The 144,179-nt window shown below is 42.5% G+C and overlaps 1 protein-coding gene, 1 long non-coding RNA gene and 1 pseudogene across 15 annotated transcripts; 2 read left to right on the top strand and 1 right to left on the bottom strand.

Moving 5' to 3' along the window:
• The first annotated feature begins 36,006 nt into the window (after positions 1-36,006).
• LOC109436653 (large ribosomal subunit protein eL43) lies at positions 36,007-36,323 on the top strand (annotated as a pseudogene).
• A 58,476-nt stretch (positions 36,324-94,799) lies between these two features.
• On the bottom strand, positions 94,800-139,277 carry CTNND1 (catenin delta 1). 14 transcript variants are annotated; one of them, XM_019715390.2, is made up of 22 exons: positions 139,048-139,277; positions 137,179-137,239; positions 118,749-118,862; positions 117,259-117,548; positions 115,195-115,266; positions 114,333-114,485; positions 112,301-112,836; positions 108,266-108,729; positions 106,977-107,160; positions 106,031-106,148; positions 105,402-105,555; positions 104,983-105,000; positions 104,476-104,544; positions 103,554-103,681; positions 103,309-103,459; positions 101,992-102,184; positions 101,530-101,644; positions 101,060-101,147; positions 98,640-98,702; positions 97,720-97,823; positions 97,218-97,304; positions 94,800-96,943 (listed from the first exon to the last, which is right to left on the bottom strand). In XM_019715390.2, exons 4-22 carry the CDS (start codon positions 117,451-117,453, stop codon positions 96,932-96,934), a joined length of 2,904 nt encoding a protein of 967 aa, XP_019570949.1. In that variant the 5' UTR covers positions 117,454-117,548; positions 118,749-118,862; positions 137,179-137,239; positions 139,048-139,277; the 3' UTR covers positions 94,800-96,931. The 14 variants fall into 14 exon arrangements, with proteins under 14 accessions (XP_019570949.1, XP_074192519.1, XP_019570948.1 ...); XM_074336418.1 differs by lacking the exon at positions 118,749-118,862; XM_019715389.2 differs by lacking the exon at positions 137,179-137,239.
• On the top strand, positions 110,993-117,054 carry LOC141572270 (uncharacterized). The gene is made up of 3 exons (XR_012497594.1): positions 110,993-111,117; positions 115,350-115,498; positions 116,629-117,054. It is a non-coding gene; the product is annotated as an uncharacterized LOC141572270 (long non-coding RNA).
• Positions 139,278-144,179: the final 4,902 nt, after the last annotated feature.

Here is a 144,179-nt window from a genome sequence, read left to right as displayed (position 1 = left end):
ACAACTAGACTGAGAAACAACGGCTTGAACCAGAGTAGGGGTGGGGGGAGGCAGAAGAAGAGGGGGGGGATTTTAAAAAAAAAAAAAGCAACAAAGGAACAATACAAAGAAACAAAAACACATAGACACAGACAACAGTTCAGTGGTTACCAAAAGGTAAGGGGGCAGGGGGTTGGTAGAAGAGGGTAAAGGGGGTCAAATATATGGTGATGGAAAGAGAACTGACTCTGGGTGGTAAGCACAAAATGTGATATATAGATAATGTGTTATAGAATTTTACACTTGAAATCTATGTAATTTTACTAACCATTGTCCCCCAATAAGTTTAATTTTTTTTTTTTTTTTTAAAGATAGCAAAGTAGAGAGGCATAAGGATAAAGTCTCAGACACCAGCGAGAACACTGCATTTGAGAAACTTCAAGCAGATCTAGTTTACCATAGAGGTTAGAGCTTGGCTTCTGGAGCAAGCACACCTGGCTTCAAATACAAAAGAACTTAACTAATGAGTTGTGAAAATGTAAATGGGATAACTCCTCTAAAGCACTTAGCGTTCTGTTTAGGTCAATAAATACTGGGAAATTTTACCTGTTGAATGTTCTGTAAGAGTATGGAGGGAAGGGGACTACTGTGAAGCTTGTGAAGTCAGCGAGGACCACATCGTGAGAGCTAGTAACCAAGTTAAGAGACAGGACCGAGCTTCAGTGTGAGGCCAGTAGAGAGCCTTGCAGAGTTTTCAGCAGGGGAGCAAAGCTGTGCTTCCTGACCTTCAGATGAGGATAGTGTGCGGTGCTGAGGCAAGTTTGGAAGTATGAAGGCCAGCCTGAGGGGTTGTTGCAAGTACAGCATGGAGATGATGGCCGTCGTCACTAGGCATGGAGAATGAACAGTGGTTAAGAGAGAGAATCCACAGGACTGAGTTTCAATGCAAGCTCCAATGTGAAAGATGTGACCACGGGTGAATCACTAAATAGTTTCATTTTTTAAAACAGATAATATGAAAAGAGGTCTCAAAAGACAAACTCCTATCTCATTTTGGGATTAAACAAGAGAATATAATGTCTCCATTACTGTGGCAGTTTCAAAATAAAACCTAAAAATTTTGACACTCTACCCATTAAAAAGTGAGGTCTATGGCCACTCCCCTTGAATCTGGGCTTTGTGACTGCTTGCCAATAGAATAAGATGGAAGTGATGCTGTGCCAGTTTTCAGGCCCAGGCTATAAGAAACTGTTTCCTCTTCCTGCTTCTTGGAACCCAGCCACCATGATGTGAGGAAGCCCAAGCAGCCTGCAGAATGACCCCAGTGGAGGGACTAAGGGTCCCAAGCCCTCAGCCCTGGCTGAATTTCCTCTGATGGCCAGCGCCAACATGCCAGCCAGGTGAAAGTGCCTTCTGAGAAATAGGTTGCTGCCCCCAGTTGAGCTGGCCCAGCTGACACTGAGCCCTCCCCAGACTGCAGATTTGTGAGCTAAATAAATGATTATGGTTATTTTAGGCCACAAAGTTTTGGAGTGGTTTGTTAAGCAGTAATAGATACCTAAAACAGTTACATACTAGTTCTATAGCCTTGGGTAAATTATTTAATATCTCTGATCCTTTTGGAGGAAAACAGTGTTTTGCCTATGGTCCAAAATGCCTGGACTGAAATTTGAATCCAGGTTTTCCAGAATCTAAAACCCTTGCTCTTTCCCAATAAATTATTAAGCAGGTTCCCTCTGGCTTCAACATTACATGATTTCCTGGCAATGAAAGCATGTAGAGATGCAAAATCAGAAATAAACAAGGACAAAGGTGTTAGGTTCCTGCGTGTGTCTTCACCCTGCCTAAGGCCTTGCCCCAACATCCCCACAATGGGTGGTCTATAAACACTGGCTTCCCAGCCAAAAAAAACGGCATTGCAGCCCCAGATGCTTCATGGTTCTTGGTCCCAGGAAACTTCGGGCCACAATTCCTATCCATTTCCCCCCCTTCGCTATTTGGCTTATAACGCAGCTGCCTAGAAAGAGTGCTCACTCTGCTCAGGTGCACTTCCTCAGAGATACTCACTGCTTGACTTGACTCTGTTAAAGGCACAGGCAAGTTTGCACTGTAAAGCTTTCTGAAGTGTCCCTTCTTTTTCATAGTCATTCAGAGCATGAGATTCAGCATCAAACAGAACTGGGATCAAGCCCCCAACTTGGCAATTTACTAGCTTGGAGACCTCATCCATGAATTGTTGCTATTATTTCTAAATCTTACCTGTCCTTTCAGCTGTAGCTCAGGTGTTATGGTCCTGTCTTCACGAGGAAGACTTTTCCTTCCTTCGTTCCTCCAAACGTATACACGGTTCAGGCCAACATATACACAGGACACCTGCTCTGTACCAGGACCCATGGTGATGCTGAGGGGCATTCTGGTACAGAGCAGGTGGCCCCAGCATCCAGGATGGGGCCTGGTCCAGAGCAGGTATTTCAGCTCCCTGATCTGTAACTTAGAGAGAGGACGCCAGAACTTGAGGGGGTTTGTATCGGGTCCAAATAAGTCACATTGAAAGAACCTGCTTTTATTACTCAACAGCTGAAGGAAGGGTAGAGAAGTAGGGTATTTCACACACACGCCGCATAGATTCATGCTTCCCCTTCCTCAGAGTTGCTACTGGGAGACAGCGTCCCAGCCAGGGGATGCATGCCCACCCCCTTCGCATCCAGGCAGTGATGCATTTCACTTGTGGGCTAAGGTTTTTAGGAAACAGGTGTACCTTTCCCACTATCTCTTTCCCCATTCACAGACTAATTTCCAAAGATTCTGAAACCTCAGTGCATGGTTGGAACCACATAACCGAAGGAGCTGGATCCCCGAGGAAAACACTGCTGCCTTCCAAGCAGGGTCATCAAACTTATTCTGCCAGACAGTAAACAATCTAGGCTTGGCGTGCCGCACACAATCTCTGCCACATATTCTTCTTGGGTTTTGGGGTTTTTTGAAACCCTTTAAAACTGTGAAATTCATTCTTAGCTCATGGGCCATACACGCATAAGTTGGAGCTAGAATTGGCCCACAGGCTGTAATTTCCCCATCTGTATCCTCGACCCACCTTGGACTGTGAAATGAGCAAAAACAGCGTTTCACTGTGTCAAGTTATAGTTGCTCCATCTGATGGGCACACATACCATCTTGCCACCACTAAGCAGCCCCACTGTCCCCAGTTATCTGTTGTCTCTTGTTCTGCAGGGGGAGGAGGTGGACAACTGATACCCAGGAAGATATAGATTGAATACATGAGCGACTGCACCCTGCCCAGAAGCCAAGTGTGTCTTTATTGCACCCCCACCCTAATCTCTAGTTAATAAAGTACAAGGGGGCCCTTCCTTGAATTCCAAAAGACCAGTACTAGACTAAATGGCCCTAGAGATCACTGAGTCAGCTGCTTGATACCCAATTGCATTCTTTGAGAGACTCAAGAAATTAACTCAAGATTGACTTGTTATGTTCAGAAAAACATTCAAAAGGTTCAAATGAATAAAATCATTGAATGAATGTCCTACTACTTTGTTTACTAATATATATTAATTCACTCTCATTCGTTAAAAGAAAAATAGAATCCCACAGTTATCTAATCCTCAGCAAATTCTGAAGCCAACAGCATTTTGAACCTATTAATTTGTAATTTACTGATGTGGTTTACCCAGAATTCCATGCCTGCCACGTCCTCATAAAAGCATTCACCAAGGAGCCTCTGAGTGTCAAGCACTGTACTAGGCCCCAGGCCTATCGGTTATGAGCCTTGTTCTTGAAGAGCCCATAATCTTTCGGGGCAGACAGAGAAGTATTCAAGTAACAACTAAGGGCCGTGATGAGTTTGTTAGCTATGTATCTGGGAGAACAGAGCAAGGGGACAGTTAATTTGGCCTCAGAAGGAAGACAGGACAGGTGAGATCAAGAAACAGTTTCCTGGGGGTGGTGATTACCTCAGTTGGTTAGAGCGCAATGCTCTTAACAACAAGGTTGCTGGTTCAATTCCCACCTGGGCCACTGTGAGCTGCACCACCCCCCCCCCCCACAACTAGATTGAAACAACTACTTGACTTGGAGCTGATGGATCCTGGAAAAACACACTTAAATTTTTTTTTAAAAAAGTTAAAAAGTTGAAAAAAATATTTATTTTTTAAAAAAAAGAAAGAAACAGTTTTCCAATCAAATCACAGTGTGCAGGGTGAAAGAGAAGGTAATCCTTGACTGGCAAAGCCAAGTTCAGCAGGAGGAGAATGAAGCATTCCCAGAAAGCCAGGGTATGAGAGTTATGAAAGATAAATCCATGAGAAGAGACTGTGAGGTCCCCCAGAAACAGGAGGGCAGAGTGGTTAAGACCACGTTCACACATAGATGACCTGGTATCTCCAAATCCCAGTTCCACCACCTCTCGACTGAAATGCAAAGAATAAACTTAGATAGGGGGCAATGCCTAACCCAACAGAATGAATTTCTGGTGGAATTCTTTAAGTCAGCAGAGATGAGTTCAATGAGGATAATTTTAAGGGCAAGAGTTTCAAGAAGAACTGAGCCTTGCCTCAGTGCTCAAATCATGTGTGGATGAGCCTCCTTCCAGAAAAAAGAAAAAGAAGATGGGCCACACTCTGCTGGGTTAAGATTATCCCATTCAATCCTCACAACAATACTATGATCCTGTGACCTACCCGTCATTCCTCGGTTTCGCACAATTGAAAAAAATGACACTCAGAAACAGTATGTAACTTGCATCCAGTCAAAGAACAAGTACGTGGCAGAGATGGGATTCCAATACCAGCATATCTGACACAAAAGCCTGCACTTTCCTCCCACACCACACCGCCATCTCCCTCTGTCATTTCCTCTCGGCAAATGGCACACCTGCAACCCTGGCTACCTGTGAGGTTAATTTCTCTGTGCCTCAGTGCCCCCCTAGGGCACTGATTAACCACATCGGCTTTCTCTCCAAGGCTTAGAGAACTTATCAACCAAGTAACACATAGGGAACAAGCGGCCAATGGCAGCAGGTCATAGGGGACAATCACTGAATAAGGAGAGAGGCCACACAGGAACTTAGCCTACTTTGGTGTCCTCAAAAGATGGTGCTCCCTGGGCTAAGATTTCCCCTAAAAAACATGGTAAAACAGTTTAGCGCCCATGCAGGGAAATTAAAACTTGGTTCCTGCAACCATATATCAGATGTAAAGAGTAGTGATTGTTCTTCTCCTGCTGGTATACAAAAGAATATGGAAGAAAGGTCAATTGGTCAATTGGTTCAGCTGGAATGTTGAACCCAACTTCTTTCATAGGCAGAAAAAGCTGTCAGCTTTTGGTCAACTACTATCTTACTTCTTTACTGGAAAGCCTAATAGAGCTGCCAGGTTATAATGCATGTTATTCAACGTGACCAGTATCTTAAATATACTGTAAATACTGAATATGGAGGGATGCAATCGAAATTCCTGGGAGTCACAAACTTCTAAATGTATTGTAAGCACCTATGCAACATTTTTATAAACAGAATCTGAGAAGTGAAAAAAATAAAGAAAAATAAAAAAAACACTTGGTTCCTGCAGCTATGTGCTCGTGCAGCCACGTGACAAGCTAGAGAAAACTGGATTCCTCCCCATTTCAGTTCTCTCCACCTGGCCTCTGGGAGACTTGTCCCCAAAGGTGAAAGGAACTGGAAAATGAATTTGCTAAAATCCAGACAATGATTTCAGAAAATAACCACCAAATCAAGATGAGCAAGCGAAGTGGGTGGGTAGCACGAGACAGAGAGAAGGGGCTGTGAGATGCCCAGTTGCTGAAACCCAGGGGCCTGCTCTCTTTGCTCTTGCTCCCCACAGCCACTTCCCTGCTCAGCGCAATGAGACAGCAATACTGTATCTTACTTTCAGGTACACAGACAGCCCTGAGTTCACAGCACTGTTTCTAGAATTAGAGGAGCTAAGTGTGACCCGAGGTCCATCGGGGACTAGCTGTATATTGGGAAAGTCACTTAATCATGCGTGTCTCAGCATTGCCATATTCAAATGGAGGGCATATACGTACATCCGCAGGGCCGGTCTAAAGGTCGAAGGAGGTGGCATTAAGTGAAGGTTCAGAGCCTTTGCTCGCCTTTCTGTGTGGCGTCCTCCTACATGTCCTCCAATTCTCTGCATAAGGCCATCTCAACAGAGAGGCCCTTTCTGAGCACCCATCTGAAAATGCAACTCCCATCACTTCCCATCACTCTCTGACCCTTTCTCAGCTTGATGTTTTTGTCACAGTCTCACTGTCATTCGTCAGATATTCATTTGTTTATGCATAATATCACACACACACACACACACACACACACACACACACACACCTACCTAAGCTACCTGAAGACAGTGCCTCTGTCTGTTTACTCATCACTGTGTTGCCAGTGGCAAAAAGAGTCACTCAGATGTAGTTTGTATGCAATGAATATGTTGATGGCATAAAAAGATGAATACCTGCTCCAAGCATCACGCTGACCCAGAGTGTTGTTTCCTTTCCACTTCCAGCTACGTGTGACAAGGAAACGGGAAGAAAAGGAAAACCCACCAATACTTACTGAAGAGCCCTCTAATCTGGGTGTGGAAGTCTGTGGGACCCGCCTGCCAACATCTCCCAGATGGCAGTGCTGGGGAGGGCAGAGCCTGTGTTCCTGGAGCAGCCCATCTCACTGGTCTTGGGTGGGAAACAAATCAAACTGATTCTGACATACAATTTCTTTTTCTTAGCTACTGAATTTAATTTTAAGTTTCCTGAAAAACTGTACTATATCAGCTGTTTTCGAACTCTACTCCACCAAGCCCTACATTTCCCCCGTTGCCAGGGAGCCATGAAAGGGGAGAAAGGGACTTAGCATGTGGGGTTCCCATGCACCTTACTTCAACCAGCTGATAAGTAGCAGAACCCAGACCAGAATACAGCCCAGTCTGCCCCCAGTGCCCAGCATACCACCTCCTAGCAGTACTGTCATTGCTAAAACCAAATCTGATCAATTAACTGAGTGCTTCTCTCATTATTCCAGCAGCTTCCATACTGAGCAGGCATGACCTGCTTCTCAAAGCTACTCACATATGGTCTCCTCACGAAGGGAACAAATAGGAAATGGAAGCATAAGAAAAGAAATGGACGTCTCTCTAGTCATATGTGCAGCACAGGCCCCAGGCAAGCTGGAGAGCCCACCGCAGCAGGAAAGAACCAAGGTGGGAATCAAACGTCCTGAGCTTCTGGCTCCTAATCTCCAAATGGGAATAATGCCTGCTCTTCCCGTCCCTGGATATTATGTGAGTCAGTGAGATGGTGGATATGCGGGCTCTTTGAAACATCAAAGGTACACTCTGGGAAGGTCTTCTTATTATCCTGCCTCCATTGCTTATGGTTTGTGTGATGACTGCAGAACTTCAATTAAGGGAAAGCCTAGGGGAGGGCAATGTCAGCTGGCCCCTGGGGACGACCCTGCAGTTACACTTGCATAACAAGCATATTGATTTTGTTTAGATAATAGGTTTATCTGAGGTGGCTTGAGGGGGCAGACAGAGATGAAAAGGAACTAAAACCCCCAAACCTCCTTTGGCATCCCACTCTATGCGAGCTTAGGCAAATCAGATTCTTAGGCAAACCCGTTCCCTTACTTCAAAAATGGGTTGACATTTAAAACCACAATGACTCTGTAAAAGAGCTTTTGAAAGAAAAAAAAAGAGAGATAAATTGGAAAAACTGTGAAGAAAGGATTGAGTGATACTGAAATCCAGAATCTTTTCTCTAGATTTGGTGTCTCTTTAGTTGATGATGTTCTTTCCATGCATCATCTTCTGCATACTCTAGATACGTGCCTGTTAGAGCTAAGAGCTAAATAGTTCATATCTATGTGGTCAGGGGTCGCTAGAAGAGCCACTCACCTGCCCCTGCTACTGCTTTGTCTCTTCTCAAAAGGCCCAACATTCTCAGAACCTGGATCTCATTGTGGAGCAGGGACCCCAAATTCGAGGATACAGCATCTCTGAACCAAAAGGACAGGGCAAAGACCCACCATCTGCTGAACTAGAGAGGGAAGAAACAGGAGTTGTCACTGGCTATAAAATGATTCATACCCACATATGTGCCTCTAACACCCTACGTGTGACCCATGGGATCGGGTCCCCATGGAGGCTTGAAGCTCTCAGATGACAATAGAAATAAGACAGTAAATCACGGGAAACTCTCCCCCAGAGGATGTGCAGAAGCTACATGGGAGTCCCAGGGTTGTAGACCAGCTGGACAAATGCCAGGGGAGGATGAGGGGCCAACCAAAGGAGGCTCCCTGCCAGCTAGATGCTTTACCAAAGTCTCTTACTCTAAACTATTCTGGAATAGGGTGAAATGTACTCTCCAGAGTTCCAGATTTACCAAGGATGCAATGAGGCCTTCCTCTGTTAGGATGGGTCAGATATCCCCACCCACCCCTCTGCCCTTGATACCCAGGTGGGGAAAATCTACAATGGTAACAACCGACATTACTGAGTAGTCACTCTGGGCCAGGCGAGGTGCAATACAGGTGTGAAATGTGCAGCCTCCATCCTTAAAGAGCTCACAGAGGCTGCGACTAAATATCACTTTTATCCAGAATGTAACTATGCCCAGTTGCCTTCATTCCAAAGAACTTCCCCCAGAGCATTTGATGATTACCTACAGGCTGAGCAATCTTTTTCCCCAAAAAGGAAATAGGACATCATTTCACTTTAAAGCAAAAGGTATATTGACGTGGTGAGTACCTGCTCTCTTTCATTGTAGGAGGCAGCCAAGCCAAAGCTAACCAGGCCCTGTAGATGACTGGTCCTCTAACATGTTTTAAATACACAGGATATTTCCCTTGATTCCAAATGACTTGGGTCCAGCCTAAATGTTTCAGATGCAAATATCTTGTCCTCCTATCTAAACGATAAAGTTCCTTGATGGCCATGTGTTACATGAGGTCTGAAGTTTACAAACTCATTTCAATAATATTGCTAACCTTTTTTCATATCAGAGGGATTATTCATTATGAGTTTGTACCAACTGGACAAACAGTTAACCAAGTTTACTATTTGGAAGTGCTGAAAACGTTGCGTGAAAAAGTTAAGCGACCTGAACTTTTCTCCCACAATTCATGGTTCTTGCATCACAACAATGCACCAGCTCACACGGCACTGTCTGTGAGGGAGTTTTTAGCCAGTAAACAAATAACTGTATAAGAACACCCTCCCTACTCGCCTGATCTGGCCCCCAATGACTTCTTTCTTTACCCCAAAATAAAGGAAATATTGAAAGGAAGACATTTTGATGACATTCAGGACATCAAGGGTAATACGACAACAGCTCTGGTGGCCATTCCAGAAACAGTTCCAAAATTGCTTTGAAGGGTGGACTAGGCACTGGCATTGGTGTATAGCTTCCCCAGGGGAGTATTTCGAAGGTGACCATACTGATATTCAGCAATGAGGTATGTAGCACTATTTTCTAGGATGAGTTCGCTAACTTAATTGTCAGACTTTGTGTGTTACTGGATACCACAGAGCCTGGCGCAGTGTAGCTCAGTGTAAACCATCTTAGACATGGACTTGAACCCACATAAACCTCGTCATAGATGGGCTGCTTCCGGCAAGTCAATCCCTCTGAGCCAGTTTCCTCATCTTTAAAGTTGGGGAAATAATCTATCTGACAAGGATTTGGTTAGAGATAAATTAGGTAACAAAGATGAAGCGTTCACTCACTGACAGTGGACGTGAGATAATTTTACCAATTATCTTTGGGCAGGGAGGATATTTAACAGTATCATATCTATGATCCTCCTCAATGGAAAAACCTCTTTTCAGCTCTGACCCAATTTGACCCAATCTGACAGACTCTTACTCCCCAATAGTACAAAGCCGAGAAATCTCTTCTGTGCTAATTAAAAGCAACAAGTATAGATCGTCATGCCTGCAGGCCAAGAGCTTTCAGGAGGAAAGAGGCACCTGGGGGGCCAAGGAAACAGGCAAACAGGAAACCTCTGCTCTCAAAGCCAGGTCCTCTCCTCTCACTTCCCAGAACATGTGATTTCTCTTCGGCCTGTAATACTCTTCCTTTACAACGGAAACCAATTCATTCTTGATGGTTTCTTAAGTTTTGTCACTCTATCTGTTGTCCCAGTTTTACACCACAGAAAGTCCAAAATTAAGCAATTTGAAGGCGGATTTCTCCTCTATGAGGGAGGGTAATAAAAGAGGCTTTGAATGATCGTATTCCTTTTCTTTTCCTCTCGCCCAAGGAATCAAATATCCCAGCCCCAAAACCAGGACACACAGAGGAGGATCACAGAACCAACACTTTGACAAAGGAAGAGAAACAGAGACTAGAGTGAAACGCTGAGGGCCTTCTCCATTCCTCTGAGAAGGGATTGGAAATCACTTCTGTACTTAGAATCTTCGTCTATCACTTTGATGTAGTATATGGAATTGTGTATAGTTCTCATTCCAAATAGAGGCTCAGTCTTCTTCAAATGGTGTATTTCAGCATTAAATCATCCAGACACAACGTCTGGCCTGGTGTTTTTGCAGGTACTCTTTTTAATGCATTTTTATCGTGAAATAATGCAAATTGACGCCCAAGAGGAACCATAATACAATGATAGTTTTATACCCACTGCCGAGATTTCTCAAACATTAACCTTTGGCAGTTGTTGTGGACTGCATGTTCATGTCTTCCCAAAATTTCTGTGTTAAACCCTCATGGGCGGGCCAGCCTGGTGGCTCAAGCGGTTGGACCACCGTGCTCCAAATGCCAAGGTCACTGGTTCGATTCCCACATGGGCCAGTGAGCTGTGCCTTCTACAGCTTAGATTGTAAACAATGGCTCTCCCTGGAGCTGGGCTGCTATGAGCCACTGGAAGTTGGCATGAGCTGCCATGAGCTGCCGTGGGCTGCTGTGAGCAGCTGACCCAACCGACTGCCTCAGCCCGGGGGGGAGCACAAGGCTCATAATACCAGCATGGGCCAGGGAGCTGTGTCCTACACAACTAGACTGAGAAACAAGGGCTTGAACTGGAGTGGGGTGTGGGAGGTGGAAAAGGGGAAGAAAAAAAATCCTCATGGCCAAGCTGATGGTGTTAGGAGATGGGGGCCTTGGAGGTTATTAGTTCAGGAGGAGGGATGCCTTCTGAATGGGATTCGTGTTCTTAGAAAAGGGACTCCAGAGAGCTCTCTTGCCCTCTCTCCACCACATGAGGATACAACAGAAATCAGCAATCTACAACCCAGAAGAGAGTCCTCACCAGAACCCCACTAAACTGGCACCCTGATCTCAGACATCCAGCCTCCAGAACAGTGAGAAATAAACTTCTGTTGTTTATAAGCCACCCAGTCAATGGTATTCTGTTATAGCAACCTGAACTAAGACAGCAAAATTTACTTAACATCCTTTCTTGTAAAGATTAGATCGATAGATGATAGATGATAGATAGATAGATAGATAGATAGATAGATAGATAGATAGATAGATAGATAGATGATACATAGATGATAGAAACAATGCAGATCCAGGTGAGGCCGTCTGTTTATCCATTTTCCATCCCATTACCCTCACTCCCTCCTCAGAATTAACTAGTATCATAAATTCTTTATCATTCTGCTCATTCATGATTTATATCATTTGTTATCCATAACCATTATATTATTTTGTTTTGCATGTCTTGAAAATGTATATAGATGGTGTGGACAGAAAAGGGGTCACATGTTAAACCTGACAAGCTCAGGAGACTGAAAGTAACCACATAGGATGGTGTGAACATAAAAATTCTTAACTAAGGTGGGCCATGGCGGGAAGTCACATCTTTGGCCCATAGCTTCCTTGACAAAGGTCAATCTTTACCTTAAGTGAGCCTGTCTGTTGTCTTTTTCTATCTAAGATAACATACCATTTGGAATGTCAGAGTAATCCTTTTTTCCAAACCCCCCCAGGGGGCACAACCCACCATACCAGAGCAGGAAACTACAAAATCTCTCATTGTTATCTTGTTCCCCAAATACCATCTCTACGTGCTATAAAATGCTATTAACTATCCTGTACCCACCAATGTAAAAGAAGTGTGTGTCTCTCCATTTTCCATCTATCACTTTGTAATTTGCTTTTTCATAAAACATTGTTTTTAATATATTTTTATGTTATACTTGCATCTCTAGTTTACTGATTTTAATTTCTGTGTATATTCTGTTATATAAAAAAGCACAATGTTCTTATTCATTCTCTTGCTGGTGGGCATTTACATTGTTTCTCATTTGTTTGCTGTTTCTAACAATGAACATTCATTCTTGTGCACATCTCATTGTGCACACCTGTGAACAGTGGTCTAGGGGAGTGGTTCTCAAAGGGTGGTCCCCACCAGCGGTGGCAGCAACGCCTGGAACGTGTTAGAGTGCAGATCCTCAGCTCCGTCCACCAACCTACAGAATTAGAAATTCTGAATGTGGGGTCCATACCTGAGTGAGCATCTCCTGTATCACTAACTAACGCCAAATCGCTCTCTAAAGGGGTTGCCCCAACTGTTCTCCCACCAGCAGTGTCTGGGAGTTATCATAATTCTCATCCAAAGCCAACACGAGGTAATGCAGCCTCTTACGTTTTTGACCATCTGACGGTTGGGCATCAGGTCAAATGCACATTGGCCACGTGGATTTCCTCTCTTATGCATTCTTTCCACCCTTTTTCTATTGAATAGTTTATTTTTTAATAATCTGTAGAAATTCTGTGTATATTCTAACCACACATACTTTGCCCGTCGTAAAGTCAATATTTTCCCAGTGTTTTAACTTTGTTTATGCAGCATCTTTAGGTTTTCTGTAGTGAAATGCACTCATCTTTCCCTGTAAGGTTTGTGGTTTGTAACTTGACTGAAATGTATTCTAAAAATGTCTAGGTTTTGCTCTTACACTTAGGCCTTTAATATAACTTGATTTTCATGTATGCTATGCAGTAGAGATCTAAACTCTGGTTTTTTTCCATACTGCTAACCTCCTTCCCCATTAATTGATAATGCCATTTCTTCATGTATCCAGGAAGATATTCAAAATATTTAACAACCTCATGGGTGTCAACCAGCTTGTTTTCTTAATATTACTTATTTATATATCTTCCCTTTATTTCTTGGTAAGTCTTGCTAGAGATTTACCTATTTCATTATTTTTACTTTTTTGTTTTTTCAAATAACAAGCTTTTGGTTTTGTGTCCTCTCTAATTTACTATTTCATTAATTTCTGCTCTTCTACTTATTATTTCTCTCCTTCTACTTTCATAGGTTACTTTATTCTTTTTTACCTAATTTTTAATTGAATACAACTCATTTATTTTCATTTTTCTTGTTAATAAAAATGCAATTGAGCTCTATATTTTTTCTAGACACTAGCTAGATCAGACAATTTTGATTTTAGTACATTTATTATTTTTGTTATGAATATTTTGTTATTACAGTATTTATTTCATTTCAATTCAGAGTTGCATTCTTAAGTTTCCCAGTGAGTGGGAAGAGGGAGAGAGTATGGGGTGTTAAGCTATTTTTTATTATTTAAATTATTTTTAATTTAATTGTATGGTAAGGTATTGTGATCAGTATGATATCAATTCTTTGAAAGTTGAGATTTCCTTTTTCACCTCATGGTTAAATTTTACAAAGCTTCTATTTTTACCTGTTGGGTGCAAAGTTTTTAGATACATATTAAATGACACTAGATAATTTTATTATTCAAAGCTTCTATATCCTTCCTAAGTTTTGTCTGTTTGAGTTATGAGTTGTGCCAACCCTCTACTGTGGTTTTCTGACTAACTCCTTATTTTTGTCAATGTTTGCTTTATTTGTTATAATGTTATAATATATGAAATTGTATTTGAAGCATGCCATTTCATAATCATTATATCTTCTTGGCATGTGGTTACATGTATTATTTTGTGGTTTATCTCTTTACCCCTAATAATGTTTTTTGCCTTAAGATCTATTTTGTCTTGTGTTAATTTTGCTACACTTTTTTGATAGTATTTATGTTACATATCTTTTACATTTTATTTCAGCGTGTGTGTGTGTGTGTGTGTGTGTGTGTGTGTGTGTTTGTGTATTCATTCTATCTTGTAGGAAGCAAAGAGTTGCATTTTGCTTTTTATCTGTCTAATTATTTGTCTTTTAATAGATTAATCAAACCGATTTACTTTTTTATAATTTAGTAGTCTAGACTCAATTATTTTATTTTGTATTTTCTGTTACCATCCTTTGCTTCTTTTTCTTCTTTTCTGTCTTCTTTTCTTTGATAATATTTATTCTCTTCTGATTTGGAAGCTATAAGTCTTATTTTAACGGCTACTCTAAATTTTTTAACCTACATACTTCATTATAAATTTTCTGACAAAGTCTACAATTATTTAATTTCTTTCAACTTCAATAAATCCTTAATGTGCTCCCCCACCTAGTTATTATTTTATAAAACAAAAGTGTTATAATTTTTAAACTCTAACCATTAATTAAAATTTTCAACACATTTTATCAATCTCTGTACCCATTAGAACAACTTATTTAGTTTATGGGGAGGTAGGAAGAAGAGCTATTTAGACGAAGCCTGCTTCTTGTGTTCCATATCTTCCTTCTGTTTTCATTTCTCTATTTCAGAAGCAAATTTTAATAGCCTTTAGTAAGAATCTGTGTTAGTAATGTATTTAGTATTTGTATGTCTAAAAATGTTTTTATATAGCCCTCCCTCTTGAATAAATTTTAGCTAGTTGTAAAATTCTAGGTTGGCAGTTTTTTCCTTCAGCACTTTAATTATTTCATTATCTTCCAATGTCTATTATTACTGATAAGAAGTTTGCTATCAGTCTGTCATTCCTCGGTATATAACTCTTCTTACAGTTATCTCTCTGATTTCTGTACTGCATTCTGAGTAAGTTCCTATATTCTATTTTTCAATTTTGTAATTCTTTTTGTTCCACTCTCTAATCCAGAGTTCATTCCATTCATTGTGTTGTTTTAATATACTGTTAATAAGTAATACAATCATATGGTTCAATCTAAAGATTACACAAAAATAAACAATGAGAAGTTACCCTCCTTACTCATTCTACTGGGTGTTTTGTGAGCCCTTTTACTATCCAAGTGCATGTCCTTTGATCTGGGAGATTTTCTTGTATTATTTTATTAATTTTTTTCCATCCATTTGTTTTTCTGTTCTCTTCTTCTGGAACTCATGTTATTTATATGTTAAATTTCCTGGACTGGTCTACCAATTTTTTTTTCTCCATTTTTCTCTATATATATTTTTGTTCTAATTTCTAAGCAAATCCCATAACTTCATCTTCCAGCACTTTCATTGAGATTTCTATTTCTGCCATCATGTTTTTAATTTCCAAATATTCTTTTAAAAATTCTGAATTTTTAAAATTTTATTTCAGAGATATAGTATCTTCTTATCTCTCTAACAATATTAATATTTGCAAATTTTTTTTTTGCTTGTTTGTTTTCTTCCCCACCCTCCAACTAGTCTGTGCTTCCTTCAAGTTGCTTTTTTTGGTCTGTTCATTATGTTGTCTATGATGCTTTCCTCATATTTCTGATCATCTTAGATTTTTCTCCTCAAGATTAAGAGTAAAAGGGATTTTAAAGCACTTTGGATGTTCTGAGCAGATGGGTGTGACTTGTCACTTAGGAGCTTTCCTCTATGGTGATCTGAGTAGGTCATTTCTTGAAGAACCCCCAATGTCTATATCTTTAGGACTTTCCTTTTAGACTGATTCTATTCCTCATAGAAGAATCTTCCAAACTTCTTCTGGAGAGTAGAGTATTGGCCACCAGCATTCTGAGAGCCAGGTGGAAAGGGCCTCGGCGTCTCAGCACTCAGTATTCTTTATGCATATGGTCACTTAATACTCCCACTTTTAATATGGTAGCCCTATCCTTAACTGTGCCTGATGTGCTCCTGTTCGTACACTCTGTTTTATCATTTCCAGGGATAAACCTTCAAACTCCTGGGATGAAGGAGGGAAAGTTGTCTAGCAGTTGTCTAAGTGGGAGAGAAGGTCTAGAGATAAATAGTTGCTTCTCAAACCCAGTTCTTTTGTTTTAGCCCCTACTTTTGCTCCAGGTCCAGAGGTTTCTACAATTGCTAGTTCCTGAGACTTAGAGGGTTCTCAGCGTGAACTGGATTTATTTTTTTCTTCAGGTTTTTGAGACTATAGTGGCATCAATGTCTGGCTGTCTTAGGTTTGCTAATCAGTTATTACTCATTCATTTTTCCAGATTCCAAAATACAGTTACCATTGTCTCTTCACCTGTTTTCCACATCCTTGTTGGTTTTTTTCCCTCTTTATTTCTTTAATGTCTTTACTGTAATTTTACTGTGCTGTAAAAAGTGGTGAAATTAGGTGTATCTAGCAAAACAGTCACTGTAACTCAAAGCCCCACTTTTTTTATTTCAATGACTGTTTTTTATGTTCAAATACTCATATTTTAATTGGTCTTTTTCCATAGCTCTCTATTCTTGTCTTCAGGCTGTTTTTTTTTTTTTTTTTCCATAATTTTTATTATTTTAGTGGAAGTTTTGACTTCATTTACTTCTATGAAATAATCGGTATAGTTACTTTAAAGCTTTATTTGATCATTTTGTAAAATCAGTTTCATCTGAAGTGAATGCCTATTCTGATTATTGGTTTGTTGACTGTTTTTGTTAGTAGCAGTTTTTATTCATCAGCTTTTTAAATTTGATTTACAGTCTCATTTGGAATATGAGGTGGTTCGTCTATTTGTTTCAGTTCTCTCTCCTCCCCTCTACTTTACGTCCATATTCCACTATCCTGTTGAGCAACATTGGGGGTCCCCGATCCAGATCCAGGTCTAGTAAGGGCAGTTAGACTAACTGTCCTGTAGAACCACTGGGCTGTGGCACATCCAGGCTGGATTAAGGGGAACTCTTGGTCAACTCCTGGTCACAAGGTGATGTCTCATCCTTGTCTCCCAGCCTGGAGCTGGATATGAGCCATTGCTCCTTCGGTGTTTGGTAACAGCTTTATTTCTAGCCTCTTCTCATGAGGGTGAGAGATGAGAAATGAATACCACCCTCACCCTGGACTTCAGTCAGTGAACCTGCCTCTGCTTCCCCATCACAGAAGGAATTCTTTTGAATTCATTTCCCACCACTGACAGCCTCTGCATCCAAATCCCAGCAAGTCCATCCACCCCTCAGCCCTGATCACTGTTTGTGTTTCTGTGCCAGCTTGGATCTTCAAAAATGCTTGTTCTGTATTTAAGCCTGACTATGCTCTCTTCTGTTTTCTCTTTTTTGTTTTATGTACTACTGCTATGTTTGTGGAGCAGAGGGGAGTCTTGAAGCATGAACTCCATCTTGATCTGGCTGTCAGCAAGTATTCTTACAGTTAGATAGTTGGATTATGTAAATGTCAAATGTGGTCAAAATTCTGATGCCCGAAGTGGCCAGACCACATCAGCTGTGGTACTGAATGACACCTTTGCCAGATTTAATTTTGTCTCCATCTGTTGCACATTACTGAAACACCAGGCATACAAGTGGCAGTCAAGACTAAATATTAACTGAATATATTCTGAATATTCAGAATTCAATTAGATAGAATTGAATGGAATTAAAATAAAGATTTGAAGTCCACTCACTTTAGAAAAACTTATTCCTATAATACACAATTGTAGAATCCACAGAGCTGTGGGGAGGATTAAATGAGTGGTTTGTGTAGGGCACTTAGTACACTGTCTAGCATGTCTTAAGTCTATTCGGATGCACCTGGTATTAGAACACATTACAAAGGGACCAGAAGACCCAGTGGGTACAGAGGTCTTCAGAGAATCAACAGGAAGGGAGAAACAAAAGGAAACAGGAAGTGACTCTCCAGCCAGCAGGGGGAAAGGATTAAAAACAGAAAAATTATGACTATCACCAATGAAATGAAGTTTTCCTCTTTTCAGTAACCTTTGCCCTATGCACAATAAACAAGGAATTGTTAACCTAAATCCAGACTTTGTAAACCCAGAGAAGCTACCAGGAAGACAACACGTTCCTAGACCCTCTGGAATGTATTCGTACATTCTGTGAGGGCTGACATTTATGTTTTCATAGCTTTCTACCTAGGGCACAGAGAGCATTTAGTAATTGCAGAATGAATGAAAAGATTAAAGCTGCCCAGAAAGGGTGTGCTGTAGCAGATGCCAACAAAAGCGCTTGTGAGAATGAATTTATATCATGAGTACAGAGGAGTAGGAGGTCAGTAGGGGGGATAGTCTCTCAGCCTCCAAGAGTCAATGTATCTCCAGTGCACAAAGGAGAGAATCAGACCAAATACATGTGTGTCCGACGTTGGCCACGGGGAGGATTTGAGTAGGAGCATTCAGGGACGTCCCTTTACATCAAGGAAATGGTGAGGACTGGATCGTGGGGAACCCACCCCACAGCAGTTACCACTTGAGTAAAGCATCACTGATCAAATGGTGTGTGTGTATCTGTCTGTTTATGTGTGTGTTATAATATTCTCTGTCAAATAAACATATTAATTCAATTGTATGGTAAGAATGTTGACCTGAATATCAGTTATTCCTAGAAGTACTAGGAAAGGAAAATATGACAACCAGGAACAGCCCTTAAAACCAATTATGAAGGGATTCAAAAAACAAATTGCAGGGGCCGGCCAGGTGGCTCAGGCGGTTGGAGCTCTGTGCTCCTAACTCCGAAGGCTGCCAGTTCAATTCCCACATGGGCCAGTGGGCTCTCAACCAAAAGGTTGCCGATTCAGTATCCTCGACTCCCACAAGGGATGGTGGGCTGCGCCCCCTGCAACTAGAAAACGGCCACTGGACATGGAGCTGAACTGTGCCCTCCACAGCTACGATTGAAAGGACAACAACTTGACTTGGAAAAAATCCTGGAAGTACATACTGTTCCCCAATAAAGTCCTGTTCCCCTTCCCCAATAAAGTCCTTTAAAAAAAAAAAAAAACTACATAGATTACAGGGCTGTGTGCTTTCCCTGCGCTAAGCATGTAGCAGGTTTTCCATTCCAAGGTTCTTTCAGGGGAGTGGCTGAGAGGATAAATGCCGCTTACCATACCTGTGCCATCGGGACATCACTTTCCCCTCACTGGTCCTCAGATTCTTTACGTATAAAGTGAGAACTTGTCTATCAAGCTTGCACATAACAGAAAAATTGATTCAAGCTCACTTAATCAAGAATTCTAGTTTGTGGGCTTATATAACTGAGGAGTCTGTAAACAAGTCTCTCAGGTCAACTTTTTCCATCCCTCTCTTCCAGCCACCTCTATTCACGCTCAACAGGCCCTCTCCATTTGGTGGCAGGGCGACTGCCAGACTTATATCCTCACACGTGTAAGTCCAGTCAAAAAGAGAGCACACCTGTTCCCCAGACTATGTAAGACGGCATCTCACTGACTCCAAAGGGGTCAGGTCAACCACAGTGGCCAAAGGGATGTGATGCTCTAATTCCCCTCATCTGACATTCATGCTCACCCCAGGCTTTCCCCACCAAGATGCGACAAGCCTGTCCCATCCATAAGCACACATTGCATTACGTGTTAGAGCAGAGCCTTGGGGTTCTAAATATTCTTACAGGAACTCAAGATAGACTGGCAGGGAATCAGAGAGAAGGATTCCCAGGCTGAGTCTCGAAAAGGATGCTGCAATTGATTAGCAACGTCGCTATGGAGCTCAAGCGGAGACAGTGACTCACAAATAACACACATTTGCCATCCCTACAAGAGGCCATCCAGACCTGAGTACCCAGGACCAACTGTGCTTTTATAACCCTGGAGACTTCCAGAAACCACGACTTTAATTGTGCTTCTATGTCTGATATGGGAAGGAGAAAGGAAGACTCAGGAAAAACTTCATGAAGAAAGTAGCCATTAGAATCACTCTTGAAAGAACCTAGGCATTATGGTTTAGTTTTATTAAAAAGAAAAATAATTAAAATCAGAATAATCTGGGTTCAAATGCCAGATACATTTCTGACTAACTGGTTAAATGCAGAGACCTTAATTAATATTATTCCAACACCTAGCACAGTGTCTGGCAAATAATAAATGTTCTTTAACAGTGTGTAGAATAAATGCTGATAAATGGATAATACTGTGCAAATTACGGCACCCTCTCTGCTCTTCAGTTTTTATATTTGTAATAGAGACTTAATAGCCCTTGCTATGGAGTTGTTATGAGCAGTCCATGGGATTATGAATGTACAGTGATCAGCATATAGTGGAAATTCATTAGGTATCTCCATCAGTGTCACTGCTCTTATTAATCAATAAGAATATTTACCAGTCCCTACCACATATCCAGCACCTGGGAATCAGAGGGGACAGGGGTGTGAAATATCAAGAAAAGAGCACACAGGTTGTAACCTTAGAATCTGCCAGAACATAAAGAGTTCATTGCAGCGGCAACTTCTCACTCCATCATAACTGAGGCAGTCAGGAGGGGGCAGCAAAGAGCTATGGGGCTAGACAAGAAGATGAGCCTTCATCTCTAACCATCTGTCTATCCCCCAACGATGCAGGATAAGTTCTGAAACCAAGCCAGGAGTCAGGAACCTCACACTGGCATCCTGGTTCAGCCACTTACTTGCTGTGTGACCTTAGATAAGGCACATAACCTCTCTGGTCTACATTTCCCAATCTCTAAAATGAGGACAATTAGGTCTCAAGTCTAATGGTAAAGGTAAAAAGAATTGGAAAAGTTGCTGAGTTCTACAGTAGAGTTGCTTCAGGGCAAAGATGGAGACCTCCACACACCCTAACTCAGAAGCAGGAGACAAGAAGAGAGCTGACTTTAGGAATTACATAAGACTTTTTTTTTTTTAAATAACAAAGTATGTGTCATAACCAAAATACAGTTGCAATGCCATGATGGTACCTACACTCCCTTTGACCCTCAGACACATGTGTCCTAAAAAGTGACCCATGCTTTTTGTTCACCAAATCCCATTTATTTTTCTCCTTCCTAGACACATATAAGACTGGTTCTGGCCAATAAAACGTGAGGAAAAGGCTGGAGCAGTGAAAGCCCCGGTGTGACCCATCAGCTTCTCTCCTCCCCTGCCATAGAACCAGAAACATCAGCTAGCCTGAGTCCCTCTTGCCAACCAGCTCTGGACACCTAATACGAGTGAGAAATAAAACTACGTTGCGTATTTGGGATCTATATCTTATTGCAGCATAGCTGAAGCTGCCCTGACTAATATACGGTAACGAAAGGAAAAAAGCTGTTTAAAAGGGAAGCGTGTGTGGTAATATTAATTTAATTTAATAAGATAGAACTTGAAGCCAAAAAAGACATCCAATTTTACAATAGTATTTTATATTGAGTAAAGATACACTCCACCAAGAAGATAAGGCACCTTATGAATTTAAGCACCTAACTTCAAAATTTTATAAAGAAAATCTGTTAAAAATGTAAGGGGGAAAAACGGGCTTTTCTAAAAAGAGAGTCATCTGGGAAGTCAGCGAAGAGGCATGAGCAGAGAAGTGGCATGGTCTGAACTGAGTCTTAAAAGGATTGCTCTGGCCATTGAATTTCTAAAAATAGGCTGCAGAGGGGCAAAGGAGGAAGCAGAAAGACTAGTTAGGAGGTGATGGCAGTAATCCAGGCAGACAATCACTGTAGCTTGGACCACAGAAGTAGCACTAGAGAGAATAAGTGGTCAGGAGCTGCATACATTTTAAAAGTACAAACAACAGGAATTTGGGGCTGACAGAATGTGAGTGAGGTTCAAGGGAAAGAGAAAAGACGAGGACAATATCGGGGTTTGACCTGCTCCACTAGGAGGATGGAGAGGCCCCTAACTCATGTGTTAAAAGCCTTGGGAACAGCAGGCTTGCTGGGAACTGAACAAGGGGGGACCACAGTTTCGGTTTTGGACCTGATAAAAATGCCCTTTTAGACATATTCAAATAGAGAGATTGAGAAGGGAATGGCTCAGTAAGTCTGAAGTTCAGAGGAGAGCTCTGGGCTGGAGATACAAAATCTGGAAGTCTTCAGTTTACAGATCGCAGTTAGAGCAAGGAGACTGCCGGGGCACGCCTGGGGAGAGAGCATAGGTTAGGAAGAGAAGCCATCTGAAAACTATGTCCTAGGCACTTCCGCATTATGAGGCTGGGAGATGAGGAGGAACCCACAGAAGAGACAGAGAAGGAGCAGCCAACAGTGGGAAGAAAACCAGGAGAGCGTGATGTGTGGGTGCCAAGAATCCAATATCGTCAAACGCTGCCAACATGTTAGGATAAAAACTGAATTCACCACTGGATTTAGTAACATGGAGGCCACTAAATATCCTGAAAAGAGCAGTTTTTTGTAGTGGGAGTGAAAGCTCATTGGAATGGCTTCAAGGGAGAATGGGAGAAGATTTAAAGATAAGAGTGTGGACAACTATTTAGAGAAATGTGGCTGTAAACTGAGGCAGAAAAATAGGACAATAGCTCTCCAGCTATTGCGGGGTCAAAAGAAGGTTTCAGTTTGTTTGTTTGTTTGTTTGTTTGTTTTCAGCTATAAAAAAATAGCCAAATGTTTGTGTGCCATTTGCATGTTTGTGTGTGAATGAGAGACTCCATGACCGTTTCCATGCCTTGGTTCCCCCATGTTCTGTTCCCACGGAGAGGGAAAGAACATGATAAGCTCGTGATGGCTTCAAAGCAGATACCACCTTCCACGTGACTAAGCCCCAGTGAGGCAGCCCTCACTGTTAACACCACACCACAAGTCCAATCAATTGCAGATGAGGTGGTACAGAAGACCATCACGGCATTAGCATCCTGCTTTTTATTTCATGTATTTTTATTATCAAAGAACTGCATTATGCAGTTTCAAGTGTCAAACAGCACCACGAGGCTCGGAACAAGAAAGGGCTTCCCTGTCCTGCTCCTCCCTAGGCCCAGTCTCCACACCCCAAAGCAATCGCTTTCAAATCCCTCAGATGTTTCTTCTCGTGACTAGTGTTATATTGCTGGATCACATGCTTAGTTTTTTTCATCTGTTTTTCATTCCAAGATGTTCATTTTTGACTTCATAAGATGGAAAACAAGGATTTAGTTCTTTTAACCCAAACACCACCGCCATATCCCTTTATCCCTTCGATACCATTCTCTCAATAAAGTTATATCAAGATTTCTTGTTAAACTGATATTTAATGCTCACATGATTGACTACAAAAATGGAATTCATAGCTGAGTCATTTGGTATGTTATATCTCATACCCTTTCTTGTATGACTGTTTGTTGCTCCCAAATTAATAATTGCCTTAGCTATCCACTTGCTTAGTTTTTTTATGTACCTATAATTGGCGCATACTCAAACTATCCCTAAATTGTTTCCAAACAGAACTAAAAACCCATCTCCAAACAAATACATCAGGTAACCCATTTATTCAATGTATTTCTCACAGACACATCTCCTGGGGCCCTGCACGCTCCTGCTCCTGTCTGGACTGGTTGCCCTCTGAATCTGATACATAGCTGTCACCCCAGAACCAGCCCCAAGATGGGAATTCCTTTCCGCTGTCTCCTCTTTGGGTTCTCTGATGGCTGGATCCTAGATTCCTCTTTCTTGGTTTATTTCCTAATTTGGCCACTTTTTCTGTAGCTTCCTAAGACCGGATGAATGAGAGGTAGGTATATTTTTATGACCAGGCATATCTGAGCAATTCTTTATTTTACTACCATAGTTTAATAGTTTGTCTAAGTAGAGCGTTCAAGGTTGGTGGTCACCTTCTCTCAGTCTTTTGAATGTGGTTACCCCACTGTCTTCTGGTTTCCAGTGTTGAGAAGTCTGATACTCATCGTTTGTTTATGTTCTCTTTTTTCTTTCTAGAAGTCTTACAGGAGTTCCTTATTACCCCTGCAGTCTGAAACTTCATGATTATTTGCTCTGAGACAAGTCTGTTGTCATTTATTTTCCCAGACACTCGGTGTACTTCTGAATTCTGGAAACTCATATCTTTTAGTTCTGGGAATTTTTCTTTATCATTTCTGTGATAATTGCCTCCCCTCCAATATGCCTGTTCTTTCTGTCTGGAATTTGAATTAGATGTTAAAACTCTTTGCCTGATCTTCTGTTTTTCTCCTGTTTTCTTTATTATTTTTCATGATTTTGTTTTATATTTGGAGGATATTTTCTCAACTTTATTTTTCAAATCTCCCATTGAATTTTTAAATTTTCTTATCACACTATGGATATTCCAATGTCTTTTCTGATCTTTACTGCTTCTTTTTTATATTACCCTGTTCTTGTTTATGAGTACAGTTTTCATCCGTTCAGTCAATAATATTTGCTGAGCACCTACCTGGCACCAGTCATGAGTACTGGTGACAGATAAATGAGCAAGACAGAGCCCCTGCTCTCATAGACCTTACATTCAACTGGAAGTAACAAAGATCAAACAACTAACAGATATTCAATATAATATCAGGAACTGATGGTGCTGAAAAAAAAAAAAAGATTTAAACAAGGACCAGAAACAGAAAGTGGTGGGGAGTGGCTATTTCACACATCCTTTCTCATCTCTCATACAACATTAATTATCGTGTTTTGAAGTTGACATCTAATCTCTGTATTCTGTTTCCTCCAAATTCCTTTCCTATTTGTTGACTTTGATCTTGTCTTTCATTCTAGTGTCTTTTCCCAAAAAGCCTTGGCTGTCCACTCTTGTTTAAGAGTGAGGCCCAGCTTGGCAAGATTGGACAGGGCTTCTTGGCTCATAGGTATCAGCAAAGAGCAGTTTAGAGGGGCACTGGCTTTGGGGGGTGGGAGACAAGGGTAGCATTCTGGGAGCGAGGTGGCGGTAAGCAGGCTAGGGAACCCTTTTGCAGATTTTCATTAACCCCCATTTTCAATCTGTTACCTGACTACTGCATTCAACTGCACCTGGTGCTCCCCAATCCAAAAGCTCTGTGGATCAACTTCTCCAGAGAGAAAAGTTGCCCCCAATCTTTTCCTGGGGCAAGGTAAGGAATCCGGCATTCAACTGCTCTTCATTTGGACTTTCAATTACCTCCCTTTTTTCAGCCCCAGCCTACACCTGCGCCTAGAAATACCTTGTGTCCCCAGTTCCTGAGATTTTAGGGACTTCCACAGTGAGACGCAATGTCTCGTTAGCTTCTCCCTGTCCCTTTGTAGGGGCTTAAGAATTAGCTTTCTTCATATCTCAGTGGTCCTGCTCTCCTTTAATGCACTCTCCGTCCTTATCCGTTCATACCTTTCTTTCTTTTGCTGATATTTTAGTGGAGTCCCAGAAGGAAACACATGTAAAATCACATTTTCAATTCTCCATGTTTAACCCCAACAATACATTTGTGGCAGCCAGTCCTAATTGCTTCCAATAAAATAAAAATAACAATTTCTGATTCATCGTGAGTGTTAGTCTGAGTTCACTGCCAGGCAAAGTGGGAAAACCTGATTCAACACAAAGGGATCCAACCCTGTGGGATGGGATCTTCAGATTAACTGTCAAAAATAACTCAGAGGCAATTAGCCTAAACCTGGAGCGTGTCATCATATATAGGAATATACTAAGCTGGTTTCATGGGCGTGTGACCTGTGCAATCGCACAGAACCCCATGCTCAGAGGGCTCCGTGCTTGGCTTCAAGTTCCATAGTAACCATCCTGAAATTCTTCATCATTTTAAAACAAGGGCCCCACATTTTCACTTTTCCTGGGCCTCACAAATCAGGACGTAGCCAGTCCTGGATATATGTGAGGTACTCTGCGAAGACAGTCTCACCAACCCAAGGCAAGAGCAGGATGTATAAAGGCAAAAGCTACAAAGTTCACAAGGAAAGAAGATGATCTGACCTAAACAATTCATTATCTTGTCAGTTCAGTATTGACCGGTAGCAGAGCTCAGCTCAGGCCAACTGTGGAACCTCCAAGTCTATTTTTGTGTTTTAAGAACAGCATGGACCCATCAGGCTGCTTAGGTTGGGCGCAAATAAGACATCTGGGTCACGCACACAGAAAGCAGTCACGTATTCACTATTACGCTGTTTCTCTGCTGATTCTGATCAGTTCTCTGAGAAGCAGTTGCTCTGGTTTCTTTTCCTGTGGCCTGACCATCTGCTATCTATCTGCCTGTCCAGCAGTCTCTCACAACTTCCAGACGCAGGGTCTTCCATTGACAAGTCCAACGTCCAGCACAAACTTGTTTATTGTTACTGAGTACCCATACATAAACCTTTGTGTGTGTGAGGCAGAAATGTGCCAAGCTGAAAACGTTGTGCCTCAGCCTCTCTTATGAATTGTGGCCAGTGTGGCTCAGTGGATGGAGTTATGGGTTTCATAGCTAGTGGACTGGCTACAGATCTCCCAGGAATGTTTTCTTTTCTGGACATAGAGATTATCCCTTCTTTGGCATTTTGTCCTCTTTTCCACTGCCGGTAGCTCTTAAGTGATAGCTGGAACCACAACAAGCTGGAACCTCAATAAACGTTCCGTTAATGAGCATTTGCTACGTGCCAGGCACTCTTCCAAGCTTCAGAGATAAAGCAGTAATAAAACAAATATCCTTGGGGTGCATACATCGTTCAATGCGAAGAAAAGCAAAAAGAATTACATGGGCCTCAACTTTGACATTTCTGAGCAGCTGAACTAAAGACAGAAACTTAGTTGAGAAAAATTAATTTTATTCAGCCCCTTAGGGCTAGCTAGTTGGCATAAGGGATATTAGAAATAGTTTAATTCGAGAAATTAGAGTTGTGATTTATTTTGGCTATGTAATATGTAATTTATTTTGGAACCACAATTAAAAATAAAAATTTTAAATATATATATGCATGTGTTTATAATTTATATATGTATGTGTGCATGTATGTATTCTTTTTTTTAAACAGAAAGAAAAATAGGGAAAGCAAATGTAAGAAACCGTTATTGTGAATCTGAGTGAAAGATATATGTGTATTTGTTACAGTATTTTTTCAATTTGTCTAAATAAGAAATAGGGTATCTGTGATTCACTTAGAGTCGTGTAGCAAGGCTCATGGCCTCCCTATGAATAAAATATTTTTAAAAATCAAGGCAATTCCAACAGTTGAGATTGCGGGTGGGGGGGTGGGGGGGGGTTGGTGAGGCTTGAATTCTGAGGTCCCTTGGGCCCACTTCTCTCCACTGGGTGGAGGAAGGATTTTGCCGATCCTACCATAAGAAGTACTGGGTTTGGAGCAAGCCTTTCAAACCTGTGCTGGCCAGTATCCCTGTCGACTGAGACAGAGTCCCCTTCCAAACTCCAGACCAGCTGTTCCTGCCTGCTCGCCAAGAAAGGACTGTACAGCTGCTGGCATTTGGTCTGAGACTTGCTCTCATACCAACCCTCCAGCGGTGCGAGGTTGTGTGGGAGATGTACAATGCACCCCCTGCCCCTCCCCACCACCACCACCTGCTCCTGGCACCATTCACCAAAAATAACTCGACACTCACGTAGTGTCAGTTGGCAACAATAGGACGCCAATTGTGGAATGCGTGTCTCTCACGTCCAAAGAGGCATTCCATGACGTCACGGAGGGTGAAAGAAGCAAGGTGCGGAACAGCATTTCAGAATGATCCCACCCGTGTTAGAAAAACAGGGGAGAGGGGAAGGGAAAAAAAGGGAGGTAGGAAAGGAAAGAGAAGGGAAAGAAAGCAAAAAAAATGGAGAAAAAATACCTTTATTTGGATGTCTATGTATTTACTCATTATGTGTATACACACATATAGAAAAATTTGAAAAGATACACATTAACAATGGTTCTTCTCAGAGTGTGTTTAAAGGTAAAGGTAAGGCTCTCACTTTTTTCTACTTTTTCTTGTCTATTGTATAAATTTTCTGAATTAGTCTATCTTAATTTGTGTGGTATTTTTCGTGAAGAAAAATTAAGGTAAAGGACTATTTAACAGGGAGAGGGTTCTCCCCTTGAAAAAAAAGGCAGCTGCTGCCACTTTGAAGTAAATAAAGGCACAACACAGATGAGGTCAGAGGTCAGCAAACTGCAGTCTTCCGGCCAACGGAGGCCTGACACCTGTTTCTGTAAATAAGGTTGTATCAGAACACAGCCACTTCCATCCATTTACAGATTACTGGCGCTGCTTTTGTGCTACACTCAGCGCAGAGCTCTGTAGTTACAACAGAGACTGTATGGCCTACAAAGCAAAAAGTATTCATTCTCTGGCCCTTTACAGGAAAAGTTTGTGGATCCCTGGTCAGAAATGGGAGCTATACAGTCCACATTAGAACACCGACCCAAAAGTTTAGACTCTGAGAGGAAGGGGTGAAAGGTAAATTATAAATTTATTTCGTGAATTTAAATGGTTAAATCAACAAATATCACCTCATTATGAAGGCCATCCCTATTCACTCAATGCCAGGAGCCCCTATTGGTTATTCTTTGTTGATTTTCTTCAAAGAATTTATCACCGTGTGAGACTTTCTTGTTTGTCATTTATGTTTGTCTCCCCCATCATAATGTAAGAGCCATGAGAACAAGAATCTTCTGGATCTTGTTTATCACTCAATCGCCAGCGTCTAGAACACTGCCTGGCTCATAGTGAGTACTCAAGAAACTCTGAATGAATGAATGAATGAATGAATGAATAAACGAATGAATGAATTGAAAAAATTCAGTGGCAAAATTTTCATCAGAGTAAAGAGAGATAAAGACAGTCAATGGCAACAATAACCAGAGTCCAATGGTAAAGAAAAATAGCAGTCAATCTATGAACAGTCCATGAAGATATTTTAAAGATATGAACTATAATATTTAGTAATTGTATATGTGTAGCTCTTCTATAATATTTAGTAATTGTGTATGTGAGTCTGCCTGGGGGAAAAGACTGCCATGAAATGCAACAGTGTCGGGGGAGGATGGGGGTGCTTTGTTATGGTTTATTATGGTCAAAGACAAGGCCCAGGGTCTACACCTGAAAAGCAAAGTGAAAAGATACAGGGAATTTACCCAAGGATGCCCCTTTGGGGGCTTGGGGACCATTAGTGACTCAGAGGAAGAAGAAAGCAGCAAAGGGTTCAAACTGGAAATTCCACCCTTTCTCTTTTCCTTTCAAACTATAAAGCTATCAGGTGGGACCCAACAAATCCCCAAGCTGGCCTCCACACTCTATCTCCTTTCTAAGGCGAGAGGATTCTACAGGGGGTCCTTCCTTGCAGACAGAGAGGGGTAAATGGGAGAATGAGAGACTGGAGATTTTAAAAGTGGTTCGATTGTTTTGCTTAAGAATACAAAGAAAAGGGATGACAGGAATGTGAAACCTTTCTCCTTTATGACTAATGGGAATTTTTATTAGGTTTTGTCATAGATCAAAACTATCCCCCTGGGACTCGCAGAACTTTCAGTCTCCCCAAAATATTTTCAGTAAAATTGTCATTATTCATTAATCTTTTGTTGCATTAAACTTGCTTTCTGGAAAATGATAACAAACTTCCCGCTTCAAGGTGGATGTAGGGTCAAGAACAGAGGCTACTCTGGTGCCCAGTCACATCTGAGGTCCAAGAATAGCCTATTGTATTCTGCGGCCCTGGAGTTCTTATCTCTGCCTGGACCGAAATGCCGAAAAATGTGCAACCTTGAAAGACAGAGACCCATTCACTCTCCTAGGTGAAACCAAAAAACCTTGTACTGTTTTAGAAACAAATTAATCCCAGTTGGCTAACAGATACCAAAGGAAGACAGCAATCCATTCAAGCGTAAATGAATCCTTTGTGTAAACAACCAAACTTGAATACCAGGACTAGTGGGGACCTACATGCCCATTTAAAATTTCTCCAAACTTTGTACAATATGCCCCATTCTCCCAGTTGAACAATCTAATTGTTTGTCTAGAACAACCGGTGTCTGTAATCCCTGGATCTTGTATTTTTCCATTAACCATTTCACTACAGCTCCTTTCCCAGGCAGATACGCTTTATTGATTAATTTCCCCTTCAATCAGAAAACAGAAAAGTTCTACACACCCAAATTTACAGTTTAAAATCCTGAAGTCATCCAACTCAGAAATTCCTGTTTTTATTATCTCTAGGTCTTTGTCTTTTCTTGCAGAATTGACATCGCTCATCTATAGCTTTTCCTGTGCATAATGTGATATGTTATATCATCTCAACTACTGATTCAAACCTTCAGGAAATGTGCAAAATACATGTACAGGTTATTTTTTCCCTTGGATCCTGCATCCTAGAATCTTCGTTTCTATTTGGATTTACTAGCCTCCATTTCAGAAATCCATCTGGATTAAGACCAGACTTTGGCATACAGTGAAAGCCCACCACTATCTCCCTACCTTGAGATAACCATTGTTAACATCTCAGCATGTATCCTTACAGGCCTTTAGGTATATTGTTCATGCACACACATATATCATGTTTCCCCAAAAATAAGACCTAGCTGGACAATCAGATCTAATGCATCTTTTGGAGCAAAAATTAACATAAGACCCGGTATTATATTAATATTAACATTAACATTAACATTAATATTAATATTAATATTAATATTATATTATAAAGACCTGATCTTATATTATAGTAAAATAAGACCGGGTCTTATATCAATTTTTGCTCCAAAAGATGCATTAGATCTGATTGTCCAGCTAGGTCTTATTTTTAGGGAAACAGGGTATACACACACAGGATTATATTGGACATTTGGTTATGTGACTTGCTTTTTTTGTTTGTTTGATCTATATATTTATTCATGCCTCACATTTATTGAGCATCTATTCTGCTCCAGTGCCCTCTAGGCCCTGGGAACACATCAGTGAACAAAACAGACAATTCCTGTCCTCATGGATCTTCCATTCTTGTGGAGAAGGCAGACCAGAAAAAATAACTAAGCATATTCTATTGCAGATGGTAATGAGTGCTATAAAAAATAAGAGGGAGGGAGAATAAGGAGTTGGGTATTGCTATTCAAGTCAGATCAGAAAAGTTCTCGCTAATAAGATGACATTTGAGCAGGAACCTGGGATTCAAGTCTCTCAACCTCTTCACTTCCTCCTTACTCAGCTTAGATTCTGTGATCAATCATTACCATCACTTTTTTCATATACCCTCAAGTCCCTTGTCCCATTACCATTTCTTCTGTCCCTCCCTAGAAATTACCAAAACTGATTAATGAGCCAATCTCCTCAGATTACACACCGATTCCCAAAGAGTTGAATTCTTCATCCTTACCTCCATAGCTTTTTCAATCAGTTGTATGTAATCCAAGAATTATAAGATGATTTCCTTTGCCCTGTATTCAGAATGTTTAGACTCAGACCTTCAATCACAAATTTCCTCTATCCAATGCCATGCAGCCTTTCACCTATATCTCCAGTGGGGCTTTACTTGCTCACTCAACAAGTTACCTTAATAGAGACCTACACCTAAAGACATTCAAAAGAATATCTGTTTTTCTATATGGCCAAACTGATATGAGCTTATGTCACCATGGAAAAACAAGAAAATTTTTAAAACATTGTTAGAAATACCAGGTTGTTGGTGCCAATTTCCCAGTCCCACTGTGGCTCAAAAAATGCACAATAAGCTGAATGCTTAGTGTTATTATTTCTTAACCTTATCAGAGACACACAGCTACTGGAATAATTTTAAATGCATCTAGAGGTAAATCTTAATTTCATTTTAAATACACAGTCATATGCCCTTGCCCTCTCTCACACTCATTATAACTTCCTGCCACACACCATCAAAACACTGACCTGGGTCCATTAATCACACCTGGGATTCCTCACCTACTTTTAGATTTCCTTCCACCTGTACAGGTAGGAATGAAACCCATGTGGGCTTTACTTCAGTAGCTCCAATATCTACCAAATTTACCAAAACTGACACAAGAAAAGTACCTATATAGTCCTATAATTCATCAAGAAATTGACTCCATATAAAAAAAAAAACCTTCCCACAAAGCAAACTCCTGGTTCAGAAGTCTATACAAGTGCAATTTCCAAACATTGAGGCAAGACTAAAAGGAATCAGTTCCCCACCCTTTTTTAAGGCCAGCATAACCCAAATCCATAATGTCAGAAGAACATATAAGAAAAGTAAATTATAGGTCAATCTCTCTCATGATAATAGATGCAAAAATCCTTAAGAAAAATGTTGCCAAATTACACCCAATTATAAATAAAAAGTCCCATTGTGATTTCTGGTCAAGATGGCAGAGTAGGTAAACACTGTGCTCACCTCCTCTCAGGACCACATCAATTACAACTAAACCACAGCACAACCATTATTGAGAATCGCCTGAAGTCTAGCTGAACCGAAGCCCTACAACTATGGACATACAGAAGAAGCCACCTCGAGACTGACAGGAGGGGCAGAGACACTGAACAGGCTGGTCCCACACTCACGTGACCATTAAAAATCAGGAGGTCCCAGCCACTCCCCAATGCAGGGTTTCAGTGCCGAGGAGAGAAGTCCCCATAACTTCTGGCTGTGAAAACCAACAGAGATTGTGGCTGAGTAAGATGAGGGCAACTGCACTCCCAGGTGCTCCTCTTAAAGGGCCCGCACACAGACGTACTCACTGGTGGACTCGCTCACTCCAAGCTCCAATGCTGAGGCAGCAGCTCAAAAGGGACATCCAGGGAGTAACTGAATTATCTGGCTTCAGAGTGAGGGCTAGAAAGGCAGCTTTCTCCCAGATGGAGGAGCTGGTGGAAACCATTATTTCTTTGTTGAGCCCTCGCCCTCCCTGCATCTGCACACAGGTGGACCCAACGTCTGAGTACCCATCAAATTGGCTATCACCTTTCATCTTTGCCGCCCTACTGATTCCCTGAGACCACCCCCTACCCAACTTTCAGGCACACCCAAGCTGCTTCCAGTGGCTTTTCCATATAAATGGCCTGCCTTGGCTCATGCTGGAGACTTTCCTAAAATCTCTCAAAAGTGTATAAAACCCAAACCAGCAGCTCCTGGCTTCAGCATGTCCCTTACGTCTGGCTGAGCAGCCCTAAGCCCAGCACTAACAACAGCTGGCCTTGGGTCAGGGCTTGGCCTCTCAAGGCATCTCCAAGCACAGTGCAGGTGGCAGCTATCTCTGGATGGTTTTGTGACTCATGCCAGGTGGCCCCAGGCAGATCACAGACTGTGACTGAACTTGGCCTGCAGCAGGTCCCCTCCCAGGAGGCCCCAGGGCTGGCAGGCCTAGTTGTTACCGGAGAGAGGGCTCTTCTCAGCATGGTGTCCAGGTTCTTGGCGTCTTGAACAAATAATTGATCAAGACACAGAAATAAAGTGGTGAGAGCAGTTTATTCGAAGAAAAAGTGCACTCCAAAGGATTTGGAATGGGCCCCGAGCAAATGCAAGGCTCAGGAGGCTCAAAGCGCCAAGGGGCTCAAGGCTCAAGGTGGCGTTATTAGGAGAAAAAGTACACTCCAAAGGGTTTGGAGCAGGCTCCGAGCAAAAGAAGAGGCTCAAAAGGCTCAAAAAGGGGTCTGACTGGCAAGGTCTTGGAGTTTGTATCCTTTTTTCTCTAGAATGGACTGTTCCTTTCTGGGTGTGGGACCACTTGATTGACACCTGTGATTGACAAGAGGCTATTACCTCATCTTTTTAGACTGTGCATGTTCCTTCCCAGAATTCAGTCTGTTATAATAAACTTCCAGGCATATGTATGATTTTATAATGATGGTATAATGAAGCCCAGGTGAAATGAATGTCGTTGTGGCCTTTACTGCACAGGTGTGAATAGCTGGCTTAATCTAGTTAGGTATTTGGTACCCATTTGTTCCTCATAGGGGTAGATAATTACAATGAAATGGGGAAGTTTTGGACAGAGAGGGGAGGTCTTTTGGGCGGTAATGCAGAGACCTGATGCCTATATCTAACTGCCTGCCTTGTTTTTCCTTGAGAGACGTGATCCCCATAACATCTCTATGGGAAGTTGGGGGACAGGAAGTCTGTTTTTCTGTTTCTGCTTCCTGCTGGGCAGGGGTGTAGAGCTGTCACTACCTAGTGGGGGATTCACAGAACTCTCGCCCTCTCTGATCTTAGATGAGAGGAAGGGGTCCTGAGATCCGCCTGGAAGACCATGTTGGCTTCTTTGGTTGCGACTGGCAATCTTGCTGGGGTATCCTCTGTATCCCCAAGGCCCCTAAATGAGGAAAAATAGATGTTAATTAATAAATCCGTCAGCTCTGTAGAGCCTGTGGCCATTCAACCAGTCACTTAGGTGGCGTCAATTGTCCAGGAGCTGGGCCCAGAACGGGTTGGAAAGAACAAAGAACATTAGGCTTCAATGATTACAATCAACAAGTATACTGGCCTGGGGGAATGTTAAAACCTATTTGGTCTCTGGGTTGTAAATATCCAAGCGTTAGGTCCGGAATGGCTTGGGGGATGTTGGGAAGTCACAAGATTCTAAGTAGTTGTGCAGGGGTGACAGGCATTCTGTGACTCAGGCTAGAGCAATCTCTGGTCTAGGATTCAGAAACTGATTAGAAGAGTACTCAAAACCAGGGGAAGTTTTCTATAGTGAGGTGGCTCTCCCATACCACAGTGGCCAGCTTCGGACATGGGCCAGGGACCATCTGGGCACCTCCAAGGACGACACACCCAAAGGGCAGACTGGGCAGGTACCAGAGCCCCACTAAAGTGAACCCTGCTCTGTAGGGTCAGCCCCTGCACCACAAATATTTGTTTCCTCCATCATAATATGTCTTCCTCACTCCAAAACCAGCCAGGATTATCAAGCACTTCATTCTTTTCAAAGCGTCTCTGTTTTTACCATCTAAGTCCTCCCGCAAATCCCAAAAGCCCAGCCACGTGTTGTCCTCTGGACTTTGCAGATGAATACGTAGGACTCAGCTTTCTCCAGTGACTTGCCCAGTGTCACACTACAAAGCGTGGAAGAACTGGGACCATTCCCAGGTCTGGCAGCTCCCGGGAGAGTTCCCTGCACCACTCTGTGCTCCCGAACCCCACTCCTCAGAGAATTAAGGTCTCAATCCTGTGGCTCCTTCTTGTTTCTCCTCTCAGCACATTCAAATCCACAAGTGTTTGAGTTCCCACAAAGTGCTGTGTTACAAGTGACATTTTTTAATGTCCAGATCTTTTGTGCATGGAAAGGATTATCTAAATCCATTTGTTAATTGATTATAATATTTTACGTTGTGAATTTAGAACTTAATTTTTCTTAGGCCATTAAATGCAATTTCCAAATATAATAAATTTAATTGTACATCAGTAATGTTGTTAAAACTTAAAAAAAATCACATTTAATCTTTGCTTAATGATCCCTTAGCCCCAAAATTTAACAGATTAAATCCCCCCAAATAATTTAAGCATTGTTTACAATCAAATTCCCTTAAATAATTGAAAGTAAAGTCACCAAAAAAAAAATTTACAGAAGCACATTCTCTTAGACATTTAAACACTATTTATAAATTTGATAATTAACACTTTGTAAGCGGGCATTTTCCCGCCAAATCGCGTCGTAACGCGGGGCTTTTTTGACATTTTCTCGCCAAAATTAGACTTTCCGTAAAATATTCATATCTTTCGATCTATTTGATATTTTTCTATGAAACTTTCAGTGTTTTAGTTTAAAAAGAGGTCTCTATTTATTTACTTTGCAAAATTTTTGCCGGTTCCAACTAGAGGCGATATGACGAGTTTACTCGTTTCCCACAAACAATGTTTAAATGCTCTTAAACTTTTTAAACTACAATCACAAATTTAATGTACATGATTTCCCAACCCTTCAAATGCCTTCATAAGCATTTAAACAATTCCTAAAAAGTACTAAATCAAAATGTATATATTTAATAAATCAAATGTTCTTCTGCATTTTAGCAGAGTCAAATTATTTTAGTCAAATAAATTTAGTTCATTTGATTCAGTTACTCTTCCACCATATTTCAAGTCAAATTAAGCAGATACTTTTAATTGTTTCACACACCTTAAATAGTATACATATTCAATATGTATATATTCAAATATGTATTCAAGTTCATACTAAACAGTATTGTTATGAAAACTTACCATCTTGGTTCTGACTTGGCTAAATGCACCAAGGAGGTCGGAATTGTTGGGAAATACAGGACCGATTATGGCACCTCCCTCAGAAAAATGGTGAAGAAAATTGAAATCAGCCCTCACACCAAATACACTTGCTCCTTCTGTGTCAAAACCAAGATGAACAGTCAAATTGTGGTTCCCACATGAGAACAGTAACTGGTGGTGTCTGGCCCTGCAACGCTACTTCTGCCATCACAGTAAAGACTGCCATCAGAAGACTAAAGGAATTGAAAGACCCACAGAAGCTCCACAATTTGAAACATTGCTAACCTATAATAAATGGGTTCATTTATGTAACAAAATTACTTTGGTTCGTTCATTTTATTAATTAGACGATCTAGTTTGCATTGCCTTGATTTTATCTTTTCAAAAAAGACTTGGTAATTAAAATCCTTCCAATTTTTCTGTAGCCATAAAAAGTATCGTCTTATAAACACATCTTACACAAATTACCAGTATAAGGGGCAAAGTGTACATCCACATGAGAAGAATCACGCTAAAGCCTCCAGAGCAACTGGAGTTACAAATTTATGATTTTCAGAGATTCGAGAGGAGGGTGTGGATTCAGGGGTTTGGGCCAAAACTTCAGGACAGGAAGACGGGGACGTGGGTCCTCGTCCCTGGAGCGTTCAGCTCACCTAGCATGATAACCAGGGGAACCCTTCACAGTCAGGTTCCGCTGCTATGACAACAAGGCACTACAGGCCCTGGCTTGCAGCCCGTATTGGGTTTCACAGTCCAGTGCCTCATCTCTCAATTATACTCTTACCAAATTTTTATCCTAGTTATTCTCCAATTTTTATCACCTTTGGACATGTGAAATTGTGAGCTCACCACCATCTAACTATCCTCTTTGCAGCCTGATTTGCCTTGAAGACACTCTGTATCTTCTTTACAGCTTTTATTCACCCATTCAACATCTGTTTATTGAGAGCCCACCATGTGTCAGTCACTGGAGATAGAGCAATGGACAAAATTGACACAAATGCCTGGCTTCATGGTCCTTGCATCCTAACGTCCGCATAGAGATCATAAACGAAATGCATCAGTCTTGTGTATAGCATGTTAGAAAAGAGTAAGTCCTATGAGGAAGAAAATTAAACAGAGAAGAGGGGTAGTGAGCGCTGGGGCAGGGGAGGGGTTTCATCTTAAATAAGATCCTTTGGGAGGGCTTCCCAAACAGATGACATTTGAGCCAAAACTTAAAAGAGATGAGGGAAGGGGACATAGAGCTAACTGAAACAAGAGTATTCCAAGGGGAGGGGCCAGTTAGTGCAGAGAGCCTCAGCCATACCTGCTATGTCCTAAGAGGACCAAGGACGCACATGTAGGTAGAACAGAGTAAGCAAAGGTGAGAAAGGGAGAGAGAACAGAGAAGTAAAGAGAGTGACAGAGCAGCAGAGTGGGGCTTTCGGGGCCTTTGTGAGGGTTCTCGCTTGCTCTCATGTGTTAACAATCACTATGGTTATTCCTCGTACTAGGAATGTGGGATGCCAATCAGGAGCAATTGCAACAACCCAAGCAAGATGTTACCGTGTCTCACAAAGAAAGGGCGGGAAGTCAGTGTCTATTTTGAAGGTAGAGCCAATATGATTTGCTGAGGGGTTCGATGAGGAATGAGAGGAGAAAAAGGGTCAAAAAGGGCTAGAAGAGGATCATTTCAGAAGTTACATGACTGTCTAATCACTATGTTGTATACCTGAAACTAATACAATATTGTATGTCAACTGTAATTGGAAAATAAATTTTAAAAAAATAATAAATTAAAATATAGCTAGAAGGTTTGGGATAGAACAACTGAAAGGATCAAGTTGCAATATTATCTCAGTGAGGAAGACTTTCTCATCTAATTGAAAATTAATCTATATTCATTCATTGACATCAGGCACAGTGATAGATATTAGGGCACAAATTATTGAGATGTTAAGTAACTCTCCTCCTACTAGCAGTAAGAAAATCCAATAGGAAAGATGGACGGGCATTTTTTTAATGTGAAATTATAGTGCCATTACTTCAACTAAAGGAGTATCTGTGAAATTTAAGGAAGAGGAAAAGGGAACAGACCTCTAAGCTGGCTTTGGAGAGACCAAAGGACCATCCAAGAAGAATGTGTAAAACATGGAAAGGCATGGACATTTGCAATAACGTGATGTGTTTGTAGAAGTTGTTCAGAATTTCTAGAGGGTAGACTGAGAGCAGGGTAGCATGGAGGTGTTTCACAGAGGACATTTGGAAAGCTAAAGAATTTAGACATTATCCTAAGAGGGACAGGGAACCCTGAGCATGTAAGCATGAGTGTGACAGGATGGGATTGATGTGGGATTTAGGGCAGTCTGATGCATCCGTTTTTCAGTTGTAGAAAAGGTTAAAGGCTATCTCGGATGAGAATAAAAAAATGTTAACATTTTTGTTTCTCCGGAAGAAACATTTTGTTTCTCCCTCATTGCCGTGTGGAGAACACACCAGTGGCTTGGCATTGGGGCAGAATCACACCAGGGACGAGGTTCATCCCGCTGGGCCTCACAGACCGGGCAGACCAAACACAATTCCTCTTTGCCATCTTCCTGCTGCTCTCGTGACTGATGCGCCCCCTGGGTGTGACAGACCTGATCCCCGCCAGCTCCACCCTCCACACCCCCATGCACTTCCTCCTGAGCGTGCTCTCTGTCCTTGACGTCTGCACTTCCTCCCTGTTCACCCTCAGGTTGCTGATCAGCTTTCTCACCGCTGACCAGTCCATCGCCTTTGTGGGCTGTATGGTCCAGATGGCCCTCGTGACCCTCCATGGCACAGGGGCATATCTGCTCCCAGTGATCATAGCCTGTGACCGATTTATAGCCATCTGCCATCTTCTCCTCTCCCATCCCACTATGTCCAAGCACTTGTGTGTCCAGCTGGTGGTGATTACCTATGCTATGGGACGTTCATTTCCACTCTGCAGACAGGGAACGCCTTCGTCCTGCCCTACCGTGGTCCAGCATCACCGATCACTACTTCTGTGACATGCCCCCTGTGCTTGCTCAGACCACTGTGGCCAATATCATCCTGCTCTTCTTTTCTGTCTTGGTCACTGTCCCCACTGTCCCCACTGTCAGTCATCCTACGCCTGCATCCTGGTCACAATCAGTAGGCTGAGGTCCTTGGAGGCCCAGCACAAGGCCTTCTCCACTTGTGCCTCCCCCTCACTGCCCTGTCCCTCTTCTGTGGGTCTGTGTTCCATGTCCACGGCCAACCCAACCCTGAAAGTGCTTCCGCCTATAAGAAGGTCCTGTCTGTGTTCTACAGCATTGTCATCCCCGTGCTGAATCCCCTGGTCTACAGCCTACAGAATAAGGAATCGAGGCTGCAGTACAAGTTAGGGTCCTTAACCTAAGCAGAGAAGGAATTTGTTAGAAAGGTGTCTGGTAGCTCATCAAATAGAGGAGAAGCCTAGAGAACCCAGGTGGGACACAAACCAAGAGAGGCCAAGCACTGCTGAGAGCCTGCCACAAGAATGGTTCGTGCAGGCTGCCATCACAGGGCAGCATCGCCCTTGGGCATTCTGCACTGCTATGGCTAGCCCTGCTGCCCCTGGGCACGCACCATGGCTCAGCTGCTGGACAAAGCCCCCCACACTAGCCACCACACCACCCTCTGAAGCCTCCAATCACATATCATCTCTAACTGACCCTAAACCTTTTCATCATTCCCTGTCATTCAAGTCCGTCTTGGTAACACAGATATTCTACAGCCCTCAATATACTGCACGCACCATGGACGGCTTACATCCACGGATACCCTACATCCACAGGCCTATCTTTCAGGGTCCTGAGGGGTAGAAATGGGACCTTCTTTCACTTCAGAAGTGGGAGTCTGATCCTATCTGCCTCCTGTCTTGAGAATTTCCAAATATAGAAAGGAGTATTGAATGCCAAACAGTAAAAATGACATATTTCAACCAGAGCAACCTTCCTTACAAGGCCCTATAGGGAATATTGCCCTTCTGAATACATGATATTAGAGAAATGATCCATGTGGGGTTTGAGTACGGGAAGGAGACAGTAATCACTTGATTCTGTGGGCGAGAAAGGAGCCCCCAGTACAGAAACCTCCACGATAATTAGCCGGGGACCAGAACGTGCTCTACAGTAATAAAGAACTATCATTTCTACATAAATGGCCAATTTAAAATAAGAAGCTGAAAGACCATATAACTTTTTTCAATCAAAATCAAATTACCTTTATGTCTTTAGACAAAACCCTTTTTTATTGTAACAGAAATCAATCTTACTAATTCAAGAGGGGGAAAAAAGAGGTGGGATTTATTGTGAAACCCAGATGTCAGCTGAGGTTCAATATCTTTTGAGATTCAAATAAAATTGGCTTGAACCCCATTCCAGATGAGGTAGAATCTTCACATCGCTGCCGACCTATCTGGGAAATCTGAGGAAATAGGGGTGGGGTGTAAATGGCTTTTGTTTCACTTGGTCACCTCTAGCTCTGAGTTCCTAAATCCACAGAATTACTTCAGTTTATGAATCACCTGGGGAGAGGGATATATAAGCATGGCACTAAGAACGTGGATGGTGTAAATGGGGAAGAGGGAAATACAAAACCTGACCACTGTAGGGCCTGGTGGGGAGAGAAAGGGGGAGGTTTAGGTGAGTTGGGTTGAACCAGCACGGCTGTGCATGAGGCCCATGAACACAAAGAAGCAATTGCATCTCTACCTAAGGAAACTCTCGTGTTCACCTGTAGCTTCACGGATGTCAGAGTGCAGCAACACTTCCTTAGACCTGTTGATCAATGCTTCATGATGATACTAGAATCATCTCCTGGCTTTATGTACAGATTTGGGGTAGTTTTTCTTAACATACTGTATTAGTTAGTACTCTCCCAAGAAACAGAATCAGTAAGAGATGATAGATAGATGATAGATAGATATAGATGATATAGATATAATAGACGTATACATAAGGTATAGATATGTAGGTATAAGAGGAGATTTATTACAGGAATTGGCTCACACAATTATGGAGGCTGACAAGTCCCATAATATACCATCTGCAAACAAGAGAACCAGAAAAGCCAGTGGTGTAATTCAGCCTGAATCCAAAGGCCTGAAAACTGGCGGGGGGGGGGGGGGGGGGGCTAATGGTGAAAATCCAAAGGCCCAGGAACCAGGAGCACTGATGTCCGAGGGCAGGAAGAGATGGATGTCCCAGCTCAAGCAAAAGAAGCAAACTTGACCTTCCTCCGCCATTTTGTTCTGTTCAAGCCCTCAGCAGATTGGATGGTGCCCACCAGCATTGAGAGGATAATCTTCTTTTTCAGTCTACTGATTCAAAAGCTAATATCTTCAGGAAACCTCTCATAGACACACCCAGAAATAATTTTTTACTGGCTATTCAGGCACCCCATAGTCCAGTCGACTTAACACATAATATTAAACATCACACACACTATGACTATAGCAGGTCCATCCCAGACTCAGAATTTTAGGGACTGAAATCTTTTCATGAAAATAAGTTACATTCTTTCCTTTCCTTTGAATAATAATTTCCCTTGGGGCCAAGGAGACACAAAGGAGCAGGGAACAGAGAAGGAAGTGCCAGCCCCTCCTTCATCACCCTAGTAAACTCTGACTCTGCCTCCTAATCTCACCAATTCCTGAGCATCCATCACCCCACAGCCCTGGAAAACTGAATCACAAACTAAGAAGTCAGCAGGCTTCCCAGAAATTGATTGGTGAGTGACCTAAGAGGAATGGAGGGAAGACCAAGCAGAGGGGTGAGTATAGGAGCAGATGGCTGCAGATGGGACATGGCAAAGTTTGCCCAGGGAGACAAGGTACCCAGCTCCTTTGGCGTCCCACACACTGCCATCTCCTCCCTTCTCCCTTCCGTTGAAACCACCTGGCACTGAACAGAACAGGGGTCATTGAAATGTTAGTGGGAAATTAGGTCAGATGTCATCTCTCTCAAGAGCATTGGAATTAATTTTTTATTTACACTATGTCTTAAGACCACCAGAGACCACCCGGTACCTGAAGATCTGGAACTTTCTATTGGATGGAAGTGAAGCCAAAGGTAAAGTAACGGTTCAGATCCAGTCACAGGTGCCAAAAGAAGGACTAGTCTGTCCTGGCCAGGCAGCCACAGCACTGGGCTACAGCAGACCCCGTGCTGGCAAACAGTCAATGTTGAATGAATGATTCAACGACACTGTCTCTATCACCTGAGGGAAACTCAGTTAGCCTTGCTGGGCATCAGGTCTGTCCTATGTGGAACAGAGATGATCCCGAAATCTTCTGTTTACAAATGGAAAAGGGGGTAAAGTGCTTTGAATCTCCTGGACATTAATCTTGTTCTCAAGGGTCTCAAACTCATTCCAACTAACCCTAGAAGCCCTGGGAGGAGAGACACTGCAATGAAGTGGAGAATCAGGCCTGGCATTGGGATCTTTCGTGGAAAACTCAGGCTTTCCAGCAGTTGACAGCTACCACTCACCAAGTGTACTATCCTTCCAGGCATCACTTCCAGGGACTAGTGGGGGCAGGATGGAAGATATCAAATGTAGGTGAGACAGAGGCCTTCCTGTAGAGAAAGAATCCAAGACAATCTAAGGACATCCCCAGCTAGAGCTGGTCGGAGGCAAGTAGTATCACAAAGAAGGACAGATGGGCAGGTCCCCTCCAGAACATTCTTGGATCCTGCCAGAGAGTGGCCATCCTCCCTTCTCCACAGGTCAGGGTACTGGACACTGTTTCCCCACCTCTACACCAAGAGTGTCATAGACGCAGTTTCATCCGTTTCATCCCAACCCCCTCCAGGACCTCACAGACACTGGCCACCAGCCCTAAGAAGCCGAGTAAGATGGAAAGCGAGCCTGGCTCACCAGAATGTGTGGAGTGAGCTTTGTAAAGATGGATTTGCTCAATGGACGGGACACCGGTCAATCTCAGAGCCCATTCTTCCACTGGACAATGCTTATAAAGTATGATGTTTGTCATCATTCTGAAACACTGAGGTTTCAAGGCCAGCCCTCCAGAGTCATTATCACCCAGAAAACTCTATGCGCACAAACCTGTGAAGTGCTGCCCGAGGAACAATACATCTGAAGCATGGCCTCAGCGTCTGAACAGTGCAGTGTCCTTGTTCTACTCACCTGTGCTCAAAACTGCAATTCTTTATAAAAATGACTCCATAGCTCAATTTACAAAGTACCAGTAAACAAGTGATGTGAGAAGGCTGGTGAGCTCTCAGATTGTGCCCTAGGAGGACCAAAGCAAGAAGGAAGACCCGAGAAAGGCCTGAGGATCTACAGCAGGATGAGATTTCTTCAAGCTTTCTCACGGTTCTCATCTGACTCTCCTTCTCAACAGCTGTGCTCAAACGCTCCACCCAAATATGGGTCACTGTCCTGGCAGCCCCGGCAGCCCCAGCACCAACGTCCCACAGTGGACCACCTTGGGGAGCTGTCTCCCAGCTCCTGGCACCGCTTTCCATCAACCAGAGTTTTCCCTCAGTGTAACTGTCACACTCTGGGTAAATCCACATATAGCTAAAGGCTCCCAGTCTGCCAGAGACCAGTGGGTCCAGCTCACTGATCGCCCATCCACTGTGGGGCTCACAGCTGTTCACAGTGTGGAAAAGGCAAAATAATCCATTCCAGGGATGCAGTCGAGCTGCTTTCTCAGTCTCTCCCCCTGCTCAAGTCATCCCTGCACTTGAAGGAGCCGGAAGATACCTCCATTTTACAAGAAGCGCTGGTTAGAAGGATCTTGCTAGCATTATTCCTAAAAGCCCCACTATCTCAGCCTTAACTTCTTCAGCCCAATATTTGCTTCATGTAAACTCTGCAGCTTTCCTTTGTCTCTTCCTAGGGGCCCGTCCTCTGTGCTACATGACTCTCAGATGACAGGCTCCCAGCCTGACTAAAACCTTAGGAATGTGATACAGCTGTGCTAATATTGTTATTTGGGGGGATTTTCTACCGTGCGCATGTCACCTGTGTGGTGTGGTGTGGCTTGTCTCCAGGGCAAACCTGAGGAAAGTACCGAGGCACAACCAGCCCCTCTGCCAATGCAGGGCCGTTTCAGAAATGGTGCCACCTTCAGTGCAATCCTCTGAGGGACGCGAAGGGTGGGAGTTGGAGGCTCTTGCCCCTTCACTCTCTGACTAAGTAGGACTGGAATGTTACCCAGACCTTCACTTGAAATCCTGCCGTAAAGATAGCTGCCATTTATTCAAAACCTACTATAGGTCAAGCACGTGATTTTTATCTTCCCATAAAATCCTCCCAACCATTCCCATGAGGCACAAACTCCTAATGGCCCCATTTTTAAGATAAGGACACTGAGTAACCAAAGGGTGAAGTAACTTACCTGAAGTTACATAATTAGCAAGTGGCAGAAGCAGGATTAAAACCCAGACTCTGGAGTGCCCAGGCTTAACCAGCGTGCTTTATGGTCTCCACCATTTAGGAAGTATCTCATGGACCCCTAAGACAGAGTCTCCAAGGATAGCCACCATTAATTCCTTCCTTCTCTCAATACACATGCCATTCCTCCCATCAAGGAGGGCTGTGAATGGGGAGAGAGGGTCTGTTTCCCCTCCCCATGAATCTGGACTGGTCCTGTGACTAGGATTGACAGATATGGCAGGTTAGAATTGAATTTCAGATAAACAATGAGTAATCTTTGAGCATCAGTATGTCACAATATTGCATTATTTATCGAAAATTCAAATTTAACTGGGCACCATGTATTTTACCTGGCAACGCCACTTGGGATTTGCTTTGACCAACAGCCTACAGCAGATATGACGCTGTGCCAGGTCCAGGCCTAGCCATAACGAGGACTGCTGGCTTCCACTTCCCCCACCCTGGAAGCCCACCCTGAGACCACCATGTTGTGAGGAAGCCCAGCCAGCCATGTGGCGAGGATACATGGAAAACACTCAGCACCGGACAGCCCAGCTGCCAGCAGCAGGCAGCTGAGTGAGTGACTTCCGTCTACATCACGTGGAACAGAGAACAATTTATCCCCAGCCTGCCCAAACTCCTAACCCACAGATTTGTGAGAAATAACAAATTGTAGTTTTGAGATCCTACATTTCCAGTAGGTTTCTAATATACCAAGATAACCGAACTAACCCCTAATGGATCATCATTGCATTATTTTGAATTTAGTCCCCAAACCTTGTGGGGTCCTCTATGGTGGCTCCATCAAGCGTGGTTGCGATGCCCATGCAATCTTGTCCAGTCTCACTGCTATTTTTCCTGAGGGAGACACTGCATCCTTGAGGTTCAGAGCACGGAATTTGGAAATAGCCAGCCTTGGGACTGGATTCCGGCTGTGTCGCACAAAGCTGTATGACCTTGGCCTCTTTATCTGAAAAATGACTATGTTAATATTAATTACCTCATAAGGTGGTTGGTGAGGATGAAAGGAGATTCAATATCTATAAAGTGCTTAGAAGAACAACGCCAAATTTTTCATTAGAGTTCAGTACATACTAGCGGTTATTAGTCATCTTTCCACTGAATAAGTCCTTTAGCCTGTGTTATTCTATTTATCTCCTTTATTATTTCTACTCAGTGGGGAAAGTTTAATAAAGCCACAAACTGCACGACAACAGGGTGGTAGGATCCACCACCTACGAGTCACCATTCTCCATCTGGAAAGACTCCTGGGCCTGGGGAAATACAGGAGGTAGATGGCTTTTCTAAGGCCCTCCTTTTGCAAGCACCCCCTCATCACTTTCTCCCTGGGTCCAGCAGTCACTGAGCAATCACATGCCCCTAACTATTTATATGGTAAGAAGCCTTGCATGCAGCAGGGTTGATAGTAGATGCTCATTTGATACCAGTTTCCCCACTTTCCCCAGTATCACCCATGTCGGGCATGAAGAGGGCACTGGCTGCTGGGCAGGTCGAATGACATCATTTTACCCCTCAGCGGCCCCAGCATCATTAATCACTACTTCTGTGACCTCTGTCCTTCTGCCCAAGCTCCACCTTGCCTGTGCTGACATTGCCACGGCTGAGGGCATCCTCTTCCCTTGTGCTGCTTACCCTGTCTACCATCCCTGTCTTCCTGGTCACCTTCTGGAGGAGGCACTCCCTGAAAGCCCAAAGCAAAGCTTTCTGTATCCATGCCTTTCCTCTCTGCATCAGCTCCTCTTCAGTGGCACCATCGTGTCCACATATGCTCAGCCAAGCCCTCTCAGTTCCAAGGTGATGGGCCAAACCCTGGGTCCTGTAGCAGAACAAGATATGACATCCTGGAGAGCAGAGTGGTGACTCTAATCCAAGGCTGAGCCAAGGGCCAAATACCAGGAGAAGAAGGATAAGCTCCCAAAACCCAGTTCAAAATAAGGGAAGCAGGGCGGCCAGTCCGCTCAGTTGTTTAGAGCGTGGTGCTGATAACACCAAGGCTGCTGGTTCAATCCCTGCATGGGCCACTGTGAGCTGCGCCCTCCTTAAAAAATAAAACAAGAGAAGAAACAGCATGAATGAAATCAAGGTCAGACCTATAAATGTAGACTCACAGGTGGTACTCTTGGATTCCCTGTCCTTGAGGCCACTGGATATCAAAACTGGTTCACAAGGAGCCAGACTCAGAGTAAAGGGGTGTTTCCAGATCCCTCCACACACCTGATGCACAAAATTTGTTTGAAGCTTCCTTTGAAGACCCCTGGTTCCTGACATTGACCTTCCTTCCTCATCTCTATTGCACCACATAAGAGGCAATGGCCAAAGACAGCACTTCAGAGGCCGCGATGAAGTACATAAACGCTTTTCCAACACCTGTTTCCTCACCAGTCCCTGTTTCTTCATGAGCTCGCCACTCCCAGAAACAGCATACAGACACAGGCACGTTTGTCACTGGGACAGAGCTGCATTCCTACAGACTCTGTCGGCCATTGTTACTTGGCTGTGTGTCTCACCTCAACTGGGAGTTCCCAGTTTAGTTGGCAGTGGAGTTCCTCCATTCCCTGAGGGAGGAACCAAACCTCGTACTTCCTTCCATCCCCCACTGAGCTCAAAACAGTGCTGGATACTTAACTGGGGGTTAAAGCATATATATATATACACACACATATATATATGTGGAGATATATATATATATATATTCACCTCTTCCTCTTTGGATTTTAGGCTTTTAGGCAACAGATGATAAAAAGAATAGGCTCAGAATTTAACCAAACACTTCTGCTCCCTGAAGGAGTTTTCCCAATAGTGATAATTTACAACTAATATTTATTGAACATACACTATGTGATAGGCACGTTCCACTCCCTATTTCAATTAACCCTCATAACAATTCTGTGAGTAGGTTATGTGTATTTCAAAGTATGAGGAAACTGAGACTCCAAGACACTAACTTGTCTAAGATCAGATCCAGTTCATAACCCAGGTCCAGCGACTCCAAAGCCCATGCTCTGCTCTAGTGCATAAAACCCCTGACAGAAAAGTGTGCAACGAGTTTACATTTCTACTGCTTCTAAAACACCCAAAGAGCTACTTGCATATTTCCCACCAGGGCCTCGCTTTCTACTAATCCTGTGTAGATGATCTGGTTTCTATGCTCAGAAGGGAGGAGGCTATTGCACGTACATTGTGGAGAATTGACACAAGGAAGGGGGCATCTGCGAGGAAGACGCATCCAACTTGTGCTGGTTGGAACGCAGTGCGGAAGGTCAGAAGACTCAGCCCTCTTTCCTTTCCACAGGTGAGAGTCAGCGGGTCTCTCCCAGGTGAATAAACCCCCTTTTACCTGCAGGACCCATGAGCAACCCATTCTCTCAATCTGCTGAGACTCTCTCCCAGATCAATAGTCTAGGGAAAGAATTTCTTTTACCCAAACAAGTCATTTGCCTAACAAGGCCCTGTGCTTTGCTTTGCAGTGGTGACTTCCCCTGGGACTGTGGAACCCAAGGTGCCAGGCTCCCCAAAGGAATTTCTTCTTTTCTGGCCTAAGAAAAGCAGTTTCTCTACACCCCATTCTCATTGGAATTGGCCCTCCAGGCCTCATACGTGGGGGTGTTTATCAGACAGTTGTTTATAACAGTGAAAAGTTGGAAATACATGATTGTCAACCAAGGGGACCCAGTTAAGTAAATAATGGCACACATACGCAACAAAAAAATATGCAGCCATTAAATATGATTAGGTAGGCTATTTTATTGATTGATATGGGAAAACGTCTGTGGCATCTCACTGAGTGAGAAAGCAAATGACAGAATAGCTTGTATAATGTGATTCTGTTTATGAGGGCACTGAGAAATCTATAACACGAACACTCACCAATTCCCATTTCTGTGGTGGTGGGATTTCAGATGACATTTTACTTTCTTCTTGGTTCTTTTCTGTTGCTTAAATTTGTCACAACCAGCCTGTGTTATTTTTACAAAGACAATAATAAAGCTGTTTTGTAAGTGAGAAAAATTACGTTGTTTTAAGGTAGAGAGAGGTATTTTCAATATTGTTAAGTAAATAAAGCAATTATGGTATAATCCTATTATTCTCTCTCTCTCTCTCTCTCTCTCTCTCTCTCTCTCTATATATATATATATATATATATATATATATATATATATACCATCAAGCATGTTTCCCAGGGATATTTTGATCAAAGGAAATAACAATTGGGGAAGCCACATCTAGGCTTTCAATGTTGATACATTAGCACTTTCAGTCATTTCCTGTGACGCTTGCAGATTATATTGACACATGTCCCTATGTACATCTTGGCCTTGAGAGCCATTTGAGTCTCAATAATGTGAAAAAAAAAGAGGCCCACAGGGGCTGGGCACTGTAAATGGAGAGGGTCTGTCCTGATATTTTGTGGAGAATCTCTACTCCCCAGGGGCCCCCCAACAACCCTCACCAAGATCTCTCCAGCATTCCTTAGAGACAAACCTGCAGTTCCAGGTCTGTTCTTGGGAGAACCAGTCACAGATTCCCACTGGCACATTTCTGCACTGAGGGGTCAGGATGAAAAAAGCCAGGTGAATCTGAAGACAGGAGCCTTCCTAGTAATTAAGAATCTCTAAGCTTTGTTCACTACTGTCTGAGAAGTTCTCATTGAGAAAGCTGGTCAGAAGCAATCAATGAAAAGAGTAGAGAAACACCCCTGGGAAGTCTCCAAAAACAAGGCTCATAGAGGGAGGGTCTCTGCTCAACCACTGGTAAGTGGACGGAGGGGTGGACATATTACCAGTAAGGGCTGAGACTCCGTTATCCTCCCTTCCTCATAAGCCACCCTCAAACTCTTCAGATCTGATCATCAGCCCCAGCACCTAGATGAACAGGGAGAAAAATCGGAGCTCAGAAACTATGTGCAGTAAATTTGAAATTAATTTCCTTAGGCTTCCACCCTGGGGCACTGTTCCACTCTTCTCTCCTATGGAAAACGCTTCCTAGGGAAAATCCTCCTTGACCTCACGGAGTCAAAGTATTTGAGTGGGCCCTGCAGGCATTTGAGTTTGCAACCCTTGGTCCACAGCGAAAATTCTCAACTCCTTAGGAGTACCTTACCAGCCTGTCCCAAACTCACTATCCAGGGAACAACCCCCACCTGCAGTTCCCACTACGTACCTACCCTGTGGCCACAGCTAATGGCTGGGCCTGGCCTGAATAGGTCCTATATTTATTTGCTCATAGCTCTTCCTTTGCTCACATGTTCCCCAGAGCCTGGAATGTGCTTCCTTCATCCTTGTGTCAGCCCGAAAAATCTCTTCGCTATCATTTCTAGCCCTAGCCTAAATGTAACCTCTTCTGGGAAACTTTTCCAATTCCTGCAGATAGGATTCTTCATTCCTTCCTCTGTGCTCTGGTTTGCCTTTATTAAAGAAAAAAAAATGTTTAAACTATCAGAAACCAAACATTGAGTGAAAACAGTTTATGGTTGTTGTTTTTTTTTTACTTTCAAGCAGGAAGCCCAACCCAGCCCAGTCTAGGAAAACTTCCAATCTGAAGATGTGGGAGTAGAAATGAGGTCGTTTTCTAAAGCCAAGAGACCATGAACTGTCCATTCCCATGTTAGAAATGCAAAGTCCCTGCGTGTTACTGACTGGCTGCTAGCACCTGGGTTTTCCTTACAGAAGGTCTGGGTCGGTTAGAGGTGGTCTCCTGGGCGCACATACTGTTTGGCTCAGGTCAGGTTGTGGCATCAGCTGCCTCAGTGAGTCAGGAGAGTCACCCAGTGCAGTGGACCCTGTCAGCAGGCCAAGAGACCGAGCCAGGGCTGATCACATGTATTACCTCCATACCAGCACTCACACACAGCACTACAGGTCAGTTTTGTTTTTCTCCCGTTAGATGAGTGCCTGGAGCAGTCTGTCTTTTTTTAAATCTTAGTTCCCAGTCACTCTGCCTCTGGCCCTGTGCAGGATACAGAGAGAATGTTCAACCACTGTTGTTGCTTGACTTACATGAGATAATACAGTGAAGTGCTTCGTAGTGTCTGGCACATAATAGATGCTCAGCAAATCATAGCTCTTGTCAGACAGACACGTGGAGCTGAATAATGGGCAGGAATCTTTTTCCAAAGAATAGGGAGAGATGCCTCTAGCTAAAGCCCAATCCAGCCACCAAGTTCACGGCTCCTTTCCTCACCTCGAATCAGCAAGCTGCACTCGTGAGCCATTTCCCCACTGAGACAGCCATCTGGAAACACGCAGCAGTCCTCCGTGGGCAGGGCTCTATCCAACTGTGTGTGGGGAATGGGAGCAGGGAGCAGTTCAGTCTCATTTCACCCTAGATGTTATTGCTGCCATCATTTCTTAGAGAAGGTCACACAATTGGGAAATGGCAGCATCAGCCCACGGGGACCCAGAAAGCAGGCCCTTCCCACAGTTCTGGGCCCAGAAAGCAGGCCCTTCCCACAGCTGTGGGCAACCCCACCAGCCGTTCATAATGGTTTCAAAGTGTGTAAGATGGCGTTTCCAGCTAGACTGTAAACGCCCTGAAGGCAGGGAACGTGCCTTCCAGAGCTGGGGTTTTGAGTTAGGACTCAATGAAATCTGCTTGGAAAGTTACCAGGTGGACCTGTCCAAACAGCAATGGCACTGTGCCCCAGCTGCAGATCCTGAAGGCTTGAGCATCTGTAAGAAATCCGGAGGCAAGTTTACAGTTTTTCTTTCCTCTGGGAAAACCTTACCAGCTTCTAGACCTCTCTCCCAAAGGGCTCACCCCCATCAAGGAGAGGTCTCCACCTGGGGCCTGCAGCCTGTGAGTCACACCAAGGAAGGAGCATTTCTTCTCCTTTCATTGGGACGAGTTCAGGCAGGTGCTAGGGGAAGGACGCTGAGTCACTGATGATCAAGAAAGCCAGGAACAGAAGAGGGCAGTGCAGCCTCCCTCCTGAGCCCTGTTCAAGGATATCCAGGGCTTTTCCTAGGCCCAGGCCAGACTCTCTCCACCTCGACACTATTAACATTTGGGGCTGGGTAATACTTTGGTGGGGGGAGGGGGCTGTCCTGGGCATTGTAGAAAGTTCAGCAGCATCGCTGGCCTCCCCCGAAGATGCCAAGTAGCATGTGTTCACACCCAGTTGTGACAACAAAAGGTGTCTGCAGACTTGGCCAAGTGACCTGCGGGTAGGGAGGAATCAACCTGGTGGAGACCACAGGCATGGAGAGCTTGCTGGCTCTCCACCCCTTCCTTATACAGAGCAGGCGTGGGTCTCCGCCTTCCTCCTCTCCTCTCCCACAGTGCTTCTTCCTACCTAGCAATTCCTGAAGATTATCCCTCAGGCCCTAATCACATCAGGGCTTGACTGTTGTTGCTTTCAGGGCAGTGGGTGAGAAGGAGCAAGCAATGATCGTGAAGAAGAAATCCAGTTCCCAGAGTTTAGGGAGGGAAGGAAGAGCCAGGAAGGGACCCTGGAGTCCCCGTCCTGTGGTAACCAAAAGGACTGAAGGACTGAGACAGCACTGCCCAACAGAAACAATGCAAGCCACAAGTATAGGACACATATGTAGTTTCCATGTTCCAGCAATTTCATTTTTTTAATCAAAAGAAACAGGTGAAATTCATTTCAATATTATATTTTATTTAGCCTATATATCAAAAATATAGTCACTTCAACATGCAGTCAATATTTACAAACTAGTGTGGACGGAAAAGGAGCCACATGTTATATCTGACAAGCTCAGGGGAGGCCAACATGACAGGCCCTACAAACTCAAGAGACAGAAATCAACCACATGAGATGATTGAACATAAAAAATTCCTAACTAAACATGAGTCATGTGGGTAGTCACATCTGGGCCTGTAGCTTCCTTGACAAAGGTCAATCTTTAAGTGAGCCTGTCTGTCATCCTTTTGCATCTAAGACAACATGCCACTGGAATGTGAAAGTAATTCCCTTTTCCAGACCTCTCAGGGCACAACCCACCCACCAGAGACTACAGAATCCCTCACTGTTATCTTGTTCCTCCCCCACCCCACACTCATACCATCTCTCTGTGCTGTAAATGGTAATTATCATGTGCTTACCAGTGTAAAAGAAGTATGGTCTCTGTTTTATTTTTTATCCAATCCCAGAGATTTCCCGACTTTGCTTTCTCCTACCCCCTTAATCTACCACCAATGGATTTCATGCAATTGATTCTAAAGTATAAAATAAGCTGCAAAACTGCCATTCTCCACAGCATTTTCTTAATCTCGTGAGATTTTGCTTTCCAGCAATTGTCGTCAGTTTGGCTCAAATAAACTTGTTAAAATTCTCGACAGGTTTCAACGTTTCTTACGTCAACACTAGTCATGAAATATTTTACATTCCTTTTTTCATACTAAGTCTTTGATATCCGAAGTTTATCTTCCCCGCACAACATGTCTCAGTGTGCTCCAGCCACACTCAAGAGCTCAGTAGCCACACATGGCCGGTGGCTACCATATTGGACAGGGCAGGACTAAGGTTTTCTTATCGAGTGAAGTTCACCCTGCCCTTCTCCCAGAGCCAAGGAGCCTCCAGAGTCCAAGACCTCAGCTGCACAGTGAGGCAATCTGTCCTCCAAGAAGATATTTATAACTCAGAGAACAAGATACACATTTCAAGAAGCCTCGGCCCCATCCAAAACTATGCCCCCCTCTTGGGCAGATAAACGCAGCAGCAGCCTGCAGCTTGTCTTGCAGACACTAAGACCTCAACCATTCCACTCCACACCCCTCGCCAGGAAGAAAGCTATAAATTCTCAGGGTGTAAATTAGCCTAACCCCACCCTATACTTAGACCTCCTCCCAGGAATCAGGTACCTCCCCGCAGCCTTACTCACCCTGCTCCCTGCCCTAGAACTGTTTGCTCACTGCTTGCCTAACAGGAGACTGTAGATCAGGCAGCCCTGTGGATACTGCCTTGTGTGCCATTATCAGTTCACTAACCTTTCACCCAGTTCTGCTTTCCGGTGGACAGATGCCAAGCACAGCTGAGTTCAGTGACTCTCTTCAATTGATAAATTCCCACGCCTTGTGGACAAATTCCTAGTTAAGGCAGCAGACCTAGGATCTGGGCCCCTGGTGGCAATTTATAGCCTCTCGTTATGGGTGGGATCGTCCTCCCCTTTCCTTGTTCTGCCAGGATGTGCACCCTTAAATCAGCTCCTCCTGCCTCACACAAAGACCCTGCAAGGAGCTTGTGTGGGAAAAGAGAGAAAAATCCTGAGACTGGGACCAGTGAAACGGAAGAAATTCCAAGATTTTCCAAATTTTTTTCTCACTGGATATATCCCCAGATAATCATAGGGCAGCTTTGGGAAAAAAGAAAAAAGAAAAGAAAAAAAAAAAAAAACCTGGTCTCTAGTATATGAGACCTGGCAGATAGCAGGATCTCAATAAAACGCATATGAATTTGTTATCGGGGGCAAACACAGCCCATGCCCTGGAGGGAAGGGGGCCTCTGAGATGTCTCCATGTTTGAAGCTCAGGAAGGAATGAGGACTCCTTATCTGAACAGTATTCCAACGTCCTAACCTTTCATCCACAGAGGCCTGGGTGGATGGGCAGATGTGTGACTCCTACGTCACCACCAGCAGGTGTCGTTCCAGACTCCCCTCCCTGTGTGTCCATGAAAGGCCCAGGTCCCAGCTAGAAAGTCCTGATCCATCACTTTCCCCTTGGGGCTACTATTCAAGTTCCACTCTTCTGGCTTTTAGGAGCCTTTTCAGTTCTGGCTCTTAGGGATTTTTTTTCTTTAGATTTGAGCTCAATTATAGCTTTCAAATTATTTTTTTTATTTTTCAATTACAGTTGACATACAATCTGATATTAGTTTCAGGTGTCCAGCATGGTGATTACAACTTATTTTGCTATTAATTTTTGTTTCTGCATTTCTCCACTGGAGTTGGAAGGGAGTTCCAGTTTCTGCTGTTAAAGTAACCACGTTAGGCCCAAGAAAGAGTAGCTCATGCGAAGTCCCAAGTCAGCAAAGCAAAACTTAACCAAGTTTCTATGCTCAGCTCTCCCAGAGAAGGAAAGTCTGGGTCAACCAATCAGTGCTTGCCTGCTGAGCACAAGTTACCTGACCCAGGCCAAGGATTCGCTTTATTTCATATAAGGAAAGTAACCCTGCTTTTTCACCACTCAACAGAGGTCCAGTATAACGCTCTTGTACCTGCTTACTGTTGTCTATAAAAACCTCACTTGCACAGCTCTTTGGAGCTCCGTTCCATCTGCTAGAATGGACGCTGCCCCATTCATGAATCGCTGAATAAAAGCCTACTGGATCATGAAATTGTCTGTGGACAATTTTCTTTTAACACGGCTATGTCACCCATACTGACTGAAAGTACAGGCTGATGTACTAACGCAAATCTGATCATCTAAGTTCCCTTCTCCAAACCCTTCACTGAGTCCCCATTTCCTTCAGGGTAGAGTTAAAAGCCTATGATCACACCTGGGTCGGTTTCCTGGGCTGTTTCCAGGGAAGCCCCTCCTCACACCCTTCACTCCAAGGTCACTAAGATATTTGCTGTGCCCCCGAGTCCAAGTCCGCCATGGTCTCTCACACCTCCTCCGTTTACACATGCTACCTACCTGCCTGGAATATTCTTCCCCCCACATCACTCCCGCTCAGCCTATATAATTCACACAAGCTGTCATTTCCTACAGCAAGCGTTCCATAACTTCTGCCCTGGAAACTTGCGTCAATCCCGCTCTTCCATGTTTATGTTCAGTCCACTCAAATCTCTTCTCACAGGACATTGCAATTATCTATCACCATAGCATTTTTTTTTTCTTTTCGTCATGGAAAAACCACTTCTTCTTCCAGGTTCAGTCTCCAGCAACTATTTTGTTCTACAAGACCCTGACCACAGGCAAATTTTCCAGGAAGGTAACACATTAAGGCTTCAGGGTCCTTACTAGCCCTGACCATTTTAAGACCCTGGGAAGGCCTTAGCTGTGGCCCTGTAAAATTGTTTTTGTAAAATTTTAAAAAGAAGATATTTTAGCCACAATTGGTTAAACCACTACATCTTTCCACCTCGATTTTCCCTTCTTCACACTTCCTCCTGCAGCTTCAGAATGGCTGCAGGCAATGTGAGGTCCAGTGGAGGGGTAGCTGAGGTAGGAATGCACTGTGCTTGAGTCTACTGCATATATTTATATGATTTGGAAATAGTTGTGCATTTAGATAAGTTGTTGATAGTCATCCAAGTGGAGAATGGCTTATAGGAGCACTGCTCTCACCCGCTACACCGACTCACCCAGCCTCAGTCATGAAGGTGCAGAGACAGAATTCAGGTCACAGCACTCATGCAGCCAACAGCACTCAGATGCATGTGGGGTTGAAATGTGCAGAGCCAGAGACAGCCTATGGAAGCCTCTTCCAACCATGAGAGTTAACGAAGAGCATGCATTTTCTTTTTTTAATTTAGCAATGTTTGGTATTGGTCAGCTTTAAAACATTTCTAACTTGTTGTGATTTATTTTCTCATTCATTCCAAGTCATCATTTTTTGTAGGTAATCTTGTGTTCTTTTTCTTAATGAGCTTCCCCCAAACTGATATCATTGTCAAGCCCCACAACACTTGGGTTTGTCCCTACACCTATCCCCTGCCACGGCTGATCCAAGTTGGACCCCACATTCTCTCACTCAGAAATTTGGAACCAGGATTTCAGTGTCATTGAAACTGTAACATGTAAACTCAGAAGCCATGGGGTAGCCACAGTTCCCTATTTAGATGAAGTTTTGGAGAAAGCCATAGGCAGACTGGCCAAAGACAGAGAGTTCCATCTACTTTCCTACCTACTGGTTCCTGCCTTCTTCTCCCTTCCTGTGGGTCTGTTTTAGTTATCAATTGCTGCAAAAAAATTACCCCAAAGGTTAGCAACTTAAAACAACAAACATTCATTATCTCACAATTTCTGCAGGTCAGGAATTCCAGAGCAGCTGAGCCAAGTGGCTCTGCTCGGATCCTCCCATGAGGCCCAGTCAAGACGTCAGCCAGAACCCTGTACACTGTTGGTGGGAATGTAAACTGGTACAGTCATTATGGAAAGCAGCAAGGAGGTTCCTCAAAAAATTAAAAATAGAACTACCTTCTGATCCAGTAATCCCACTGCTTGGTATCTATCCAAAGGAAATGAAATCAGGATCTCAACAAGATAGCTGCACTACCATGTTCATTGCAGCCTTACTCACAATAGCCAAGATTTGGAAGCAACCTAAATGTTGTCAACAGATGAATGGATTTAAAAAATGGGAGATATATATATATAAAACAGAATATTATTCAGCTTTTAAAAAGAAAGGAATCCTGCCATTTGTAACAATATAGATAAATCTGGAGGACATTTTGCTAAGTGAAATAAGCCAAACACAGAAAGACAAATACTGCATGATCTCACTTATATGTGGAATCTGAAAGAGTTAGACTCATAGAAACAGGGAGTTGGATGGTGGTTGTTAGAGGCTGGGAGGGAGGGGAAAATGGGAGATGTCAGTCAAAGGGCACAAAGTCTCAGTTCTGCCAGACAAATAAGAACCACAGATCTGGGGCCAGCCCGGTGGCTCAGGTGTTTGGAGCTCTGTGCTCCTAACGCCAAAGGCTGCTGGTTTGATTCCCATATGGGCCAGTGGGCTATCAACCACAAGGTTGCCAGTTCAATTCCTCAACTCCCGCAAGGGATGGTGGGCTCCGCCCCCTGCAACTAACAACAGCAACTGGACCTGGAGCTGAGCTGTGCCCTCCACTACTAAGATTGAAAGGACAACAACTTGACTTGGAAAAAGTCCTGGAAGTACAATCTGTTCCCCAGTAAAAGTCCTGTTCCCCTTCTCCAATAAAATCTCTTAAAAAAAGAAAGAACCACAGATCTAACACACAACACTGACTAGTTAACAACACTGTATTTTATACTTGAAATTTGCTAAAAGGGTAAATCTTAAGTGTTCTCACCACACACACGAAGAAGACATATAGATAGTAACTATGCGAGGTGATGATTAGCTTGTGTGTTAATTAGCTTGATTGTGGTGATTATTTCACAGTGTATATCAAATCATCAAGTTGTACACCTTAAACATATACAATTTTTAACTGTCAATTATACCTCGATAAAGCTGGGGACAGGGAGATGTCAGCAAGAGCTGCCGTCATCTTAAGGCTCACCTGGGGCTGCAGGAGCTGCTTCCACTGTGGCTCATTCACCTGGTTGGTAGCAGGAGGCCCCAGTTCCCTGCCACGTGGACCATGCCACAGGGTCTGCTGAATGTTCTCACAACATTCCCTTAGAGAGGGGGATCCAAGAGAAAGAGCAGGGAGGAAGCCACAAGGCCCTTCATGATGGCTAAGGGTTGATTGTGTTCTCCCCAAAACTTACATGTTGAAATCCTAACCCTCAGTACCTCAGAGTGTGACCTTATTGGGGATAAGGTCTTTACAGAGGTAATCACGTCAAAATGAGGTCATTAGAGTGGGCCTTAATCCAATGGGACAGTGTCCTTAGACAAAGGGGAACTTTGGACGAAAAGACAGATATGCATACAGGGAAAACACTGAGTGACAATGAAGGCAGAGATGGGGTGAACGCCAAAAGACTGCCCCAAACCACCAGACGCTGGGCAAGGGGCGCGGAACAGATTCTTTCTCACAGCCTCCAAAAGAAACAACCCTGCCAACACCTTCATCTCTGACTTCTGCCTCCAGAACTGTGAGACAATGCATTTCTATTGTTTATCATCCAATAGAAATGTTTGTTGCAGCAGCTCTAGGAAACTAATGCAGTGACCAAGTCTCAGAAGTCACACATCGTGACTTCTTCCACATTCCATTTGTTAGAAGTGAGTCACTGAGGCCAGCCCACACTCCAGCGGAGGGAATTAAGCTCCGCTTCATGAAAGAACCATCAGAGAATTTGTGAGCATGTCTCAGAACCACCACCAAGGCCATGAGATACTCAGTAATTATATGCTAATCCCCCTTTTTAGTTGGAGCTGACTCAAATTGGATCCCTTAGTGCTGCAATCACATCTTTATTAAGAATTTATTTAGGTGTCACTCTTCTCTAATAAATTCTGGAGGATAAATTTTATAACTCTGCCTCCCAGGAACTTTATCTAGGGCTGGAAATATTTGTTCCAAAAACTGATAAATCCATTAATTATGCCCAAAATAACACATTACCCTTGTCTAGCACTTAGGACGTCACGTGGCACTTCCCCAGTGGACACCTACTTGAGAAACCTACGGTAGGGATCAAACGGGAGAATGGCTGCAAAGTTTCCCGAAGCAGGAAATGGTATCATTTTCTCTAGAGGTGATTCATTCAGTAGGTAACCAACTGATATTTGGCTTTTATACCCTTAAGGGTGTAACACTTTTCATATAACTTCATAGTTTCATGCGTTCAGCAAATATGTATGGTCTATTGTGTACCTCGTACTAGACTAAGGACTGGATATAGTGTGATGAATAAGACAGTCCTCGCTGTCCAGAAATATACAGTTTTGCTTTAAAATGCTTGTCAGACTATGTGTCCCAACTACCTCTGGGTGGCTCTGCCTATTACCATCAGCCTCTCCAGCCTGGGCCTTACCTACTCTGAGCACCCCCTTTACTGGGCACTGGATGGAAGATTGAGGTCAAGAGCTTCTGCCTTGAGAAGTGGCTGTCCTAGCAGGGACCAGATGGTCAGAGAAACACAGTTGTCTGAAGTTTAATTTTACTGTTCTGTGAATGCTTGTTCCCTTTGCATGCTGCAGGGGATCTGGGACAAAGTCTCTGAGTGGGTATGAGGAACAGAGAAATGCAAAGCTAAAAATGACAACAAGGGACACAGTGATACATTCTCACTTGAGAAACAACTGAGAAGAGACTGCAGAGAGCTGATGTGGGTGTATGGAAATATGTAAACGTGACAACCAGTTCAAATTATTGCAGTCTTTTTATTTTACATACTGGGGTGCTGGTCACTGGGAATATTCTTCTGGGACCTACCGTGTGAAGATATTGGCTGCTAAGCTCACTCATGCTCACTATTTGATCAGGTGATCAGGGGGGAAACATTTCTCCATTCTGACCCTTAGTATCTCCTTTTACACGACAGAGTTGGATACGTAATCTTGAAGGTTTCTTCCATCTTTTACATGTTCTTAGTACAGAGAGTAATACTCTCCTTTGCCCTCTGAATTTCCAAGGGAACTACCTCAGGATTTAAATGCTCCTAAAAAATCTAAATCATGGTAAATATATATATATATATATATAAAAAGGAGAGGATTTTAAAAAAAGCTGTGGGAAGAATTAACCATAAAGGGAGGATAGGAGAAGGTAGAAAACGAGAGATGAACCTGGCCAAAGGTTGCAGGAAACTCCCTCCAACTCCCGAGCATCCACAGAAATGCACAGCCACAGGTCATCTATTGGTCCCCAGCGGAAGCACATACCACAACAATAGGTGTATATTAGAGTCTCAAATTTTTTGAATTGTTGAACTGAGCCAAACTGATTCAATTTCATCGAAGTTATTGTCTCTATAGCTAGTAAAATCCCTAGTATAGAGGGTCTGAGTAGAGTTTTGATGACCACTTGGTTAGGATGTTGAGAAAGTGAATCATGCATCAGCCAATGCCTTTTGGAGTGACCCCTGCTGTCCCTTCCAACTCTGTGACTACATTTCTGACATACCTGAGTCTGTATTTGCAAGTCCTGTGGTAGCCTGCTCTGCCCCTGCTCAACCAATTCCTCCATGTCTGATCCCCAATCATCCTTTGGGGCCTAATGGCAGGGAGGGAGCACCATTCAGGTCCTCTGTTCCTGTGCACTTTCCGAGTTGCTATTAATCATTTTTCAGTTCACTGTTCTGTTTCTTTCATTTCCCCCAAAGTCATTTCCTTCTATTATTCAACCCATAAATATTTATTGAGCACCAATGTATATCTTGCTGTATGTCTGGAACTATACGGAACACAGAGTAGGCAAAAACCTTGGTCCCTGCCCTCCAAGATGCTGATAGTTTGGCTGGAGAGGTGAAACTACCACATGTTTAGTAATTTTTAAAATGAGCTTAAGATACAGTAGTTTATACCCAAGGACTAAGTGGCGATGAAAATGCTGTAAGATTTCAGAAGAGAGGAATGTTGCTTTCCTTATGGTGGTCTGGAGGAGGGGAAGTCTAAATTAGACATTTAAACACGGGAAAGACTAAATTTTGATTGGGGAAGAAAGAAGGCCATCATAAGCTTGACAATCAAAACAGGAATTAGAACAGGGCATCACATGCAAAGCTCTGACTGGATGGCACATAGAGGCAGTCTGTGACGAGACACATGGGAGGTAGAGCTGAATAGATTAGCACAGAATAAGAGGCGGCTTTAACTGTGTTTCTGAAAGCTGTCGTCCTCAGCATCTTCAGTCCTTGAGGCTGTAGACCAGCCACATTAACACTGGGGGCTACTTATGACTGAGGGAGAACACGTTTTGTAGTCATCAGCTCTCAGAGGCTCATTCCAGCTACTTCCCACACTCAGCACTATCCTAGGAATGAAGCATATGCTGGCAGCAGCGAGCGTTATTTGTAGGAAGGTGAGCAATCAGTCGGCTAAAAGGAAAAATGGGGTGGGATGAGTGAGAAAGGTAGATGTAGGTGGAAGGTGGAGGTGACAAATTGTGAGGAAGGTGGAGAGCAGGGGGCGTACGTGAAATACGACTCTTAGGAAGCAGAAACACGTTCCGACAAAATTACTTGCAACGTGCTATCTGAGGCCCTCAGCCATTTCAGCACCCTTGTGACTGGACAGCACTTCCTCCAGGCTTGCTCTTTCCATGGGCCACTCAGTCTGTGATATCTTGTTCCAATTCTACCTCAGATTCACCTTTTTCTCTCCATTCCAATCGCCCTTTACCAGTCACAGCGATTTATCAACCTTCAATGGATTGCTTAACGCATTGCTGTCACTTCCTGGCAATGCCTGAATTCAGCACCCCAAGGAAAATCTATTCTACTAAGATGGAATCAAATTACTCTTTTTGTCTTTGTTTCCAGGAAGACAAAGCTATATTCGGCAATTAGCAAATCTAGATTGCAATCCATAGTCGATAGAAGCTATCATGAACTGGAAGCTCACTATGCGCTGGGCTAATCTCCATCCTTTATGTGCTGCATTTCATTTGGCGCTCTCGACGTTGCTTGTGAGGTAGGGATTTTCAACCCCATTTTACAGACGAGGAACCTGGGAGTCATAAGCATTCTGTAATTTATCCTAGACTACACTATTAACAAATGTCAGAACCAGGATTTAACAAGGCCGTGTTAGTGGACCGCAGGATTTTAGGTGAGACGCAAGTTAACGAATTGATTTTTAATGTTATACTTTTCTTCTAATGTTCACTAAAAATACAACTGTTACATTAAATCCATGAATTTTACAGATGTTTCTTCTTAACATAGAGCTAGATTTAGTTCATTTTTAAGTGAGCTGGCTTTTTCAAATATTAAGTAAACACTACATGTAGCATGTAAATTTAGCAAACATCATGACTGACTTTTAGAGAACACAGCCCTGGGCTAGACTTTTTATATTACTGAAGGATATTTCTGCAAACTTATCCAATCCTCAGTCTTGGAAATGTCACTGTAGCATATAATTTCCTTATAAAATGCATATTCAAAAAAGGCATACTGAGATGCAAATGCTGGGGGCTCAGCTAAATTCACTCACTAGGAAAGTGACTCACTCCTAACACCATGGGATAGGGCAGGTGTTTTGAATTCATATCTCAGCAAAATTGCAAGTTTTGTCTCTGATGAATCTTTAAGGTCAGGAAACTGCACATGTTAATTTGGTGAGTTCCTAGAGTCCTCTGTATTTAGCTCCCTGCTTCTTTTAAATGTCTAAGACAAAGGACTTACTAAGACAAAGGAACCATGCCCAGTTCCTTGTACATGGCAGGTACTCAATTGATAGCTATTAAGTAAATTAATAAAAGAGTGAATGCCTACATGCATGCATGAACTAACAATAGGTATTTATATGTAAGTAGAATTTGAACATGTAATGAAGAGAGAAGATATTCAAGATGGGATAAGAGAAAGTTTCCATTTTTCCTCCATAGAGAAAGCAGTATAAATATTGACACCAAATGGCTTTTTTTGACTAACATCAGTGGATTAAGCAGTCATCCCTGTCTCCCCTTCCAAGCTAAGTCCAGTGTTGCAGACCCAACAACCATTTCCTACTCCTTGCCCTGTGCCTGCCTAAAACTACAGAGGCTCAACAAGCCGGATGCTGTCTTTCCCAATCACTTGTGGTCAGAGATGACCATGTGAGCTTTCAGGAGAAATCAGCTACCTGGCTTCTGGGCAAGATATTTGTTCACTGATTAAAAGAAGTCTATCAACAAATTCATTGTTAAATAAAGAACAAATATCCTTATCACTTAAGTCACCTTGACTGAGTTTTCTATTACTTGTAGCTGGAAAGTTGTAATATATTCATCTCATAATTCCATTTACTCAGCAGATTTTGGTTTTAAACTCTTACCAAGAACTAAGTTCTATATTGTTCTCACCTTCCAGTAAGTTTGCCATCCTTCTCATGTTCTCTTCCTGCTACCTTTACCCCGATGGGAAATACTGGTCATTCCTCCCCACTATTTTACGTTCTGTGGGTCTCTAAGAAAGCATCTGCTTGATTAATTCTATTCCAAAATAGAGAAAGAAGGAAATTAAAGTTTATCCATGCTTTGCAAACATTGTCTCATGTGAATCTTTATAATCATACTTTGGGGTAAGTACTTTACCTCCATTTTGCAAAAGGAAAAACTCAAGTTAGGTCAAACAATTTGTAAAAGTGATGAAACCAGATTGTCTTAATCATTTCATTGCAAAAGCCAGGCTCTGTCTTCTTTTTCCTCTCTCACCTACTCTCACTTCCATGTAAATGTGTTCCTTTGGGCTTAGGCTATTGGAACAATCGATACAATCCACGTATGCACCTTAATTTCTATATTTGTATTTGTGTCACTTACAGTCAGCACTGGTTTTCAGCATCCATGGGGAGAGAGCAGTTACACAGACGTTCCAAACATAATTCATGTCTGCCTCAAAAACACAAGGTAATTTGTTTTCATAGCAGATTTCCCTTCTAATCATGTTTTCCTCAGGCTCACACTAAGATAAATTTGAACTTTCTAAATACTCACCCAGTAATGGCAGGGTGAAAACGTCCCAGCTGAGAAAGGCAACCACTTGGTGGGATTAGAAATGACAGGAGGTTGCACAGTCGTGCCTATGTGGCTAGTGGAAAGGAGGCCATGCAACCATGGCTTCAGACTCTGTATTAGTCTACCAGCGCTGCCATTAACAAAATAGCACAGACCGAGGGGCTTAAAGAATGGAAATTTATTTTCTCAACAGTTCTGGAGGCTGGATGTCTCAGACCAAGGTGCCAGCAGGGTTGCTTTCTGGTGAGGGCTCTTTTCCTGACTTATAGACAGTCACCTTCTCACTGTGTTCTCACATGGGTGTGTGTGTGTGTGTGTGTGTGTGTGTGTGTGTGGTTGTAAGAGGAAAAAGAGAGAGAGAACACTGTGGTGTTTCTTCCTCTTCTTATAAGGACATCAGTCCTATTAGATTAGGGCCTCACTTTATGACTTCATTTAACTTTAATTACCACCCTAAAGTCACTATCTCCAAAAATATAGTCAAATTGGGGGTTAGGGCTTCGACATATGATTTGGGGAGGCACACAATTTAGTTCACACAGACCCTGAACTTGAAAATTAACACAAATCAGAGGAAGATGAAGAAGATGAAGGAAGTGAGGGAGAAGAAGGGGAAGAAGAAGCAGCAGTTACAACTTACTGAGTATCTGCTCTGTGCCCTAGGAGGTGCGTTCACATACAATATATTATTAACTCTCACAGCAAGCCTGGCAGTCAGATACCATTGCTCTTTTATGGTAAAATGTACATAACATAAAATTTACCATTTTAACCATTTTTAAGTGTGCAATTCAGTGGCATTAAGTACATTCAGAATGTGGTACAATTATCACCACTGTCCAGTTCCAGAACTTTTTCATCTTCCCAAAGAGAAACTGTACTCATTAAACAATAGGTCCCATTCTCTCCTCCCCCCAAGCCCATGGTAACCTCAGGGCTACTTCCCATGTCTATGAATTTCCTGTTCTAGGTACCTCATACAAGTGGGATCACACAATGGGTGTCCGTTTTAGTCTAGCTCATTTCACTTAGCATGAAGTTTTCAAGGTTTACTCATGTTGTGCCACGTATCAGAATTCCATTCCTTTTTCTGGCAGAGTAATATTCCACTGTATGTATATTCCACATTTTGTTTATCTGTTCATCTGTTGGTGAACATTTGAGTTGTTTCTGCCTTTTGGTTATTGTGAATAAGACTGCTAGAAACATTGGTGTCCATGTATCTGTTTGAGTTCCTGTGTTATGAGATCACTTATGTCCCCCTCAAAACACATATGTTGAAATTCTAGTCTCCAGGACCTCAGAATGTGACCATATTTGGAAAGAGGATCTTTAAAGAGGTAATTAAGTTAAATGAGGTCATTAGGGTGGGCCCTAATCCAATATGACTGGTGTCCTTATAAGAAGAGGAGATTAGGATACAGGCACATGAGGAAAGACCACGTGAAGACACAGGGAGAAGACAGCCATCTATAAACCAAGAAGAGAGACCTCAGAAGAAACCAACGCCACCAACAGCTTGATCTCCTAGTAACTTCCTTTCTTTGACTATCAACTTTGTTTCCTGTAAGATAAACACTGAAAAACTGTAGTGTGTATCACTGCACTGATGAATTTTAAATTTCAAACTAAGTGTCAGGAATTACAAAAAAGTTTTGATTTTTCTGTGATATTTCAATGGTTTTTAAAATTATCATTAAAAGGTTCAAAAATACACAAAGCAGACAGTCTGATAAATTAAATTCCATGTACCTATCATCCAGCTTCAACAATTATCAATTTATAGCCAATTGTTGCTTTATGTCTACCCTCACCACTCTTCCAACCCAGATTATTTTTTTTACCTTTTAATTTTGATACATTTTATACTTAGAATGTATTTTAATATAATTTCTAAAGTTGCAAGAATAATACAGAAAGTCTATATACCCTTTATCTAAAAATCACCAATTATTTATATTTCCATTTTCATATATATATGTAGTATACATATAGAATAGTCATATATATATATGAAATTTTTTCCCAAGCCATTTATCACCAAACACTTCAGTGAGTAGTTCCTAAGAGTAGGTGATTCTCTTATGTAGCCAATACAGGTATCAAAAGTAAGATAGTTTACAGTGACGCAGCACTATTATGTAATCCACAGTTCCTAGACTCACACTCTGTGGAGCTCATTGTCACCAATTTATTTGACCAGTATTAGGACCCAGGACAGTCCCTCAATGTCCAGCAGAGAAGCCCCCCAGGGTCATTTAGGAATCGCTGGCTAAACTGTGTCCCCCAAGGCAAGCTACCAAAGGGAAGACTTTTCTTCCTCCAAACTTCAGAATCCAGGAAGGAGATAAGAAGGAAGGCTCTACCTGTCCCTGTCGTGCCTTTCTGCTGGCAAGAATGGAACTATAAGCTCAGCATCTCGAGGAGACACTCATCTCCCTCAGCCTCAAGACCAGAGCAAGGGACCAACCTCTACAGGGGATGGTCTCTTCTTCCCTGAGGCTCAACCTTCCAGGACCCAGGAGAGGATATGGAGGTGGGGGTGTTTAAGGAACTCTGAGCCTCCAAAGCCACAGGGGATCAGGAAGGAGTGGAGCTTTATTAACTCTGACCGGACTGGGATGTGGCCAGAGCTTTGGTCCTAAGTGACACATTCTGTTTGCCTGAGCAGTGTGTCTTGTCACTGGGTCTGGATGTGTGGGCACCCCAGAAAGAGCTCTAGGGAAGAGAACCTGAAAGACACAGGCTGCAGTGAAAGTGAGTCACCCCACGTGGCTGGCTGAGAGGGTCTTGAGTCCCCACTGCAGGTGTATCAGGATGGGGAGCAGCGCCTGCTAAGGTTGGCAGTACTGCCCACTAGCAAGTCTGCTGAGTTCCATCAGAGCTGAGTCTGAGCTTGCCTGTTCTCTCCTCCTTTCTCTTCCCCAAAATCCACACCCACAGGCGGCGGGTTAGCTCAGTTGGTTAGAGCGCAGTGCTCTTTTTTTTTTTAAGTTGTTTTTTCTTTAATTTTGAGTTAGGGCTCTTCCATTCTTTTTTTTTTTTCCCCCCCTTTTTTAAAGGTTTTTTAGGGCATGGAGCTCTTAATAACATGGTTGCTGGTTCGATCCCCACATGGGCCACTGTGAGCTGTGCCCTCCACAACTAGATTGAAACAACTACTTGACTGGGATTTGATGGTTCCTGGAAAACCACACTTAAATAAATAAAATGTTAAAAAAATAAAAAAAAACCACCCACTCCCACCTCATCCCCTACTCTGTCAGCCTTCAAGCATTTCCTGAGATTCCACTGCCTTCAGGGATCCTGAGCGGTCTCTTCCAGCTCCCCAGCCACATGTTCATAACCTAGCTAGTGGTGGGATGAAAGATAATGGATGTAGTAGTCCCCCCTTATCCGTGGTTTCTCTTTTCTTGCTTTTAATTACCCACAGGTAGCCATGGCCCAAAAATATTAAATGGAAAATTTCAGAAATGAACAATTCATAAGTTTTAAATTGAGTTCTGTTCTGAATAGTGTGATGAAATCTCATGTCATCCCTCTCCATCCCAGATGATATGTGAATCATCTCTTTGTCCAACGTCTCTGCATTGTACACACCCCCACCCCAGCCTATGAGTCACTTAGTAGGTTATCAGATCAACTATCGTGGAATCACAGTGCTTCTGTTCAAGTAACCCTTATTTTATTTCACAAAGTCCCCAAAGCATAAGATTATGATGCTGGCACTTGGGATATGCCAAACAGAAGCCGTAAAGTTCTTCCTTTAAGTGAAAAGGTGACAGTTCTCAACTTACTAAGGAAAGAGTAAAAAATCATATGCTGAGGTTGCTAAGATCTATATTAAGAACAAATCTTCTATCCATGAAATTGCCTAATTTATCAGTTAAACTTGATCACAGGTATAAGGTCAGACAATTAAGTTCATGAACTCATCCTAGAAAAAGTGCTACATACTTTATTGCTGAATACCACTACGGTCACCTTCAAAGTACTCCCCTTGGGAAGCTATGCACTGACACCAGTGCCTAGTCCACCCTTCAAAGCAATTTTGGAACTTTTTTTCTGGAATGGCCATCAGAGCTGTCATCATATTAACCTCGATGTCTTGAATGTCATCGAAATATCTTCCTTTCAATATTTCCTTTATCTTCGGGTAAAGAAAGAAGTCATTGGGGGCCATATCAGGTGAGTTGGGAGGGTGTTCCAGTACAGTTATTTGTTTACTGGCTAAAAACTTCCTCACAGACAGTGCTGTGTGATGCAAGAGCCATGAATTGTTGGTGAAACATTCAGGTCATCTTTTTCAGCACTTCCAAATAGTAAACTTGGTTAGCTGTTTGTCCAGTTAATACAAATTCATGATGAATAATCCCTCTGATATCAAAAAAAGATCAGCAACATCGTCGCAACAAGTTCACGAACTTAATTGTTCCACCTTCTCTATGTATGTATAGGAAAAAACATATAGGTTCAGTACAATCCACCGGGAGTGTTGGAACATATCCCCTGCAATAAGGGGGAACTGTATCAAGTGCCTACCTTCTTTCCAGAAGTGTGCTAAATACCTTGACGCACATTGTCTTTCAGCCCTCATAGAAACTGAGAAAAATGAGGCTCAAAGAGGTTGAGTAACTACCAGGTTTCCTGACTTTTTTCCAATGTACCTTTTGCCAAGCAAATGTTGACAGATTAATTCCTACTTCAGGCCATTGCACTTCCCCATTTCCTCCACTGAGCCCCACCTTCCTCAGCTCTCAAGTCTCAGCCCTGTGCCTCCCGTCTCTGAAGCCTTCCCAGGTGACTCCAGGGGGTTCCTACTGCAGGGAGGGCACCACCCAACTTCACTCTTGTTTCTTCAGAGCAAGTTTGTCTCTCAACAAAATTTTAACACCCTAAATAGCCAAAGCCATGTCTTACGCTATTTTGAAAGTAGCTATGTAAATACTTTGAACAACTGTAATTGTTTAAATACTTTCGAACAACCACAATTGCTCAAATACTTTTGGATTAACACTAGTTGTTCAAATATTTGCTGTTCACTTGATACAAAACTTAGAACAGCCTCTGCTTTCAGAAGTTATAATGTGAAAGGGAAGCAAAACGATCTAGTGGGAAGACTTCTAAGAAAGACAGAAACATTGACAACGTCCTTTTAAACAACTAAATCCATCAGTGTGAGTAAAATACAACTGCCACAAAAGGAGAATTCAGTTGAGTAAGAAAAGGCTGACTAGAAAGGCTGAGAGATGGCTTCACAGATTTGTGGAGGAAATCTGGAGGTACGTGGCAAACTGAGAACCTTGGAGTTTATCTGTAAGGCTATTGGTCAAAGTCACCACAACTGAGAATTATTGAGAGGTGAGCTTCTGAAGGAATCAAATGATCAACTGGGAGATGGGAGTAGTCGAGAATGAGGCGGGAGTGCAGTCTGGGGAAGATGGTGAGAGAAGAAGAGCGGGGGAGGAGGACAAGAAGCCTCATTTACTGGAGAGCAGGAGCCAGGAGCTCCGCCTAAATACAATGTTGACAGTGGGGTGTGTGTGTGTGTCTAGGGAATTGAGCTGTCATCCTATCAGAGAAAAAAGAAAACATTAAGATTCATTGTAGATCAGAGACTCACGGACAAGAACTAAAACCCTAAGAACCTTAGAAAAGGAAGAGTAAACATAAAAGATACCTGGGCACCTGGATGGAGAAACTGGAGGAGAGGGCAGGAAGCTGGCTTCGCTAGTTTAGACTTCAAGACCGAAACATGTGGTAGGATTCTGTCACAATACAGGACCCTGACTTTCAGGGTTGCATATTCTGACCTTTACAATAAACAGAAGGTTGGCCATTGAAGGGCATGGGGTGTTCCAGTGAATTCTACCGTTACATAATCACAAGCTCAAGTCTGTAGGAAGGAAAGGCAGTGTCCTGATGTCCTGAAACTGACTAGTTCTTTTAAGGCCACAGTCTTCAAACGGGGGTTGTGTACCTCTGAGAGTAAGTAGACATTTCAAGGGGGTTGTAGGAAAAAGAATTTTAAAAGAAGCAATTTCTAGAACCTCAGTGTCTATACTAAGCAAAATCAATGTCCTTGAAAATGCATCTGTAATGGGGGTTCTGTACCCCTTTATCATCTTCCCTTTCACAATTGCCCTTCCCCCACTTTTGAAAAGAAACGTGTGATTTGTCTCTGTCACTGGCCAATTGGGCAGTTGGTGAGACCAACATCTGTAAGTGTTTCTAAAACATTACTACAATAAATCAGAAACAAGGTGCTGGCTAATTCATGCTTCTAATTGAGGTGGACCACTTCTTTGGGTGGACATTTTAAAACATTCCTTGCCTGTGCTGAACTGTCTCTGTCGAGCATTTTCCGAATCACACACTTAAGTTGCATGGTGCCACTACAAGCAATAAAACTGACTCTGAAACCAGCTAGCTGATGGTTGCCTGAGGTTGGAGGTCACAGTCACTTTGCATTTTAAAACTCAATAATGGGCAACATAGTATCTACTCAGAGTGATCTTGTCTAAGTTTACATCCTGCAGCGTAGCACTCTGAGTTGGTACACACACAAACACATAACACTACGGAAGAAAGAATTTAAAAATCACAAAAAGGAAAACATTTTAAAAACATGAAAGTCAGCAAAAAGTACAAACATTAAACGCGTGTGTGACTCAATAATTTTAATTAATAGAGTATTAGTTGCTATCCACTTCAACAATATAAATGTCGAATAAATATTTGCAGACTCAGTCTGAGGAGTGGCAAATGATTATTCTGTCCCATTCACTGGTGCATCCTCAATGTCTAGAACAGTGCCTAGCCCCTTGTAGGGACTCAATAAACATCTGTTCAATAAACGAATGAATGGGCACCTACATGCTGGTTTTCCTTGGACCAGCGGCATTGTCATCGCCTGAACTTTTTGAGAACTGTAGAACCTGGGGTCCCACCCCAGACCTACTGAATCAGTACCTTCATTTTCACAAGATCCCCAGGTGATTTGCATACACATTAAAGTTTGAAAAGCGCTGAACCACATGCCTCTATCCAGCTTGAAATTCAAGAGTGAATAAGGTATGCCATTCTCCCCCCAGAGCTCAGTTTAGTCTGAGCTGTTCCTAGCAGAGGGAAAAGCACGGCAAAAGCCAAGAAGTGAGAAAATTGCATATTTTCTTGCCTGACCCTTTTCGACTATTGTGAGGACAGGAGTGTTACAATGCGCAATAGGGGTTGTGTTGCCTGAGTGGGGAGGGGATGACAGGATGGCAATGCCATGTGCCTGTGTCTTAACAATGGTGAGAGGGCTGGTATCATGGGTTAACACTGTGTAAGACTGTCTTCCCCTCCACAATGTCCTACTGCTGCTGGCACATGGCAGCCAAAACCAGGACTACCTTTCTAAGGCCCCCTTGCATACAGCTGTGGCCATGTGACCAGGTCTCACCAAAGGAATGTAATCAGTGGAGAGATTTCATTTCAAGGCAGAGACTTTTAAGAAGCTTTTTAGGGCCACTTAACTCTCTATTTCCTCTGGTGGAAGCAGGGGACTCCACGGCCGTAGGACACAGTAGAACCATTTGAGAGGAGCCTGGTTTCCTAAATCAGTGAGAAAAAGCTGCCTCCTAACTGGGAAGAGAACAAGAAATCAACTCTATTTTGTTAAGCCACTGAAATTTGGGATTTGTTTATTAAAGCCATTAGAGTTATGTTAACTAGAACAATGAATTTTGGGGGGACTTGGGAGTACTTTTTACTATCTGATACAGCCCTCTCCTTTCTCCCAGGTTGTCTCTCTTAGTAATCCCATTGTCTGTCCATTGATCACTGAATCATTTGGAAACGCATCCCCCCAGGGACCTGCCTCCAAGAGCAATACTGGTCAACGTGAGATCTAGAAGTAAGCCAAGTAGATGTTGTGTTGACAGTGTCAGGTCCTTCCCTTTGAAGGAGAGTATCTTGTGAGGTGAATGTTGCTATCTTCCTTTTGCTGAAAAAGATCCAAGTTCAGCAACTCATCCAGTCCTCACAGCTACGTAATAAGGCATGAACGACTTGGTTTTTCAAATAAACATTTGAAAAACCTCATTGGCAATTAGGGAAGTGAAAATTAAAATCCCAAGATACATGTTTAGACCTTCCAAAATAGAAAAAAATCAAAAGTCAGACAATGCAAATGTTCGTAATGGCTGCGTGTACATTGCACTTACCACTTTTGAGAATTTGGCATCTAATTAAAAACCTGACCATGTACATCCAGTAGTTCTAAGGGTAGGCGGATAAGCTAGAGAAATCCTTGCACATTTGCATTATAAAACACGTACCAGAAATGCTTATAGCAGCATTGCTTGTCACAGCAAAAAAAAAAAAAAGGGGAAGCAACACAAACGTCTGTCAACAATAAAAGAGGGTGAATAAAACAGGGCACAGTCACATGAGAGAAACTAAACAGCAGCAAGAGTAAGTGAACTACATACAGGTCTACACATCCACATGAATGTGAGTAAAAAAGGAGGTAACAGAAGGATGCACACAGTATTATTATTATTATATTTGTACAAAATCTTAAAACTGGCAAAACTAAACAATTACAATGTTTAGCATTCACAGATGGTAAAACTATTTAAAATAAAGCAAAGAGTGACTGACTCAAAATTTGGGATATTGCTTACCTCTTGTGGGGGTAAAAGGGGTGAAATTTCAGGGAGAGCACCCAGGAGCCTTCTTGGATCTTGCGACTTGATGTGTGATCCATGGACCACCAACATCTGTGTCCTCTGGGAGCTGGTGAGAAATGCAGACCCTCAGGCTTTTCCCCAAACCTACTGAACCAGAGTCTGCATCTGAGCATGCTCCCCGGGTGATTCGTAAACATGTGAAAGATACTGGTAACATTCTATTTCTAAGATAGATGGTACGTACATGAGTGGGGTTATTGTTAACGATATTCTTCAAGTGGTATAGGTTTTATACAATTTTGCATGTATATTTTGCAATTAGAATTTTAAATATATAGTTTTAATAAAGTTTTAACAGATTTAAAAAAATATATATATATGTAAAGACGAAGATGAAGACCACAAAGAGACAAAGAACTGAAACCAAAACCAGATATTTAGACTCAAAATCCAGTGTTATTTCCACTATACCATGCCTTTAGCCCAAGGCAGTCAATGAACTGACTCCAATTTCTAATTCATACTCAATTGGATGGGCCAAGGACCATGATAAAAACACAGAAACTACTGGAAGCTTCAGTTGCTTGATCATTTGTATTTAGATATTCTGGAATGAGGGGTGGTTAGAAGAGCTATTTTCCCGCTAATGCATCCCTGCTTTTCCTGGAAGTGTTTTCCTGGATGATTTGGAAAGTGGAATGCCTGAAATTTGAACTTTACACTTACATGTTTTATTTGTTTGGAAGGAAAGGAGGGAGGGAAGGGATTCAATTAAGAGAACTAAAAAGAATTATAAAGTCTCAAATATAATGTAAATGCTTAATTTGATTTCTATCTGAATGTTATGTTCTATACACATCAATATTTAAATTATTAAAAATATATTGAACTTTAAATAATGACAATTAAATTTAATTTTCTGGTGTAACTCTGCAACTCAAAGACACTCATTCATTCAGTTTACTTGAAATGGTATTTGGTAAAGAGAAGATTTCATTTTAATGTTGGCAATAAAGATCTGCTAATAGTAATTATGTAAATGATAGAGCAGGAGATTGTGTAACTGTGAAAATGTCTTTTCAATGCTCTTAAAAAATGTGTAGAGAAAATTTAAACACCAGTCATCTTTCTGCCGTTGATAATGGAGCCTGTAAAAAGCTACGTCACTATCACCAGCTTGATGGACTGTGAACTTTCCTCTGTGAAGGGTCAGCTCATGTCGACTCCCAACCCATTTAGAATAGGTGCTTATCTAAGGCTTCAAACTCTTCTGCACAAGAAGCGTGACTTCTTTTTTCTTGGCAAATTCTCTTTTGAGCTCATCTGCCACATGGCAAAGACATTTCTGTCAATTCAGGACAATCTCAGTCAATTTAACTCCCTCCTCTCCCGAACACCTACCTTCCCTTGCTCAGGGCTTAGGAAATACCAAAAGGATGAGATAGATCTGAATATTGCCTGGTCCTCTGCCATGGTCTGTCCATGCAGGCATTTGCTGTGCCATCCTAGTCCCATCGGGCCTCCAACTGCCAGACCATGAAATCATAGTCGTGACTGCATGGCCAGCAGCCAGCATGAGTGGCCGGAGCCATCGTGAGCGGCCGGCAGCCAGCGAGAGCTGCCGTGAGCTGCTGTGAGCAGCTGACTGACAACCAGTGACTGACTGCCTCAGCCTGGGGGGAGCGCAAGGCTCATAACACCAGCATGGGCCAGGGAGCTGTGTCCTACACAACTAGACTGAGAAACAATGGTTTGAACCGGAGTGGGGGTGGGAGGCGGAAGAAGGGGGGGAAAAAAGAAAGACACTGGGAAAACTGGTTCTGACTGACCACATATTCTTATACGTATGCCTGTGGTTAAGGCATGAGTTTATGCCCTGGGTTATTGACGGTTCTAGTGTTTGAAGTTTAAAAGCTTTTAATCACAAAAATTTTATCTCTCCTTTGAGTTTCGAAAACATATTTTAAAGCTCAAAGGCCAAGGGTTGACTTTTTTTTTTTTTTTTTTTGGTATTTACACTACGCTGCAACAACCTTACCCAAGGCAGGGCTGCCAAGAAGGGAAGGGTCACTGGGTAAAAAACAAAAATTACCAGAAGAAAAAAGAAAAGAAATCAGCGTATCAAAATAAGATTCTGCTACATCTAATTGTAGAAACCCACACATTAGCTCCAACACGACACCTGACCTTTCAGCCACAAGCTTCGGCAGCATATTTACAGCATTTTGTACATGTGTTTTAAATTTTGTTGTTTTCCTTTATAATTGAACACAGTTGTCAGACTCACTTAAATTCAATAAGCATCAAATTTACTGTTTTTGGCATACCAAATGATATCTTCCTTTGTCTCTACTGTAAAATCATTAACATCAGCACTTTACTTTTCCTTTTTCTTCTATGCTTTACATATAAGGGCAAATATGCAGAAAAATGTTCAAGCAACTACACAAACACTATCATGTTTAGAGTGCAACACTACTCACTGCCAGACAGCCGTACCAGGAGGTAATTTAAAAGAGTTATTTGTCTACTGAAATAGAAAAGTCGAATTTGGTACGGGAAGGAAGTTTAGAGGTGTGGATGGGTAATAGATGGAAGAAGCAGTTGTAAAACAGTGAATGACTACCTAGATTTTAATTCATTTATTTTTTGTTCACTCTCACCTACCTTCACATCTCTAAGTATACAAGTGAATAATTGTAACAATTATATTTGTAACAGCTTTATTGAAATATAATTCACATACCCTACAATTCACTTAAGAATGAGAAAAACACACACTTCTGTTCCTGTGTGTTTCTCCTTTACTCTCACACCACACTACTACACTCACAAACCTTCTGACACCAGATGTGTAGGGTTTGGGTTTTGGTTTTGGTTTTTTTGCTACACAAAGCAATTCTCTGCAACACCAGCTGCGTATCCTACAATTCAATTCAATTCTCACACTAACTAAAGTTAACTCAGCCCCCACAGGTAAGGGCTCAGTCCCATGAGACTGTCCCCCACTTCAGATGACAATCACAAGTAGTAGGTCCCCAGGTTACCCACAACTTCTGTCTGACTTGGTTACAAATCGGAGGTTCCCATGACATGCCACCCCCTTGGATTCGATTATTTACTGGAAGAGCTCACAGAACTCAAGGAGACACCTACATTTACCAGTCTGTGGTAAAATTAAAGGATATGATAACACATGCAGATGACCACCAAATGAAGAGACACACAGGGAGAGGTGTGGCAGGGTCCCAAGTGCAGGAGCTTCTGTCCCCATGGAGTTGGGGCACGCCACCCTCCCAGGATGTAGAGTTGTTCATCAACCCAGAAGCTCCCTGAACCCCACACTACTGAGATTTTTATGGAGGTTTTATGACACAGGCATGATCAAATATTAACTTCACTTCCAGCTTCTCTCCCCTCTCTGGAGAACGGGCAGTGGACATGAAAATTCCAAGCTTCTAATCACGGCTTATCTTTCTGGTGACCAGCCCTCATCTAGGAGCCCACCAAGAGCCACCTCATTAGAACAAAAGGCACTGCTATCATCCAGGAAATTCCAAAGGATTTAGGAGGTCTGTCAGGAACCAGGGTCAAAGACCAAATATTAGAACCAAAGATACTCCTAGTGCTCCTATCACTTATAAGCATCTTAGGTTCCTGTGCCAGGAACCAGGAGCAGAGATCAATATATAAATTTTTCTGTTATTTCACATCACCCATTTGAAGTATACAATTCAATGATTTTTAGTATAATCACAGAATTTTGCAACCATCACAATTAGTTTTAGAACATTTTCATCACCCGCAAAAGAAACCCTGTACCATGTAGCCAGCATCGTCCAGTTCCTCTACAACCTTCAGCCCTTGGCAATCACTAATCTACCTTCTGTCTCAATAGATTTGGCTGGACATTTCGTATAAATAGACTCATAAAATATGTAGTCTTTTCTTTCACTTAGCATAATGTTTTCAAGGTTCATCAGTACTTTGTTCCCTTTTATGGCTGAATAATATTCCATGGTATGGATATATCACCTCTTGTATATTCATTTGTCAGTTGATAGAAATTTGGATTGTTTCCACCTTTTAGCTATGATGAATGATGCTGCTATGAATATTCATGTACACGCTTTGTATGAAATTGTATTTTCAATTCTCTAAGAGTGGAATTGCTGAATCATACAGAAGCTCTATAGTTAACCTTATGAGGAATTGCTAGATTGTTTTCCAAAGTGGCTATATCGTTTTACATTCTCACCAGTAGTATATGAGGTTTCCAATTTCTGCACATTCTCTCCATTTTTCATTGTGTTTTATATTATCATAAATATCCTAGTGGGTGTGAAATAACATCTCATTGTGGTTTTGGTTTGCATTTTTCTGATGACTAAAAATGTCAAGCATCTTTTCATATACTTACCCACCCATTTGTACATCTTTGGAGAAAACGTATATTCCAATTGGGCTTTTTTTGTTTTTATTATTGAGTTGTAAGTGTTCTTTATGTATTCTAGATACGAGTCATTTAACATATATGATTTGTAAATATTTCTCCTATTCGCTAAGTTGTCTTTTCATTCTTTTGTTAATGTCCTTTAATGTGCAAAAGTTTTTAGTTTTGATGAAGATCAATATTGATCAATCTCCAAGATCACCGATTCTTTCTCCTACCAGTTCCAGTCTATTATTGTGCCTCTTAGTTAGTTTTTCATTTCAGTTATTGTACTTTTTATCTTCATAAATTCCACTTGATTATTTTTATAATTTCTATCTCTTTATTGACATATAAGACATTGTCATTGTGTATCTTCTTTAGGCATTTTTCCTTTAATTCTTCAAATACATACATACAGATAGATAGATAGATAGATAGATAGATAGATGATAGATATTACTTTGAAGTCTTTGTTAAATTTCACATTTGTCCCTTTCACAGGCAGTTTCTGTTGCCTGCTTTTTTTCTTCCTGTGCAGGGGTCACACTTTCCTATTTCTTTGAATATCACATACTTTATGTTGAAATTGGACACTTCAGATAAAATATGTTAGCAAGCAACTCTGGATACCAGTCCCCTCCCTGTGCCTCCAGGGCTTATGATTGTTTGTTTATTGACCGACTGGACTATTTTAGTGAAGTCTATTTCCTCCACAGTAGGAAAGCTCTGCTGTCGCTCCTCAAAGCATGCAGTATCAGGCACGTACACCGTCTTCCTGGGATGAGAGTGGGAGTTAGCAGGGCTCTTGTCTATTCTTTCCTTGATTACTCCCACCTCTTAGTCTCCACAAACTGCCAGCATATGGTACTATGTTTGTGACAATGTCCCAGGACATAAATTACTCCATAGTCTAATCCAATCAAATTTGTACTCCTTTGCAGGAGTAATTTTTGAAGTTTGTTCTGTCCCCAGGAGGGCTCTTCTTAGTTGTCTTTTTCCCGAGGTTCTCTCTAGTAAACTAGCTGGCCCATGGTTTATCTTGTATCATTCATGAAGTTACCAGCCTCTTCTTTATTGCTTTCTAACAAAAACTGCATTGTTTTCTAAAGCACCCTTAGACTTGAACTTTCCTACACTCTGTTTCAAATATTCTATTCCTTAAGAAAGAACTTCAGAGTTCTCCATTTTAGAGTCTGCCTCTTCCCCTGGGCAAAATCCTAGAGCCAGAGCTCCAAGCTGGGGCTGAAACAGTGGTGTTTTTCTCTCTGAATGACACCCTTGCTTTAAAAGGAAGATGCTGGATGGAATAGTATCCTCTGCTCTTCTCAGTTTACCTCTTCCAGCATATTATCTCTGTCCTACAAGTACCCAACTGTTTCTAACCTTGCAGAGGATAATATAAATATAATCTACCAATTTCTCTAATAGCTTAACTGTAGGAAACTTCAGAGCTGTATTCATTTACTAATTGGGGTGTAGTGGGCAAAAGTGGGGGAACCGAATGTGCAAATGTACTTCAGCAAATCTAGGATAAGACAAAACACCAGAGTTCTGTTTACGTGAGACACTTCCTTAGCTCAGTCTCTGGGAAACAGGTTCCAAGTTTTCAAATGGCGGATTCTGTAAGTTGAAAGAATAAAGCCACTGTTGAGCAGGCACGGGAAGGTGGGGGTTGGAGAGGTGGTCGCTAGAGCTGAGGACCCAGATTGGCCAACAAGGACTTCTGCTACCAAAGGAGGAAACCTTTATTACAATCCCAAGGCAGGAAAAGCATGAGAAAAAGACAGCAGCAGTCCTAGCAGAGGGGTCAGAGAGGAAACAACAGTAGCCACAGGAGAAAGAATAAGAACTAAAAAGGCAAGTCTCCTGACAGTTTAGAATCCACTAGCAAACTGGGTTGGGGTTCATAGTCCAAAAGTCTCATAATTTTTACTCAAGCCTGAAATCTCTGAAAGGATGTGGTGCAAGGCTGAAAAGCTGTGCTTCCAGTATTAACAAAACAGCCTCCACCTCCTGAAGCAAGAAAAGGGGTTGTTTCCATTTATCCTCTCCTGTCAAGCCTATTTACCCACCCTCCATTGTAATATCTTGCTTGTGAGCAAACCCTTTGAAGTATTTTTGTTATGTAGTACAACTTCTAAGTATGGTAAGACACTCCATTGAGCTAACCTTTCTGGAAAATAGTTCTGTACTGTATATAAAGAGCCTTAAATATGGTCTCAACTTTTGGCCCAGCAATTCCTCTTCTAAGGAAATGATCCAGATGACAAAGATTTAGGACAAAGATGTTTATTACAGCATATTTATAAACTATACATAAGTATGACACCTAAGTATCCAGCAAAAGTTAAATAAATAATGGTATATCCGTTTGATTAAATATCATGCAGCCATGAAAAAAATTGTAGGTTTGAAGAATTAACTGGGAAATGCTATAAAATGTTAGAGAAGGGAAGCAAGTAACTGTGTTGCTTATATTGATAAGCTCTATTATGTTTTATAGAAAACAAGAAAAACACTAGATGGAAGGATGCCAAAATGTTAACTGTGGTTGCCTCTGGATGGCAGGACCCAGGATTATAATTGACTTATCTTCAGCTTTCAAAAAAACAAAACAAAACCTTTCTGTACTTCCTAAACTGTTCTCAATCATTACATTTAAACAATTTTCATAACCAGTAAAAAGGATCAATGAAAAGGAAATTACCCAATGACCTTCTCTACTCTGTCATCAGTTTTGAACTCAGGATGTAACTGCACCTGCTTGCATGTAGGGAGGCTTAACTGCAAACCTGTGTACTGTACCCCTCTGCCCCCCTTACCAGGCCTTCTACCTCAGAATCACCGATTAGCCACAGGAAGAGCATGCCCGAGATGAGGCAAACCTGCAAAAGCACAGGACATCTCACACTGGGTGGCAATCCACATCTCCAGAACAGGGGAGGTTCCACTATGGATTGGGTGAAGGTGAGTACAGAAAGAATTGATAAAAGATGGATGAAGGAAGGAGGGGAATCTGGCTCTCTGGGACATGACTTGACTCTCTAAGTTCAGAACTATGCCTGGAAATGAAAGTGACCTAACCCCATTGTCAGACTCTCAGCTTCTCCAAGAAAGGGCTTCACTTCAGCCCTAGAGGAAAGGAGTTGTTTTCTTCCGATAAGGACCAGGACTAGAGTTTGGACCCCTGTAGCCATAGTTAAGTGTCTGGGAGGGGAAGATGAGATAGACTGTGAAGATAAGTTGAGTTTTTGGAGCAGAATTTCTCAAATTTTAGTGTACTTAAGAATTACCAGGGAGATTGTTTAAATTGCCGATTCCTAGGCTCTACCACCAGAAATTCTTACCACCAAAAAAGTCTTCCAGATGCATTGAGCACAGCTTTAAAAATCTAGACTCAGAAATTGTAGGCAAAATTGTGTGTGTGTGTGTGTGTGTGTGTGTGCTCATGCCCATTTTCTGGAGAAGGTCCAAACTATCATCAGATTCTCAAGGAGTTCCATAATTCAAGGCTATTAGTTATCTTGATGAGCACAGAAGGAATTTAGGAGGCTGCATTCAAGCATCAAGTCAGTGGGGCAAGGACAAGGTTATTTTTTAAACCACAAAGCCAAACCAGCAGAAACCTGGCATAACCAGGATGGAACAGAGTGAAAGCCAGTGGGGTGGAGACCAGTGAGGATGTGCCTAAACCATTTTTACCTACAAATCCGGAGCGTTAATAGTTTATTTTTATTAGCCACAGGCAACTTGATGCATGGGGTGTGGCTTACAAGCTTAGACATCAGGGAAACCCTAACTCCAGGGGGGAGTGACTTTCCCTCCAGGGAAGGGAAGGTTAGTGGATTTTCCTAGGGGGGCAGACTCTCGGGTTGTGGAGATAAGGGAAGAAACAATAGTTAAATGTTGGGTCTTACATTCTGGAGTTCGAATTACTATGAGACACTAGAGCACTGTCAAGTAGATGGGTGGGACATATCTGAGTAGCAGGAGTTAAGATGGGGCGGCGATGACAGATGTGGTCACCGTGAGCCCAAGTAGCTGGTGTCATTCCCTGCCTCCCTACACTGTCAGTCAAGGAGGAGAGGAAGACCGAGAGATGCTGGAATGGCCGCAAGAAAGGACAACCGCTGTCCAGGTGCTCTGCCCAGGGAGATGGACACGAGGGGGAGCTGTGTTCCAGCCCATATTCTAGTCTAGTCGGTGCTCAGAGAGACTGACTTGTGGTTAGAGAAGTGAGCATATTTCCACACTCTTTTGCTTTTTTTTGAAGGTGATGGATACGTTTGTTATCTTGATTATTGTGATAGTATGATGGGTGTGTGTTCATGTCCAAACTCATCAAATTGTGTATATTAAACACCTGCAGTTTTTTGTATGTCAATTACACATCAATAAAGCTGTTAAAAATGTAAAACAAACTAACAAAACCTCTGTATGTTTGTAGGCTTCTTGGCATTAAAATCTCTTGCAAGAACTTCTCATCATGTCAGTGTTCACCACTACACCAGCTCGAAACGTTTACCTGCTTAATGTGATAAATGGAAATGAATGAGTAAATGAAGGCATAACTTTAGTATTGCCCTCTGGGTGTCTATTTTTGGGCTTTTTTCCCCCCTAAATCTTTATCTACAGTTACTGGAAGAAAAAGGTCACGGGCACAATCTTATGAATCTTGACGTTAGTCTTATATGGGTAAGTCTCCAGCCACTTGGGAAGACGCTGCCTTATGCAGTGAAGAGAGTAATAAATAGGGAACCTGGAGACCACCGTCCTGCTGCTTCTGTCACTTGTAGTTCAAGACCTTTTGGCAAGTGTCCACCTGCTCTGAGCCTCAAGTCGCTCACCTGTCAAAAGGGGAGGTTAGTCTAGAAGTGGCTCTTTGAAGCTGTCTTCCACCCAGACAGCCTAGATTTAGGTAAAACAGTTCAGGCCACCACTCATATGTAGATGGGTAGGTTTGACCCTGCACAGCCCAAAGGGGTGCCATTTGCATAGAGTACGATGTGAATACCACACATTATATGTACATGTACTAAGCTGAATTAGCAGAATCTTTTCATAAACAGAGGGTTTCTGTGCAACCCTGACCCTGATCCCTGGGAGCTACTAGGACACAGAGAACCATGAGCATTTCAGATGCTCCCTGGGAGTCACACTTATGCATTTTTTGGCAATTGAGTTAGACCCTTGGGCAAGTGTTTCCACACCTCTTTGTAGTCCTTCTTAGAATCCTGGCCTGGCAAACAACTATTACAAACATTACCATGATCGGTTTACCTCCTGGACCAAATCTCTTTCAGCTCAATTCATCTCAAAACCAATTTCTCATTCATGTGTGCTATCACAATAGCCTCTTAGCTCATTTCCCTACTTCCAATCTTCTGCAGGACAGACCAAGTGATAGTCTTTAAAATATTCAATTATTCCCCCAGTGGTTACAGAAAACTTTTAAAGCATCAGGATCCTATTTCTAAGTGAAATATTACCCAGAAGTCCAATTTAATAAAAGTTAGAAGCAAAGTTGTTTTTGCCAAAATGTGTAGATACCCCAGTGTCCCCTCCGTTCAGCCCCACTCTCCCATCTTTGTGGCAGCCCCCAGAGGCACCACCACAGCACCCTCGGTCTCCACCGCACTGAAAAAAACATTTGCCTGCGGATGGCAGGAAAAGAACTTCATAACCCAAGCACCACGACTGCCATTGCCAACCCCCCTTCCGAGCTCCATTTCCCGCTGTGCTTCAGCTTCCTGGAGCAATTAGCTCCCAAATTCAGCATTTTCTTAAACTTTTTATTATGGAGAATTCCCAATATACATAAAAATCAAATAGAATACTATCATGAACCTCCACATACCCGCAACCCGCTTCAATGATCATCAGCTCACAGCCAACCTTGTTTCATTTATACCCCCATTCACTCTTCCCCTAGGCCACTTAGAAGCACATTTCCTCATAACATTTTATTCATTAAAATTCCGTCACGTTGCTCAAATTGATAAGGAATTCATTATAACCCACAATACCACTGTCACATCTAAAAAAAATAATAATCCCTTAGTAATATCAAGTATCCAGTATTCAAATTGACATTTGTCTCATAAAATGCCTTCTTTATATCAGGATGCAAATAAGACCCATGCATCGAGGTTGGTTAATGTCTTACTTTTAATCTAAAGGTCTCCTTCCATCTTTTCTTGCAATTAATTTGTATCAAAGAAATTGGATCATTTGTTTTGCAGCCCACACCCCCTCGTTTTGCTAATTGCATCCCCATGGTGTAGTTGAACATTGCCCCCAGCTTCTGTATTACTGTAAAATAACAGCTGGATCCACAGCCTTGATCAGTCTCAGGCTTTCTTTTTTTCTTTTTTTGTGGTGTTAGTAGCTGTTGATGCGCAATGCCTTAAGATCCATTTGTTGAAGATTACAAAATGGTGACATTCTATTTCAATCACTCCTTCATTTATTAGATGAAATGTTTAATAACTTTCCCTCACCTACTAGGATACCCAGTGAGCCATGTTATTTCTACATCTTTGTACTTTTGCACATTATTCCATCTGACCTGCATGACTTCACATCTCCTCCAATTGGTGGAATCCTAGTTATTTATCCTTTCAAACCAACCTAAATATCACTTCTTAGTGAAGCCTTGCTCTCCCTCCCAGCAGAGTTCACCCCTCTTGTAATGCTAGAAAGATATTATACTAATGCTTATCTTATTAACTCATAAATTTAATGCCTCCTGGGACTGGAGGTTCTCAAAGACAGGAATGGCCTCTGGCCCTAGTATTTGCATAATGTAGTTATTGAACAGATATTGGCAGGATGAATGAAATACTAATGGAGTGAGAATTTCACTTTAAAAAAGCCTTATCACTTAAGTGACATTATGTAGAAGCCAAGTTACAAAACAACTGGCAATGAGGTAACCATCAGTAGAATAAGAATTATCAGAATTCAAGATATTCTACAAGAAGTAATGATGGAGTCAGACCGGAGTTACTAAGTGTGCAGCCAGATGTTAACCAGACCAAGACAGAGCTTGGGACCTGACTTCTCAAAAGGACAGAAAAGGAGACATGGTGAGGTCAGGTTGAGCTGGGGTCTCCTTGGAATTCCATCAGTAACCAGTCAGAGCAGGTTGCAGTCTTCAAGTGACTGGCTAGGACTCAAAGCCCACTGCGTCGCACGTCCTGTCTCTGCAGTCACATCACGTCTGGGGACAGCAGGCAGAGCAATCCCTATCTTCAAATGAAGTCTGAGGAAAAAGCCCAAGTCCTCCACTGTGTTCTGAGGAAACGGAAAGGTGTGATGCGTGGTACCTCAGCCCAGGGGCACAGGGCAGTAGGAAGCTTACTGATGAATCCTCTGGGCCGGTGGGCCGAGGAGGTGGACAGGCTGAGCCAGCCAGAGGGGAGGGCAGAGGGGATGTATGCTCATCCTAACCACTGGATCGTGGTCACTGGCTAGAGATTCCACCAGAACCAAAGCTTCCTGAGCAAGTGGGATATTGGGTTCCATGCTGGCCACAAAAAGGTGGCCCAGAAGCAAGAATACGCAGGGTAATAAATAAAATTAGGGCAGACTTACAGTAATAAACCAAGAAACCACAAGGAAATTAAGGTAGACCTGTATGTACTATATGTCCATGACATATTTTTATGGGGAAAAAACAAGTTGCAGAGCACAGATTAATTCCATTAGAAATAATTCTAATACGATGCCAGCAGAGCAATCAATTGAGGGTGGGGGGTTACCACTTTGTGAGGGGTGAAATGTCTAACTATTGCATTGTTTTGTACACCTGAAACTAAAAAAAAAAAAAAAAAGAATTCTACGCTATATAAGCACATACAGAAAGGTATCTGGAAGGACATCCTACAAATCATTAAACAGTAGTTTTCCCTGAGTACATAAAAGGAGTGAGGAACTTTAATTCTATAATCTCCTGTTACTTTAAATTTTGCAAAAAAAATTTAAAAAAAAAACAAAACGATGTATGTGACAGGTTGGGGTTCAGGTGCGCTGTGCTGACCGTGCACACCCTCTTGCCAGAGCTGGAGACGCCTGGCGAGGATGGGTTCTGCCAGCGGAGGGCACTCATTTGTTATCTATCACTGGATGTCACCATGTACTTAGTACTCAGCACCTACTATGCTCCAGACTTGGTGCTTTGTCCTGTCTCATAGGTGAACTACTCTGTAAGGACAAAGTCCCCAGCCTGCACTGGTCCCATGTCACCCCAGAGAGTACGAGCAGATGTGGCAATAGGTCTGTTGGAATCAGGGGAAGCCACAGGGGAAGGACATAAATGCAAAGAATAAAGGGGATGTGTTCTCGGGTCAGTCCCGCCCATCGTCCGGGATCCCCGTCTCTGCGCTGCATGGAGGACTCAATGACGGAGCAACCTGGCACGCAGTGGCTCCCTTCTATCAGTCACAGAGGGGAAGACGGCTCCGCCCTATCAGCTACATGCACCTTCCTTAGAGGAACAAACTTCTGAGCAGGGAGATGGGAAACCAGAGATTGGTGATTCTTGACAGGCTGCCAGATACTGCAAGTCTGGAGTGGCAGCAACTGTCACCACTGGAGTGGCAACTCTGTCTGGAGTGGCAGAGATGTAGTGGCAGAGATGTAGTGGCAGAGAAATAAAAAGGAAAACAAAGAAAGAGCGGGATCGAGAAGCAAGAAAAAGAGGAGTAGGGAGAATGAGTAGAGAGAGGTCCATGGCACAAACCCAATTGTAGGAAGAATCTGAGCTATCGCCCATTTTTTCCAATTGATAAAGTGGTTGAGGGAAGAAGAGTTAAAAGAAGATTGAATCCATGCCCTCTAGGGTTCCCGACCCCAGATCAAGATCCAAACAAATACTACAGGAAGATCAGAAGAGAAATTAACATATCAGCTTAAGATAAAACAGATTAAAGCAAACCTTACTCTGTTTGCTGCTAGTTACTTCTCTTTGCATTGGGAAGACATGCGGGCTTCTTTTTTAAAAAAAGTGCTCTTAGATTAGGTATTTCTCTATAGTTTCGTTCCCTTAGTGACATCACCACTCCAGGAAACAAACTCTTTACCCTTCTTTTAGTCCTTTTTCAGGATCTCCTTTCCCCTCTTAATATTCATATAAAACCAGGGTTTAACTCTAAACCGTGTCCTTCGCTGTCCTCACACTAACACTCCCTGGGCCAGCTCAGCTACTCCCATAGCTTGAAATGTCACCTGTAGGTTGACTGCCAGATTTCTATTTAGAATTCAGGCCTCTCTCCTGAGCTCCAGCCCCACGTACTGGATACTTCCCCTCAATGTCTCCCAGTTAGCTCAAACTCTACTTGTAACTAAACTTTTCCTCTCCAACCATTCCTTCTACTATTTCCTACCTCAATCAGTGACTGACACCAACCACACACCAGGAAACCATCCTTAACTCTTAACTCTTTCCCATGCCCTCATCCTGTTCTGTCAATTCTGCCGTTTAAGTATCAAGAAGCATTCTTGGAAATTAAAAACGGGCTTGAGAATCAAACAAATCTAGTAGAAATCGGACCTTGGCCACTGAGTATAACCTAAGGCAAGTCACTTAGTTGCTCTTAGAGTTGATTTCTTCATCTGTCAGATGGGGATAATCAGAGTTGCAGTAAATATTAAAAAGGAACAATACATGTGAATCCTTTCACACAAAGCTTGGCCCCAAGACATTTGCTATTATATATACTCATGTCATTCTCCTCCTTATCGGGTTGCTGTGGAGATTAAATGTCAACATAGTCAAAGCACCTATGTGGTACCCATGCTAAGCACTAAATTTTAGCTGTAACCATCATTGCTAAACAGACCTGAAATTGATAAATGTTTATCTCTACATTAAGACCTAGTCTAGGCCACCATCATCTCTTGCGTAGAATCTTGTTGCTTCCTCTAACAAGTCATCTTATCCTTTCCCTTCTATACTATTCTCCACAGCTCGTGATCTGGTCACTTCACTGCTTAAAACCTCTGCCCTCAGGGGCGTTCACCACAAGTTCCTGGAGGACAAGGCCCTGTGCTCACTCCAGTGGTTCCGTGCCCAGTACAGGGCCTAGCACGTTGCAGGGCACTGAGCAAATGTATGTAGCTTTTTCTTCATTCTTTCATTCAGTTAAATCCCTCATGCCTCTCATGGGTTCTGCATGGAGAGCACTTCTGTACCTCTCCAGGGTTCAGACATACAGAGGAAAATCTTGGTATTCTGCAAGGATAGCCCATTCCGGTTCAGAGAAGTCTATGCATTGTCACAGGCACCACCAGCCTTAAGGGATGTGCCCACCAGGACCTAGCACACAGTAGAGTCGAAGCTGTCCAATGTTCTTTCCTAAAGGTCCTAACATTTGAGCACTTAGAACAGGGCCTGGGCCAAAGAGGCCTAAATACCCACCCGATGATTAACACGCCTTTTCCTGAGGGCCAGACACGTACACCACGTGCTTTTGTTATTTGGAGTTGCCCTTGAAATCATCCCTGAAATAGTTGGATACAATAACTGAGCAGAGTAATCATAGAACTAAACATAAATATGAATTATATCTACATATATAGAGAAGTACCTGGTGATTGATACAATACTCTCCCGATAGGCCAGACACTATTCTAAGTGCAACTGCATTCATTGTCTCATTTACTCTTCATGACCCGAAGTATAGGTATTATTATTCCCGTGTTAACTATGATGAAAGGAACCAAAAGCGTAAGAAATCTGCCCAGGTGCTCACAGCTCAGTAGCAGAATAAGGACTTGAACTCAGGCACTCGGGTTCCAGAGCCAGAGCTCGGTGCTAAGTTCTCTCATATATATTACCATTCTGAGTCATCTCCAGAACCTATGAGCTACATTTCAGAGGTGGTAACCCCCACAGACAGAAAAGGAGAAAAGAACTAATGGATTAAAGCAACAGGCATTTGCATAAGACATTCGATAGCCCGTCCTGGTCCCTTATGAAAGCTACGCCTGGCGTCATCACAGGTGCATATGCTTCAAAGAAACGTCTGCCGTAATGTGTGCCACAGCAATATATCACCAACAATCCAAGATTTCAATCAACATCCGGGAGAAAGCCCCTCTTAGGGCACAGATGACCCATGACCCAGGTTTGAGCTTGCGCAGCCCAAGGTTCCCCCTTGGCTCCCTCTGCTCTAAAGCCTCCAGTCCCTAAAAAAAAGGGTACATCTCCCTCACGTCAAAGGGCAGCCTCCAGCCTTAGCGCAGCCCTACTCAGGGACAAGCCCTATTAGGACATGGTGAGGCCACTCAGACAAGTAAGACTGTACTCAAGCAGGCGGCAATTTAGTCAGCAAGATACGAAAATATTTTGTCCTGACTTATCTCTAAGTCAGGCTGACCAACTCACATACCAGCCAGCAAATAACATTTACTTACATTTTAACTTTGCTTTAATAGAAATTGCCTCGGACCTGCTCTCTTTGCCCCTTCGTACACTTCACTCGCTGCTCCTTCTGCACACATCTGCTTCATTTGCCACATTCTACGCCCCAGTACTGACACAGAGGTAGGTTCTTTCACCTCCTACAACTGGTGCCCTGCAGAGCTCAGCTTGTTCTGTCAGAGGGAACACCAGTTCTAACTCCCTTCACCTGCCTCTTGCCTTCTTCCCTTTTGAATCTTGTCTATTCTTCAGTGGTCATTCTAGCTAAATGTATTTAGTCTCACAAAAAATATCGTTAATCAGTATCTTTACTTTCCTCCCAAAGGTAAGAACATGAAAATCAGTGTTCTAATCACAACTTACATGGTACTGTTTTCCAATATTGTAATTTCCCTCCCACAAATTACTCACTGCTTTTACAATCAATGCTTACTGTTATCAACATTATTTATCAATACCTTTGTTCAGTGTTCCTTCTTGTATCTGACTCCACTTGAGATCATTTTCCTCCGCCTCAAGGATATCCGGTAGAAATTACCTTGTCTGAGTGGGAAACTGCTTGTCTGAAAATGTTAGGTCTTCCTTAAAAGTTTCACTAAGAGTCAATTTCCATGACAGTTCTTTTGTTCTTAATAGGATGAAGGTTAGGAATTCCACTGTTCTCTGGCTTTTCCTTATGCTGAGAAGTTACCCACCTGGACTGTTTCCCATAGGTATTTTGTATATTCTCTCCAGCTGCACAAGATCTTAGGTTTTCTGATTTTCACCTGATGTCTCTAGATAGGAGCTGTTTTTTATCTTGCTAAAAATTCATTGGGATTCCTAAATCTGAGGTTTGTTGCCTTTCACCAGCTCTGTAAATTTATCAGCCATTACTTCTGTGGATGTTGCCTCTTCTGTCATCTCCTCCTGGAGCTCCAGATAATGTACAATAAGATCTCATTTCAAAAATATGGTGATGGAAAGAGAACGGACTCTGGATGGTGAACACACGTGATATATAGATGATGTAATATAGAATTGTACACCTGAAACCTATGTACCTTTACCAACAATTGTCACCCCAATAAACTTCAATCTTTAAAAAATCTCATTTGTGCTCTGTTGTCCACATCCCAACTCTTCACTATCTTCCATTCTTTCTTCTCTTTCTCCTTTTTCTTCTATGGACTGTATTCTGGATAATCTCTTGAGAACTATCTTCCAATTCCCTAGTACGCTTTCAATTTCTCCAATCTATTTAATCCAAATTTGTATTTTTGATTTATAATTCAAGACTTTTCCCCACAAGGGCAGCCGGATGGCTCAGTTGGTTAGACCGCGAGCTCTCAACAAGGTTGCGGTTCAATTCCTGCAGGGGTTGGTGGGCTGCGCCCCTTGCAACTAAAGACTGGAAATGGTGACTGTACTTGGAGCTGAGTTGTGCCCTCCAAAACTAGATTGAAGGAAAACTTGGAGCTGATGGGCCCTGGAGAAACATACTCTTCCCCAATATACAATTAAAAAAAAAAAAAAAATGAGAACAATTTCAAACACTATTTAAAAAAAAAAAAATTTACCCCCAAAATCTGCTGGGTTCTCTATCATTTTTTTAGCTCATTAATCTAAACGTTATTTCATTAGTTTGTGTGGTAATGCCAACATCGGAAGTATTTAAGGATCAACTTCTGTATTTGGTCCCTTTTGACTCGTGATGCCTTATTTCTTTGTGCATCTTACAATTTTTGAGCAGGGCTGCTCATATGCCTTTGGAGTTTATCTGTGGGAATTGTTTTGAGGCCTTAGAGGGATTGCATTTGCTTCATTCAGGAAATCACCTGGAGGCATGAACAAGTACCACTTTAAATTCGCCAGTTAAGGTATTTTGGATCACATAGGTAGCATAAATTTGGACTGAAAACCCACAGAGGGCCTGTCTTCTGGTTGAGTTCTCAGGGAAGATACTTTTTCCTTCCATCTAGCACCAAGGTTGAGACAGCATGTTCCTTGTTGACCCCTTCTCCAGTTAATTCCTTGTTCACCTTAACACTGAGGTGAACTAGCTGGACCTGGAGTTACCTGCTAGATTCATTTCCTGTTTCCCATACCCCATGTAGTCCCTAAAGGTGATGGTTGAAGTCTGCTGAGTTTGGCAAAAGCTCTGAGTAAAAGCTAGCTTTAGCAGTTGCTTACTTCCTAGGATTTGTTTTCACTTCATTTTGAAGATCTGTGGATTTCTTACTTTTGTGCTTATTCAGCAATGTGTTTATAAGTATTTTTTTATAAACACATTTTACCCAGGATCTTGTTTCTGCTGAAAGGACTTCAGAGTGTCTGACCCACCCACAATGCCAGAAACAGAAGCCAGCATCTGTTCCACCTACACACACTATACACCCCTACCCTTGACTCTGACAAGAGTTGGTTGTAAACAGGCCCCGAGTCCAAGGTTTGCAGAAGACGAAGGCTAACCTTTGCCTTAAAGGTGAAGAAAAAAAGGACCGAGGTGCGGACAATGGCACAGTAAGTGCCTGACACAGTATCACCACCCATAGCCCGTATTTTCCTTTTCTTCAGACACAAATGTCTTACGACATTCAGACTATTTGACTTTTAATACTAGAGATGTCTGGGGAAAGGCAGCAAGATAGTAATCCCTCCTTATCCTCGATAAAGTGGAAGAACCTGTCCTTTTCAACAGTGATAGAAATGTATGTATATGGAGAGAAATGTAGCATTTTTCCTCAGCTAAAAAGAAACCAAAGAAGCGAATTGCCACACGCTTACAATAATGCTTATGGCTTCTACAATTATACTAACAGGTGTAAAGCTCTTGACTCAATCCGTTTGTTGATAGCTGGCCCTGGTCATTTCATACAACATAAAAGGAGAAAAACATAAGTCAGGATACCGTGGACAAAAAATGGGGTTTTTGTCCACAATATCCTGATCATAAATTCCTAACTGGGCAGGTTATGGGGGGTAGTCACGCCGCAGGCATATAACTTCTTTAGCAAAAATTTTATCCTTGCCTTAAGCCAGGCCTGTCCATTGTTCTTGTGCATCTAAGTTAACTCACCTTTGAAATGCCAGAGTAATCCTTTTTCAGACCCCATAACCACCCTCAAGGGAGCATGTATCTTGTTAACTATCCTGTAATCCAATCCCCCACCCTGCTTTCTCCCACCTTCATATAATCTTCCTTAGGTTTCCTCCTTACTTCCAAATACATAAAAGAAACTGCAGTCATTCTAGTAAGCATTTTGACCAGTCTATTGAGATCTTGCTTCCAGGTGAACCCTGTTTAGCGCACAGAAATTTTTATACAAATTCCCTACAGGTTTGGACATTCTTAACAGACAATATAACAATATAGACAAACTAAAATAATTATTTTCACTGATGCTTTCCTCCAGCTTTCTCTCCATCCATGTCTGACCCACCAATTCTGGGTGGATCAACTGAAGAACTAATTAATACTTTAAGTGACACAGAGAACAAAAAAGTCAGGAGGTTACAAGTTAGGGGCCAGCCAGGTGGCTCAGGCAGTTGGAGCTCCGTGCTCCTAATGCCAAAGGCTGCTGGTTCGATTCCCACATGGACCACTGGGCTCTCAACCACAAGGTTGCCAGTTCAATTCCTCGAGTCCTGCAAGGGATGGTGGGCTGCGCCCCCTGCAACTAACGGCAACTGGACCTGGAGCTGAGCTGCACCCTCCACACCTACAATTGAAAGGAGAACTTGACTTGGAAAAAAAAATCCTGGAAGTGCACACTGTTCCGCAATAAAGTTCTGTTCCCCTTCCCCAATTAAAATCTTAAAAGAAAAAAAAAAAAGAGGTTACAGGTTATATGAAAAAGTTAGTTCCTTCAATGTCTTTTCTTACATTTCTGTACTTTCTTTCTTGAGGTAGTTTGTCTCTCAGGAGTGATTTAAGTTTCCAGACACACATCCTTGGCCAGTGGGGCCACTAGCTCTCGAGCTGAAATACCCTTTGTAGCCAGAAGGGACTTTAGTCCAAGTCAGCAACTCCAGGGGATTCTATATGCCCTGGGGGGTCCAGCATCAGGGGCTAACTTCTCTCAGCAACCTGGGCATTACCTACAGGACAATTTGCAAGGTAAGAAGTGTCTCCAGCCCATATGCTACCCATCAGCCTATCCCTATTATCTCACATTCTGAAGTAAGCGATCCATCCCTTTCAGTTTCCTCTATGCACCCTCCCTTACTGTGGTTGTCACCAGTCACCATGAAACCAGTATTACCACCAGTGGAGTTGGAGCCAGTCATCCTGGGTTGCAGTTTGAGACCGGAATCTTACGCTAATCACCAGATCAGTTTTAAATTGCAACTGACCAGACATTAAAATAACCTAGGTGATTTATCAAGATTTCAGAATCCTGAGTCCCATCTAGTGAATCAATTTTTGGAAATGGAACATGGGAATCTGCATTTTTAACAAGGTTCCCACATAATTCTTGTGTATTTCTCAGCTCTATAAAGCTAGATTTAGTTGATCTATAATTATCTATGTCAATATCAAAATGAACCTTTACTATCCTATACTTCAGATACGGACAAAATGAGAAATGACAATCTAGAAAGATTGGTCCTTGTTCTTCCTGGATGCGATGTTTCCAGTTTGTAACAAACTGCAATTAGTTCAGCAAGAAAGAAGTAGCCAAGTGAGGTCATAGCTTTGAGCTCTGTCAGAAAGCACATCACGGCCAAACTCATTACAGCTAGTTATTTCACAAACGTGTTCACAAAAAAAGCCTCACCGAGGCAGAAGAGTGGTTGAGCATAATCTATAGCCACTTACAGAAAAACAACTCAGGCTCTAAAGGATCAGGGGGTACATTGACAAATCTTGACAAAATCCATAGGATTCATTCCTAGAATTGGTGTAAGAGATACCAAGAGGCTTCAGAAACATTACTAATCAGTGTCAAGAAACTTAAGAGATATAGGGGCTTTACAGATCATTCTGTTTAACACCTTATTTTAAGGGCAAAGAGGAGAAATGTTTTTAGATCACAGATCTACATAGGATTCTCATGGACTGCAATATATGTGAGAAAGGGTCCATCTGTTTCATTCTCTGATCTAAATTCTCTAATCCAGAACAATGCCTAGCGTATAGAAGACACTCAGTAAATATTTATTGAATGAGATGAAACAAATGAACCAATCCAGGAAGAGGGGAGAAGAGTAGGGTTTGTATACAGCTCAATGCCAGTGGATAATAAAGAATATAAATAAAGCCTATTCTATTCACTAGCAAGCAGGTTTTTCTACAGATAAAAACCATCTCAAGTAGGGCTACCAAACCTCTTTGGAAAGCAAACATCTTTTTGGCTGTGCTTCATTCTTCTAGTCTGAAACTGTCAGACACAAACCAAACTTTAAACGGTATCAGCTACAATGCTTAAATACCCTGGTCTCACTAGCCGAATAGTTTTCAAACACAAGACCTATTCAACAAAATTGAGACATGACCATCATCAGAAGCAGCTATATTTTTTTAATCTAAAAATTGGGCACACAGAAACATTTTATGTTTTACATAAATTCTCGAGTCTTTTAATTATAGAACAGGAAATATAGGCCCCAGAAAAATAAGCTTCTTTCCATAGGTCTTAATCCTTGACCTCTGCAGTAAAGGCAATCCCTGCTAGTCCAACAAGTATTTGCCACCCACATATTTGGTAGGACACAAAGGAAGCCACAGGCCTGTCCCTTGTCTTACTAAAGGGTTGCAAATAACCTGAGAAGCAACATTATGGCCCAATTTTCAGTACTTCTATACATGAGACTTTTAATTCTTTATTTCCGTATTTATTAGGGCAATTGGAGTTGGTAGCTTCTAATCTAAATCTTCTAAATATTACGTTCAAGAGGGCTTTACGGGGGCCGGCCCAGTGGCTCAGGTGGTTGGAGCTCCGTGCTCCTAAATCGATGCTGGTTCGATTCCTACATGGGCCAGTGGGCTCTCAACCACAAGGTTGACGGTTCAACTCCGGCAAGGGACGGTGGGCTGTGCCCCCTGCAACTAACAGCAGCAACTAACAGCGGCAACTGGACCTGGAGCTGAACGGCACCCTCCACAACTAAGATTGAAAGGACAACCTGGAAGTATACTGTTCCCCTATAAAGTCCTGTTCCCCTTCCCTAATAAAATCTTCAAAAAAAGAAAAGAGGGCTTTACGTTCAAGAGGGCTTTGTATTGCAATGGGCTTTATTCAACATTAGTTTCGTCAAATGCTGCAGAAGAATCCCGGTGACTAAGGAAGTCATTAATTCTTTATACTTTTAGTTTCCTATCTCTAAGTTAGCAATATGCTCCCCGGGCTTTACTTAGCCAGATTTAATTTGTAAGAATCTTCAGAGGAAAACGTTTCATATATAATTAAAAAGAGTGTTGCTTGACAAAGTTGGAACTGAGCTCAAAATAAATCCATCCTGGTACAACCCCCTTCTGGGTGCTACGGAGAGAAAACAGCCACCGATACATTAAGATGAAAAGGAGGGAAGAGATAGAGCTTAAAGTGAAGAAATGACACAGACCCCCCACATACACACTTTAAAAACTTTATTTATATAAAAAACTCATTTGTTTTTAAAAGCATTAACAAGAAAGAAAGAAAAACAGAAAAGGTATGGAGAAGACACGCCCCTGACAAGTGTTCAGTGGAAGGTGCCATTTTTGGTTTTCTGGAATTGAATGTTTAGTGTTTTTATGAACAAAAAAGAAAAAAAAAAAAACAGTTAAGGTCCCCAAAAGCCCATGGCTGTTCTATTACCCACACCCCACCAAGAAAAAGAGCACCAAGAAAAGAGCAGAAGAGAACAAGAGAAACCAAGAGTGGAGCCAGGTCCGGATGGGGGCAGTTTCCCCTGTGCAGTATGTTCTGAAGGTCACAGAGAGGGAAAGGCTCCTTTCTGCCAGAAAAGGAGTGGGAAGAAATGGGAAGGGGGGGAGGGTAACTGAGGGATTTTAATGCATAGGGAAAGGGGCGGTGAGTTGTGCACTTTGCTCCTACCCCATAGCCTCCATATATAAGGGAAGAGGGAGAGAAGAATAAAGATTTCCAGTTTGCACTGAACTGAGCCTTTAGATTAAGGGGAGGAGTAAAAGACAAATAAGGAAGTGGATTAAAAAAAAAATAACCAACCAGCACAGCTGCTGATCGCTCTAGCCCAACCAGCTAATATACACTAAACTGAAAGGAGGAGGTATTTGGGGACGGGGTGGGCGGGGGGTGGAAATGATTTCCCTACAACCCCTTCAGAGATGATGGTATATTCTGGGCAACTAAGAAATAAGAGTCATACCACGCACTCCTCCCATCAAGCTCATTTTGAGATTTATCAGAACAGGATTTTTGCAAAATCCCAACCATATACTGTTGAGCAAAAGCTTGCTATGGCTGAAATTAGAGGCTACACCAATTGCCAGTGGAGAACCTGAGGTTCTCTAGGTCACTTCTCCTCTTCTTTCAGCTATTTAGGGCTAATAGTAAGAATCAACAAAATACAATTTGCAAAATCATGAGAAATGAGACTGCAGAGGCAAAGAAAGGCACGTGGAAGGGAAGGAGAAGATGCACCCCAGGCCAAAGGCACAAAGAAGAGGCAAAGCCAGGGGCGCTCCCCACCTTTCAGGGTAAAGGGGGCAGAAGTATGTACATCAAGTCCTTTAGTCAGCCAACCAATCCAGGGAGTAGGCAGGGGAGGACAGGGCTATAAGGGGGTGCAAAGGAGAAATAAGGGCGGGGGAAGCCAGCTTTGAAGCTTCCTGCCAGTTTCAGACTAACTGATTCATGTACATTCCTACTAGCTCCTCCAAGAGGTTCTCCTTCCCAGAAGACAGCTTTCTGCTCCTTCTCACCCAAGTCTTCCTTGACACATTCTCCTCTTTCTACAGCCTCTTGCCAATGGCCTGGCCAAGTCAGCAGACATTATCACAGGACGGGAGCGGAGGGTAAGGACAGCCTCAGTGTAGGGCAGCGGCAGCGGCAGCCCAGGGCTGGTATGAAGCTTGGGGAGGAGACGGAGTCTGTAAGTCCTTGACGGTCCCTGCCCTGGAGACGAGGAGAGCAAGGTTTCTTAATCTCAGTTCTGGGAGACCTTCACTCACTCAAGGGGCCTTGCCAGGTGGTATGTGCCAATGTCACCAGCCTTCTTTGCTTCAAAAACAGTCATCAGGAATAAGGGAACAGCTCACACTTCCCATTCTCCAAAAAAACCAAAAAGTCCCTTCCCCACCAAGAAAAAAAAAATCTTGATTAAGAATCATCAGTTTATCAGCTTGCTGTACAATGCACATACAGCGTGTAACTTCCAATTCTTCCCACAGCTTCCAGTGAAGATCCCCACTCCCCTTCCCTCCACACAAGGCCAGGAGTTCCAGGGAGCGCTGGCAAAAAGAGCTAATCTGCAGCAGTTTCTCAAGGTATGTATATAACTGAGTCAGGGTTCTTGGGAGCAATTGGAGAGGATCTGGGGAGAAGGGACAATTAAACTTCACTGGAAGAAGTTAGGAGTCGATGGAAAGAAGGCAGCCACTTAGGGCTATAAGGGCAGGAAGCAGCCTGGCAGTTGGCACAATAGTCCAGCGAAGAAAGGGAAAAATCGTCAGTCCATTTCACCACCAAAAAATAAAAGTACATATATTATAAGCTCAGATGTAGTGGAGATAGTGGTGCTAAATCTTCTGCTGTAGGGAAAAAAGAAAAAGAGATGTTAATAGGGTTGGGAACAAGGAGGACCACAAGACAGCCAAACAAATCTGGAGGAAGAGCAGAGCACACCACGGAGCATCAGACCAGCAGCATGACCCAGCCCTGAGAGCTAAGAATCACAGAGGAGCCCCAAGCACCACGTGCTGAGACCAGTGTCTCTGGTCTGATCAGATGGGCATGATTGGCAGACTGCTGCACACAGGGACCGCCTTCCTCCGTGATAGTCGTGGGAGTAACTGGGGGACATACCATGGGGGGGTAAGACACTTGGTCCCCCTCCTCATCCAAAACCAACACATCCATCTCTTCCTCCAGAGATTCCTGCCCCTCGTCCTGCTGTGAACACATGCAATTTGTTAGTATGAGAGTAAGGAAATAGGAACCTCGTGAGTATGTGCCAGATCTAGGGGGAATCCCCAAATCTGTAAACTCAAACAAAACGAGATACTAGTAAGAAAAGGGAAAGACAGTTGAGAAAACACAGGCAGGAACAGGAAGAGGAGTGATGCATAAGAACAGACCAGTTAGCGTTAGTTATGTCAGTAACACGTTTATAGTCTTCTTCCCCATCTCAACCATTGCAGAATAATGGCCCAAGAAATCCCAACAGGAGTCAAAACTACTTTTCCCGAAAGCCCCTACAGAAAAGGATGCTGTCTTTCACCAGGTCCTTTTTCGCTATCTCACAAAACATGCAGGCTTCACGACAGAATCAGCCATAGGAGGACAGCAGTATATAAAAAGAATTTACCATCAGGGGTGTTCCCTTCAATGGCTCCATTTCGCCTAGATCCCCGGATCGATCCAGTGTTCTACTGTGGTCCCCTCTCTCATTCAGTGTGGAATAGTTGTTATCTAATGAAAAAAGTACACGGAAACGTGATATTCCCCTCTAGTGTGTAACATATACTGAGCAGAGAAATGCGAATTAGGTACCTCTGTTAGGAACTGAACTTTGCCAAATGCTCCAGAAGACATTAAGTTCTGGTCACCCTTGACTTAAAAAGAACATGAATCTAATTGGGAAGCCAACGTATATGAAATACACAGAGTATGACATACATAAAAAGCTGAATGAAGAGCTCTGTCTGTAAGGATATTAGAGTGAAGAGAAGAGACCGTGAGGTATGCAGCAATAGTTAGGAAAGATCTAACAAAGGAGACAGGACTTCAGTTAAGCCTTTACGGAGGAGGAGAATTTAGAAAAGCAAATAGGGAGGATATTCCAGTAGGAGGTATTAGATGAGCAAAATCAAGAAAGTGCAGAGTGGAGAGAGAGAAAACCTGACCAGGTGGGCTGAACCAGAGCACACGGAGGTAAGATAAAGGGCGCCTGAGGTCAGACTATGAAGGCTGTTGAGTGACAGTTTAGGGACACAAACATGACACTGTAGTAATGAGGAAGGCATACGAAGACTTTTTAAAACACCTCTGAGCATGTGGGAATGCAGAAGAAAGTACATGGATCAAGTTTTACTAAATTTCCTCACATCCTTCCAATTGGAAATGTTCAGCCAGTGCTCTTCCGGGATGGCAAATGGTGGATACTACATCCACTATAAATGGTGGATGGCAAATGGATGAGGGTACTAGAAAAAAACTGCAGAGCCAGACAGTTCTCACCCCAATGAAGTACGACTCCATATCCTTAGACAGGAATTAATCACCTACCTAATGATTTTGTGTTTGATCCCATATTGCTCATCTGGATTTCTTCCCGATCAGGTTTCTTATCTATATGAAGAAAGAAAGTTATCCATGTCAAAAATTAACTCTTCAAAAAACCTATACTCGTCATAAAAACTGCTCTCTAATCTGTCCACCCTCCCTCCCATTAAATTTTTCCTGAGTGCCCACACAGTGTGCCAGGCACTAGACAAAGCCCTCACGGCACGTAAAGACATTCCTTTCCAAAAGACTCCTAACCATTCACTCTAAGCCAGCAATTTTCAATTTTCAGGGCCCCTTTACAGTATTAAAAATTATGAGGAGCCAAAGAACTTTCATTGGCGTGGGCTGTATGGATTAATATCTACTGCACTGAGAAATTTTAAATATTTATTTATTTCACTTAAAAGTAACAATCAACTTATTCCATGTTAACGTAAATAACACTTTTAAGGAGCATTTGAGATCTTGTCCCCAGCATGTCGTCAGCTGGCTCAAATAAACGCTCATAAAAATTATCTTAAAATAATAACACGTTTAAATTTTTATAAAAAGGATTGTTTTACATTTTTGCACATCTCTTTAAAGTTTGGCTTAATATAAGATAGCTAGATTCTCATATCTGCTTCTGCATTCAGTCTGTTGTGATGTTATTTTGGTTGCAGTATATAAAGAAAACACAAATAAGAAGTTGGAAAGGGGAGGAGAATCTTAATAGTCTTTCAGGTAATTGTGGATATCCTTTGATACGACACTACTAACTAATACCATGTTTCCCCGAAAATAAGACCTAGCCGGACCATCAGCTCTAATGCGTCTTTTGGAGCAAAAATTAATAGAATACCGGGCATGATATAATATAATATAATATAATACAATACAATACTGGGTCTTATATTAATTTTTGCTCCAAAAGATGCATTAGAGCTGATGGTCCGGCTAGGTCATATTTTCAGGAAAACACAGTACTCCACAGAGTTTCTTTAAGGTTAGCAGCAGTGTAAAGTCTGAATCCAAACAAAGGATATCCTCATATTCTGTTAAATTAAAATCCATTGTTCTGTCTTGGACTTTGAATGGATCCATTACCCAGGCACGATTTTGAAACATCATGCTTTGGTCACTTGGAAAATACTGGTTCATAGTTATGCAGATCTTCTAAAATGTTCATTATACCATGTCAGAAAAATCACATTCATTAGTATCACCACTGATTTCATTAAAAAGTCTTTGAAGTATTGGGACGTTACTAAGGCAGATACAAGTTTTCCAAAATTATAATTTTCACTAGAAAATTCAGGCAGCAAGTACTGTCAGTTATTTTTCCTCAAAGTGACAAGCTCCCTGCATTCATTTTTGAGAAAATGTCTGCAAATACCTAAGTTTGAATAACCATAGTTTGTCTGTCAGTCATTTTTTTCAAGTAAAAATGGTGTTCCACAAAGAGCGGCTAGTCAACTAGTAACACAAGTGCTTTTCCACAAGATAGCCATCATAATTTTATATGCAGCGAGTACTTTCTGAGTACTTCCTATTTCATCAGCACAGGATATTAAAAAGATGTGTACTCCAGGGTAGAAACAGCAAAATTAATAATTTTCACAGCTCCACCAAGTGCACTGTTAAGTGAAACCGGTTCTTTTTTAAGCTGTGAGTACATGGCAATGAAAACTACAGTGACTAGTTTGGTTTGGTGTCACTGCCCTGATTCATGCTCAGCCCCCATCACCACGGCTTTTGCACCATCAGCACAAATGTCAACAGACTTGACATTTTAAGACGGCATTTCAAGAACCCTGACGGAGCCAAAAGCTAATTATCATTAAGAAAACAGGATTACAATATATACCTAAGTGAAAAAGCAAACTTTTTCAAAACAAAATACATGATTCACCTTTTGGGGGAAAACGTATTTGCTCACATGACCAAAGTGTTTAAAAGATATAACCCAAAATAGCAGTGGGTATCTCTGGTAATAGAAATAAGTGATTTGTTATTGTTATTTTTCTGATTGTCAGTATTTTCTAATTTTTCAACAGTAAACATGTATTACATTGAAATTTAAAAGAAAAAAATAATCATTTTGCAATATATACATATATCAAATCATGTTGTACACCTTAAATTTATACAATGTTACATGTCAATTGCATTTCAAATAGAGAAAATAGACTAGGGTTCATTTTCCAGTCATTTTAAGTCCACAAGCAAAGACAAGGGGATACCTGGGCTAACTGCCTGTTTTGTTTTATTTTCTAAAGCTCAGGCCTACCTGCTTCAATCCTGAGTGAACCATTACTACCCTCTACCAAAGACTAGCTCACTCAGAAATCAATATATATTCTATTGCTTGGATAGTAAGCTCACTAAAGAATAGCAGAGGTGGAATAAAAGCAGAGGGCTATGCCCACTGGATACGGTACCTGATTTCTGGTTCCGGTCAATGAGAGGGAGAGTGCTATCATCATATGAATGACTGCTCTGGCTTCGAGAAGCATTGTTTAGATTCACCTGGAAACAAACATAAAATACAGCAATGTCACCCATGCCTTATTCCTTAGCGGGTACAGACCTTTAGGTCCCTATTCCCAAATATGACTCCTATCAAAGGGCTATGGCAGATTTTGGGAAAGTCCAAAAGGCCATCATCCTTAACTGCCACCAGCATTAACAGTGGCAGTGACACAGAGGAAGACAACAGCTATTTTGGCAGCAAATGAACTGTGGGCACCATTCATTTTGGGGTGGAGTAAACCAAATGATTTCTTTACTATCTGAGACTTGAGTCAAAAGTAGACTTAATGTGATGAGAATAGAGGAATCCAAAGACAGAAGCATTACCTGAGATCAAGGAAAAAAATAGTTCAAGTCTTGGTCCCAAGAATTATCCTACCTGAAAGTCTGATTTCTTCCATCCTTCTTTTTCCAGTGGCTTCCGCAGTTCCTTATATCCCCAGATTGTCTGTAATACAAGTGCTGCTGCTCGAACTTCTTTTTCTGAACGGTTCCTTTTGAGGAAAGTAACACCATATGGAATTTGGATGTACGACCAGGGAAGAAGCTGAGAACCTGTTCTCTCTAATATAATGTAACTAATATAATGCCAAAATGGGCAAGATCAAGTGGTCACCAAGTCCGGTATTCTATCCAACAGTGACACACAAAAATGTTTGATGGAAAAGTCTATTATCAATTTATGGATCAACATTAAGACAGAAAATAGGTCAATACCTCTTCAAACTGTACACGTAATGAAGGGAAAATAACCTTAGAAACAAACAGGAAACGCTCCTTCCTAGCAACTCCCCTCTCAGACTTAAATTCTTCCAGTTGTAATTTTAAGTGTTAAGCTCACCCTGATTTGTTGATCAACACCAGCTTCTCGATACCCTGTGTCTCTCGAAGCTTTTTGGCAGCCTCCAAGTTCTCAGCAATAACCTCGTTGATGGTGTTCAAAATAGAGACCACAGTGTCCTCAGAGAAATTCTGAGAGGAGCTCTGCTGCCCTCCTGGCAGATTCTTTACCAAGTTAGGGATAGCATGTTTACCTGCAGCAGGAAGACAGAAGGGACGTGCCGGGAGAACAAGCTGAGTCAGGCCACGCGGCGCCTAACACTATCCTTACCTGCCTCGATCACATAAAGTATAGGGACTGTCCCCATGAATCCACTTCATTCTCCTACAGGGTTATCATATCAAAGAGCAAAGGACCTGGAATAGCCATGAATTTATTGTCCTTCCTTTTCCTTTTTTTATTCTTTCCTTTTTCAGTCACACTGAAACAATGTGAATACTTTATATCAAATATGCTACACAGTCCTTTCGGACAGTTTAATGAAAACAGTATATTTAATATTATAATAGTTCAAAAGTACAGTCATTATAAATTTTAAAAATTGGGCTCTGCCACATAGAACCTATATTATTAGGTTGGTGCAAAAGTAATTGCAGTTTAAAAGGTTAAAAATAATTGCAAACACCACAGTTACTTTTGCACCAACCTAGTAACTCTGAGCAAATTACTTAACTTACCTGGCCTTGAGTTTCCTTACCCTATAAAAAAATGGACCTTTGTAAAGTGGTGCCGATTAAATGAGAACATACAGAAGTGCTTAACAAGACCTACTAACAAAGTAAGTGCTTAAAAAACAATAGCTATTATTCTTCTATTTTTGAAGAGTCATCACCACTTGTCTTTCCAAGAACCATTAAACTACAGTTGCCCCTTGAATAGCATGAATTGAACTGTGTGGATCCACTTATACATGGATCTTTTTCAATAAATACTGTATTTTCTCTTCCTTATGATTTTCTTAATAACATGTTCTTTGCTCTAGCTTACTTTATTGTGAAAATATATAATACATATACAGAATATGTGTTAATCAACTCTTTATGTTATCACTAAGGCTTCCGGTCTAAAATAGGCTACTACTAGTTAAATTTTGGGGGAGTCAAAAGTTATATGTGGATTTGACTGTGTGGGGGGTCAGAGCTCCTAACCCCCTTGTTGTTCAAGGTCAACTATATAACCCTCTCCAACCCTTGAATTCACAAACTGTAGAGGGCTAGGATTCTTCCTCTCAATCACTTCAATAAATAAATAATTTAGCACCTGCTGGATTAAAGACGCTGTACTAGATGCTGAGGGAATGAACATCCATCTCCTTACCAATGAGTTCTTTGTTGCGAGCATCCACAGCCAGGTTTCTCAGCGCCCCGGACGCAGCTTTCACCACCCTCTCGTGTTCGTTGGTCAGGAGGTCAGCGATGGCAGAAAGAGCCTTCTCCTGGCGCAGAGCAGAGCGGATGTATCGGCCGTACTGGAAGTAGCACATGGAGGTGAAACGGATTACAAATGGCGCAACAGTGAGCCAAGTCTCCCACCTCCAAATCCATCTTCTGAAAGGTACTCACCGTCCAGCGCCCAGCACACAAGTTCTGGATAGCTCCAGCTGAGGCTTCTAGAATGGCAGGAGTCTTGCTCTCCTTGAGGAGCGAGATGTATATCCGAACCACCTCTGGCTGAAATAAAAGCTCGTAGCCTGCACGAGAAAGCAGAGGCTGCTCAGCAGTACCTACAGACCAGGCTGTGGGTGGTGGACGTCCAGGAAGTCCTCTGGATTGATGGGTTGAGGCTCCCAAAACTCTCCCACCCACCCGGTAGCAAACTCAGAGGCTTGATTCCATGCTTTAAGAAGAATTAATCCATGGTAAGAACAGAAGGGATATGAACTCATCATATGCAGCTCCTCTCTCCCACAGTTTACTTGGCCTTGCTGGGCACTCAGAGCTAGGCACTCAGGGGGTTCATTTGCTCATTGATACCACTCAGGGTTAAAAATTTCTCTTCTCAAACTAATTATTTCTAACTTAACTGAGTCATTCTGCCCACCTTTTCTGTGACCAAGTAAAATGGCCTATCATAGATTTAACAATATCTATAACTTCTATATCCATGGAGAGCTGAGAATTTTGGACTCACTTTATTGATAAATATAAAGAACCAAACTGTGATAAAGAGGCTTCTTATAACCGGTAGGTGAAAGTTTAAGTCCCAAGAACGGTAGTGGCTACTTAGGGGCCTAAGCTGCTAGTCTAGACTACCATCAGAACCGTATCCTACCCTCAAGCACTGTGAAGAGCTGCTGTAACAAGCAGTCTTTTGTAAGTTGTTGCTATAATATTATAGTTTCCCAATATTTTCACCATCACTTCAAACCCATAAATTGGAGAGAACAGTGAACATATTGCACAGTATACTGTTAAACTACCAACTACTTCTCTGTGGACTGTGTTTATGACACATTTGGAGACTGAAAAGAAAAAGACAACTTACCTCGAGCGGGACTAGTTCTTTTCGGGAAATCCACTGTGTCGTTTGCTGGATCTTCTGTGGGTTTTTTCCCTGTAGAAATTAAAAAAGGTGGGGAGGGGTAAAAGTTTAAGAAAGGAGAGTCCACCCTGGTACATTTTTTATTCTTCAGTCAAAATCTTTGGATCAGGGATGCATCAAATGGGTAGGTGGGGGGAACATGTGGGCCCCCAGTAGCCCCCAGGGGGCTGCGCTGAAATGATGACAGAAGACAGGCAGCAGATTGGTAAGATAAGGCTAACCACTGTTGTTGAGATTGTCCTGAGTTCAGATAACTGGCAGGGCTGCCCAGAAATAGCATGCCATGATCCATTAGCTCAGAAAAAGCTAAACTTGTTTCAGTGGTCTTCCTCAACTGAATTTTCTTACATGCATCCACAGGGAAGGGTTAAGCAAGGCAACATTAGGGAAGCTAAAACCAAAACATGCAAATTAGAAATAGATTTAAGCGCCTTAAAAGATTCCACTCACCTCTGGAGAACCACTCATCTTCCAGTGCGTCACCCAAGGTGGAAAGCAGAGAGAAATTAAGGAAGAAAAATGCAGGAGAGAGATGTCAATGGGATCATGGGCAGATAAGCAGGAAAGCAGAGAGGAAAAGAAAAACACAGGAAACACAAAGGAGGAATGGGGGCAAAGCCCCAGATTAGTTGAGTTCTCGTCCTTTACTGTCCCCGTCACTGATGACACCACCACCACCACCACCACCACCACCACCACCACCAGCCCCACCACCTCGAATGAAGCACACAACACAAGGAAAGCAGCAGAAGAGCAAAAAGACATCCTCGACTAGGCAGACACCTGTACTGCTTGGCAGGTATTCTACACCTGAGTGTTCCTTTCCTGGTCCTACATTGAAGAGCAAGGGACAAGGAACTAAGACTCACCTTTGCCCTTCTTGGCCCCAAAGCAACTTGCAGCATGTGGCCCAGTGCTGTTGGCAACATTGGGAGGCGCCTCTTGGTAACGCTCTGCCTGCGGAATCTCCCGGTGAACTTGATATGACAGGTTCCGAAGGAGGCAAACACAGTTCTCCACAAGCTTGGAACATAAAAGAAAAGGCTCAATGGAGAAGGGGATGCCCACAGTGGTGTCCCAGCAAGCATAGGTTTCCATGATTCAGACACTAAAATATCGATCCTCAAAAGCATAGTCCAACCCATCATCTCTCCCAAGGCCTCTGAGGCCCAAACTTCTCAAAATCCCTGTAGCCAGGCTAAGAAAGGGTTTCTGCCTCCGTTTGGTGTCTGACACTAAACTTAGGGCCTTTTTCCTAAATTTTTCACTTTTTCCTACTTAGAAAAATGTACAATCTTGGAAGTCCAGCTAAAGAGCTTTAACATATATCAGCAAAGGAAATTCTAAAGAAAACAGTTTTCCTCTAAGGTGAATACCCACTTTAGGGAGTAGGGGCTGGTATAGGTATCTAATGCTATTTAGAAGCCTGAGGCCTTAAGTCTGCACTCCAGGTACCTCACGATTGTTATGAACGGAATTCACTCAGCCATTAACTTACCTTGCTGTCTGAATCCTTCTGCCCAATCTCAGCCTGAACAATGAAAATGAGGGCATCCACTAAACCATCACATTCCCGAAGTTTCCGGCGAGCTTCACTCCTCTCTGAGCTGACATTCCTAAGGGGAAAGGGAGCGGCATCAAGATGACTCGAATCCAGAAATCCTCCCTTAAGCTCCCTCAACATCTACAAGCCTCACCACCTTTTTTACTCGCTATAACAAATAGTGAATACCCATTATAAGGAAGGCACTGCAACTGCATGTTGAGTAAAACAGTCCCTGCTTTCAGGACATTTATAACCAGGACAGGAATTGGGAGGGTATAAATAAAGTATACCAACCACAATAATTTACGACGGAATAGATGCTTCTTGTATAGAAGTACAAATGAAGAATGAGGCACAGCACATAGGAGTATAACCCAAAGAGAGAAAGAATATACTGCAGCAATTATTACAGGATATAAAAGAAATCAGGAAAATCTTCATGAAACAAAGGCGCCTGAGTTTAGGAGATAAGAACATTACAGACAGAAAGAACAGACCTTCCTCTCCCACCCCCTACCCTTCGCGCACTCTGTACTCTTGTTGTTGCACTGATCGCAGCCTGACCGGCAATACAGGTAACTGAGGGCAGGGACACAGCCCAGGACGAGAGAAGGGCCTTGCACGTGGTAGTTATTGAACAAATGTTTACCAAATTAAATGAACCAAGTCAAAGAGGCCCGGAAGCAGGGAGGCTATCTGGGGAACAGCAGGCACACCAACATAGCGGGCATGTGTGGACCACGAGGAAGAAATGACAACGGCAGAAAGACAGACTGGAGTCACAGTAAGCAATATAGACAGGAACGGAGGCCGACTGACAGGCTAAAGAATTTTTTTAAAGAGATTTAAGTTAGTCCTCAAACTTTCAACCTCCATCCTCTCAAAGCCCTCACGCTACCTGAGGCAGCCCGCTGTGTTGGTGAGCACCGACTCCCACTCAATGTGGCGTGGCTTGCAATCTTCATGAGGTTCCCGCTCCCACCCGGAATGCGGAATGATCACTTCATCTGTCAAGGCGTGCAGTGCATGGTCCACTATCTCCATTTTGATTGAGTCATGGGATGAGAGATTCCACAGGGTTCCTGGCAGAGACAACTCCGTCAGATAGCCCTCCAGCACCCAAGCTAGTATGTTTGAAGAATGCCAAAGAGAAGGCCCGATTTCAACACTTCTCCGTCTTCCCCAATGACCAAATACCTTGTAATGAATGATATTCAAGCTTTTGTCTGTGACCCATGGTAAGAAATATATTTTACATTATGGCTCAATACAAACATACACATCATGAAACAGTTTCATAAAACAACACTTATCATAAGAAATGCTCTCTGAGCTATCTACACCAGCTTCTCAACGTCTGCACTACTGACTTTTTGGGCCAGATAATTCTTTGTTGTGGGGAGCTGTGTTGCCCATTGTTAGATGTTTTAGCAGCATCTCTGGCCTTTACTCATTAGATGCCAGCAGCACTTCCCCACCCCAAGTTGTGACAGCCAAAAATGTTTCTAGGGTACAAGACTGCCCCAACTGAGAACCAATCATTATTACTGCATGTATGTATGTATGTATTTTTCTTCCTTTCTTTTCTATTTGAATACTGATTGTGACCCACAAAATTGTGTTCAATACATACTAATGGATCACAACCCACAATTTGAAAAACCATTTTTCTGAAGCAAGGACCACAAGTTCAAATGTCTACACATGCCAGGCAGGTGAGTCAGGACAGCCGATAATTTAAAGATATTGCAAGAATATGGATAAATGGCAATTGACACTCAGCTTCAATGTTTGGGTGACAACTTTCTATATGGCAGTAGTCAGAGATAACGGAATGTGTTGGGATTGCTACAAACTGGAGAACACATATCTCAATCAGCTCAAACCAACTACTGTCAGGTAGCAAAACAGATCCATTGTTACCAGTTCTTGCACATTTTTAATAGAAGCCAAGAATCTAGGAATTATAAGTGAAATCGTTGGAATTTTAAACATTAGCAACCAATTCATCAAAATTTTGAAAACCTTGTGTGATCCAAACACGCTATGAAATGGCTCTGACCCCAAGGCCACCAGTTCATAACCTTTAATCAAAAGTGAAAGGACTGGAAATCCTTGTAGGTCTCAGCATCTCTAGAGGTTCACAGCGACCCTGACCTACCAGCTTCCCGCAGGCCTAGGACTCACCAGTAATGACTTCCGTGAGGTCCATATCCCGAGCCTTTCGGAGCAATCGCACAAGGGCCGGAACACCATCACAGTTTTTTATGGCGATCTTGTTATCCTGGTCCCGTCCAAAAGAGATATTCTTGAGCGCTCCACAGGCTCCAAGGTGTACTTCCTTTTTGGGGTGGTCTAACAATCCCACCAGTACTGGTATGCCCTTGAGCTTCCGGACGTCAGTCTTCACCTTGTCATTGCGATAGCACAGATGTTGCAGGTAGGCAGCTGCATTGGACTTGACGGCATCCAAGCGGAAGCCTAGCATGGCGATGACCTCCGGCAGCTCGGGTTGTCTCCAATTGGGAGGCGGGGGCCCTCCTTTGCGCAGGCTATCCAGGCTTGCTAAACTCCCCCGTTCGTGCTGGGCCAAAGGAGCCCAGTAGTACTGGTCCGATGGCACCTCCTCACCAATCATGTCTTCATAGCTCCTGCAGTGTTAGGAGAACCAAAAGGAAAGGGGAACACATCAGGCTGTCAAGTCTGGTTTCATGGAAAGCTCCCATCACCCCCTCATCTTTAAGGTAGGAGTAACCCCAGTTCTCGTATACTCAATCTTACCTGTCCTTTGCATAACTGATACACTGATTGGTTTTTCTTAATGGGGTAAGGTAATCATTTTTAAAGCACCTGTAAACTACACGTTTTGTTTGTTGTTTTTCCCTGTGAAATTTACTAGCGTGGAGGACAGTAACAAGCATTCACAGCCGTTGATCACAAAAAAGGAACCAAATCCTGCTTAGTAGGGAATGATACCTACCTGACAGCTGTTAACTTTTCTGGATACAGATTGAAATAAACCTTCTGATAGCAGTTAACCAAAGCAACTGGCTGAACACCACAGAAGTCAGCAATGTCTGAGAACAGTTCTTACAAACCCTTAGCTAAACAGGAAATGCGGCATTTACACACAGGAAACAGCTGGTGGGATAAGACCCTTACACACACTTCATATTTAAGCCCCTCTTTACCATATTTTGGAAATTATGAAATAAGAGGTGATGGAGCAAACACAGCACAGGACTTCTTGCTACGTCATACGAGCACCTGGCTTAAGTATTGATGAGGTATAAATGCGAACGTTTTCATTTCATCCCAAGGTCATCTCTGCTCCTCAACAAATGTAGTGGAGACATGATTTCTAGCCTCCAATTTCTAAGGACAATACCTTCAGTTCTGTCAAAATAGAGACTACTGAACACTCACATTTGGGATATCCAGTCACTAAGAAAAGGAACAGAGAAACAAAGCAATGGAAGGTAAAGAGGTAATTATCCCTATTTCAGTACTACCCACAACCACTAGAGGGTGAGTCTGTCACACTATTATTTATTCATAACCACCAGGAAGGAAGAGACCCATTATCTGTAAGCTCATCTCACTCTGTGGCTCCCACAGGAGAGAGGAGAATCTATTGTGTGGAACTCTCCAAATAAGCCTGCTGTTTGTTCCACAAAACCACTCCCACTGTCACCAAACCCTCAAGGTTAGCCTAAGCAGAGGGCCTGGCCTGCCTCACAGCGGTCAACATCAACCCCTCAACAGTGATTCAAAAGGACAAAGCATTTATGAAAAATCACTAGTTTTTAATATCACTGAAATAAAATGAACAGGTTACACAGCTAAATTTTGAGTAGGTTACTAAATAATAGGTAAGTGGGCCGGCCCGGTGGCTCAGGCAGTTGGAGCTCCGTGCTCCTAACTCCGAAGGCTGCCGGTTCAATTCCCACATGGGCCAGTGGGCTCTCGAGCACAAGGTTACCAGTTCAATTCCTGGAGTCCCGCAAGGGATGGTGGGCTGCGCCCCCTGCAACTAAGATTGAACACAGCACCTTGAGCTGAGCTGCCACTGAGCTCCCGGATGGCTCAGTTGGTTGGAGGTTTGACTCCCGCAAGGGATGGTGGGCTGCGCCCCCTGCAACTAGCAACCGCAACTGGACCTGGAGCTGAGCTGTGCCCTCCACAACTAAGACTGAAAGGACAACAGCTTGACTTGGAAAACAATCCTGGAAGTACACACTGTTCTCCAATAAAGTCCTGTTCCCCTTCCCCAATAAAAATCTTAAAATAAAAAAAAATAGAAGGTAAGTAAGATTCCATTTTCGTAGGGGATAAAGTCACGGTTTGTTTACATGAATAGGAAAAGGATCTCAAAAGAAACGCACCCAAGTGTTAACAGTAGTTCTTTATCAATGGATGGTATGCTTTTCTGCATTTTTCTACTCTGGGAGTGAACATGTTTTACTTTTATTATTTTAACATAAGCAATTACAATCACCAAGATTTTAGTCACTCAAGAAATATTTCCTTTTTTTGAAAGCAGTGGATCATGACATTCTTTCCTTTGTTTTACAAATTAACAAAGCAGAGACCAGAAAGATTAAAGGCCTTGCTCCAGGCTACAGAGCTGGTGGCAGAGGCACAACTAGAACTAAGGTCTTCTGGTTCAATGCCTTCTCCACTCATCATTCTGCCTTACTGTTTTCATTTGACCTTGTATTACTCTCCTAGGCCAGGAACAGGAAGCTGCAAATGTTTTTGCTAGTCAAGCAGGTTTCCAAGAACCAGGCCCAAAACCCTCTCCACGTCAAGTGCCACATCTAGGGACAGCAGAGAATGAGCTGGCCGCCCACACCCACCTAGGTCCAATCACTACTAATGAGGAAGTCAGAAAAAGCAGACTTCAATAAGCAGAAGAAGCCAACACCCTGGGCAGATTCCTTAGGCGATAGCTGCTATCTACCACTGCGCCAATTGTACCAGCTGAGGCCTGGTGCTCTACCCTCCACTCCACCCGACCCCCACCCCAAGAATAAAAGGTGAGTCACATGGGAGTTGGATTAGCTGTCTGCAAGTTACCTGAAAGGTGAGTGACTCAGGCTTAGACAATGGGGCCTGTACCTCGAGGCCCAGACCAGTTTACTACTAGCCAAAGCTACCTAATCAAGGAAAGTCAGTACCAGTGCATTTGCTTTAGAAGGTCATGACCTCAAACAGAAATTCAGCAACAGCTGGTGGGCTAGCCTTACCATCAGGACATCCGTAAATCTTCTCCCTTATTTCTTATTACTTCTCTTTGATTGGAAAACCCTGTCTCTGATTTATTGTAAAGCAGGGTTGGCAGCCCATGGGCAAAACCTATTTTTGCACAGCTCCAGAACTAAGAACGGTTTTTATATTTTTACAAGATTGTAAAAATAACACAAAATAACAACATACAACAAAAAGGATCTATGACCTGCAAAGGCTAACATAGTTCTAGTTGGTCTTTTACAGAAAAGGTTTGCCAACCTCCACTCACAAGCAGCTCTCAAGGCAAACCATCTACCAATCAAAACACCAATCACTCCCTTTTTCACATCACCAAAGAATCCCCCAGGATGAGGAGGAAAGTCAGAATAGACGGCTGCTTAGTGATCTCTCAGCGTCAACAATGTACCACCCTCTAAGGATGCCACACTCATTTCACTTTATAATCAAATGAAAGAACCTAAGTGCAAAGGGTCAGGGCTTTTGTGAGATCAAGGTTTGTTTTTATCTTGAAATTAAAACCACCACAGGGAATGTTCTTACATGTGTATTCCAGCCCCGAAAGCCTAAAACTCTTAACTCTGTTCTTAATACCAAACCAGAAGCTGAAGAAATCCACAGGAACGAGTATTTCACTGCCCTGGGTACCAGGAAGGGGTCAGATCTTAGGCAGAAATAACTGAACTCTTGGCATTAGAAGCAAAGGACACATTTCAGGACAGAGACCAATAACCATCGCAAGTCGTTTTCTGTAATTAGATGTATAACTTTTATAATGAAAAAAGAGATTAAAAAGACAGGTCGCTATTTAGTAAAATCAGAAAAGGGAAGAACAAGGTGGGCTTCCACAAGGAAAGACAAAGGAGAGGGGGCCATAAGTGTCTCTGATCCTAAAAAGCACTTAGAAGAGCAAAGACCTAACCCTTTTCCCTATGTTGGAAAGGCCCTTTTCCTTCCCCTTTTCTTGCCTACCTGAGGCGTCTGCGAGGGTCAGAGGGTGTCCCAGTCCGGCGGGCAGTGCCATATTCGGACATCATGCCATAATCCAGGTCTTCGTAGCCCATGCTCCGCTGGTCGTCCTCTAGACCATAAGGCTCTGGATGAAAACGATGTAGATCCACGCTGCTCCCACCTACCCGAACCTGGGGCTGGGGCCCATAGACATCCTGTCTACTCGGTGCCCGGTAACCTTCCATGCTTGGCCGATACCGCTCCTCAATGCGGGTCACCCGGGACAGGCTGCCATAGTTGTCACTGCTACTTGGATAACCATCTTCATAGTGGCGGCTGTATCCATCAGGAGGGTAGTGGAAGTTCCTGGGAAGGGTAGCAGTGCCTGCTTGCCCCACATAGGGACCAGGGCCCCCATTGCCATTTTTACGGAAGTCACGACCCAGAGTCTGAATGTAGTTGTTAGAAACTGATGTGGCATCCACAGGCAGCCCATCTGGTCCCATAGGGACTGGCTGTACCGTCCGTGTTGTCACAGTCTTCACTACTTTCTTGACCTTCAAGTAAGAAAAAAGAAAAATTAATGAAATGAATAATATAAGCTTAAATTCTGGCCTCTTCTAAGAAAAGAAACAAACTCCTACCTCCAGCTCACTTTACTTAGAAATGCCTTACAACTACCATCTACCCTTCTCTCCATCTTATAAGAAGTCCCCAAGCAGGAAAATCGCCCTAGCAGTAACTACAAGGTCTGACAATTAAGTTCATGAACTTGTTGCAAGGATGTTGCTAACTCTTTTTGGTATCAGAGGGATTATTCGTTATGAATTTATATCAACTGGACAGTTAACCATGTGTACTAATCAGAAGTGCTGAAAAGCCTGTGTGAAAAAGTTACATGACCGGGCCGGCCCGGTAGCTCGGGCTAGGTTAGAGCTCCATGCTCCTAACTCCAAAGGCTGTCGGTTCGATTCCCACATGGGCCAGTGGGCTCTCAACCACAAGGTTACCAGTTCAATCCCTCGAGTCCCGCAAGGGATGGTGGGCAGCGCCCCCTGCAACTAAGACTGAACACGGCACCTTGAGCTGAGCTGCCACTGAGCTCCCGGATGGCTCAGTTGGTTGGAGCGTGTCCTCTCAACCACAAGGTTGCCGGTTTGATTCCCACAAGGGATGGTGGGCTGCGACCCCTGCAACTAGAAAACGGCAACTGGACCTGGAGCTGAGCTGCGCCCTCCACACCTAAGACTGAAAGGAAAACAACTTGAAGCTGAACGGCACCCTCCACAACTAAAATTGAAAGGACAACAGCTTGACTTGGAAAAAAGTCCTGAAAGTACACACTGTTCCCCTGTAAAGTCCTGTTCCCTTTCCCCAATTAAAAAAAAAAAAAAAAAAGTTACATGACCTGAGCTTTTCGCCAACAATTCATGGCTCTTGCATCATGACAATGCACCAGCTCACACAGCACTGTCTGTGAGGGAGTTTTTAGCCAGTAAACAAATAACTGTATTGGAACACCCTCCCTACTCACCTGATCTGGCCCCCAATGACTTCTTTCTTTACCCGAAGATAAAGGAAATATTGAAAGGAAGACATTTTGATGACATTCAGGACATCAAGGGTAATATGACGACAGCTCTGATGGCCATTCCAGAAAAAGAGTTCCAAAATTGCTTTGGAGGGTGGACTAGGCACTGGTGTCGGTGCATAGCTTCCCAAGGGGAGTACTTTGAAGGTGACCGTAGTGATATCCAGCAATGAGGTATGTAGCACTTTTTCTAGGATGAGTTTGCAAGCTTAATTGTCCAACCTTGTATGCCTACAAGGGAAGCTACTGTACACCTTGATGTACCTTCTCTCCTCCCCATTCCATTAAATTTTCCCATATTTTTTCTATCCTTTCTGCCTGGACAAAGATGACTGACTTTACGCTTTCACTACGGGTCAGAGGCCCTTCATCCTCATTAAGTAAGTGCTTAAGCCCTCCCCTAACAGAGTCCATAAGAAGACATCCTCCCTCGTCCCAGACCTTAGATAAATCTTAGCTTACTGTGGTCTCCGTGCGCCGAGTGGTTCCATCATCCGAGGTCTCCACAGAGACAACAGACATGGCTCCCTCAGGGTCTTCCTCCGTGTAGGTCTCCACAATCTGCCCTGGCTCCTGCATCCTGGGGATGGTGCTATAGAGAAGGTGACTGTGATCCTAGAGAAAAGAGAAAAAGGAAAGAGTTACTATTCAGCCCTATGTATCCACAATCCATCCCAATGAGAAGCATTATCTCACGCATCTTCTATGGGCCCCAGGCGTTTTACAGGGGTGGCTGTCCCCATCTTTTGAACTTGTACAAAAAGGCAGAAGATAGAATAATTTCCCAGTTCTAACCAGTATGACCTGAGCTAGCTATACCCACATCAGCCCCCACGTGACAGACAGCAGGTTGACCTTCCTCGTTCTGGTCATCGGTGAACACGAACTGTGTCAGCTGCAGCTACAGCTGCATCTGAGCGATTCTTCAGAAGAGTTCACCCAATAAGAACTTTTAAGATGAACCAGGAAATCCCAATAAGAGCCATCTTCTCACTAGTTCTATGTTATTCTTCGGGTAATGCCTAAGGCTCAAGACCCGTCAGGATTTAGGGAGGCTTTTCTGCAAAGTACATCCATTCTAGAAAAGGGACACAATAATTTGGGATCAAACTCAAACACTGGCTCAATGATCATTAAAATTCATTCCAATAAAACTACATATATACTTTGAAGTTCCACTCTTTTATTTTCCTAAATAAAAGAAACTAATTAACCAGTGCTTATAATGTGCCAGGCACTTTACAAGACACCAATATGCTCTATTAGGCCAGGGGAGCAAGAAGATAGGAAGGAAGCAACCCAGACCGTGAGCCAAAAGAATTACCTGGGGTCCGTTGAGTTTCAGATCTGGAAATTTCTGTCGCTCAAGGTCAGCATCGCCCACAAACCGGCCGTTCTGAAATACAGCCCACAAGAAGACAATTCATTCTGTGGCCTTCCTTTGCTCTATCAAACACAAATGATCTTTTTTCCAAACAGGAAAAGGGCTTTCAAGGAGATGACTGTGGCCTGGAGCCCTCCTGCCAGTACTTATAAAAGAACCACATCATTCCTTCGTCTTAGGACTTCCCGCAAAATTGGAATCAGACCTGGAACTCTGGCAGACTGGGTCTCTGGAACATAAGAATGTAAGCTCCATGAGGGCAGATGGTTTCTTTTTTTTTTTTTTTTTTGGGGGGGGGCAGTGATGTTTTGTCCAATGATGTACCCCTAGTGCCTTGAACAGTGCCTGACACATAATGGACACTCAAAAACTACTGGCTGAGTAAAGAGCAGAGACTCAGATAAGTTCCCCAACAGTCTTTTTGGAAAGCTATAAGAATATAAGGAAAGTTCGAACAGCTAGGTTGGGGGGGTTTCCAAAAGCCTTTGTTATTATTCCACACATCGTCATGCTCTACTACCATTGGAAACTCCCATACCAGGCAGCTTTCAAAAGAAACAACAGATATGAGTCTCCCTTTTCAAGTAGGAAGAAAACAAGTACCCCAACTCCCCTCAAGCAAACAGATGTCTCAACATCTTCATCACCAATTATTAGAGCCATAGAACATATTTTAAAAACGTCACCCTTAAGTTGTTTTAAACAGCAGGAAATACTACTGACATTATACTACATAACAATACATCTGACTGCTCCTCTTCAAATGGAATACAGTGAGCTCCAGCCACCTTGGGAGACTGTCCCCCACCACACCCCCATCACATAGATAGTGTAAGGCTGCAGAGAAAGGAAGTTAAACATTACTTTCAGGAAGAAGGAAGGGTGTGGTTTCATTGCTGAGCAGAAGTTAAATATAAAAAGAGAAAGACAGAGGGAAAGCATGTACTAAGTCCTGGAATTCCCCACCACCTCCAAGCCTGAGCAGCTCTGCTCTCCCCTTTTCAGTATGTCCCTCTCGTCCCTAACCCTCTATTCTGCTTCCTATACAAGTCCTAGGAACGTTGCAAACACACTGCCTCCAAACTCCTGATCATCCCCCAGTTGAAACTGTCCTCTCACTCAGCAAGTTCCTCAGCATAAGGGACCTTCTCTGTTTTACAAAATCATTAAAATGTTATCAGTAGAAAGGGCTATTGAAGCATGAGCACTGTTCTTAGTTCCCACCAGAGCTCTCGTAAGATGCAATGCCTACCACACACACACACACACACACACACACACACACACCTCAGACAGATGACCTCAGAGCGAAGTCAGACTGAGAAACCACAGGAAATACAAGACACTTCTCATTCTAACACCACCTCTCCCCAGTCACATCAGAGCGAGCCGACCGAGACCACTGGCTCCGGTGCTTATTCGGGTTAAACAGCAGCGCGACGCTCCCTCTCCAGCGCTAACCAACAGACTCAACAACGACCCCTTCCTCCAACACGACTTGCACAGCGCACAGGGACAATATGGAGCAGCAATACACACTGCCGGTCACTGCCACACCTTCTGCATACAGACTGTTCCCTGAGGGAGACAACTGGACTTGAGAGTACAAGGTGCCCAACTCCCCCAACCACTAAGCGGGCATTTACTTTCCTGAATTTCTGATGGCAAGGGGGGGAAAAAATCAGAGAAAACAGAAGGAATCTGAGTACAGCTCCAAACTATATGACCTACCATTTACCAGAACTGCATCCCAACCCCGAAATCCCACTCCAGCAACACAGGAAGTCCAGTGGATGCTTCTAGAGGTGAGTCCGCCCAACTCAACACAGCAGCAACATTCCCTACCTCTTAATCAGTATTTATTACCCTTGTAAAGGTTCGTCATAAAGCATGGGCTCTGGACAAGCCCATCACCGTGAGGAAAGTAGTTTCCCAAGAAGGATCATAGCCTCTCTATGACCATGACACAGTCCTACCTGCAGGTCTGATGGATAGAGGGGTTACCTGATGCCGGCGGGTGAGGGTGCCGTTGGCCATGAGTGGGTTGGCATCTTGTGGTGAGACCCGGACGCGTTCCAGTTGCGCCGAGACGTGGCGCCGTTCCTCCTCCAGCGCCCGGGTCAGCTTCTCAAACTGGGCCTCTTGTTCCTTCACAGAGGCCAAGATGCTGGCGGTCGACTCCACCTCTGAGTCGTCCATGAAGGTAAGGGGCGGAGCCGCCGCAGGGCAGGGTAAAAAGGAAGGTGGACCACAGAGGGAGGAGGAAGGAGGGAGAAGGCCTCCCTCACTTCACACTACCGGGAGAAGGTAAGAGAGAGGAGAGAAAAGGTCACAGGTCAGAGGAGACAGATGAATGATTAATCCCAGAGCCAAAGATGCCCTCTCACAGTTTTACTGCAGTGCAGAAAGCGCGCCACCACCAAGCCTGGGAGCCCATCACCAATATCTGCTCAGGCAGCATCCTTTGCCCACTACCCTCTTTAACATGAAGGAAAGTGCAATTAGATCCAAGTCTCTACAATGTTGGTAGGAGAGGGAGCCTGTGGCTAAGGGCTGTAGTCAAGACATGAGATTAAAATTATACTATTTTTCTCCTGGAAAATTTTGATGGCGTCAACTCAATGAAAGTTGTAACTCCGCAATACAAACAAGTACTCACTGTCCTGCAGGGGACAAGCCCCTTCTAGAGAAAAGGGGGCAGTACAGATCTGACTTAATCTCTCCCAAATCTGAACACTGAAATTGCTGCAGTAGTGGCAAATTATACTCGATGAATATGCTAAATTAAAATGCCAACAAGAAATGGAAGCAGTAAAAAAGGTCCCATCATCAAAGGCTGGAAACAAAACGTAAGGCCCTCACATTGAATCCATTCATGAAGGGGCCTTCCTGCTTTTCAAAAACCATACTGCAATATTGAGGGCAAAATATGTGCCTTGGCTAATGGAGACAAGAAAGAGAAAGAACCACAAAAAATTCTATGTGTAAAAAGGCACCATTTTTAGTGACCTTCAGCTCTTTGTGAAGTAGGAAAAGAACATTAGGCTCAAACTATGAAACTGTAGTAGTTCATATTCTAACCTCTAGACAATCAATGGCTGGCACTTCCTACACCTCTGTTATCCTGCAAAAGCTCTAAGCAGACTATATTTTTACCTCTTTACTTATTCTAACACAGGGTAAATATCAAAATATCTAGAGGGCTTATGTGTACTATTTATACAATAAGTGAGTTAAATAGAAATGAAGAGTTCACCATACCCTATTATGTAAACTGCAAGTTGGCTAGTAAATGGAAAGGCATTGTTGGACTTAACGGGGTTTCTCTCTTACAACTTGGCTATGGCAGACGTGATGGCCAGTCCAAAGCATACCGTGCTGAAAGGCAGGTTTTAGAATCAATCCTCTCCCCTATTCCCCACCCTTTCAGCAACCCGTCAAGAAAAAAGACAGTTAAATGTTCTCATTCTTAATAAACATATTTCCATACACACCTGTTAAGAGGTCGTAACTGATTGGTTTAACAGAGAACAGCTCAGTCTAGATTCAAAAAATCATGGGAGAAGCATCCCAGCCACCACAGCAAGGAGGAAGCAGGAAGGAGAGAGCTGCAGAAATATTTGGAGGAAAAATGGAAATGAGAGGAAAATAAAATATACCCAATACATTAAAAAATAAGAAGAGCAATGGCAGGTATCGGGAGAAAGACAATCTGGGAATGGAAGGGAGTAATTTAAAATATGACTTGGAATTGCTTAATGTGATAAATGCCGTTTGGACTTTCTTCTCTTTTCAGATACCTGGACCTACCGTCATATCAGAGGCTCCTCTACTTGCACTTATATACAGAACCATGAGGTTATAATATGGATAAAAAGTGACTTACTCCCTGTTCCCAGCAACCAAATTGGGGGGGGGGGGATGCTGTTGGAATGCCCTCCCCCTCCTCCCCACCCCTGAGGCAGAAACCTCCCGGCCCAGTCCCAGCATGCCCACAGCAGCATTGAGAAACCAGCGCAACAGTGTAGTGGGTAAGACATGTGGTGACTAGCCTAGGCTGAGCCTTTTGCTTCAGTTCCCTTTCCCACGCTCCCATAGCCCCACCAAGCAGACACCTGGGCCTGTTTGCCTCAGATACAGGCATACCTCGGAGATATTGCGGTTCATTCCAGATCACTGCAATAAAGCAAGTAGTAATCGTTATGCTGGCCGAGGGTCTTGCCTTCAATTTGTGAAAAAAACGCAACATCTGTGCAGTGCCATTACACGAGGTCTACCTGCATACGCAGCATTCAGCAAGCAAAGAGGACCCAGAGGGACTGATAAACAGGTGCCCAATAAACTCTTTAATTAAGTCTCCATTACTAAGACTCCTTCCAGTGGATCCAGTCCCTAAATCCAAGAATACGGTAGCACTTCTCTAAATTCCTCCTACCCCCAGCTCTGGGCTCCCACAATCACTTATCAACTCCCATTCTTCCTTTCAGTCCAAAGCCCACTGTGACTTTCTCATATTCCCACCCTACATTCCAAGAGGCAATTCAAAGGTCTTTAACAAGTACCCTTATAAAAAAAAAATGCTGCTCCCTTTTCATCTCCATTTCTTCATTTTAAGCACTTGCCCTCTTCCGCTCTGTACAGTGACCTCTGAACCTTCCACACAAGAGGACTCGGAGTTCAGGAGGGATTCTTCCAGTTCTGGGTTTCAACAGGGCCTGGACTGCAGTTACCACTCTGGCAGCCTCCGCCCTGTAATTTTCTTTGCTAATAAAAGCTCAAACTACCACTACTACGGGGCATACAGTGACAACACTCCCCGCTGCACAGAGAAACTGTCACCCATCCATCAGCGGCCACTTTTTGCCCTCACAACTTTAATTCAATAAGGGTTTAGGAAGGGTAGCAGGGAAATTATCCAGGGCTTGAGGTCAGGAAGCAGTGTCTTCTATATCTTCATGGCTTTAAAGCTGACCACCTGGCTCTAATTTGGAGGACACCACAGTTACATAGAAAGAGAGCAGATGCCTAGGCCTTAAAAGCACCGGGAGATTTTCTGTCTGAAAGAAGACAGAAGTAGAGGCTGTGAAGAACAGGCTACACTCAGAAGACAGGCCCAGTCCTGGCTCTGCACTAGCCAACAACAGCAGTAAGTACCTGCCATGTTCTCATCCGGAAGACGCCAATACCACCAGCCCCATCTAACTCACAGCTGCTGTAAGGATCAGGTGAGATAATGTACGTTATACAAATGTGAGGTATTAAGTTGTTTCAAGAGTTAGTTTCTCTCCTCCAATTACATTACTTAATGGTAACGCCTCAGCCCAAAACTATTTTGTGTAGTAGATGAAATTAACCGGATCAAGAGCATAACTGGGTCCTACAAAGCAGATGAGCTGGTTTCCCTACTCCAACTCTATTTACTAAGAGGTCCCACCTAGACCAGTGTTTCTGGGACACAGGTGCTTCTCTAGTGCCTGGCAGTCATCACAGCATTACACATCTTCCATAGTAAGTTCTTGATTCCTTATTTGAGGCCTTTGCAGTTTATTACCAAGGAGAAAGCAAAGGTGAAAAGAACATTTATTATCCTAGCACTCGTTACAACAACCCTAAGGAAGGAAGTTTAATTGCAAACCTGAAAACAGGCCCTAGGTGAAGAAATTACCCAAGGTCTCAGTTAATAGCAAATTTTTAATTTAATCTCAGATCTGTGCCATTCCAAAGTCGGTGTTCTCTTTCTATTACATGCTGTCAAGTCCAAAAAATACAAGTGCAGTGTAAGATGTGTGGTCCAGCCCCTCTCCCCTACAACCTTTGAGAGCTTTCTTCCCCAAATATCACACGAAAAAGGGAAAAGAAAATGTTTCCACTTATCTTTAAGTTAAAGGATTATCCATATGTCTACATATAAGATATATGTGGGAAAATGGACATAAATAGGAGGAAAAAGCATATGTGGGGGAAGAGAATGAAGCAGTTAGGCAAACTACAGTAAACTGCCTCATAACTTAAGAGACTTAGGGAAAGCTTCTTCTCCATGCACACACATCATAAATATACCGGGGTTGCCAAAAAATGTATACAAGTGGACACTTTGGTCAGCGTTGTGCAAGCAGAAGTTCTCTGTAATCAGAAGTGGACGCCGATGGGAACCACTCTCAGCACCTCTTGTAACCGCAGATGTCAAACGTGACTTGCTTAATCTTTTGTTATTAGTATATATTGAGTATAACAATCTTAATAGTTTTCCTTTCTTAAAATGTGTATACATATTTTGGCACCCACTGTATATATGTGTGTGTATATACATGCGCATACTTACATCTCTATGTATATGCATGTACGTGTACACATACACACACGCTATAGACCACAATCTGCAAACCATTAACTGACTTTGGCAGTTAGAGTCAGGAAGGTCTTATGAGTCCAGGCCAACACAACACCTTTCCAGGTTTGCCACTTAATATTTTTAAATGAATTACACTTGCTCTTACTAAAAAAGGACCAAGGAATTCCCAAAGTGAAAGGGTGGAATGGGGGGTGGGAGCACATAAAGTGGACCTTAAGGACCTTAAGGACCTTAAGCTATTACCTTAAGGCTAGGTTTTCTGAGAACAACTGGTTTTACTCTTAATGAGCCATAGGTCTGATAGACAGACCGCTCAGTCTACAGGAAGCTCCCTATCCAAGCAATGACAACAGTACAGATGCAGTCTCTTTTGTAAATATTCCAAACCAAAAGAAGTTAAATTGATTCAAACACCAAGAAGGGACAAACAGCTGGACAATGCAAACCAGACAGCAGGGCAAAAAAAAAAAAAAATTCTTGCCAACAGCAGTCCCTGGAATGATTGTTCTACTGTAAATTGTGTAAACTGACTGTAGAAATGTAATTTGGAATTACAATTCTTAACAGTTAAGAATACAGACTTTGGAATCAGACTGATGGGTTCAAATCCCAACTCCATCGCTTCTTAGCTATATGACTTTGGGCAAAGTACCACAATCTGTCTAAACTTCAGGTTCCTTTTTTTGTAAAATGGGAGAAATAAAATACATAGGATGGTTGCGAGGATTGAATGAGACAATCCACATAAAGTGCTTAGAAAAATATCTTGACACACAGAAAGCTATTAATATTGTCACTAATATGAGTACTACTAGAAATAGCAACACAAGGGACTGGAGTCTTGGCGTTGTTGGTAGGGCTTTTCAAGAAACCACATGTCTCCACATGCTCCCCTCTCCAATTTACATACAGCAGCCCTGTAAACTACAGGAATTCTTTAGTCTCAATGGGAAAAACAAAATAAAAGTGCAGACTAGGGGTCAAAAGACCCGGGGTTCAAGTCCTGACTGCCAGAAACTAGCTGTGATCTTGGAGAAATTATAATCCCTGGAAGCTTCAACTTCTGTTACTTTTCAGAGTTCAGCTTTAATGGGCGAATATACGTGAAACTTTAGGCTGAGTGACTCTGAACCTCTCTCCTACCTCCATGCAATTCAGATGTGTGTATCCAAAGACATAACCAGAATTAGGCAGCAAGCCTCTGTGGAAAGAGGAAAAATTATTTGTCCTGAGAACTCTAAACCCCACAAAATAGTCTTTGGGTTCTTAGGATAGAAATTTTATCTTCTGTAGCCAGCCTAAAAATCAGCTTTCCTCCTTTTTTCCTATCTATTCATTATGAAACCAAAATCAATGTTACAAAGCTATGCCCTTCCCCTAAATGCAATAAGCAAGTCTCTTCTTCTGTGTCATCCTAGGGATTTTTAAATGGCTTTTTTTAAAGCACACTGAGCACCTTCGTACTAAAGATTACCAACCAATAAAATATAGCACCTGTAATGCTATACAACTGTATTACATAACATTCAAGCCAAGAAAGGTGGGTCCTCTAGATACCTAAAAGGTATCTATTTGCCTTAACTGACATTTGCCTCAAAATTCAAAGCAATTATTCGTGTTCAACCACAGAGCAAATTGCCATTTTACTTTTAAATCAAAAGAATATAGTTTGTTAACAGTTTTTCCATGGCTTCTTATCACCAAGAGTGCGAGTACCAGAGTCCAAACCCCACCCACCACTTGATGTTCCACCATCCGAAGCTCAGTCAGAGCAATTCAGGCCTTCTCCCTTCAACAGGAAGACTCACTCCTGCTGCACTAACGCTAAGAAACTGGGCATGATTTGCTTTAGGACCAAAGAGGACTCTGCTCACTCACTTCACAATCTCAACTGAGCACTTCTCAGACTTACGGCCTTGTTTCGGTGGTTAGCAGTTTCTGTACTTCCCTGTGGCTCTGCTTTACACTAGGCCCACGTCTCCACTTCACAGCACCCAGAGTCTGACTGAAGAAATCTCACTTCCACGAGGAAGGAATGGATCTCACTGTGTCCATCATGAACCTCTCTGATGAGTTAAGGGAATCTGGCACATCACCCTCCTCTTAGGAAAGAGTGATACATTCTGATGGGAGTTTCAGAGAAAAGGAGGAAAGTATATCAAAGTTTAAGAAAATACTTGTTACATGGAAGTTGAGCTGGCAACCTCTATAGGTCAACAAGACACCCTAAACTTACTTCATCTTATAATCCTAAATCAAAGTTACCTGTCAGGATTTAAAGTTTCGACTTCATAAGAAAAAGAAAATCACTTCCGCCATCTTAGCCCTAAATTCAGAAACCAGATGGAACATTCTTCTTGATCTCTTTTCCCCTACTAAGTATTCTGAAAACCCCCAAACCATAACATACTAAAAATGGCTAAATGCTGGACTGGCTTTGAAGCAAAGGAAGGGTGTGGCTCCCCGCGAGTGAGGGGGCCCAGGACTGAACGGGTATGGAAAGAAACAAAACCTGCTTCTCTCTGGAGCATGTATGACACACACGCAGGACTGGTCTAACAAGTCCTCTGATCTCTCAGGCCAGGCCGCCTCCTCCTCCTCCCCCATCACCCACGTGCTTCTCCAAGGCCCTCTACTGGGACAGATAACACAGAATTTTCTCTCTGTCCTGAGAGTCTGAGACACACTAAGTGACTTACCTGGATCCCTGTAGCAACCCTGCCAAAGGCATCTCACCTAGCCTTATAAGGAGAAAGCAGAGCTTTAGGGAGAGGCCGATAAGGAAACAAAGATAAGAGGGAGGGGCAAAAAACAGGGCGGTATCAGACTGGAGGAAGGGGAGAGGCCAATTCCCTTGCTCCTTCCTACAAGAGGAGGTAGAAAAAGAGAGGGAAGTCAGGTAGGTACACAACGGGAAATGAGAAAAAGTCTAACCGAAATGAAAAGGTACTGTTTAATTCTTGTGACAGAAAAGAGAAATCCTAACATTAACTGGGCCATCTTTCTACCCTTCCCTACCCTAGGCGAGAGAAAAAAAACGCATGGAAAAAAAGCTTGACCTTAGGGTTTACTAGAGATCACCCAACTGAACTCACATTCCTTTTTTAAGGAGGCAGTTTTTCACCAACCCTCCTTACTTTCCATCTATGGCATTCCCACCATTTCTTTGCCCATCATTTGAAGATGACTCGGAAAAGCTGAAAGCATGTAATTGAGTCATATTTACACAGTCCTGCTTCTTCAAAGCCCTGAAAAGAGCAACAAGGCACCCCACCCCCTTCTATCAGATTTAGAGTACAGCTCCCTTCTGAGACAAGCAACAGAGAGAAGGTGTCAATCTATGCGGAAACCAAAGGAATTGTCAATGTCCTATCTCAGCTACAGGACAGAGAGCTGAAGGTAATGTTTCTCCCTGAGAAGAAAATCTGACCTTACAGGGGAAGAAAAGTTGTGAGTTGCTAATTATTAATCTCCCCCTACAAATTATCACACCTAATCTCGGCGACCTGAGGTAATGTTGGCCCCCTTTTAAACTACATATCAGAAGTATTCAGTGTCCTGCCTGAGGCCATCTTAGCTGGTAAGCGTAGGAAACACATCTGTTCTACTCCAAGTCCATGTTCTTTTTCCTTGATGGCATGAAAGGAGTATGATCTTTCTCCGCTTCTTGTGGTTAAAATCCTTCTAACTCCAATTGAGAAGTTAACCACAAGTAAACTTTTGGGGAAGGGGGAAGGGAGGTGGGTGGGTGAAGGCTACTAGACCTTTGGTCTTACCTTCACTTTAAAGAACAGGACCTTAGTTCTGGGGAATAGCTTGCAGTCTCCCTCAGATTTCCCACGTTACAAGGAACAAGAATTCAGGAGGAAATCTGCGAGGGACCAAAGTTGTACTACTTTGTACACAATCGTCTACCTTTCCACTGGAAGGCCCATTCTAGAAATCTGCCCACATGCCACATTCTCTCATCACCCTCACCTCAAGAAAGAAAAATCTAATCACTAATATCCCTGCTCTTACATTTAATGTGACATCTCATTAAAACAAATGCAGAAATCAGAGCTGGGGTTGGAAACAGAAGGAACTAGAAGCAGGAAAGGTCGTGCTCGCCAGCACCAGAACAGAGGGGAGGAATTGTTCTAGTGGTATGTTAGCAGTCTGCCTCTAGGGCAGCTGTCCTCCGGCAATCAAAGGCCGTTTGTGTGTGGGTGCTCAGGGACGAGCCAGCTTGGCAAGAAGTTTGAGGACTCAGCCATCCAATCCACAAAGTGAGAGAAGAGATGCCTGTTTCACAGCTGGAATGGAGGGCAAGGAAAAGACAAAACAGGGAAAAAGGGAAGGAAGAGGGGAAGAGAGAAGTGCTATGGTGCTATTTCAGTCTAGACAGAGGGGGGAAGAATCCCAGAAAACTACCAACCATTCCCTAGTTATGTGCAAACAGAGACTTGTCAGTACCTCTCAATACTGAAATCAAAGAATGCATAGGTTTCTTCAGCTCTGGATGTAATGGGGTGCCAATTAGAACGATGAGACCTGAAAGGTAAGCCCCAGCATTGCCTGTTTCTGTCACTTTCAGACCCAACAAAATATCTGCAATATATACAATTAAAAAAAACATTGTATAAACATCTCTCTCCTTCTAGAATTCCTTTCTTAATTAAATCCAAGAGATCTATAAATAATAGTAGCACACACAAAACTCCCTGAGATCCCCAATGCTAAGAGACCACGGACATTTATATAACTCAAGTGCTGAGATGCAAAAGGCCACGGTCAGAATTCACACTCCCTAATCCCTCGGAGTAGCTAGATGCTCAGAGACCCATTAGACACACAAAGGCTGCTCTCTTCTCAGCAGAGCCCCGCAGCAGAGCTGCTCTCCAGGGACAAAGAGATTTCACAGGAGAACCACAAAGACATCGCCCCTCTCCGTTCCCCCACTCCCAGCTTTCTCACTTCCTGTCACAGTAGCACCAGACCACAGTCTCCCAGAAACAAACAAATACAAAGTGCTGGATTCTGGGCTGCAGGCCAACCGCATTCCAGGGCATCCTGTCTACCAATCACCAGCCAGAGCTCCCACTTTGCCCTGCTCAGTTCCTTATCATGTTCGGGAAAACAACCCTCCTCCCTGCCCCAAGCCAACACTACACAGGACAAAGCTCAGGCCTTTAAGAATCAGCAGAAAGATACTGTGTGTGGATCTAAGGATTCAGAGTGGGTGAGGGGAATTTTAAGATTCCTACTTGGCAAATTTCTTCACTTTGGAGGCACTGCACAGAGGATTTTAAAGCTACTGCTGCTATTACACTCAGCTCAGCCACATGTAATACGTCCCAAAGAAAGCTTCATCACGGCAATCTGATCTCCCGCCTGGATTCGGTCACTGGAATATTCCCACCTGGAGGACTACTTTAGGACATATCCTCTGTCACCTTCTCCATCACCCATTTCCACTCTTTTCAAAGTCTTTCCAACACTTTTCCCCACAAGCATAAAGTTGATTCCTAAGAGGCCCCGCAGAGAACAAACAAAGGCAGCAGGCTCCACCCTACGAAGAGGCAGGACACAGGCGGCAGCAGGTGCTGGGAGCAAAGTTCCCTGCTCCCCAGGGAAGGAGAGGAGGACCACTAGGAATTGCACAGTAGCCCTGGCAACAAAGAGCTCAAGACAGCAACCTCACTCGGCTTTTTCTGCTCAACACTCTCCCCGGAGTGGACGAGGGGCTGTAGACTTGGAACCTCGTCAAAAAAGCCCCCCTTCAAAATAAGGGTCCTCAGCTGCTTCCAAGAATGGGATCACTGATACATTTTTCTATTATCTTGTACAAGCCCACTGGACGTTAGCCCTAAACCTCAGAAACAAAGATGCAGACAGTTAGCCAGATACCCTTGAAATCCAAAGAAGTAACACCCTGGGTCCAAAGGGCTCAATTCCACTCGCACAAAGCAGAGCACAACTCAGCACCGAATTCTCTAATCAGAGGAACACCCACCTAGCAATATGTATGCTACCCTTTGTCATCTTTTCTCCTTCCTTTCTCTCTCCTAGACTCCTTCCCTCCTTGGATCTATTAGAAGTACTCTGGGTTAACTCTGATTTAGATAGTACCTGATGCAAAAGGAACTAAGTCTAAAACAGCACCACTTAGAAGAAATTAGTCCATGTCTGTATCTCATGGAACCAGGTGGAAGGAGGTGGGGCAGGAATATATGCAATAGTTAGCCAGTCTAGGGCTGGACAGAGAAAGATCGTTCGGCAACTCTGTTTTAGAACAGAGCTTCAATAGCAGGGCCTAGCCCCTGCAAGCTATCACTGAAGCACACGAAATCAACAGTTTGAGATCTGTTACCTCGCATTCAATCAGACTATAACTCCCTTTTTCTCTCAAGAACTGAAAAATGAGTTACAACTGTTAGTATTGTTATCAGATTCTCCCTCATTCACAGCCTCGGCCAAATAAATCAGTCAATTAAGCACCATATAGGATGAGGTGGACACAGAAAAGCAGATAAAAATAGTAGAGTCTAGTAGGAGAGCTTTCTGAGATACTTTTATGAGAGAGGGGTGAAAAACACACCCCAGAAGACAGAGAACTGGACACACCTGTATCAGTGCTGCTGCTGCTGCTACAAAACAATGCTTGACAGGTTCTGCGCCTCAAATGGAGCAGGTGAGACAGAAATGGAGTGCTGACTCAGAAATACAGTCAGCAAAGGAGGAAAGGAGAACAGCATAGCTGACCGATTACAATTCAGTATGACTTCACCAGAGGTTCTGGTTCTAACTGTATCTCTAGCTGTTTGCAGACATATTTAGAAAACTTAACCCAAGGAATAATGAATGGGTAAGGAGAAAGTCAAGGGAGGGGCCCAAAGACTTAAGCTGAATACTCAATGGTTGAAAAAGCATGAATCTGTTTTGCTAACTTTCCACATAGCCCTTTCTCACCAAATCAGGCCGAAAGCTGAAAGCACTGGGGTGGGGGTGGGCTGGGGGGGAAGCAGAGAAAAGAATGTGATTGGGAAAGGTTTAGCTACATTCCAACTAGCCAACATCCTGCATAGTATTAAAAGTGCCAGAGAATCCAATCCCCACTACATGAGAGTTTGCTGGGACTCTGCTAACACATCCAATTCCTCTGCCACCAGCCACCCCCCATACTCTGAAAAGCAGCATAATTGAGATAGCTTGATGAAGGCACCAGCTGTTTCCACCACTCTCCCTCCCCCCAACTCCAGAGACCACAGTTCAAACTCACATCAAACACTTAATACAATTGACGGGCCAGTAGGAAGGAGAAGCCTGGACTAAAATAGCAGGAAGATTGCCAACTGGCCCCATTTACAAGGAATGCTTTCTTGGCTCAATTTAAAAATAAGAAACCTTTGTCATCCACTCTCCTTTGCCCAATTATGTTCTCCTTTCCACAACCTAACTCTCAGTGTCAAATGGATTTCAGTTTCTTCGCTACAACTCCTTGAACTATTTTCAAATGTCAGAAAATAGAGGGGAGGTATAAGGTTGAATGCAAAATAAGATCTGGGAGATTGGAAGGCTTCTTGGACTGCAACCGCCATACCTACAGGGCTCCCACATACCAGCAAGAAGACAGGAGTCCACATGACACCCTTCTTCATGTTTCAAGGAAAGAAGGGAAGGAACGTTATGCTTCCGCGCTTGAACACTGATGGTAACCCAATTTCTCAAGGTATGGGTGGCCAGTTAAAAGTATTAACATGATCAGCCTTCCCCCACTCACATTTTAAGTTGACCAGAGTTAGCCAAGGAGGAAGGGAAGGAAGCCAGCACTTCCTTTTCAGACAGGAAGTAACATTGGCCCTTCCCGTTGAGTTTTAAACAAATTGTCCAGTTAAGTTTCAATGCTAACATCCTCTCCTGAATTTGTTCCACAATTTCAAAATGCGGAGGGGAAACGGAGATATGATCTAAAAGTTTCCCTTCCCCCTAAGAGGCAAGTCCTCCATACCATGCTAAAGAGCTGGCATAGCCCCGAAATCAGGTGGATGTCTGTAATTCCCAAACAATACAGGATACAGTGGTAGAAAATTTGAAATTAACCACCTGCTCACCATGTCTACTGCCATGAACTATTTTTCTCTGCTTCTCATACTAATTAAATGACCACCCACCTGAGCAATTATATAGCTACGTAGCTTAACTCAAATGTTTGGGATTTGGGTCCTCAAACCTGAAGGATTAGAATCACCTGGGAAGCGTTTTTTTAAAAATACAGTCTCCCAAATCTACCTCCCCACCACCCCCTACCTCAATTTCTGGAGAGAATGCCTGGGAATTCATATTTTAGAACATCCTCATAGTGACTCTGATAGTCGGCTGTTGGGAACCTGTGTTGGCCTCTCCCTGACAACCCGCTTACCACCATATTCCTCTTGCAAAAAGGGCACTGATTATAAAACACATTATTGGGGATTGCGTTACTGTTCGTGCACCAGACAGCTCAGATCATCATTCACTTTGAATTAGAAGCTTTTTGAAAACACAGATTTAAATATAAGGATAGATGGAAAGAAACAATCCTAAACCCTGTATTCTAGACTCAGAACCTAAAAAGAACGTCCTCACTTCTTTCAGTTTAACTTTCCTCCAAGGACTAAAGAGCTGTGCCACATTTTCAGACTGGTTCCATATTCCATCCCCAAAGAAGTCCAAAGTCCTAAATCTAGCATTCAAAATTCTAGATAATTCTAGCCCAGTTGATAATATAATAGAAAGAACCAGAAACTCTGGATTCAAGTGTTACCTCTGACACTTATCCAAGCAAGTCACTGTAACTGGTCTGAATAAGAGCAAGTGAGTACCAAAATGTTTTTAGAAGAATCATAAAGAGGAATATTTCCACAAGAAAGCATGTGTCACTAAAGACTTAGGAAAAAAGAATGAAGAATGGCATTGAAAGACACACTTTCAAGACAACTACAAACATCTATAAATGTTGAATATATGTCAAGCAACTTCAAACTTTGGGGGACTCTGTGATTGTCTCGAGTATTTCCTATGCAAGATGATAAAGTCACTTGACCAAAGGAAAAGGGGATGGAAGGGGGAAAAAAGTTTCGTGATTGAGGTCATCTTCCACAGATGATATTAAGTAACAGGATGACAACTACACAGGTATAATTAAAGGGAAGAACAGAGGGTTACCACGTCGAATTCCAGGGCTAAACTAAGAAAGATGGCGATAGAGAGACTCCCTCACTAAGGGACAGACTAGCTAAACCAGAACTCTTTCTTTTATTTTATTTAAGTGTGCTTTTCCAGGGCCCGTCAGCTCCAAGTCAAGCAGTTGCCCCAATCTAGCTTTGGAGGGCGCAGCTCACAGTGGCCCATGTGGGGATCGAACTGGCAATCCTGCTGTTAAGAGCAGAGCGCTCTAACCAGCTGAGCGAACCGGCAGCTCCTGAACCATAACTCGAGAGGGAAAGTAAGAATGGCTGCTTCAAGACACAAGTACTCGTAATCAAAAATCCTTTTACTTTCCCATATGGGATTGCCACAGAACGTCAATCACTGAATAGTTGGTGCTTCTTCCTCAATCCTCCCGAAATCGATCAGGATGCTTTAATAACCCTTCCTGCTCAAACATACACATGGAGAGGGAACACAGACCTACAGGTAGTCATCAGGGATGCTCATCTCCCCCACTGTGCAAGGCAGAAATAGGGATACGGTGCCCTATAAAGCGGTTTCTGAAAGCCACGAGATCCCAATGATTAGGGCTTTGGGGAAGCAAGAGATTTTTGGTTAAATGAGTAAAAGGCAAAGCAGCAAATAAGTGGGGCAGGAGTAATATTTGGCCAAAAGCACATCAACTAAACCAGTAACTGTACTCAAAAGGGAACTGTACCAGATCTAGGTTGTCACTTCTGTTCACAGAAAACTGATTTAGTAGATAAGAAGGTGGAGAAATACATTTCTCTAGGGAAGAAGTTTTTTTTATCTCATTTCCCAATTACATAAAAGTTTATTCTAAGTAAACTTGTCGTTCTGTTATCAGTCTCCAAAGCAAGGGTCATTGACCTATGCAAAATCTGCTCCTCTGCAAATCTTCTGACTATACTCACATGAACTTCTGCAAAGGGAGAAAGAGGGAGGCTAGGTCAGGTGTCGCCTCAACTCCTTACAAAGAACATACAAAAAGGTAACAGCTCTTGTCTCTGGGGTGGGAAGGGAGGAGACAACTTTTCTCTGTGCTGTCTAGTCCAAGATGAGGCCCTGTACCACCCTCCCCATTCTCCCAGCAGCCACCCGTTGGTCCTCCCTGAACAGGTCTACTTCTCACGGCCCCTCCACTCCCAGCCTTGCTCACTAGTAACAACCAGGCCCAGGGGCCTTTGCACTTTTTACTCAAGCTACATGACTCCACCCTAACTTCTTTTAGGTCTCTCTCAAACATACCTTATACATAAGTGAGGCCTTCCCTGACCCTTCTGTTAAAAAAAAACCTCACTGCCACCCTCGCACCTCTTAATCACCACTCTACATACTGTGCTTTATTTTTTTCTCAATAGTGTTACCACATTCTGACATACTATGTATTTACTTATTTATTATCTGTCTCTTTCAACTAGAATGTAAGCTCTGTGAGGTCTATTTGGTATACTGTTTACTCCAATGCGTGGCATACAGCAGACTCAAATTTCTTTTCAATGAATGAAGATGTTTTACTTTTTCAATGAAAACAAAAAGTTAAATTTTACAAAAATAAATCAACCTTGTTTGATTTTTCCTTCTATACTTTTTTCCTAATTGCCATCTTAGGCCCATCAGTTGGGGTCTCCTGCAGCCTGACCTGAGATTTGGCTGACCTTCAGGAGGGTAGACATTCAAATAGCCAACTCTGCCCTGGTTTAACAAAGTAGTCAATGGAGAGCAGAACAGCAGAGAGGCTACCGAACTCCCATTCCAACAAAGAAACAGTGGAAAGCAATCAGATTGGCACCAACGTCTCCTTTAAAATAGACTACTCTATTTTAAAAGTGTGCTGAATATACACCAGCTACTTTATTTCAATGAGATTTATTTCACTTGCAATGAACTGTAGGTGCTTTGATAAAGGTATTGAAAAGTTGACCTAGTTTCTATAACAATGTCTTATATCCACAACCATCAGAATATATTTTGGTTTCTTAAAATATAAGCTCCCTATAACAAACACCTTTTCACTTCACAAAGAGAACTCTCAATACGCTACTGCATTCCAATACAGAACTTGGGAAGCACACACAAAACTGATGTTTACTCTGGGAAAAGTAAATTTCTCTTGCTCTGTCAAATGAACCAAAATGAGTCATTAATTAGTAAATGTGGATGAGATCTGAAAATCAAAAAAGATAAACTAATCCAAATTATTAAGAGATCAATTTTCTTGGATCAGAACAGTTAATCCTAATCTTTAGCACACGAGTATGGTTTATTTTATAATAGGAATCAAGCTTATTCCATATTAAGTGTTAGTGAGGCAAAGTGACACCATAAAGACCACCAACCGAAGGGTGAAAAAAGATGGGAGAGGCAAAGGGAAACACCAGAGAACAGGAAAGCAACTGAAAAGGAGAAAGCATAGGAAAATCAGTAGAGGGAAATGTGAGTTAAAAAAAAATGAGTTGGTGGGGGAGTTATGAAAGGGAAGTTATGGAGTGCCAATAGAAATTAGTTTAAATACTGTTCAGAACATTAGTTTCATGGGTTATTTAAAACGAAGGAAAACTAGGCTGGAAGAAACCTAGAAGTTTCCATCTAACACATATTTCCCACAGGCCACAGTTTGGCTTTCCCATATATAAGAGCAGACCTCTTTCTTGGAAGCATATTTCTCACAGGAAGCATTTTCTATACGAAACTCACAATTTCTACATGTCTCAGTTTTGCAAATGTCCATAAATAAGGATTGAAATAGAGAATGATGTTTCCTGGACATAAAAGAGGGAGATTTATTTCAAGAAAAGGGATAGATAGTAAAAGCCTGCCTTCATTTCTATGTAATTGCTTCCTGTACAATCACTCAAAATGGAATATTATCCTAAAAATCTTGGACAAGTGTGACTCCAAGGTAAAAAAAACCCAGTTCAAAGTCAAGAATAATAAACCGAAACAATGCGTTTTCAATCCATTCTCTGCCAAAATTAAAGTTTACCCTGGGATGCTGGAGTACTTGTCTGTCTCTTAAATACAAAAAGGTGGGAGAAACTTGTATTGCTCTTTTTCGCCCTACAGTATCCAAGTCTCCGAAGAAATTACTGCAAGACAGTCAAGCTTTGCACCTGTTTATTTTCCCACACTCATACTCATACTTTATTCAAAGTTATCCATTCCCAAAGCACCCTTATTTTGGACAACCATGCCCACACAACTCCCCAAACTTGCCTGTATTACCAAAGACACTTTTTTCCCATTAAAAAATAAAGTTAGCTTATCCATCCCGGAAGCCCATTTATTCTGTAATAGAAGTGTCTATATCTACCATTCGAGTTTCAGGTGTTAAGAGACCTTAAAGGGCATTTAGTCCAACAGGCAAATGATGTTTGAATTCATTTAAAGCATTCATTCTTACAGCAAACACTTATGAGCTGGTTACTGTTCTATGAATTTTACATATATTAAATCACTTAATCATCACAATAATCCTGAGATGGTTAATATTATTGTCCTCGTTTTACAGACAAGGAGACCAAAGCATAGAACAATGAAACAATTTGCCCAAGGTTACACAGCTAGTAAGTGGCAGAGCGAGATGTGAACCCAGGCAGTCTGGCTACAGCACCCATGCTCGTCACCACTGTGCTACACTGCCTTGCCTCTCCATGTTTGTGGAACTCTCAGGTTGGAAAGTCCACTTGGTCAGCATATTGATCAAAAAATATAGAATAAGAAAGCATTTATGGCAAAATGCTAACGACTGGTATCTAAGTGAATGAAGGGTATACAGGAGTTATTGTGCTATTACAACTTTCCTGAAAGTCTGAAATTTTTTCAAAATAAAACAGTAAAAAGTTGCATTTATCATTATATAATGGGACATGTTTTGTGAAAGTGATGACCAAATTACCTGCTGGTGAGCAAAGGCAGCTTCAAAAAAACAAAACTCTGGATCCTGATAAGGTCTCCACTACACTCCTGATCTAAATTGCCCACACCATTCCAGTCAGACTGAAGGACCCACTGGAGAGAAAGTGGCCCTAAAATTGGGGAACACTGTCCCTGAACCAGAACTGTAACTGTGGGCCATGTTCTGAATGCTTATTATTTAATAATCAACAATATTTAATAATCAGCAATTCCAAGCAGAATTAGAGGGACAAATTACTTCTAAAGATACATTATACAATATCATTAAATACAAATCAATCCATACCCTTCTTTCCCCCTTGTTCTAACCAGAACAGTTGTTTTTCTCTCCTTACAATCTCCCTGCCAGGCTCCCTGTCAATGCTCTCCATAGGAAACCTTGGAGGCAGCTGCATTTAGGCAGCGCAATCCCTATTTCAGCTTCTCATGGCATTTAGCCCCTTTTAAGAGAAAAGAGAACATGAAATAACATACTGATTACCTACGATACATTCCTTTAGGCAAGTTTCTTGTTACTATTATTCTGAATTACCATTGAAAATTAATTTGGGTTCTTAAACTCATAAACTTCCCAATACACTTTATGAACAAAATCTCCTGAAGTTTCATGGCAGTAGCAGTGGCAAAAAATACAGTGATAATCCAGACACACTTTTGTTGAAACACTGATGTTCAAATTATCATCCCAAGCTTTTTATGTTTGTATTAACAAGTATAAAAATCAATCACTTCCAACATGGCTGAAAGCAGTACTTGCCTGCCGCTGCCCTAATATGTTCCGGGTAACCAGTCCCTCTCCCCTAGAAATGGCTAAACTAAGGTTTCAGTGCTTTTAACAGCTGCCAATGTAATGAAATGAACTGACGAGGACCCTTACTTTTTTATACTATTCTTTGGACTGCTTGCCCAGAAAGGAAACAGGATTAAAAAAATTTTTTTTAATTTAAATCTTCATTATTTCAAGAAACTTTACTTAAAAATGAAAGGTGAGAGATGTGTGAAAGTTTGAAACTACAGACTACAGTAAAGTTGCAAAATGACATTGCAGTTGTATTCATCTATGTGGTAGTGCTTCCTATCTCAACTTCCCTTCAGCGTTTCCCACAAAGGTGCCTCACTCATTCCCATCAAGTGCCTTTTATTTAACAAGGTTTACTGAACACCTCGGTATACACCACACACTACCATAGGTGCTAAGAGAACACAGAGATAAGCTAGTGCCTATACTCAAGCAGCTCATAGTCTAGAAGGAAAGACAAAACTAGACTATTTTAATACAGTATGATAAACATTATTTGATCTACCTGCTACAACCCTCTACCCTGCAAGTTGGCAATATTATGCCTGAAAATTCTCTGGAAGAAATTTCACTGATAATCAAATTAAGTTTGAGTCATTTCAAGTAAGTTTAAGAAATCAGGACAGCAATGCTGTGCATATGGAAAGATCTCTGTTCTAAAGATTGAAATAAGATCCATTCTAGCATATCCAGCTCCCCATGGCTTTATGGAAAATGGATTTTTCACATAGGTTATTCCAACATGGAGGGGGTTGGAAATCTAAGTGAGGACTGACCCTCTGCAAGATAAAGCACCCTGGCCTCTAGCAAGGGCTCATTTCAGTTCTGGATCTTTTTTCTATTCTCTCTGGAGAATGGCGGTGTATTAGTGGTTAAGTCCGTGGACTTTGTAGTTAGTCAGACCAGGGTTTAAGCCTAGCCTTGGCCCCTTATGGGTAATGAGACTTTCAGCAAACCTCAGCTTCTATAAGGCTCAAATTCCTTTTTAAAAAAACACAAAAAACAACAGTTGTTGTGGGAAATTGAATAAATGGTTTATGCAAAATGCTAAGCATAAAAAATGCTAAGCAGTAAAAAAACAAGGGGGGGAGGTCCTGGCAGTTAGTACTGGGGGCCATCAGGTATCAAAATAGAAAGCAATAAATTATACAGAGCTAATCATTTTGTTATTCCAAATGAATAGTGATCTATGCTTAATTTATTTGCAGCCATCCCTAGGGAGCAGCTACCTCAGAAACCTAAGTGAATTGCAATTACTTGGAGCTTTTTGGTGTGTTTTTTCTAAGATTTCCAATAGTACCAATTTTTATACTACCTGAAAGAACATGTTCCAGCCCTTCTGACTCTCTGTAACGGGAACCCTAAGAAAGGCACTAGAACTCTAACCACCCACAAGAGACCCCCACCTGGAACACAGACGGTACATACCTTAGTCATATAACAAAGGAACCAACAGTATACAGGAGTCAAACAAGGAAAGAAAAATCTGCACAACTCATACTTACTAGTCATTTTTTACCCCAAAACCAAAAGGAGGAGCAAAACAAAAAAATAAAAGGATGTACTTATTCGCATGCCTTACTCTATTTCCTGAAAGAACTAGTAGAGGTGAGGTAAAAGACAATCTTCCATCTTATCATGCAAAAGGCTCTATGGTACATACCAGTCAAAACAACGCCTCAGTTCGGGGAACAGTCCTGGCTGATAGTTAGCTGGGATGCTCCCTGCGGCGACACAAAGCCCAATATTTAAAGCTGGACCCAAAGCACCAACCACTCAGTCATCCAGAACCTATTTTCAAACTGCCTTTGTACTCCTTCTTCAGATTCCCTCATCCCTCCCCCTAAAGGTTGAGTAGGAAACCGACACTCTGGCAGCAACATGACCAACCCTTCAAAGATCCACCAAGAAACCTCTCTAGGCTGGAGTCAAGGCAGAGAGACATTTGAAAGAAAAACTGGAAAATCTTAAATAAGAACTATAGCCCAACAGACTGTACACGTTGGCTTTTTTTCTTCCTTTTTAACTGCACTTGCTATAATTATGAGATCCAGGTATTAAAATCTTACTGTAGCCCTCGCATAGATTACATTAGTTTAGTTTCCTGTGAAGCCACAAACTTACAAGTATGAAATCATCTTTCAAGAAATAATCTCAGTTCTAGAAAAGAAATTCAAGGAAGTGTTCTCGTCTAAAAACTGGGTTTAGAAGGGGCACAAAATCTGAGATTATAGGTACATACCAGTTTAAAGCTAATGAGCAGTTTACATATTAAGGCCCATCTTGTTACAATTAGGGCAGTATCTAATCCAGCTATAATTTTCAGACTGATTCGCATTTTCAAAGGGAGAAGGAAGAGAACACCCAGTTTTCAGCTACTGATGAGTTGGCTATGTAATTATCTAGAATCAGTATTTTTGCAAGAATGCATTTGCAAAAACAAATCTTAAGATTAAATATAAAATATGAAGCAGTCATGGGCCTTCAGCTCTTAACAGATTTTTTATTTTATAGCAAACAAAAAACTCACCTCCAAGAAAGAACTGTTTGGTTTAAAATAAGAACTCCCCTTGTGCTTTCTCAAATGCATTCTGAACACTAAAGTTTATATAAGTGTTTTCTCTCAGCCTAACCTTATTTAATCCATGGCCCTTTAAGAGAGCACAAAGCTGAAAATATTTTCAGGTGTATTGCCACTTTGGTGAACTAAATAAAAAGCAGGATTAGAATTTCCTTATGCCTTTAAGCACATAAACCAAACACTATCGTACTTGCAGATTGAACATACAACAACACATCGTGCCATCAAAGGTAGTTTTTAGAAGAAAAGGAGATAACAATTCATTTAACATGGATCCATCTGTTTTCTCTTATAAGGCAAAGCAGGGAGGCAACGTCTAGCAGGAGGGTGAGGCTCCCACCCACCACACCTGGAAAAGTAAAAGAGGGATCCACCCAGGACAGCAGGGCTGAAACCGATCTGGGCCGTTCAAACTCTAGGGGGGGAAAACACCACCATTTAAGCTACAAATCTCCCTGCAACTTTTCACTACAAATCTAATGATAAAAGAAGAAAAAAAAAGTTTTGAAACATATGAAGAGCCATATGTATAACTAGCTTCCGACCCGGACAAATTCCTTTCCCAACCCACACGCAACATGCCAAAAAAAACCAACCTTTGGTTTAGGCTCTGAAAACAGAAGTTTGTTAGCTTAATCCAGAAAAATATATAAAATCAAAGAACACACCAAATTGTAAATTCACAGAATTGCTCTCACCCTTCTGAATCTATTCATCGCCCTCTATTAGAGAGACCTAGAAGTTTGTTTCTGGGTCTTGAATATTTTACCTTTTTTTAATATAATACAATTCCCCAAAGTAAGTAGAAAATAAATTAATAATTGCTTAAAAGTCACCCATTAACATAGCAGACTCTCGTCTTTAAATTTCCTCAGGTTACCGTAAGACAAAAATTCGACTTGGCTTATCCTCCTTTACCCGTCTGGACACATTTTTTAAAAAGGCACACACCTCAGATGTGAACTTCTAAAAACCAGTCCTTTAAGAAAGAAACCCAAGGCTTCGTCAATGTGCTGAGAAAGACAAATCCAGCAAGGTAGTTGATTTTTCACGACCTCTTCCTCCTTTCAGGATCTTTCCTGGTCTTCTTTCTCTCTCTCCCTCTTTTTTTTTTTTCTCTCAGCTCCAACACCTAAAATGGAAGTTGCACCCAGCCAAAGGATAGGGAGCCTGGGTGGTGACAAACTGATCTAGCAGCCCTACCCCCTCGCTTTCCTAAGTGATGTCAGCCCCTGAGAACTTCCAATAGGAGCCAGGCATAAATCAGGGAGCTGATTTTATCCAATAGGAAACTTTATTATAGGAAATGGGGGGGAAGGAGAGAGAGGAGGAGACAGACAGGGGGAAGTTTTATATATATATTTATATTTAAAGTAGAGACCATACAATCTCTGAAGAATTACTGCAGAGCTCTGCTGGGGGGGCGGGAGGGGGGGCAAAAGAACAAGGGATTTTTAGAATGGCCTGCCTAAGAATCAGTTCTCTTTGATGGTGGTGTTCTGGCTTCCTCTCCCTTCCTTTCCGGGTGGGGAAAGAGAAAAGAGCTGATTTTATATGCCTGCTGCTATTTGGTTTGTGGCTTTCTACCCCAAAGCATTCTCCCAAAGGAAGACAAGAAGGGAGGGAGAGAAAAATCCTAAAAAATAGGATTATTACGTGTTGATTGGGATGGTAGGGGATACCTGAGGTAAACTCTCAATTTCATTGTTTTGGTTTAATTGCATTAGAGCTAATTAGAAAAAATAAAGGTCTGCACTTGTTAACAGTTCTTAGCGTCTATACTTTCAACTAGAAGGAAGCTGAATCCACTGCGCTGTTAAGGACAATCACTGTCTTCCCCTTTGCCCCCAAATTAAAATAATATCGGTTTGAGGGGCAGAATAAATGGAATCCAATAAACAAGCAATACATTTAGAGGAGATAACAGCATGTGTAAGGAAAAGCAAGTCTCACATCAAGAATCTTCGCCTTCTTTGTGAACTTCAAGTTTAAGATAATCTAGTTTATACATTCTCTTTTTACACTTGACCTAAATTAAGGATTATACAGGTATTCTTCTGAGTAAAGAGTTATCTTAGTACGTTCTATACTGTTAGGTCATGAAGATCAGAGACTGGATTTTTTTTTTTTTTACAGACTTAACAAAGACTAGTATTTTATGGTCATTCAGTAGTTACTAAACAAAGATGGTAATAAATTGAAATTTTCCTTTTCCTATCTTACTGAAAAATCTAAAATCTATCCTGTAGACTGCTGATAAATGAATCTTCATAAAGTTTTCATAATCTAGAATAGTGGTTAAGAGTATAGGTTCTGGGCCGGCCAGGTGGCTCAGGTGGTTAGAGCTCCATGCGCCTAACTCCGAAGGCTGCCGGTTCGATTCCCACATGGGCCAGTGGGCTCTCAACCACAAGGTTGCTGGTTCAACTCCTCGAGTCCCACAAGGGATGGTGGGCAGCACCCCCTGCAACTAAGATTGAACACGGCACCTTGAGCTGAGATGGCTCAGTTGGTTGGAGCGTGTCCTCTCAACCACAAGGTTGACGGTTTGACTCCCACAAGGGATGGTGGGCAGCGCCCCCTGCAACTAGCAACGGCAACTGGACCTGGAGCTGAGCTGCGCCCTCCACAACTAGGATTGAAAGGACAACAACTTGACTTGGAAAAAAAAAAAAGTCCTGGAAGTACACACTGTTCCCCAATAAAAAGTCCTGTTCCCCTTAAAGTCCTGTTCCCCTTAAAGTCCTGTTCCCCTTCCCCAATAAAACCTTTAAAAAAAAAAAAAAAAAAGAGTATAGGTTCTGCAGGCAGACTACCTGGCTTCAAACCTTCCTCCTCTCTACACTTGCTATGTGACCTTGGACAAATTATATAATCTCTATGTGCCTCAGTTTCCTTAACTATAAAATGGAGATAATAACTCTCTCTCACAGGACTGTTGTGAGAATTAAAATACTCATAAAGTTCTTTAAACAATGTATGGCACAGGACAAGAATGAGCTGTTATTATTATCAGTATCTAACCTGCCCAAAAAAGTTTCATTGGCTCCTCATTGCCCAATAATAGCAACCAATGATGGAGCATCTATCACGTGAGAGGCACTTGGCACTCATTAGCTGTAACTTCTAAAACACCACCATAGAATACTATGCCCACCATTTTCCAGATGAGCAAATCAAGGCTCACTCAGCAAGGTTAAGAAACTTGCCTGCAATCTGGCTAAGAAGTAAAGCCCTCAGCAATCTGACTCCAAAGTCCATGCTCTTTCCTTCATTTTACACTGTGATCAGGATAAAGGCCAAGTTCCTCATCTGCTTTCGAGGAGCCACATTTATTCATTCAGTATACTAAAGTAACACTTATTAACCATAATCTGACCTTTCCTTATTATCCAAACTGGAATTCCAATTCCACTCCTCCTCAGCATGAATGTGATTTTCTAATCAGGCTCATCTAGTGATTATCCACCCCCTCATATTTGGTCTATAGTCCCACAGACTCCATTGGTCTAAAGTGGCCAAAAAGGACTTCTCTCAGAAGTGCTAGAAGACCAAACAGGCATCACAGCATTTGTTTGATGGGCTTTAAATAAACTAGAATGGGAAATGAACACATTCAACAGAGAAATGAACAGCCTTTCATTATCTACGACTCTTCCCCTATTACCTTATCACATCTTCTACCTCTACTTTCCATCTATTCCTGCTCCTCCATAGCAAATTCAAAAGCCAAAGATGATTGCAGAAGGAAAACAATCAGTACAAGAAATGTGCATTGATTGATTGGTTCCTAGATCAGGGCCATATTCTAAAAATTCTATGATTTTCTAGAAATGGATTGGTCTTCTTTCCCTCACATCACCACTAACAACTTGCAAGTATGTTGCCTTCCGTGTGTGTGTGTGTGTGTGTGTGTGTGTGTGTGTGTGTTCCTGTCTCCTCCATCAGAAGATAAGCTCCATGAAGGCATGAACAGTGTCTTTCTAATAATAGTGTATCCCCAGAGCTGGTAGATTTCTTGTATACCTCAGAGATGGAAGTATCTCGAGAAGAAGCCCAGGATGTGCTTTCTGCCGCCCGTCAGCTCCGAGTATCTGAGCTAGAATCCCTTCAGCTAGAGGGTGGGAAGTTGGTGAAGGCCCCTCAGGGCAGAAGACTGAACCGGGAGTGCTTACAACCTCCAAGTGCTGCACCCATCTCTGCCAGGGTGGTGGCATCCAGCCGCCGCCCTCGAACTCCACTGCCTGTTACCCAGACTCCCTGTCCTCTTGGGGCAGTGAGGTTGAAGTCGCCAGGGGAGGAGGCGTCCCAGGACAGGTGCAACCAACAGAACGCAGAGAACTTGTCTGACACTCTTGTGCTCAAGAGGAAGGCCAGAGCCTGCCCACCTCCACGAGAAAAAAGCTCTTCACCGTCAAGCCACAGTCAGGGACCTAAAGAGAATAAGAGTGACCCTGTCCTTGGTCCTACAGTGCTTTCCCCCACCAACTTGTACCCCTCTGTGGATGAGCGACTGTTGCCCAGAAAGATCAGACTGAGTCGTTCAAAGCCATCTCCTGATGTCTGTACATCCAAGCCTTCCTGCATTTTAAGTGCACCCAGCTCAGCCTTATCTCTCATATTTAACAACAGATGAATGAGTGAATGAAGTCTCTTGGCTTACTAGTTATGTAATCATGGATGAATCATTTAACATTAATGAATTTGTACATAACATTAAAAATAAAATCATATACAAATAAAAAAAGAACACTCAGTGGTAAAAAGTTGTTAAAAATTAAATTTATCTGAAACAGCTATCTCCAAATAAAGCATCACAAGGATTAATATTCATTAGGGGAAAACTGTTTACACTCAGTTAATAGAAAATAAAAAGACTGGTTCCACTTGGGTTATTTTGAGCACCTACTGTGAGCCAGGTACTCTTCTAGTAAATGTCAAGAATTATGAGACAGACAAGTTTCTTGCTCTCAAAAAGTTACTTTCTAGCAGGGGAAGAGAGAAGTTTAATAAATAAGATTTCAGATGGAAGACTACGCAGAGATTTAAAACCGACTGATGAGAATGACTCATGGTTTGTTCTAGATTGGACATAGGAACAAACTCTCTGGAGAGGTGACATTTAAGTTGAAATCTCAATGATAAGAAGTGGCCAACAATGAGAAGATATGAGCAATGGTAACTACTAATGTCAGAGCTCTCAGGTGTGGGGCTGAAACACACTGAATCCAGCAGAGCTGTCGGAAATGAGAGAGGGATAGACAGGAATCAGAATATGAAGGGTTCTATAGGTTAGAGAAAGGAGTTTTTATTAGGCAGAGAAAAGCCTGTGAGAGCTTTAAACAGCAGAATGACATGATCTAACTCGTATTTTGAAAAGATCTAGCTACTAATGTGACAAATGGATTAAAGAGGGAACAAAGTGAAAGCAAGGAAATTAGTTTGAAGGTCAAGTGACAGTGACATGGAGTTCACTACAGTAGCAGCAGTGAAAATGGAGAGAGGTCAATGGATAGAGGATATGTTTAGAGATACAGCATTGCTTTTGGTTTGGGTTTTTTTCCTTCCTTTTTTGTTTTGTTTTGTTTATTATGCATTGAATATTACATTCAGTTGTTAGTTTTACCACTCTCGAAGTTTAACTTCCCTATCCACAGTCATCAGCACTTACAAACAAAGAGAAACAAGAAACCATTAAATGGTGAAAGATTAAGGAAGAGCTGGAAAATAAAATTGTGTTTAAAAAAGAAATATTAAGATTATTATATAGGGCAGAGTGCTGAGCTGTGATGAATCTACTTCCAAAATAGACTAAAACAATAAACACCTAGGAGAAGAAAATTTTTAAAAATATATTGTATGATTCCATTTATATGAAATATCCAGAACAAGCAAATCATAGAGACAGAAAGCAGATCTGTGGTTTCCAGGGACTGGGGAGACAAGGAAATCAGGAGTGACTGGTTATGGTTATGGAGTGAGAAGAAATTTTTTAAAAAATCAACTCAAAAAAACAAAAACACTGGCTTTCCATACAGAGGAAAACAAAATATTTTTACTCCTTTCTACCCTCTGGTGGCTAC

This window comes from Rhinolophus sinicus, linkage group LG06 (assembly GCF_036562045.2).
Source record: "Rhinolophus sinicus isolate RSC01 linkage group LG06, ASM3656204v1, whole genome shotgun sequence".
Lineage (NCBI taxonomy): Eukaryota > Metazoa > Chordata > Mammalia > Chiroptera > Rhinolophidae > Rhinolophus > Rhinolophus sinicus.
This window is presented reverse-complemented; position numbering and strand designations above follow the sequence as displayed.

Bases quoted from the DNA above. Each gene is read 5' to 3' on its own strand.
- CTNND1 (XM_019715390.2), bottom strand. From the start codon at position 117,453: ATGGACGACTCAGAGGTGGAGTCGACCGCCAGCATCTTGGCCTCTGTG. The intron at 103,682-104,475 runs GTAAGTTGTCTT...TTTCTCGTGCAG, and splicing joins AAGAACTAGTCCCGCTCGAG to GCTACGAGCTTTTATTTCAG. The intron at 97,824-98,639 runs GTAGGTGATTAA...TTTTTTCATTAG, and splicing joins ATCAAACACAAAATCATTAG to ATAACAACTATTCCACACTG.